Consider the following 127,174-nt stretch of genomic DNA (forward strand, 5'->3'; position numbering starts at 1 on the left):
TTCGACAAAATAATGTAATTAGAGGAAAATTGGGTCAAATGTGTAAAAAATGTTCTCTCGTTGTAAATGTCTCAAAGTCATATGCTTTTTTTGCATGTCGTTTCTCGTAAAAGTTGAATAAAAAAATTTAATATCACAAGAATTATTTATTTGTATAAACACATTTGTCAGTCTCATCGGCCTGATACGACAAGTATAACATATACCAATTTGTTTCACAATGTATCTGTACATGTAATTTTATGCGTGACACTATTGTAAACAATCCAGGCAGCCAATATAGCACAACATTCATTATCTATTGCGTTTGATTGATGTATATCATACATCCATCTATCCAAGCTGGTTTCAGTTGTGATGGCAGCACGGAAACTTTTCCAATTGAACATTCCAAACGAAATTTCCGGGCACCGGCAAATCTAAATATCCTCAATAAAGTTAAACATAAAATCTCATAAGTAAACAAATAAACACGCACGCACGCACGCACGCACGCACGCACGCACGCACGCACAAACACACTCACATACACACACACATGTGGACGTCACATACACACACATACAAATTATACCGTGTAGGATGCGTAAATCATGACAGTAAAACAGAAAAGTACTTACCAACAAGTTAGCTGTCACAGCATGAACTGAGAGGCGTTTGTAGAATCAATACAGAGGACCTGTGAGCGTGACTCCATTGGGTAATTCAGTTAGATTTGATATGTTAGTCAGTGGGCTTCTAAACCAATGTACCTCTTCACCCCGCCGGCAAACATTTTTCCACTATTTATTTACAATTGTGTTGCGCTTGAACCATTAGCGTACATTATGAGCTCTATATTGTGTACAGAGTACAACGTGCTTGAAATCTAACCTTTGTGAAAAATACGCCCTGTGTATTTACTGTTCACTCTCGGGGACACGGGCGGCCAAGTCGTCTGGCAACTGTGATTGGGGTTTCTACCTGGTGTGCCCCGATTATGTTTCTAGGTTTGTCTTTATGTCTTTTGTGTTCGTACATGTTTGGGCCAACGGCCCATGGCACATTTAATAGTCCACAGCATATAATACAGATTCACGATAATTAAATTGAGTGAGTGAGTTGGGTTTAACGCCGCTTTTAACAGTATTCCAGTTATATCACGGCGTGTCAGCTTAATGTGGGAGGAAAGCCCGAAGTGATGCAGGTCTCAGACGTTTACTACCTCGGTGAAACCCACGAGCACGGGTATGGTGCTGACAAACCTAGGAACATAATCAGGGCGAACCGGGATTCGAACCCACAATCATAGGTTTCTGACGTGCCCAAGGGACGCAACCCTGCACAGCGAATCGCGGCGCCTTAGACGACTGGGCCACCCGTGCCCCCTCACGATAATTAAAGGCGTCATACATATACATTGCAAAATTTCTAATTCATAGTCACACATCAAAGTAATAAATGTATCTAGTGTAGGATAGACATAATATTTTTCATGTTGCCTTTAATTAACATATTCTTTACAAATTAACAAAAAGTGATATTCATTTTCCATACAACCAGTATCACATATTTTACAAATCCTCAACTCTCTTGGTGTTTTATCATACCACCCTGCTTCACCATATAAAGAATGTAAGCTGCAACGGAAACGACTTATTGCCGACCTAAATTTACCAAAAGTTAAAGCCAATATATATGCAATAATAATGCATCTTAGAGCTACATGTATTAGTAACTGTTGAATGACAAATCCATTCTAAACGTGATACAAATTCATCAATCAACAAGTTTGGAAAATCGACAATCTGATTTTTCCAAACATAGTCTATTCCAATATTATACAAGAGGCGCTTAATTTTAGACACCCAAATAGATTTGCCATTTAAAGCTTCAAGATACAACATATTATAACTTTTCTTCGGGTAACGGGAATCAACCACATTTAAAATCTTATAGACTAACATCTAGTCTCTGAAATGAACATATCGTACAGAAAAAAACAGTTGCTCAGTTATCTTATTAAAAAATATAATAAAAAGGGAGCCCAGTGGTTCTCTTCATTTCCTGATACTGCAGTAATCTAGACTTGCCAAACATTAGACTTGCATGGAGTGTATTTGATTTATATTTGTATCAGGGTCTGTAAGACAGACTAAAAATCTTACACCAGTATGAAATGCAACGTTGGTAGGCTGTAATTTACATTATACATATATCTTCCACATTCACCGCGGACAGTATAGTCTGTCATGGAAGCTGTTTACAAGCTAGGTTTATCAGCACAATACCCTCCTAATGGTTTGACCAGAGTCGAACATCTATGAAACCTGCATCACATTTGGTATAAACATATTTTATTCAACTTAACTTGAAAGGGATTGGTAAACAGGCCTAACTGGCTTATGTAAATACCGCTCCCTGTTACATAATTACATTTATGTTGACATCAAAACTTTTAGGTCAAGAAACAATTCAAATTTTATAATAAGGCGACCACTCGTGTTACCAACACTACAGTCATGTGCGTATAACCTTAACATATATTTATGCTCAATGTACAAGCCTACCACTATTTTCAAATCATGGACAGTCATAAGTATGTTGTGGTTTACGTTGCTTGTTAAATTCTTGTTGGCATACCATGCTGTTTTCAGATCAAAACCCTTTATGTAATAGTACATAGTGCTTCTAATGTTATGATAAGTAGGACATGTAAAGAGGAAGATAAGTGGAGACTCCAAATAAAAACCACACTGACGTGCTGCAATATTTGAAATATGTCTTTCAACTCTATGGCTATTGAGATCACTGCATCCAAATCTTTAACGAGCATCCAAATATATTTAACCCTAAACTAGATAAAAAAGAATGGTAATTAATTTAATGCATTTTGTATTATTTTACCGGCAAATGTTTATATCATCATTAACATTTAGACGCCCTTTTCCGAAGATTACCGCCCATATTATAATATTATGACATACAACATCATGTTATATATTCCGTTTTCGAACCTACACACAAAGTTTTTTCATAGGTTATATCCGAATTTTCGCATTACCTATAAGATACATTGGTTAACCTTGTTAACGTTTCGGTAACGTTATCATTACAACAATGATATGATGAAACAGTTATTAGTTACTGTAAACACTGTAAAGAGAGTAAAACAAACAAAGCCGGTCGCGAAGACGAGAAGCCGTTGAGAATAAACCGGACAAGCATTTCCACGACCGTGTTCAAGGAGAGCTCTTTAAAATCATTGTTAGTTCAACCATTACACTCGTGAAATTAAAGGACAAGCGCGATGAAAAGGTGCGTGGTAACCCCATGCCAACCCGTGAGAACAGCGCAACGTAACATGGCATGATAAGGTTACATTTTCCCACGCCATAAAGAGCCAGAGTTTTGATGTGGCGTCACGGTTGGGAACAATGACATTCTTTTTGTTAGTATTGCACAATCTAGCTTATTACTGTTTCCATAATATTAATTTTAAATATGTACGAATCAGAGGAAGGATGTGTGAGTTGGGTTTTAACGCCGCTTTTAACAGTATTGCAGTTATATCGCAGGGATTCGAACCGGAATTCGAACCCACAATCACAGGTTTCTGTGCGTCACATAACTGTGCGTTATGTGAGTTTGTGTGATTTTATAGGTTTAGAGTTTTAAGGTTTATGGACAGTTTGTTTGTTGATGCGTCCGATTAGGCCTGTTTTGATTAAGTAGATGGCTTAAAAGTTTGTAAGTCATTTAGGGGGTTTAGTAGCGTTGCAAGTGTCATTCGATTGTTGCAGTTTAGTGTGGACTGGAGTGTTGTTCTGTGTTGATGGTAATGTGTGCAATATAGTATAATTACATGTTCTTGAGTTTCTTTTTAGTTGCAGTTGGGGCATTTACCGGTTTGGTGTTGTTGTTTTTTTTAATTTGGTGTCGGTGGGAGTGTAATGTAGTGTAGCCTGTTTGTAGTTTAGTTACTACTCTGTCATTTGTTTTTGTTTTACGATGGATCTTTGGTTTCTTGGGTGGCTTGTGTAGCAGGTGTTTTAGTTTGCAGTCAGATTTCTGATAGTTATGTTGCCACTTTTGGACGATTTTCCCCTTTGTGATACTTTTAATTTCGTGTTTTGATATTGGTAGGTCGATGCTTACTTCTTCTAATTTTAGTGCTGATTTGGCTGCTTTGTGTGTTCGTTGCCAAACGCTACAACATGGGCAGAGATCCAAACTTTTTTTATGTCTTTACCTAGTTTACGTACATTGTTGGCGCTTTTAATTATCTGTATTAGTGTTGGGCGCTTTTTGTGTTTTTGTTTTTTATGGCCTGGAGCCCACTTAATGAGTCTGAAAAGATTAGGTATTTTTGGTGTCTATTTATTTGATCGCTGTGCAGGGCTGTTACAATCCACATTAATTCGGCTATGAAAATTAATTGATTATCTGGGAGCCTATAGGATTTTGTTTTTGGGTTTTTGGGTTTGTTGATATGGATGCCGAATCCTGTGCGTTTTGAACCTGGGTCAGAGGCCCCGTCTGTGTAAATGTGGCACCAATTTGGTTTTCTGTTTTCTGTGTTTGGTGTTTGGGTATGAAGGTGTGATTTGATGCTGTGTTTAGTTTTAAATTATTTAGGTTGTGTGTAATTAGGTAATTTATTATGCGTTTATTATTGGTATTAATTGAGGATGGTTGTTGCGAGCTAGAGCTTGGAGTCTGGGGCTTATGTTGGTTTTAAAGATTTGTTGGTTTTATTAGGTTGAAGCCCAGTAATTTATTGTTAGATGTTCTCGGCGTAGATCCAGGGGTATTTCGCCTGTAAGTTTGAATTTTATTGGGTATTCCCTCCAATAGGTCATGTTGAAGATTGTTGGGCTTAGAATACTACCCTGGGGTGTGTCATTTTCTAACGGACACTGCCACGGTTATTTTGCGGTTAGGTAGGAAGTCTTGGATAAAGTGTATTATTTGGCCTTTGAGTCCTACTTTTTTTAGTTTTTGAATTAGCCCGTTATGTCATATCATATCGAAAGCTTTAGAGAAGTCTTGAAATATGCCTACTTTGTATTGTCGGTTTAGTTGGCCCGTTTTGATATTGTGTTCTAATCGGGCGAGGTTGTCTAAGGTTGAGCGGACTGTAGTGAATCCACTTTGATCATGGTTTATTATATTGTTTTGGTCTAGATAGTGTCGGAGTCTATTTTTGACCATTGCCTCCACGATTTTACATAAGCTTAAGGTTAGGGAGATTGGTCTGTAAGGGATTGCCTCGTTTGCCGGTTTGTTCGGCTTTGGTATTGGGATGACCAATGCCTCTTTCCATGAAGTAGGAAACTGACCGTTTTGGAAGATGAGATTGCATAGTTTTAGTAGTGATTCCAGAAGATTTTTGGGTAAATGTATTTGGTATGAGGTTAGGCCGAATCCGGGGGCTGTTCCTATTATTTAGTGCGTGGAGTAGTTCCTCTAGAGTATATTGTTGGTTAATTTCTAAGTTATCATCTTTGGGTAATTTGGAGAATTTATTTCGATTTTTTAATTGTTTTTGGAATTCCTCCGAGAAGTTACTATTACTACAAATGGCTGAGAAGTGGTCTGCGAGGTTATTTGCTTTTTGTTTAGGGTTTGTTGAATTATTTATGTTCGGTGTTGTTTCGGTTCGTTTAATGCCTCTGATTGCGTGTATTTTGCGCCATACTGTTCTTGCGTCTGTGTGATGGTTTATTTCTTCGCAGAATTCTTTTCCAGTTTTTGGCTTTTTCCGTTTTGACTAGGCTTTGTTCTTCAATTTAATTGATGTGCTATCTTTTGATGTGTTTAGTCTCGTTTAGTTTTATTAAATGCGCTTTTGCGTTTTTCTAGGTTTTTGAATTTCCTCGGTCCACCCGGGTACCAATAAGTGAGTTGAGTTGAGTATGAGTTTAAAGACCTTTTATTTAAGCTATATCGCGGAGTGTAAGCTAACTGGGCATGAAAATCCCAAAGTGACGCCAGTTTTTCACTCCTTTGTTGACCCCGACAAGCATGGGGTGCTGAAAAGAACTGCATTTCGGGGCAGATCTAGGATAAACACCTATAGTTACAGGCATTATACGGTTTTCAGTATTACATTACTTATGAATATTCCTCTCGCGTGACATAACAACATGTTTTACTGCCTCGAAGTCAAGTCTTGAAAGAATTACCGACTTTCTAGACCCCTCCGTATCAACATAAAGGGCGCACTTCCAAGTATAGTAGGTCATATTTTACCTGTAGCTGTCGATCGCAAAGAAGATTATTTTGTTCGATGCTTCAGGTTGCCCGCTTTAGCTGGATACCAATTTACTTCTGCCGTTTTGTCGTTTGTCCCATTGGTGTTTTCTCCTACGTTACCGTTCGGAGAATACATAGGCTGTTTCTCACGTTTGGGGTCGTTTTTAGACAACACCTTGGTTCGATTACTGGCGTGTCACAGTCATTTCGAGATGGTCGAGACCTTGATATAGATTGTTATAGAGCCAAACACCACTGTGTCTAAGTTGAAGATAACAACGTAAATTCTTCGAATTATCCGAGGTTCGACACAACCGAAAAAATAACTGGGAATACATTTACCGATTCGCATGAAGAATGAACAACACGAAGCATATAGGACAATAAAACACGAGAAAATGAAATAAAAATGGCCAACATTTCTTTTATTATTGATCATTATTGAAAACAATGGCATCGCAATTGATTGAATCAAATAGCATACAAAATATGTATGCATTTATATAATCTTACATATAACTTCGAGACAACCGTAACTTCGATAATCCGATTCGACACATCTGTACATTTGCCAATGTTGAGGTTGCTGTTTCCGAACACAGGACACTCAACTCCTGCCGGGGCATTGTTCGTGACAGGACCCGTTCCCTGTCTGACATGTCAGAACAAGAAATAGTTTCAGAGTTGAAAAATCAAGGAGTGTCATCTGTGAAACGTTTCACCAGAAAGAAGGAGGATTCCACTATTTAACCAACTAACACGTACTTGTTCACTTTTACGCGTTCCTCAATCCCACAGTCAATTAAAGCTGGATATGTTAACATCGGAGTGGAGGTGTATGTCCCCAATCCACTCCGATGCTTTAGATGTCAACATTTTTGGCTCAAAGTCCTGTACTCGTTCCGTTGTTTGTCAACGCTGTGTCGACAGCCATGAAAATACGGATTGCCCAAATGTGCAAACTGTGATGGCCAACATATGGCCTCCTCCAAATTATGCCCTGTTTGGCAAAATGAATCTCAAATACTGAAAATAAAGTGCGAGAAAAACATCACGTTTCGAGAGGCTAGAAATTTGTTTAATTCTCAGACAACCGCAACTTCAACAATAAATTACTCTGCTGCTGTCTCCAAGCCAGCTCAAACTTCATCTGTCTCCTGTTAGACTGAGTTGACATGGGTCAACTCTGATCGACCCGTGGCAACCGCACCTGCCATAAAGCATCTGCAATCTGATGCTCAATCATCAACACCTTCAACTTCTCAGGCAGAGAGTCAAACTCCTCCTGAATCAGCCTTTGAACAACCTGCTACTGAAGCTGTAAATTTGTCAAAAACGGAAAGTATTAATTAATTTTGTATGGCCTAAAGTAGCGACTATGGTGTCGTGTAAAAACATCGGACAATCTCATTTTAGCCGAATGCTACAAATTGGTCTTTGAGAATTTTGTTTTAATGAATAATAATGTGATTATTTCTGTAACTGACGCGAATAACTGCAATACTGCTGATGTGGCTTTAAGCAATATTTACTCTCTCACTGACAGTGATATTTTGTTTCCAGCTTCCGGACACTTTAATGTTTTCACTATCCATGAACATTCATGTACACAATTTCTTTTGTTAAATGATATTTAGCATGTTGAGGGTTTTAATTTAAAGTACATAGAAAACAGTATCAAAGGGAGTGGAATCTACTCTACTCTACATGGAACTTTGTGTATGTAAATTACATAGCATTTTCAAGCTCAAGTAATACATTTTCTAAATGCTACTTGGAGAATGAAGAGCATGAAAGAAACATGATCACTGTGCATGACTACTAATGTGCACATGCGCCTTGACCTTATGATATTACGCATGCGCAAGCGTCTAAAAAACGAGAACGCGAGATCGCGAGAAAATAAAATGTCGCATTCTCGCGATGCTGTGTTTTTGTGACCTAATTTGACAAGTCGAGATTGCGAGATTGCGAGATTAAAAGAATTTTCATCATGTCCAAATGTCGCATTTTCGCGTTGTCGATCTTTGACAAAAAGTGCTATGTATCAAAAACACGCATTCTCGTGTTTTTGGCATATTTAGCTCGTTTTCAAAGGTCGAGATGGCGAGAATGCGAGATCGCGAGAATGTCCCTTACAGTATTCCATAAATACCTGTAGGAACATATTGTTTATACTCGTCCATGTTTTTGACGGACAATATAATTTACATGCTCGGTAATAGTGAGGACGGGCATCATTGTGTGTTAGGTGAACAATTGACTTGTCCTTGCATGTGTTTGTGATGGGTGCCACCTGTGTGGCAGAATACGCTCACCTTTTCGCGAACACCCGTTGGATGGCCTGAACCACTTCGGATTTATATCCCCCATCAGTCTGATACACCGTGATATAACTGAAATACTGTTCAAAGTGGTGTTTAATTCGATCACCGTAGTGTGTTACTGCAACTGTCCAATTTGTGTGTAGTGATGTTATGTAATATGTAAAATATTCAATTATCAAATTGATTAGAATATACTTGCGTCAGTGTATTTTATTAACGCCATCATATACACGCAAGGTGCCTTGAGTATTAGCTTTAATAGGTAATTCCGGAATAAAATAGTTCCCCCAAAAGCGAGGAACACCTGTTTTATATGCTCATTAGATGAGAAGGTCTGTTAAGAACTACCTCAGTCATTCACAATGACAGAGCGTCGTAATACATTATATTTACATCAAGTACAAGACGTCAAAACGTGAGATATTTCCGAAGTTGTTAATTAACCTGTGGCGATTTCAAGCCTTTGTCATCACTGATCACTGAATGTAAAAAATGTTCTTTAATAAGACAATCTTTGTTTATCAACATTAGGAATATAGGGACTCAGCCAAATTTAGAAACAATTCTTTGTGGTAACAAAAATCTATCTGAAGAACAAAATAACCTAATTTTTAAATATGTTTATAAATTTATTGTAGAAACAAACAGATTTTAAATTGTATCCTAATACAACAAGAACTATAACAAGAATTATATTTCACGAGCTACTTTCAAACTATCAGGATTTAACAAGTGATTGGTACATGTACATATAATACATGGTTGTTTCAACACTCTGATTTTGATGTAAAACAATAGCATTCCCTGTAACTATCACAGCTTAGTTACAGTCTAGATTTCCCGCCCTTCACATAAATTTAAAATGTCTATTACATGTAGTTTATGAACTACTGTGTTATTTTATTAATATATCATGTACCAAAAATGTAAATTCATCATATGTATAAATGTAGATGTATGTGTGAGCGTATGTAGGTATATGTGTTTGGTTGTATTACTGTGTATATATATATATGCATATGTGTGTGTTATCATATTTTCTCATTACTTGTAATTCCTATGCACTGTACATTATACTGCACCACAGAATTCACACACCACAATGTAATGAAATGCATATAGGAGAAGGCCTTGTAAGTGTGTAACTTGTGCCTAATCCATTTGGTTTTCCGAATTAACATATATATATAAATCTATACCGCCGCTGGTAGTTTAATTTGTGAAAAATAGCAGGACATTCACTTGTCGGGACTATGGGCCAGGCGGTGATTGACGATTTGTGATTGATTGTTACCAGATGGCGCCACCTGGGGTAGTAGACGACACACTTTCCAACTATGCTAAATATGAGTAGGCTGATTATCCTCGAACTCTAGCTGGGCTAACAGATGACTCACCAGTCTAGGATGTATAAAAAAAACACAATTAATTCTTAACCTTATCTTATGCTAATTCAACAAGAGACACAGAGACACATAGTTGTTGATAGAGGCTACTTGTTATAATAGGATGTTGATTAAAATATGTATACACTATGTATCTCTGGCTGTCTTGTCATCCCTTCATTCAGTAAAGTGGACTGTTCCAACTACCCACATTACCTAATTATAAATCTCACCCAGGCATGGCATACCCACATCACCTAATTGTATTTTGGTACATTGTGGGGAGAAATTAGGCGATCTAGGAGGACACCGTTATATCATCTAACATGGCCTGTTACGACGTAAATTGTAATAAAAAGGTAAATTGTAATACTTGCAGCAAATTGTAATAATTTTGAAGTAAATTGTAATAACAACGTAAATTGTAATACTATTTGACGTAAATTGTAATACGCAAATTGTAATAAAAATTGACGTAAATTGTAATAATCTCTACTTGCGGTAAAATGTAATAAATTCTTACTTAAATTGTAATAACCTTATTACCGTAGTGTCCAAGACGCCAATTGACTAGAAATGATCTTTGTCAGTTGAGCATGCGTTTCACATGTACAATTCGAGAAAAACTGTGTATGATGGCAAACGTACAAAACTGTTAAGTTAGGGATGGTTGGTATAGGCTTTATCGCACAATCGTCATTAAAGGGTGGTGTCAACATCGATAAATTTAAATGACTGAAAGATCCATCCTCGGGTTCAAAATGATGGGTTACACAACCGTATATTCGACAAATAACTTAATTGTTCAATACTCTTATAAGGCTATTCAAGATGTATTTTGCATGACTTGCTTCAACAGTACGTTGACCAGTTCGACACGACTGAACGAGTGATGACGAAGGGTACAAACACAGGTTGGTCAACCAGTGTGTCGTTTTGCAGTGGAAACGCTGTACGTGTTGATAAGGAGTACATGATCCTTTTCTTGAAACAAACGAGGGAATTTAATCATATTTATACAATTCATTTTATTTTGACGAATGAATCGCTCTTTTCAACTACTGCTAACACACTTTAAATGCAAGGAAAGCATCCCAAACATATATTTTGATATATAAATACATTGTGTTGATAACCACGTACTTAACCCACAGAAATAACACTCCAGTGAGTTTATATACATGTATATACAACAATGTTCGATATATCAAGTTTCAAAAAGTACCACACCCCACACTTAGTCATACTTAATGACGATTGTACGATAAACCCTGTACCAACCCTGACAAGGATAGGTTCTAGTCATTTAACGCCTTTGACACTAAACTTATAATACTGTTAAAATTACTAAAGTACTCACGGCAATGGAAAAAAAATGTTTTTCTCAATTTAAAAATCGACACAAAGTGTTACGTAGCTGTAAATAGGAAATAACAAAACAACTCGAAAAGTACTAGTCTGGATTTGCTAGTTTGATCTCAGTGAACAATACAAAATGTACTTTACAGGAGGTAATTTGTCGGCACTTTCAACATTCAAAAATAAAACTAAGTCCAAATTTACATAGCAGAAACAGACTATAGGCATTATGCACCTGTTGTCACCTTGATCTACTTACACCTGGTTATGCTCTGTTTCACAATAGTCTGTTTTATTCACATTTTTACACTTTTACGTGTAAAATGGCATAAAAACATTTGATACGCTGTAATTGTGCCACGGCCCAATTAGTACTAATTTAGTTGTTTGAATATTTACATATTTTGTATATTAACTGCAATAATTTAAGATCTGAGGGCGAAAAAACAGGGTTTTTTTTCATTTCCGTGAGTACTTTAGTGCCAAGGCACGACGTGCTTATAAACAAAATAAGCGTCAATCTTGGAGGAACTACATGTATGTCTCCAAACTAAATTCACGTACACCCATATCAAAGGTGTGGAACATGGTTAAAAAAGTAATAGGTAAAGTTTCAAAATCTTCTGTACACCATCTTAAAGAAGGTGACAGATTAATAACTGATAAATTAGATATTGCAAATAAACTTGGCGAAACTCTTGCCAAAAATTCTTCATCGACAAATTATATCCCCGAGTTTCAGAAATATCAGAAACAACAGGAAAAGAAAAAAGTTAATTTTGATTCTGATAATGGTGAAGATTACAACGAAGTATTTTCATTACATGAGCTACATACCGCTCTTGAGCAAGCTCATAATACTTCTGCGGGTGATGATAATATCCATTTTCAGTTACTGAAACACTTGCCTGAATCATGTCTTGAGACACTTTTAAATATTTTTGACCAAATATGGACTTCAGGGAATTTTCCTCCTTCGTGGCATAATGCCATTGTAGTCCCCATACCAAAACCTGGTCGGGATCATACAGATCCCTCAAATTACCATCCTATATCTTTAACAAGTTGCGTTTGCAAAACCATGGAACGAATGGTGAATAATAGATTAGTATGGTATTTGGAAACCAACAATCTTATTACTAATATTCAATGTGGTTTCCGCAAAAACAGAAGTACTATTTATCATTTAGTGCGATTAGAATCCTTTGTTAAAAATAATAATAAACAACACGTAGTATCAATTTTCTTTGATCTTGAGAAAGCATATGATACGACCTGGAAGCATGGCATTTTGAAGGATTTACATGATTTTGGTTTGAGAGGTCGTTTACCTCATTTTATATCTAAGTTTTTAACAGACAGGCAATTTCAAGTCCGAGTGGGTACAACCCTGTCAGACCATTATAATCAGGATCAGGGTGTCCCACTAGGCAGTATTTTGTCTGTCACTCTATTTAGTATTAACATAAATAGTCTGTCCAAGGTTTTAAGTGATTCAGTAGATGGATCACTTTTTGTGAATGATTTTAATATATCTTGTCGTGGTAAAAATATGCACACAATAGAAAGGCAATTACAATTATGTGTCAATAAAATTCACAAGTGGTGTCTAGAGAACGGGTTTAAATTTTCCAAATCAAAAACTAACTGCATACATTTTTGCAGGAAATATAAACCGCATAAAGACACTGAGCTATTTTTAAATGGCACCCCTATCAAAGTGGTGAAGGAGGCAAAGTTCTTGGGACTTATTTTTGATAACCATTTTTAACATTCCTCCCACATATTAAATACCTAAAAGCTAAATGTCTGAAGGCACTCGACTAATTGAAAGTAGTTTCAAATTCAAAGTGGGGAGGGGATCAAACAACCCTCTTACACTTCTATAGATCAATGATCCGTACAAAACTTGATAATGGCTCCATCGTCTATGGTGAAGCCTGCAAAAGTAATTTACAAAAACTAGATACTATACATCATCAGGGCCTGAGGCTTTGCCTTGGAGCCTTTAGAACGTCTCCCATTCACAGTCTGTATGTAGAAGCAGATGAGCCTTCTCTTAAACAACGCCGTCTAAAATTATCTTTACAATACATCACTAAATTATATTCTAATCAGTCAAATCAAGCTTTTGAATGCATATTCAATCCTCTATACGAAGATCTTTACAATATGAAATCAACACTCACTCCACCACTCGGAATCAGAATAAAATCTGCAATATCAGGTTCTAATATTTAAACTCCAAGATATAGCTCCTACTCAACTTTTCTCACCTCCCCCTTGGCAAATGGTAAAGACAGAGGTAGACCTTACATTAACAAAACTAAAGAAATCAGATACTAACCAATTAATTTACCAACAAGAATACCATCAATTAAGAAACTATTACGACACTTATAAATCTATATTTACAGATGGATCCAAGGATGGTGGCGCTGTTGCTAGTGCCACTGTCATTGGATCCAGAACAGTATCTTCACGATTACCTGATAACAGTTCAATATTCACAGCAGAAGCAAACGTCATTTTTACAGCACTAAAATATATCAGTCATCATTCTAAACATAAACAATTCACTACTTTTTCTGATTCACTTTCGTGCCTTCAGGCGATTAAAAATATGTCTTCGAAACATCCACTTTTAATCCAAATTCTCGAATTAATTAATGATCTTGCTCCTGGCCAATATGACATCGTCTTTGGTTGGTTACCAAGCCATGATGGTAAGCATTGGTAACACAATGGCTGATGCTGCTGCAAAAACAGCACTCAACAAATCTGTGACACCATTTCTTATCCCATACAGTGACTATAAACCTATAATTAGATCTTACATCCATGATCTGATGCAAAAGAAGTGGGACACCCAAGTAGGTATCAATAAATTACATGAAATTAAACCAAATATTGGTTACACCTACTTGGGTTGTCAGTCCAGATTAGAAGAGGTCATTATGCGACGACGTCGTATTGGCTATTCGCGATATACCCATGAATATTTGTTAAAAGGTGAGGATCCTCCGTTTTGTATCCCTTGTGGTGAAAGAATCACGGTCAAGCATGTCCTGCTTGACTGTATTGATTTTTCCATCACACGGGATACATATTTCAGTGTAAAACAGAAAACAGTGAAGGACCTTTTTAGTAAAGTTCATTTTCATTTAAATACTATGTTTTTTTTAAAAGAAATAGAACTTATTCATAAATGTTGATGTTTTTAGTGTATTGTTTTAAAAATTGGTAGTGCTAATTCATAACTTAGATTCTTAGTGGCTGTGCCTTCAAGGGGGGTTGAAGTAGCGGCTGTACCTTCAAAGGGGGTTGAAGAAGCGTAAAATTATTGTCGCCCAAAGAGGGTATGTAAGTCCCACATCATTCGTGCTTAACTGGTAAAATATCGCCAGTGACTGAAGGGATAATATATAAATCCAGCGACGGTCCATGCAGGAAGCAAAGGCACTGTAAGTCCCCATGATCCCTGGTATGGTGATACTGGCGATCTCTAGCCCATTTTTATATTGTGTTGTTAATTCTTTCTGCTTTTAAATGTTCCTCAACTAGTTTAAAATAGATTCTGTGATATTCTAGTTATTGTACTGTGCTTTGATGACAGGTTTTTATAAAGTCTACATATATGTGTTATGAATGTATTACTACTCGTGACGATATGGCTCAACTATTGCCGATGTGACGTTAAATATTAACTCACTAACTCACTAACTAGTTTAAGATGGAACTCTGATCAAAGTTGTCAAGGAGGCCAAGTTTCTTGGTATTATTTTTGACCATCACTTGTCCTTTCTACCACATATTAACTATTTAAAGACTAAATGCCTGAAGGCTCTTGATTTATTAAAAGTAGTTTCAAATTCCAAACGGGGAGGGGATCAGAATACCCTCCCCCAACTGTACAGGGCCCTCATCCGCTCTAAACGTGATTACGGCTCCATCATCTATGGTGGAGCTTGCAAAAGCAATCTTAAAAAAAAAATAGATTCAATTCATCATCAAGACCTAAGGCTTTGCCTTGGAGCCTTTAGAACTTCTCCGATTCAAAGTCTGTATGCAGAGGCTGATGAACCGTCACTTAAGCAACGTCGAATGAAATTGTCTTTACAATACATTTCAAATTACAGTCTAATAACTCCAATCCAGCTTTCGATTGTGTTTTTAATACTCTCTATTACGATCTCTATGATACAAAATCATCTCTTACTCCACACCTCGTATAAGAATAAAACACCATATTTCTGCTGCTAAAATAACACTTGAAAATACAGCCCCAACCCATCTTTAGTCTTCTCTGCCATGGCAGTTAGTGAAGCCAGAGGTGGATCTAACATTAACTAAATTGAAGAAATCTGAAACAAATCAACTTATTTATCAACAAGAGTATATTCAGTTAAGAAACAAATATGATACTTATGAATCTATATTTACCGATGGATCTAAAGATGGTGACACAGTTGCCAGCGGCACAATCATTGGATCCAGGAGTGTATCGTCAAGACTTCCAGATAACTGTGCCATTTTTACGGCCGAATTCAAGGCCATATTAACAGCATTAGAGTACATAAGTAAACAATCCAAACATAAGCAATATATTATATTTTAGATTCTCTTTCTTGTCTTCAGGCAAATAAAAATCAGTCTTGTAAACATCCACTTTTAATTGAAATTATTGAATTATTAAATATTCTTGCTACTGGCCAATGCGACATCGTCTTTTGTTGGTTACCCAGCCATGTTGGTATTATTGGGAACACAGTGGCCGATGCCGCTGCAAAAGCTGCACTCAATAAATCTGTGCCACGACTTCTTATACCCTATAGCGATTATAAACCTGTTATTAGACGTTACATCAGAGATTTAATGCAGAAGAGTGAGTGAGTGAGTGAGTTGGGATTAACGCCGCTTTTAACAGTATTCCAGTTATATCACAGCGTGTCAGCTTAATGTGGGAGGAAAGCCCGAAGTGATGCAGGTCATAGACGTTTACTACTTCGGTGAAACCCACGAGCACGGGTATGGTGCTGACAAACCTAGAAACATAATCGGGGCGAACCGGGATTCGAACCCACAATCATAGGTTTCTGGTGTGCCCAAGGGACGCAACTCTGCTCAGCGAATCGCGGCGCCTTAGACGACTGGGCCACCCGTACCCACTAATGCAGAAGAAGTGGGACACTCAAGTAGACAATAAATTACATGAAATTAAACCCACTATTGGTTACACCTACTTCGATTGTCAGTCCAGTTTTGAAGAGATCGTATTAAGACGATGTCGCATTGGCAATTCGCGCTACACAAACGAATATTTGTTGAAAGGTGAGGATCCTCCGTTCTGCATTCCTTGTGATGAAAGAATCACGGTCAAGCTTGTCCTGCTTGACTGTGTTGATTTTTCCATCACAAGGGATAAATATTTCTAGGTTACATCTATGAAGGATCTTTTTAATATCAGTTCTCATTAAGTTATTGTTTTTTTAAAAGAAATTGAATTGTTCCATAAATTTTGATTAATATGTTGTGTATATAATATAGTGTTTTTATAATTGGCAGAATAAAAGTGATAACTGAGATTGCTGGTGGCTGTATCCTCGAAGGGGGTTGAAGTAGTATCAAATTATTGTCCCCTGGAGAGGATATGTAAGACCAAGTCATTCAAAGTAGATTTATTCTTACCACATCCTTTAACCGTAAAATATATGTTGTTTTATAAATTACCTTGATCTACCTTCAGTTGTTGGAAATCAATAGCCTGTTTTTATAATGTATTGTTATGTATCGTAATATCCATTTTATGATTCAATACTAGTTTTAAATATTTCTCTGTGATAAGTCTAGTTATTTTACAGCCCGTCGTTGGCAGTTTTTTATACGTTTCAAAGTATTTATGGTCTTTAACCTTGATAGTCGCGATATGGCTGAAATATTACCGATGTGACTTACGACTTCACTCACTCACTCCAGTGGAAGATAACGTTACAATAGGCAAACCGTTACGAGTGAGTGAGTGAGTGAGTGAGTGAGTGAGTGAGTGAAAATTTAACGTCACATCGGCAATATTTCAGCCATATAGTGACGAGAACATTAATAGTTAATAAATTTAGACTATTCCGGCGAATCGTTGGTTGGTTGGTTTGATGTTTAACTCCACACTCAGCAATATTCCACCTATATGACGGCGGTCTGTAAATAATCGAGTCTGGACCAGACAATCCAGTGATTGATATTATGAGCATCGATCCACGCAATTGGGATCGATGACATGCATCAACCAAGTCAGCGAGCCTGACCACCCGATCCCGTTAGTCGCCTTTTACGACAAGCATGGGTTGCTGAAGACCTATTTTAACCCAGAATCTTCACGGGTCTCGAGCGAATCGTCCCAAACAGAGTAAGAAGAAAAAAGATAAACCGTGGTTTAATAATGAGTGCAGGAAAAACAATATAAATTACGTAACACCCAATCAAATAGAACGCACTATCATCAAATGTCAAGAGCGTATAAGAAATGTATGGACAAAAGTATAAAAGAATATCAAAATGAAACAAGTAAACAGTTTCGGGACCTTAAGAAATACACACCAAAAGAATATTGGAAGCTACTAAATAAATGCGATATGACCAAATCCGAAAACACTCCTGATATTGAAACTTCACCAGTTGCGTAGCATTCCGGCCATGGCCAGCGTCATGAATATTATGGGATTACTGGTGTCTCTCGGAACATATACAGATTCAAATAAGAATTGTGTATACCTTCTGTTTGTGGCTTTATCTACAAATATAATATTATAGGTCTAGTAGAGACCTGGGCTGATAATTATCGTATTCTATTTTCCTGGATATACACAGTTTCGGAACACTCGAAGCAAAAGTGACGACCACTTTATTAGAAAGGTAATTAAAATGATCCCTAATTATAGACATATTACACTTTTAGAAGTAGCAGGCAAAAGTTTTGGCAAAATTGTTTGTAATAGACTAACAAAGTGGTCAGCTCTTGAACATGGTACAGCTAATGAGCAAGCAGGTTTTAGAAAGCGTTGCCAAACTTCCGAAACTACATTTTTTGTTAATACTTTATTTATTTGGTAAATATCTCTCTAAAAAACGTGGCAGGTTGCATGGTGCCTTTCTAGATTTGAAAGGAGCAGTTGAATCTGTGTACAGAAATGGCTTACTCTTTACATTATGAAAAGGTGGTATTAATCTCTGAAAGGTGGATATACACTGTTCTTCGACTGCTACTCTGGTGTAGAGACAGGGATACCAATTTTCGCCTTTTTGTTCTCATATTTCATCAATGATATTGTGGACGTTTTTAATTGTGAGGGAACTTATTGTTAGCAGAGGACATAATCTTGTTAGATGTAACAGCTATTGGTCTACAAAACGACAAACTTTCTTTATATTGGGATAAATTAAAATTGACTATTAATATTCAAAAAGGCAAAGTGTTTGTATTCAGGAATGGACGCAAACTTAGATATTAATAAAATTGTAGTAGTGGACATTCGGTCATTGACATAGCCCCTACTTATAAATATCTAGGTGTGCAGATATCATCCTCTGGCTCTTGGTATCTTGCACAAAAGACTTTGACACAACAGGCAGGGGAAGTAGTTCGAATACTACAATAAAAACTTGGAAAAGTATCTACAATCCCTGCTTGTGTCATCCATTGAGTAGCACACGTGCAATCAAGTAATTTCCTGATGTTGAAAAACCTTACCGAGCCATGCTCTTGATCGATACGAACAAGCTGTCCCGTCTGATATAAATAATCAAAGAACGTTATGATTTCCAGTTAAGAGAGGCATTACAGGATCCACGGGGAAACCACGAACAGGAATCGAGGGCAAGGCGCGTTCTGCGATCTAAATAACCCGATAAATAATACGTGAGCCACAAACAGAAACCATTAGCTTGACAAGCTAAAAACCTATCACCACAAGCAAGTGTAAGGCTTGAACAGAAACAGCGCACTGGTATGTAGGTTTACATACAGCTTTGAGTTCCTAATGTTCGATTGATATAGATATGATTGTTTGTTGTTTAACGCCGCACTCAGCAATATTCCAGCTATATGACGGTGGCCTGTAAATAATCGAGTCATGCATCAACCAAGTCAGCGAGCCTGACCACCCGATCCCGTTAGTCGCCTCTTACGACATGCATAATGGTCTTTAATGACCAGCATGGGTTGCTGAAACCTATACTAACCGGGATCATCACGAGTCGATACAGATAGGAAAATTCAAAGCATAAGTATACGGTAACAATGTCAGTGAAATGAATCGTATACCATTCTATGTCACTGATGCCTCCATCATGCATGGTAAGAATATATCTACGAGATTGTAAAATGAGGTGATTCGGTATGCTTTTAAAACACCTTCAATTGTTTAAGAGATTGAATTCATCTTATTCCTATCTTTGATGCAGATTTACGACCTATAAAATTGTTTTCAGGTTTATTCATTCAAATCAATAACGATGAGACTAAAACGTAATTTAAAATGCATGTGATCACAGAGATCGGTATATAAATCTGCACCAGTTTGTGTACTCCCTTAACCCCAGTGTTTGTTCAAATACAAGCGTATTCTTGATGTTAGTAATACATTCAGCTACGGGGAATGCAAGGAAGAGAGAACTTATTCGAAAAACATACGGCTCAGAGGCCAAATACAAGGGCAGGACACTGGCCCATGTTTTCATGTTGGGAACAACTAATGACGACAGGGTCCAAAACTCAATCATCAACGAGAGCAAGCTTTATGGAGATATTGTCCAAGGAAACTTTCCTGATATTTACACAAGCTTACCTCGGAAGCATATTATGTCAATGGATTGGTATTTACGCCACTGTAATTCCTCATATATATTAAAGCTGGACGACGATGTTTTCATCAATCCTTACCGTGTTGTTGACTTTCTTACTGGTGGTCACCTTGACCAGGGAACAATGTACTGCACAACAATCACAGGAGGTAAGCCGAAAAGGCATTCAACCAGTAAAAGCTACGTTTCTTACGAAGAATATCCTTTCAATATCTACCCTTCATTTTGTTTAGGATATGCATACATCACGACTCCCGGAGTTTGGCACTTGATGCATGAAGTATCAAAGAACAGCAAATCTCTGCGTATGGATGATGTTTTCGTTAGTACTGCGCTGGCAATGAAAGCTGGAGTACAAAAAGTAGACTTTGGTAAAATAATTTTCGATTGTCGGTATCACATGAAGGACCTCAATAAAGAGACACTTCAAAAGAAGGCAATAGTCATGGACAGGGTATACTTTTGTGGCCACCACCCTTTTACCTACTGGGGTCTCATAAAGGAAGACTAAGACCCACGAAGAACGTGTAATGGTTCTAACAAATGCCAGACTTTCAGAAGACTTTTCTAATTTTACTGTTTGTGCATTCCAGTGGAGCGAATTGCTAGATTAATTGTTTACTTTGAAAAAGCACAACCATACCTGTCGTGCCAAAGCAAATTATGCTGTGTGCTAACTTAGTGTCTGTATTCAAACTCTGAGAGGGAGTCAGTTTCATGACGAAGGGATTCTTATGATATCATCAAATCCTGACGATGTTGCAGGTATGTTGCATTCCCTACCGACAAAGGCAGTGTAAATTGTTCGGCCTCATTTATTCTTATATTTCATGATTGTTGTTACTCTAATCCAAATTCAATTTATCCTGGGTTTCACAGTACCATATCCTTACTTGTGGAAGTAATCAAAGTGATACACATCATGTATACATCACTTCGGGCTTTCCTCCCAAGTCATGCTGATTCGCAGTAAAATACTGTCAAAAGTGGCGAAAAATCCCGCTCACTCAAACCTAAAATATTTTCTTTCATATATACTCAAAGGCACAGTAACTGTAATCATTTTCTCATTCATCAATCTGCCGTATTTAGAAGCCCTTAGTTCCAAGCTTCCCTTTCTTCGAAGATTGAAAGTGGACTTGGTGTTTATTAGTATTCCAAGATTAAAACACTTCACATTATTTATTTGGTTCCCTACACAAGCGATAGGCAATATTACAGGTTATTTTCATTTCCAATTAGACACGTTTGTTTGTATTTGTTTAACGCCGCAATTAAATATGTACAGCAGTTTGAAACTAATTCAGGTGTTGCTATTCCTTTTACCATGCGGCATGAACATGGAACTGCCTTGTCTGTCTCGTAGGTGGCTGTTAAAACAGAAGAATGATTACTCTGTGACGGCCATAGGATCCATATTGTTATCACTTGTCTGTTACTGATAAATATCACAGTTACTCATTTACACATTGTGTATCATATTTACTCTTTTGTCACAAATTTCAAGATCCAAAATGACACTCAATTGTCATGATCTAAGAAATATCAGCTTCACCTCATGTCAGGATGTAACACTGCAAAGAAAATCCACATATACAAGCTTGTATATGCTTTGGAAAGATTGAATATCCAAAGCATATACAAGTTTGGAATGATGAGATATACAAAATATACAAGTTTGTATTTATGACATATACAAAAATATATAATTTTGTATATATGATGTATCCAAAATTGTTTTTCTTTGTATATATTGGTAAAGGGAGACAATTGTAATGTATTCGTGTATAATCATTGTATATGTGCAAAATGAAGTATTTTAAGTTGAGCACTGTGTTTCTTTGTAAATGTTGATAAAGGGGGGTAACTGCTGGGTATTGTTCTATAATTGTTTTGTATGTGCAAAATGCCTATAAATATTATTAGCAAGTTACAAATAAAACTGATATAGTGGCGTGTAACATTATTGGGATGTTTAATTAGTACTCCTCACTGTTGGCGGGAGTCCTTACTCTCCTTGCAATGATATTGACGGGTAAGCGATTGAGGCGTCTGGTACTTTTCCTGGCGCGGTGCTTGGTATGTGGGTAGACTTTATTGTCAAATATACAGAGCGGATTAGCAGTCGGAGGTGATTTCATTGGCGGTGACTTCTTTATTATAATCACTTGAAAGTGTTGAAATCGATTTGTGCTGAGCTTGGATTGGTTTGTACGGGATGCCGCGATGTGATTTGTAACATGCTCTCGTACGCATAGCAGATTAGCCAACAGATTGCACAGAGGATGAAAGCTAATCATTATTACTTAAAAGTGTTGAATTTGGTTTGTACGGTTTAATTGAACGGTATACATTGTTATGATGTGAAATATCCGCGGAAACGATGAAAATCGCGTTTTTTAAAACAGTAGTCCTTGGAAAAATCATCTTCCGCGTAAAAATATAATCAAAAATTTAAATGAAAATACTCCGAAAATAAACCCTAGCGGATTGTCCTGTTTTCGATAAAAGCTTTCAGCATCAAACATGCCTTTATTATTATTCATAACACAATACTATTATTGTCTTATCTTAAATTTTCGGACATCATACATTTTCTATCACGAATACTTGCACTATAACGAGGGGTGTGGCATCACAAAGAAATATTCCGATACTGGCTTGTTTTTATGATCACGTTGTCTTTTATAAGTCAATGAGATGTTTTGATGTTGTTCATATGAAAACACCATGAATGTTTATTCAGCACCCGAAAACTCATAACACGGGGATATATGTTGCAATTAATGTCTTATGTTTTACAAAAGGTAAGTAAGTACAAGGTTAGCTTTTCTCAATATGCTTCAACATGGGAAAAGAGTCAGACATTGCACGTTTGTAGCAGTATTGCTCCCAGACCTGGCGGGTGCGCTGAAGCTATTCCCAATTTTTTTAACGTGCTGATTTAATTTTACTGCATCCGACATCTTTGTTTATTTGACTTATTTACTTTTGCCACTGACTTATTACATTTGTTGGTATGAATATTGTCCAAAGTGCACGAAATTGCTAAATATGCAATGTTTAAAAAAATGTCTGGGGGCTGAGCCTAATATCGTTTGCAAAGTCAACAGACTACGACTGTAAATGTATTGTACAACCGATGCAAGAAAATAAAAACAATGTTACAAATACAAATTGGAATATGAATACTAATACCTGTACTTTTTAGGACAAGAAATTGACACATTGACGTATTCAGATTTAATTGATATTTTCTTTACTGATGTAAATTTATACCCTTACCCACACGTGCATTTGCAGTTGTCCGTGGTGCACGTGTTTTTCACTTTTTCGTGTGTTATCTCGCAAACATGTAACAGACGATTAACATTTTCTGCATACACTATTGTTGTATTTAGGTTTTGTGTTTTAGATAGATTTCATCGGGAAAACAATTATACTTTGTCTGAAATTTATTTTTTCAGTTGGTAAAGTTTCTTTTGGACGTCAGTTTAGATGAGAGAACAACAGTATCGCTCATTTCGTAAATAGGATACTAAATGATCCCCCGTGCCGTACGATTTCTTGGAAACGAGTGAACAGTTTAGTATCAACTGTTTGGTTTTGCTAAGTTCATAAAACATGGTATTATGGCTCGTTTCGTATTTTATGTATCGCCTCTTTTAAAGATTGAATGATACATAAAGGGCCGTGCCTGCATTATATAGCCTGCCACGAAAGAGATGCATCACAACTGACATATTATGTTTTGGTAGGATAAAATCATGTCTTTTGAAATAACAGACGAGACACCTTTATGTATGTAATAGTTATCCGACATTTTTATCAAGTCACGAGCGGATGCGATACAGACCAATTTTCATTTAAATGTATAAAGCACGTGCACCTTGCTGCCTTTGAGAGAGTCTGTGTCTGTAGAACTGGTTTAGTCCTTGTCTATTTGGTATTCACTCGCTGGAACACATACATTGGATATTAGCATTGTATTGTGATTTTGAGCATCCGGGTGCCTATGTAACATGTAATATATTTCCGATTATAGTACTTGTTGTTAAGGCATATGTTCTAGCAATAAGAAATTTGATAAATATTCGTTTTGCTGAATTTCTACTTTGAAAAACTTCGTTGGCGCTCAGAACGCTTGGCGCTGTATAATTCAGCACACGCATGGTTGGGTTCAAACCAAATTATGTTTATTTGTCATAAATTAAACCACCAGCGGCGGTACATGAGCATATATCTAATGTCATACAATACAGAATAGTAGATCAAGATGGCAGTTTCCCTGTAAAGATTATGTATTTCTAAAGAATTGTACAATATATCTTGATAATTGTTTTTAATCTTTGATATTTTGTGAAAATGATAGTGGAAATGGTTGAGTACATGAACTGGTTGACGTATTTTACATTAAAAGTGGCGTGATTTACATCCTTAAAATATAAAAGAATCTACACAGTGATACAACTATAAATGGTTGTGATTGATTTAAGAACGAAGTCAGTAATTGGGAATTTAACTTGCGCTTTCCGACATAATGCGTATTTCACACACAGTTAAGAACGAAGTGTAATTCATTTATTCATACCAAGTACGAATGCATCAATCCGCACGCGTTGTATCTACTTACATGTTCATTAATGCCAAAAGACACCAACATCACAGGACTAAGTACATAGTTCGTTGAATGTTATTTCGTGAATACACATATTGCGTAACACAGAGCACAAACCAAAATGGCCTGTCCCTTTGTGACAGGTGTTAATTAGAGAATGTATTGCCACCACATAATATCCCGGCAATTGTATGACACTTAATGAACCTAGTCAGTCCATGGGTCTGTAACAACTTTAGAAAATCAAAGTAACATGAATGTTACGTAATTTATTACTTAGGTATTGAGTTGAGTTTATAATGGCAATAGCAAGGGTTACGTCATCGAATGTTATGCATTACATGCACCACTCCATATGATAATTTTCTATAATTTTTATTGTCCATTACGAATGTTTAATTCAACAAGCTAACCTGTGCTATACAGATGTGACTGTTAGTCATCAGGTAATATACTCCAATGGGTGTTTATTTGTAGTTAAGTCGGCTTGGGAACCCGAGCAATTCACAATCATATTCCGTTTCTCTCACACGCCCAAACTTAATCATGCCTTAGCGCATGCGCAGTCAGCTGTCAGCAATTCCTTTGTTCAGCTCACAACACATGGTTCAATCAAGCGCGTTTCGTAATGGTCGGATCTTGACTGAACCCACCACCTCCCTCACCACCACCACCTTAGTGTATTTCTGCAATATACATGAATGTTACGTAATTCGTATTAAATCAAAAGTTGACTTAAAGGGTTATAACATGAATGTTATTGCGCTTTTGAGGATAAAAGTGAAACTTTTGTTTAGGGATGACAGTTCAAAAACACCCCGTTAAAAATCAACTGTATTTATGCACGACTTCACACAGACTGAAAAAGTATACATATGTTTATCTAGCTACAGTTACATGCATGGCACAAAGATTAACATGAAATAATAATGTTGGTCATGTTTGTTAATTTCTACATTTCGTTGTTATTGGTGTTCTGGGGATGTTGTAATTATACACGGGTTCTGATCTTCTTTGACGTAGAATACATGAACTGGTTGAGTGACTTTCTGCCATCAGCGTGAGAGCATTACCGACACAAGGCTGTCTATATACATAAATCCTATAGCTATCATATCTACTTGGTACTTAAGGTTCACTATCAATCTCCTCTGAAAACAAACTGTTACATTTGATATCCCCAAGCAACAATACTCAGTGTGCTCTAGAGTCATTGTCAAAATCAGAAACCCGAATGATATCCTGTCTACATGGTCACACACGGTGATTGTTAAGATATACACTCAGACAGCATGGCTTACTTACTTACTTACTTTGGAGATTTAACGTGCGCTTTCCGACTGATGCGTATTTCGCACACGGGCCCGGCCAGGCCATTTAATGTGTTTCCGAAAGGGGCGAGGGTGGTCTGTGCAACCCAAGAGGGGGCTTTAGGGGTTGCTTATATAGAATTTGGGAATTTTGAGATTTGGAATAGATGCCGATGGGGTTGGGGAGGAGAACTAAGGGAGCTGGGTATGGTGGATGATTGTTTGTTTATGTGATTTTGATTTGGTAGGTTATTATGGTTTTAGATGCGTTTTATTAGTTCCGTTTTGATTAAGAATACGCCTAAGGCCTTGAAGTTTTCTAGTTTATTTTGTGGGTTTAGTATTGCTTCTAGAGTGAGAGCCTTGTTTAGATTGAGGGTGGTTTGTAATGCGGTTCGATGTGTTAGGTAGTGTGTGCAGTGGATGAGTGCGTGTTCTGGGGTTTCTGGTTGTTTGCAGTGTGGGCAGTTACCTGTAGTGTTTTTTTTAATTTTTTTTAGGTGGTTATTTAGGTTGGTGTGTCCTGTTTGGAGTTTAGTGATTACTCTGTCGATTTTTTTTGATGGATGGAGAATTTTTGGTTTGGTTAGTGGTTTGCTGAGCACTCTTTTGATTTGGCTATTTGAGTTTAGATATAGGTTATGCCATTTTTTTGTGATTTTTTGTTTGCATGGCAGTCTGTATTCATTTCTTATATCCCAAAAGTCCCCCCCCCCCCTCCCCAAACGTCCTCTTATTAATTCTTACAACAAGTGGGATTGTGTGAGATGTCCGACTAAGAATGGGAAATTGTACATGCTTTTAACATATTTTTATTCGGGATTGGTAAAAACTGCTCCAGAAACAAAATTATATTTATCAAGTGATATTGATATGTGTTGGTTTATACATGTACATATACATACATATTATAAAACATAACATATATACATCAAAATAGAACAAAAACGAGTGGTCAACAAATTAGTGCGGTTGATGGTTGTTCAATTATTAAGAAAATCTATTCAACTATAACAATTTAATACTTAATACGTAGCTTAAAATATGAATTAATTCTTAAGGTATTACTTTAGTGCAAATCCATCAGAACGTAGATATCGACTGAATTTAAAATTTCTATATGGACAAATTGTTTCCCATAAAGCACTGAATTAAAACTCTAACCTTTAGAATAGAAAGACGATTAGTTTGTGAGAATTTTTAAAAATTCTTTAAACATTGTAGTAAGGCCATTTGAAAAACTAATGCAGTATACTTTAGCCCAAGAGCATGCATGATGCCTTATCTGAGACGTGTCTTTCAAGCCGATGGAAGTTTAAATCACTACAGCCGAGTCCGAGGCGATAAAGGATATGTGACAAAATCTGGTATCATGATTTAACTGGATATTAGTGACATTGTCCAAGTTTAATAATCCACTATATCAGATGACAATTCCAAGTATTAATGGTATCAGGAAAGAATGATTTGGCATAGCATTCTGTTCTACAACTGGTAGCCAGTAAATTGGTTAGATTTCTTTAAATGTAATCACTAACAGAAGAGATGTTTTCCATCTTGTATAATAGTGTTTTCTTTTGGCTATGTTAGTTTCTCAATAAAGCTCCTCATGGCTTGTACCCCTTGTCCCCCCACAAATAGTCCGTAATGCAGTGTAAACTTTCTCGGATTGGTTCTTGTTCTTTGGTACAATTATCCAAAATATGGGAGCAAAGATATGGGCAATAAGCTTGTACATAGCTTCTAACGATTTATGTGAAAGGAAGTATTTATCTGAGTGAGTGAGTGAGTGAGTATGGTTTACGACAGGGGACACCAGAAAGGTATTTTAAGACTTCTAAGGCTTACCTTTTTAACTAATCGACAATATCAGAATGCTATTATCAATCTGACTGAAACATTTAACCAAAAGTCATTGATAAAAAATCTTACGGTTATTTTACGGTTAGGTATTGCATTTTGATTGACTTTAACGTGAAATCGAATAGTTTCTGTTTTCTTTGGATTATACTTTACTTGCTTTCATCCATTTGGTAATTTTCTCCAAATCGGCATTAATATTTTACGCAGTAGTAGTTGGAACATATGTCAATTGACTAAACGAATATCCTTTTACATACACTTACGTAGGAGTATCACATTGGACAGTACACACAACTGTTTGTCAAAACAATATCAAGCAACATTTTAGATTTAGAATCACCGTACCATGACATAACAGAAACAAATATATTAAATATTGCCAATATTCATGATATATTTATTTTACCGTCATTGTTTGAAACTGCTCTGAACGACTTGTATGTATAGATCTTCTTATTTGTAAACAGATGGCGCACTTATTATAAATATTATTGATATAACTGTCTGCTCAGGTGTTCTATTTCTTTATTACGTAAAATGCTGTCAACATAAATAAATACAAAAAAATTCATAACACCCCAAATAGAGTTGTCATAATGCCAATAGTATACACTTGTCACATACAATAATACTGTCCGGTATTCTTAGTAATATTTTCATTAGCAACTACATATTGTGAGCATTAATGTCTGCAATGTAATGAAACTGAATGAAGCAGAGGTAAAATCAATCCATATATACAAAATTGTATATTTTTGGAAATACCAATAATACAAAATTGTATATTTTTGGATATACCATATATACAAAATTGTATATTTTGTATATATTGGAATTTCGCCTTGTGTAAACATTTATATACGTGTAACACCCATATATAAATGTGCTGAGTGTTTACAGATGTGCCAAAAGAAGTATTGTCGGGGATTATTTGTGTGTTATTTTGTGTGAGGGTAAACTATATTTAATAAAACTGGATGATATAATATGTCTTAACATTTGTTGTTATTTGAATTGGGTACCTTTCTGAAATTACATTGTTCGAAGGATCAATTTCTAAAGGTATTACATTGATAATGAGATGATATCCATGTAAGTCCGTCGTATACAATCGTGCGTAACATGCTGTGGCGATTAATTCATCAATTATCGAAATGCCACCAGAGCCATTACAATTGCCTGACAGTCCTTGTCGCCAGTAACTTCAACCATTCTACAGGTACACAAGACCTTTTGCATGCATTTCCCAATCAGCAATCTTAGAACATTCCAAAAAGTGGTCACAGTTTGTTATATATGTAACATTACTGAAGTTCAAGATTAAAAACACCATAGTCTTGAATAGTTCAAAATAAGTGTTCAAACCACGTAGTTTTATAAAAAGAAGTTGACAAATAACTAAGTCCTAAGACAGATGTTTAAATTTCTACCAACCTGCTGTGCACTGTTTGGGTTGATCCCAAGTCAATTCCTGGAAATCAGCTAGAGAGGTCATTTCTTGGAAATCGAACATGCCATTTCCATTGTAGGGATGACAGGTTGTTGGCTGGCTGGTTGGTTGTTTAATGCCGCACTCAGCAATATTCCAGCTATATGACGGCGGTCTGTAAATAATCGAGTCTGGACCAGACAATCCAGTGATTGATATCATGAGCATCGATCCACGCAATTTGGATCAATGATATGTATCAACCAAGTCAGCGAGCCTGACCACCCGAATCCGTTAGTCGCCTTTTACGACAAGCATAGTCACCTTTTACGGCAAGCATGGGTTGCTAAAGACCTATTCTACCCAGGAATCTTCACGGGTGACAGGTTGTAGAAATAGTTTTTAAAATACTGAACGAATATATTTCTACTACAAACTTTATGAATTAACATTCTACTATTTCTTTTGCATGTGTAAGTCTTATTTTTTAGGTTGCAATTGCCCCCAATAAATAATAAAAACAAAAATAAACGCCTCTCCATCCCGAACTTGGATGTGGCAGCACTTGACCTACATCACAGCTACTCACACTTCAAAACTGTCAATAAACAACAAACAAACAAACAAACTAATGAACTGGAGTATGACTGAACCGCGGCTTTCAAGGCTGCAGACAAGCTGGCTATTTTGACACGAGGAATCTGCATGATTTGATCTGTTTTCGCGGATTCAACGCAAGCGTGTGAAAGAAAATTATTGTGACTGTTGTGGTCCAGAATCAGTGGTTCGTGTATGATTTTCTTTGTGCGTGTTCTGAAATGAATCTCATCAAGTTTACTAATTCTATAAGTTGCTATGATCAAGTGTGCTTTGACATCAGTGATGTCGGGACATTGTTTTCGCCTTTCGAAGAGAGCTGGAGAATCTAGGAGTGTTTTCTGATGGACTTTAAAATCCTTCCCTGCCAAATCCTTACGGTGGTGGTAGACTGAGATGGCAATGAATATCGATCACAAAAAGGTTTGTAAACAACATGTTGTCATGAATAAAGTTTCTTCAAACATGTTTTATAATGTTTAAATTTACTGTCATTGTCGGTTGTTTCAATGAGGAAATGACCCGTGAAGATTCCGGGGTTGAATAGGTCTTCAGCAACCCATGCTTGCCGTAAAGGGTGACAATGCTTGTCGTTAAAGGCGACTAACGGGATCGGGTGGTCAGGCTCGCTGACTTGGTTGATGCATGTCATCGATCCCAATTGCGTGGATCGATGCTCATGATATTAATCACTGGATTGTCTGGTCCAGACTCGATTATTTACAGACCGCCGTCATATAGCTCGAATATTGCTGAGTGCGGCGTTAAACAACAAACCAACCAAATCATTGAGGAAATAGCCTGCTCCGATTCTGGTCGCCACAGACTGTCCGTGACAGTTTCATAAACATTTAATTGGTATGGAAAATATATGCCTTCGTCAAATCTTGTAATGTCATCAACGTAGCAGTCAGGGTTGCGGCCTAGAACGTCAAAAACATCCGATATCAAACAACCGTATTTCCTCAATTAGATGTTAGGCAGTGTATTAATTTCGCGAGAGCCCTTAACTTGGCGTGGCTTGTATTTGAGACCCATCGTGTAATAGAGAGAATATAGATACGTTTTACAGTTCCTATTGGGGCGACTGGTCGTCAGCCATTTTTTATGAATCGATTTGTAGGCTATCACATTCTACCCCGGGTCCACACGGGGCAAGAGCGATTGGCATTACCCAGCACACACCACGAGGAGGTTGCTCTTCATGAGTGCCAAACATGATTTGGCAAAAAATCAAACTGGGCCCCACAATGGCAAGTAGGATTCAGTCCCGATGAGACCAAAACTATAACATTCAGACGAAAGTCGATTCTGGTTTTAGACCAAATTTATACATGGGGAGTACTCTTATTGAAGAAGTACAATCTGATTGTTCATGAAAAATACATATCAAAGAAATCATAAGAAAAGTTAGTCCAATGATCAACTGCCCAAGGAGTTTTAAATACAGACTAACTAGAAATACGCTTGAAATGATATACATCTGGATATCTTTTATCCAACCTAACTTCGACTACTGTTGTCATATTTGGGACAACTGTACAAACGAATGATTGTTACAGGAGAATTTACATTTGGACGCATTGAGAACTATTTATGTGGCGGTTCGTGGAACCAGTCATGTTAAAATTTATAACGAAACAAATTTTAAATCCTTAAAAGAACGACGACACCGCTTCAAATTGATAACATTTTACAAAATGAAAAACGGTATTTCACATGTATATCTCAACAATCTCATTCCAAGTCAAGTCTCTGATAATAGCAATTATAAACTTAGAAATAGATCTAACAAACAATCAAATGTAGAACTCAGACCTAAGGCAAATCATTTTTTTCCGGACTCGATTAACCTGTGGAACACTCTAAAAACGGTCATAGATCATGCCAAATTGTCCACTGCCGCCTTATGCTCGGCTGCAATGACTTAAACGCTGATAAGTTAAGACGACATGTATCAGAATACCAGACTGCACTTGTGGATATCACTTTGAAGATGCAATTCACTTTTTCTATCAGTCAAAACACGATAAAATCAGAACTAGAATAGATGCATTCTTATAATAAGAACACGTGCATTGCTATAACACAGAATACATACATTGTTTTACCACAGAATACGTGCACTGCGATAGCACAGAATACAGGCATTGTTATAACACAGAATACATGCATTGGTATAACATTAAACATACATTGCTATGACACAGAACATACATTGCTATAACACAGAATACAGGCATGGCTATAACCCAGAATACATGCATTGCTATTGCATAGAATACATGCATGTCATAACACAATATATGCGGTGTTATAATAAGAATAGATGTATTATTATAACATAAAATCCAGCATTGCTGTAACACTATCTATTAACTCAGTCAGCATTGATATATATTTCACCCGAGTGCCTTGTGATATCAAATATATCATCACAAATCGATTAAAGTAGTAAAACTCCGGGTTCATCAAAAGACATAATGGTGGTAAAGTTACGTTGTAACGTCAATACGCCATGACTGTCGTTACAGCTCTGGGGTGGTTTTCCCCTTGCACTAAATCACATCCTCACCAGCCAAACAGTTCGGCACTTTCACTGATATGTCATGTCTTTGACGGAATGAAGTGAAAAGACATTTGCTTTTATGCAAAAAGTCAAAACTAGAAACACTAGTGTCAGATTCTAACACTAACGCTTATATCAAACTGTCCAATCAAATGTTGTTTGATTTAGCTCAACCTCTCTTTCTTTGTTAATACAATATTAGGCTAACGGTATTATACAGTCAGTATCACAGCTGTTGTCTAACGTGGCAGGAATTCCAAATTCTGGTATGGTCCTGACCAACCAATAAACATAAATGTGGCATGTTTCGACTCAGGATGTTTTTAACTATTGGTGCGCAATTTATTTTCCCATGGCTGTCGCAGAAAAGCATCATATACTATGCCAAAAAAGTAGGGGATATTGGGAATCATCAAGGCATATCTTCTGATCTATGTCATACTGGCAAATGGAAATGATATGATCATATCTGCGGTGGAGTAGGCGATGGAATCAAATGGTTTCTAATGGTTGGTGTGATGAGATGGTGGCGCACTAGGTCGTTAATTTCGAAATTTGCCTATTTGCAGCCAACATTACTAATATCGGGTAAAACCACCTCTGTTGACAGACATGCACGAATTCATCGAGGCATACTTCTGATACGTCGATCAATGTCAGCTTGACTCATGTTGTTCCACTCTCAGTGAGAGCCACACCGAGTTCATTGAGAGTGGTGGGTGTATTTTGACGTTGACGTACACGTCTGCCAATGACGTCTCAGACGTGTTCAATAGTGGAAAGTACTGGCCATCGCATGAAATGGATATTTTTCTGTTGGATGAATTGTGTCCCATTTCTGGCACGATGAGCACGTGCATTATCATCTTTGAAGATGAAACGTTGCCCAACACGTTGTGCAAATGGCAGCACGAGTGGTGCAATGATGTCCTGAAAGTATTGACCTGGACAATATGGAACGCAGTTCGGACAGTCATTGTGGTAACCATACCATTTTGGACTCATCCCCAAAACGGTTATGCTGTATGACGTTAACGACAATAAAAGGTCAATTCATGACTGTTCGTGTGTGACGTCGCAATTCTCTTCTTCAAACGCCCATGGACGCCTTCAACCTTCCAAGTGTACATCAGAAAGGGGGGCACGGGTGGCCCAGTCGTCTAAGGCGCTGCGATTCGCTGTGCAGAGTTGCGTCCCTTGGGCACGCCAGAAACCTATGATTGTGGGTTCCAATCCCGGTTCGCCCCGATTATGTTTCTAGGTTTGTCAGCACCATACCCGTGCTCGTGGGTTTCTACGAAGTGGTAAACGTCTGAGACCTGCATCACTTCGGGCTTTCCTCCCACATTAAGCTGACACGCCGCGATATAACTGGAATAATGTTTAAAAAAGCGGCGTTAAACCAAACTCACTCACTCACTCAATACAACAGAGAGAGAGAGAGAGATTTCTTTCTTGAATCGTTTCCGAGAAATGAGGCTAATAATCCGAATGTGATAAATTCTCACACTGTATGCTTAATACAAAACCAGTACCCTGGAGTTGTCGTGCCATACTAAAGTAAAAAAAAAGCTGAGCAGAAATCACAAGTATTGAAGTGCAGGGCAAAGCTTAAAGACAGTAAGCAGCTTAACCGAGTATACGTTGAGCAGGACATTCCTGTAGACGTTCGGAACACTGAGCTAACATGTAGACACTACTCAGTGAACTGGCCAAGAACAAAGTACCCTGAGAGGATGGACACTTGTCACGTTTGATAAAGATAATGGATATAAGAAGCGTGCCCGTCTAGGATTTTAGAATTTGGGTGGGTTTCTCTTTGAAGGACAATGCAAACTCTGATTTTAGGCGCAGTGTTATCGAAAAGCTTATTTTTTAACTGGGGTGTCCATGCTATTCACACAAGCATCACTTGTATACATAACGCGTTATTATATAGGGCACATTTCCTGATTTATCATTATCAGCTGGAGTGTCCATGCAATACACACAAGCATCACTTGTATACATAACACGTTATTATATAGGGCACATTTCCTGATTTCTCATTATTAACTGGGGTGTCTATACGATACACAACATGTGTGGTATAGACAACATGCTTACTCTCTAGTAAGGTTTTGTTGATGTATTGGTATCTATACACTATGACGTTACTCGCGGTTAGTAGACTTTAACAGTATTGATTGGAATTGGTTTGGAATTTTTTAACATCATGTTTAACATCATAATCAGTAAGATTATTAAGTGTAATACAGGTGTCGTAAGGATGGCACATGCCAATGTTTGACTTTTGTCTGTTTTACTGAAGTTTGCATCGTGTCGCTTAACATGACTCACATAATTATTTAATATATACATAAATCCCTGGTCTATATTCGCAGTTTTAATGGTGATCGGCAGTATCTTCATCTATGGAGTATCACACATACGATCAACTAAGTGCGTGGTGTTGAGAATGGATGCTTCTCTATGATGAGATACAACAAGCTGCAGACAACGAACTATATAAACTCGATGAAGCCAGTCCAGATACTCCCAAATTTTACTCAAGTTAGTCGGTTCAAACCACGGCCACCCTCCTATGAAAAGGCCCAGAAGAAACTTCACCAGTAGTGTAACATTCCGGCCAAGGCCAGCGTGGTGAATATTCAGGGATTACTGATGTCTGTTGGAACATTGAAGGATTCAAATAAAAATTGTGTATACCTTCTTTTTGTGACTTAATTTACAAATACAGTATCTTAGGTCTAGTAGAGACCTGGGCTGATACAAATGTCATATTCTATTTTCCTAGATATACACAGTTTTGTAACACTCGAAGCAAAAGTGAAAAAAACAACATAAGAAATTCCGGAGGATTACTTTTATTGGAACAGTTATGAATACAGAAAAGAAATCTCTAACGCCCAAAACGTGACTTTATTTGAAAGAAGAACAGAACGGAAATTTCAATCATAACTGGAAAACTTACTAACTGTACTACAAGAGCTGCACCCTCATTTGAAAGCATTATGACAACCTTGCTGAAGGCTGCGGAAATAATGCGTGAAACCAACGAGCAGGGGTACGGTGCTGACAAACCTAGAAACATAATCGGGGCGAACCGGGATTCGAACCCACAATCATAGATTTCTGGCGTGCCCAAGGGACGCAACTCTGCACAGCGAATCGCGGCACCTTAGACGACTGGGGCACCCGTGCCCCCCTGTTGAAAAAGACTTTTGTTAATCATTGTATTAAGCATTTCGACTCAGTGTGCAGATTTTGTTGAGTTTTGTAAATTTATAGATGACTTTGTCAATTCCATTGGTGATGAGTTGTTAGAAAGTGAGTTAGACACGGTAATTAGTCTCGGGAAATGGGTACACTTCTTGGAGATATGAAGTGTGTTAAAGCTCCTGGTGATAGTGGGACACCTGTTGATTTCTTTCAGAATGCTCCACCAAATTATTTAATGCAGTATTCATGAGTGGCTCTTCCATTATGGCATAATTCATACTTGTAAGAAAGATAGTCCATATACATACATATTACTCTTTCAGAAGTAGCAGGAAAAAGTTTTGGCAAAATTGTTTGTAACAGACTTACAAAGTGGTCTGCTCTTGAGCATGTTATAGCTAATGAGCAAGCAGGTTTTAGAAAGCGTTTCCAAACTTCCGACAATATCTTTATTGTTAATACTTTATTAAGTAAATATCTGTCTTCAAAAACGTGGATGTTTGTATGGTGCCTTTATAGATTTGAAAGGAGCACTCGACTCCGTGTTTAGGAATGGCATGCTGTTTAAATTATGGAAAGGAAGTATTAATGGTCGGATGTTTAGATATCAATTTTCGCTTTTTTTGTTTTCATATTTCATCAGTGATATTGTGGAATTTTTTAATTGTGAGGGGGCTAATGGTGTAACTTTAGGTCAATTGTCAATTGGAATTATTTATCATTTTATGGTTTGCAGATGACATAATCTTGTTAGATGTAATATTCAATGGCTTACCAAAACGACCAACCTTCTACATATTGGGATGAATTGAAAGTGACTTAATATTTAAAAAAGCAAAGTGATTGTATTCAGGAATGGAGGCAAACTTAGATATTATTAAAAGTTTAGTAGAGGTCATTCTGCCAATGACATAGCCCCTCGTTATAAATATCTAGGTATGCAGATATCATCCTCTGGCTATTGGTATATTGCTCAAAAGACTTTGACACAACAGTCAGGGAAAGTAGTTCGAATACTCCAATAAACACTTTGAAAATTATCTAAAAATCTACATTCCCAGCTGGGGTCGTCACCATTTGAGTAACACACATACAATCAAGTACCTACGTGATGTTGAGAATCGATTTTGAAACAAAACCTTACCGAGCCATTTTTCTGGATCGAAACGAACAAGCTGTCCCGACCGATATCAGTAATCAAACAACGTTGTGAAGTTCATGAAACAATGCCACCTGTTACTTCTTGTTGATTTCTTGTTGATAGGAGAAGTAGCACAGAAGATCCTGGGTAACCACGAACAGGAATGGTTTGCAAGGCGCGTTTGGTGATCATAAAATAGCACGATAAATATTACAATATTACGTGAGCCACGAACATCAATCATAGGCAAGTCGAGAACAACAATAACAGGCAAGCCACGAACAGCAAGTCAAGAGCAGCAGTCACGGGCAGGCAACGAACAGCAATCACGGACAACCTGAGAACAATAATCGCAAGCAAGTGCAAGGCGTGAACAGAAACTACGCACTGGTATGTAGGATTACATGTAGCTTCGCGCTCCTAAATGTTTCGATTGATATAGATAGAAATGTGTTTGTTTATTGTTTGACGCCGCACTCAGCAATATTCAAGCTATATGACGGCGGTCTGTAAATAATCGAGCCTGGACCTGACAATCCAGTGATTGGCACAACAGGCCGCGATCCACGCATTTGGGATAAGATGACATGTATCAACCAAGTCAGCGAGCCTGACCACCTGATCCAGTTAGTCTCCTCTTACGAAAAGCATAATCGCGTTTCATGACCAGCATCGGTTCCTGAAGATCTATTCTAACCCGCATCTTCACGGGTCGATACAGATAGGAAAATGCGTTTAAAACACCTTCAATCATTTTAGAGATTAATTTTATGACCTCTAAAATTGTTTTTCAGGATTGTTTCCTTCCAATCAATAACGATGGGACTGAAACGTAATTTAAAATGCATGTGCTATTGCCTCGGCGTATGTGTTTGTCTGTATTGTGGAATTGGATTATCAAGAACCAAGGATGACTCTTTAACCCGAACTGATCACACAGCCCAGCACACTGTGCAGGAACAACCCAAACATAAACAGACAGGCTTGAATAACAAAACGTCCGGATTTGTTGGTTTAAAGCAATCAGAGGTGACTACCAAAAATGGGAAACCATTTCATGAAGAAGCCAAACAGATAAATGAACATGACAAGGATATGTCCAGGGGCTATTCTTTGCCACCAACGTTATTGAATGGGACAGACATGAATCAGAAGATAATGGCCTTCTTAACAATGAACGCATCTGATCACAGAGATCGGTATATAAATCTGCACCAATTTATGTACTCCCTTAATACCAGTGTTTGTTCAAATACAAGCGTATTCTTGATGTTAGTAATACATTCAGCTACGGGGAATGCAAGGAAGAGAGAACGTATTCGAAAAACATACGGCTCAGTGGCCAAATACAAGGGCAGGAAACTGGCCCATGTTTTCATGTTGGGAACATCTAATGACGACAGGGTCCAAAAATCAATCATCAACGAGAGCAAGCTTTATGGAGATATTGCCCAAGGAAACTTTCCTGATATTTACACAAGCTTACCTCGGAAGCATATTATGTCAATGGATTGGTATTTACGCCACTGTAATTCCTCATACATATTAAAGCTGGACGACGATGTTTTCATCAATCCTTACCGTGTTGTTGACTTTCTTACTGGTGGTCACCTTGACCAGAGAACAATGTACTGCACAAAAATCACAGGACGTGGGCCAGTGAGGGGTTCAATGTATAAAAGCTACGTTTCTTACGAAGAATACCCTTTTGATATCTACCCTTCATTTTGTTTAGGATATGCATACATCACGACTCCAGAAGTTTGGCACTTGATGCATGAAGTATCAAAGAACAGCAAATCTCTGCGTATGGATGATGTTTTCGTTAGTACTGCGCTGGCAATGAAAGCTGGAGTACAAAAAGTAGACTTTGGAAAAATAATTTTCGATTGTCGGTATCACATGAAGGACCTGAATAAAGAAACACTTCAAAAGAAGGCAATAGTCATGGACAGGGCATACGTTTGTGGCCACCAACCGTTTACCTACTGGGATCTTATAAAGGAAGATTAAGACCCACGAAGAACGTGTAATGGTTCTAACAAATGCCAGAATTTCAGAGGACATATCTCATTTTACTGTTTGTACATTCCAGTGGAGCGAATTGCTAGATTATTTATTTACTTTGCGAAAACACAACCATACCTGTCGTACCAAAGCAAATTATGCTGTGCAGTTTAGTTTACTTAGTGTCTTTATTAAAACTCTGAGAGGGAGCCAGTTTCATGACGAAGGGATTCTTATATCATCAAACCTTGACGATGTTGCAGGTATGTTGCTTTCCCTACCGACAAAGGCAGTGTAAATTGTTCGGCCTCATATATTCTTCTTATATACTGAACAACAAAAGTTCCTGTAGTATTGAAAAAGATTTAATGCAATGTTATGTTTTTTACCAAATCTGAAACAATTTCGGTTTGCTACAGATAAAAGACTCCTGTAAGTGTTCAAATGGTTTATTTTGCCATACTAACTTCAGTAAAAGCGTGATATTATTAAAAAAAACATGAACATGCCAAAATGTCAATTTACAAATAACCAAACACGTGGTTGACGTCGAAGGCGCCGATTCATCTCATCCCACGTGTGCTCGATTGGTGAGAGATCAGCGGAGCGAGCCGGCCAGGGGATGACATTCACGTTGTTTTGTTGAAGTGAACGAGTCGAGCAAGATGAGGCCGGGCGTTGTCATGTTGAAAGGTAATGCCTGGGCCATGACGACGCAAAAGCTGTAGAACAACAGGGCCGATGATCTCGTCGCGGTAGCACTGTCCGTTGAGATTTTCCTCTAACACTATCAAACGGGTCCTCTGTCTTGCTGTAATCCCACCCCATACCATAACGCTGCCGCCCCCGAACCGACCTTCTTCTATGACACAATGATGGACGTAACGTTCGCCTCGACGTCAGTACTCTCGAATCCGTCCACCGGTGGCTGAGGTGAAAACGAGACTCGTCAGTGAATAAAACTTGTCCCCGCTGCATTGCCGTCCAGCGAAAACGCTGTCTGCACCACTGTAAACGTGCTTGACGGTGGTTCCCTGTCAAAATGGGACGTCTGGGGGGTCTTCTGGCGACAATCCCCTAACATCTGAGGCGACGACGTACGGTTTGTGAAGATATTCGTCGAGGGCCAGGGATGCTTCTTGCAGTCACTGTTGCTGGCTGGAATCGATTTCGTAGGTGTGTTGTTCGAATCCAGTTGTTTTGTCGATTATTGGGTACGCGTGGCCTGCCACTCCGAGGATGGTTTCTGACTGCATTCGTCTGTTGCCAACGTTGCCATAAACACCAAATGGTGTTTCTGTTGACATTAAATTGTTTTGCAACAACACGTTGACTCGATCCTGCTTCAAGTATACCAATGGCTCGCAGACGCTCATTTTCGGACAGGCGTGGCATTTCGTAATGTTTGAATAATTGCGTAATCTTGTTGTTTTTTTGAGTGGTTGTTGTCAGCACGATGCTAAACAATGCATATGGAATCCCGTTAACGCACATGTTTTTATACCCATTCTTTGGTAGTGAAATGGATGGGGCTGGCATAAAAGTAAACTTTTGCATTGAATGCTTGCTTTTATGTAGCAGTTGCGTTTTTGTGACTTGATTCCATACATGTACTACAATATTGAAAACCAAACTTTACTTGTTTGAAAAATACACTAAGATATTGGTGTCACGGGAACTTTTGTTGTTGAGTATATTTCATAATTGTTGCTCTAATCAAAATTTAATTTATTCGCCCTGATAATTTTTCTTGGTTTCACAGTACCATATCCTTACTCGTGGAAGTAATCATGGACCACTTCGGGATACCGACCACTCCCAAATAATGTTTCTTCGCCCTACTGTCAAAAGCGGCGCAAAACTCCGCTCGCTCAAACCCAAAATATTTTTTTCTGTCACATGTACTTAATGGCCTAGTAACTGTAATCATTTTCTCATTCATCAATCTGCCGTATTTAGAAGCCCTTAGTTCCAAGCTTCCCTTCCTTCGAAGATTGAAAATTGACTTGGTGTTTATTAGTATTCCAAGTTTAAAACACTTCATATTATGTTTTTTGTTCTGTACACAAGCGATAGGCAATATGCCTGGTTATCTTCATTTCCAATTAGACACGTTTGTTTGATTTTGTTTAACGACGCAATTAAATATGTACAGCAGTTTGAAACTAATTCAGGTGTTGCTATTCCTTTTACCATGCGGTATGAACATGGAACTACCTTGTCTGTCTCGTAGGTGGCTGTGAAAACAGATGAATGATTACTCTGTGACGGTCACAGGATCCCTATTGTTATCACTTGTCTGTTACTGATAAATATCACAGTTACTCATTTACACATTGTGTATCATATTTACTCTTTTGTCACAAATTTCAAGATGCCAAATGACACTCAATTGTCAGGATCTAAGAAATATCAGCTTCACATCATGTCAGGATGTAAACATTTACAGTATATACGTGTAACATCCATATATAAATGAGCTGAGCGTTTACAAATGTGCCAATAGAAGTATTGTTGGGGATTCTCTGTGTTATACATGTGAGGGTAAACTATGTTCAATTAAACTGGGTGATATAATATGACTTAACGTTTGTTGTTATATGAACTTGGTACCTTACTGAAATTTCATTGTTCGAAGGGTCATTTTCTAATTGTATTACATTGATGATAAGACGATATCGATGTCCGTCTTATACAACATATGCTGATGTGCGTAACATCCAGTAATTAAACACTTACAGAACAGTACATATCTTTAATGCCAATTATACAATGTATGCTATTTCTCATGTCACTTTCAATACATTGCTATTTGTATGTGTTTCATATTTGGGAGAGGCACTCAGATAAACAATATTTGCTTGTTTGCCAATCCCTCCAATTTATGGAAATAGATATGTTTATATCAGATGTGCGTAACATGCTGTGGCGAGTATTAATCAATTTTCGAAATGCCACCTGAGTGATTGCAATTGGTGACAGTCCGTGTAGCCCGTAATTTCAACCATTTTACAGGTACACAGTACCTTTTGCATGGATTTCCCAATCAGCTGTGTCTCAAATTATGCTGAATTCAATTAATGGAGTCGCCTGTACAATGCGATAATTTATATTAAATTATGTCGGATGTAATTGTACTATTTTTTATTTGCGATACTTTTTTAAACTTTTGGTAGGCCACAGATGTGTCGCTGTATAGGTGCCTCCAGCGATGGCTTCATCAGTACTGTAATGTTTGATATAACAGATGCTGTGCAGCAGCATTGTGGTGAAATTATCAAGCTATTTTACACATATTGAAAAGACCTGATTGTATTTAGATCGAAATTGGATTCCTAAAGATAAGCATAAAAACAAATATTGATCATGAGAAACATGTGTGCCCCCGTGCATCGGTTATCATAAGAACACAAATCGATATAACAGGCAGACATCGGTGATACAGCTGATAAACTGGTCTTTGATATGAAATTCGCCATCCAATGATTACCGACCCGGTCTTGTGTCATTATTTACTACTGAAACACATCAAGGCTATTTTCACCATTTCCATAGAAGTGTATGCATGATTCAGGGTATTGTAACCGTTTCTATTCCTTAAAAAGACGAATGAATGTTCTTAATCAGTTCCTTGTCTTACGGTTATTCCAACATTTGAAACATATATTAGACTTTGAGATATTTTAGTTAATTTACATGGCAGCGTTATATACTCACACGCAAAAGAAACGTAAGTGGTTTTAAGCAAATAGGTAACAAACACGGAACCATAAATTGATACGAGTTTTAGCATGTAGTGAAGCCTGATGGTGTTATCAATATTTTTGGTTGTATTTTGGAAGCCCCGAGTGAAAACGCAACATAAATATACGAATCGCCAAAACGCACCATTTAAATGAATATTTGGGTATCATGCACCTATTTCTCGCGAAATCGAAAATGCACGAACTGTCACGAACTGTCACGAACTGTGGCCGATTCCTGGACCTACCACTCCTTGGTCAACAATGCCACGCCTAACTCAAGTTCAGAGAAACCAGGCTATCGGACCTTGGATGCTGGAGAGTCTGTCCAAGATGTTGCCCGTCATTTCAACGTTAACATAACCACAATTTACCGTCTCCTGCATCGATACAATGCTACACAGACCACAGATGACCTTCCTCGGAGCGGTCGTCCTAGGGTCACCACACCTCGATAAGATCGGTAGATCACCCATCAACACCAGCGACATCCGTACCTAACTGCAAGTGAAAGTGCTCGACAGACCATAATCGACACATTAGCCGGGACACTGTGATCCGACGTCTCCGTTCTAACAACCTCAGATGTCGCCGACCAGCTCGTCGTCCTGTTCTCCAACCACGGCATCGACAAGCACGACTTCAGTGGGCACAGGGTCATCGCAATTGGCGTCATCGTGAGCGGAGGCGTGTCATCTTCGCTGATGAAAGTCGCTTTTGTGTCTCCCATGCAGACGGAAGAGTCAGAATTTGGCGGCGTCCAGGTGATCGTTTCGCTGACAGAAACGTTGTGGAAAGGAATCCATTGGGTGGACCTAGCGTCATGATATGGGAAGGGATTGGACTTAATGCGAGACTTGGACCCATGTGCTTTCTGAATGTGGGTCAAGGTCGGGGACACGGCGTCACTGCTCAGCGGTATATCGACCAAGTGATCAGACCCCACGTTGTTCCATTTTTTGCATAACATCAACATCACATTTTCAAGCAGGACAACGCTCGTCCACATGTTGCAAGAGCTACCATGGCCTTTCTGCAACAACACAACATCCGTGTTCTACCGTGGCCAGCCCTCAGCCCTGATCTGAACCCCATCGAAAACATGTGGGATGCGGTTCAAAGGCGTCTGCACAATGGGCGCCCAGTCCCTACAACTGCCGATGAACTACGCACAGCTGCTCTGGATGTGTGCAGGAGGGTCCCTAGGGCCTTCACAAATCGTCTGATCCACTCAATGTACAGGAGATGTGCAACAGTGATCAATGCTAGTGACGGTCACACCAGATATTGACTGACATTTTGGGTATTGACCCGAAACTGTGTAAGCCCTTAACATTTGTGAAAAAAAACAATTATGTCATCTGCCTTTTAATCCATTCAGTCTTCAGTCAAATTTTTGTCAATCTTGCCCTATTAGTATTTCTTGTCTTTACTGTTAAAAAAAATAACATGTATACTGCATACTCGACTTGCGTTTCTTTTGCGTGTGAATATATATATATATATATATATATATATATATATATATATATATATCGCAGAAAAGCATCATATACTATGCCAAATAAGTTGGGAATACTGGGAATCATCAAGACACATCTTCTGATCTATGGAATCAAATGGGTTCTAATGATTGGTGTGACGTGATGGTGGCGCACTGGGTCGTTTATTTCAAATTTGCCTATTTGCGGCTGACATCACTAATATCGGGTAAAGCCGACACTCGGTTATCTTGAACTTAATGGTACCGATAATAAAACTAACTTAACCGGATAAGTCGAACCCAAAATGTTTGAAAACCGAAACTTAACACAACGTAGTATTTGTGTAAAGTACAATGGCCTCAATACGATATGGTGCGATCAGCAAAGAAGGGAAACCATAGGGTGGCCTGAATGAACGTTCTGACGTGACCCCTAATTGGATGTCTTCAGATCTTTGTTTAGCGGTAACGAGAACTAAGGTCTGATTTTAATGAGATTGGAAAAAAACCCAGAAATATGCCATTCAGGTTATGAAGCGGCCATAAAATATTATCTACGTGTCACAACTATTGCCACGAGCATGACTTCCATCCAGAAGAGGTACATAAGTCCAAGGAGATAACCATGGAATGCTGAAATATCCTGCAAGGCAAAGTTATGACGTTGCAATGCGACGCGACGCGACGCAATTCGAGATGCAAACTCGCAACACCACGAAATCACATCGCAACATCTCATTCCAACATCGTCGCTCTTCACAACAGTGTTCATCATAACCTGCGTATCCTATTGTGCAGACTGTGTCGTCTGCTCTCGGAGTCCAGGTATCATCAGCTAGCACATCTTGTATCGTGGGGGTATTTTGGAACAATATCCTCTCTCTTTATCCACAAGCGTATTGATATAAATGAAAACACATTACAAACATGAATAATGAAATACCTTTCAGTGTTGACGGCCACAGCTACGCGACTGTACGAACAAGAGAGTGAGTATGGTTTTACGCCGCTTTAGGCAATATCCCAGAAATATCACGGAGGAAGACACCAGAAATTGGCTTCACACATTGTGCCCATGTGGAGCATCGAACCCGGGTCTTCGGGGTGACGAGCGAACGCTTTAACGACGACTCTACCACACCACCCTGTACGAACGAATGCTGCGATTCCTCGAAGGCGAGTTATCAATTAGCACACAAGTATATTGTGAGTATGTGACAATGTAGATTCCTGAGTTTTACAAACCAGTGAAGATCCGGGGTAAAATAGGTCTTCAGCAAACCACGCTTGCCGTAAAAGGCGACTATGCTTGTGGTAAGAGGCGACTAACGGGATCGGGTGGTCAAGCTCGCTGACTTGGTTGATGCATGTCATGGTATCCCAATTGCGTGCATCGATGCTCATGATATCAATCACTGGATTGTCTGGTCCAGACTCGATTGCTTACAGACCGCTGTCATTTAGCTGGAATATTGCTGAGTGCAGCGTTAAACAACAAACCTGAGTGCTACATATTTGACGAGGCGATTACCAAACTCAGAAATCGGTTTGCACAGGACTAAATTGTGAAATCAGTTTAAGCTTTACAATAACATGGGCAATATAACTGATCAAATAAATGACGGCAGCAAGCATGTCAGCGCCTTAGAATTAATGTTAGTGTACTCACGAATGTATTGAATATGGACACATTCTTAAATACGGAACAGTGTTGGCAACAGGCAGGAATTTTGTTTTTTCAGAAAGTAGACAAGATGCAAATCAGGTCGAAAAGGCCTCGATACGCGTCTTGTCGCCCCTACATTAGTACCACAAGCCTTCTAGAAACTGTCCGTTGAGACCACTGCGCCCCTCTTGGTTTATTTACCCATTGTTTTATTGTACGATAAACAACTCCCACTGGTAGTTTATTTCTTAGGTAAAGAGACTAAATATTAATCAATGCAAGAGAATCACCAGCCTAGGTTATCCACCTAAACAGTATCATAGGCTTTTACAAAACTCGCCTGAGACACATTGTAGTCCTACTTCCAATGTGAATTTAAAACTATGATATATAAATATAATGATTGCATCTTCATATGCTGACCCTCGGGTCAACCCGTCTTATTCCGCTTGCTCTGTTGTTTGTTTGTTTGTTTGTTTGTTTGTTGTTTAACGCCGCACTCAGCAATATTCCAGCTATATGACGGCGGTCTGTAAATAATCGAGTCTGGACCAGACAATCCAGTTATTGACATCATGAGCATCGATCTACGCAATTAGGATACGATGACATGCATCAACCATGTCAGCGAGCCTGACCACCCGATCCCATTTGTCGCCTCATACGACAAGCAAAGTCGTCCCTTCCGGCAAGCATGGGTTGCTGAAGACCGAGTCTACCCCGGATCTTCACGGGTCGCTTGCTATGTCATACCTCGGAGTACGTCACGCTACCTAATGGAGTAGGGAATTCACTGCAACGCCAGATCCCGCCAGTTATAGTTAATATAACATGGTGGTCTCTTTTGAAGACAGGTATACACGCTGATCAGAAGACAAAAACAAATTGAAACAATTTGAACAATAATGTTATAAGGTTCATGACAGCTGCATGGTTGTGTGTTGTGTTGACCCAGGTCCTGTTGCACTGAACCGAGCCACTGCACAAACTGAATGAATTACCCATGACGCCGGTGTAGCTAGACAGCGTGTGCCTAAATTAAGGAGTAAGGAATAAAATATGAAATACGTAGAAATAAGGCACTAACTGACAATTACAAAGGGTATGTTGTTGTATCGTAATGACAGTCACAAGTTGAAGACAAGTCTCAACTCTGAAGGTGACTTGTTGCATAGTCTGTTGTTGTCAACGTCTCAGCCGGTTTGTATTTTGCAACAGCAGTAGAACCAGATTTGTTTGCCTCATCTACATATGTATTTACGTGGGGTGGGGGGCTCATTTGTCTGGGATGTTGCTCTTGAGATCCTACCAGCATCCGTGATGCAGTGGGTATACGTCTGTCCGGTGAGCGGAAGATCGGTGGTTCGATCCCCGGCCGCGTCATACCAAAAGACGTTTAAAGATGGTACTTGATGTTACCCTGCCTGTCGCTCAGCATTAAGGGGGTTAAACAAAAACTGGTGGGCTCAGAGTATAATGTGTCTGAGTGGGACATCCATGTTTAACTGCACCAGGTAAATTATCTCTGTCGATTAGCACTATCAGACCGGCATACGTTCGGACTGATACCAGCAGCCACACACACACAAAGAAACCAACACACAAAGACACAAACACACACACACACACACACACACACACACACACACACACACACACACACACACACACACACACACACAAAACACACACACACACACACACACACACACACACACACACACACACACACTTCGTGCATGCACGTCGATATATGAGTGAAATAATTTCGAACGTTGAAGCCCATTTCGCAACACCTCATGTTTCCTTAGATCCGCTATCCCCGAGTTCGAATCCCACAATTTTCTGCGTTTTCGATTACTTGGTTTTTACCGAAGAAACGTCCAGGATATGCGTCGCTTTCGCTTTTCTTTCGACATGGGTACAATGTGTGAAGCCCATTTCTGGTGTCCTCCGCCGTGATATTGCTCGAATATTGCTAAAAGCGGCGTAAAACCATACTCACTCACTCACTCGCTTTACTTTCCCCACGAATCTGAAACGCCGTGGTAATCCGCGTTAATCCCATGTCAGTCACATTAGTGTCTTGCAAGAAACATTGCCTGTCCTTCAAGAAGTTAAAGTAGCGCTACGCCTGTCGTAAGTCTATGTCAGAGTATTACGTGTTACGTATGTTGTAGAGCTGAGATCGCTTTGTGAAACGGGATCCCACAGAGCCACAATGGCTCGACAACGTGATCACATAGACATGTGTGTGCCTGGTGCCAGTCTTCAATTAGTGTACACATACAACGTGGGCTCGAAACACCACAGTTCTCTGTGTAGAATTGTAACCAGGTCCAAGAAGGTCGGTCATATGTAGAGGTGTTACGATTTATGTTCTGAAGTATATTTTGGATCAAATCAATTTGACGAAGGGGAAGAGATCCGTTCAAAATATGTTCATAACGTTCATAAATCAGACAAAAATCAAACGCAGCACCTACCCAACCCCTCCCCCACAAACACACAGATACAGTGAGTTCATACTACTCGAACCAAAATGACTAATTAATTTTAAAAACGGTAACCAAATCAAAATGAAATCTCTCCTAAGTAACCAGGAAGCTGTCCTCCAAACTAACATCGGAGAATGTTGTAGACAACGATTAGCGTTATGATGGATACTACATCCTTCAACATCGGCTTAAACGTCAAAACAGGACCTCATATCTCGCCAAAGGACTCTCAACCTATCCTTAAACACTACTTGGTGTTCTTGGTGACCAGAACGTTTTTTAGTTCTCTAATTGCCGGGTTACTGTTTGCTGTCGACGTCATCCTCAACTGCGGTGGTTCACATCAACACCTTTTGTGGTAACCTAGTGGGCAAGGCGTTCACTCGCCAAAGTCCGGGTTCGATTCCCCATACTGGAACAACCTTTAGGGATGCGCGCGCACGCACACAAACACACAGACACAAACACACACACACACACACACACACACACACACACACACACACACACTACTGCAACAGTAGCAAGCCCATGGGTAGTCACCCGTAGTCGCACGTAGATGGCCAACACTGATTACATAGAGGATAATCTACATGAGCTATGGGGAATTACGGATGACCTGTTCCGAGTAATCTACCGTAGTTTAGTCCCGAGCCCGATGACCCGAGTTGTTATTGTTTATTTTATCCACAATAATGTTTCTGAGAACATGTAGACAAGGTTGCGTCTACTGGACTCAAGGTGAGACATTAGCTCCGGACGTCTATTGGTGAAACACCTACAAGCGTTTGTGACCTCATGGACAATGAATGACGCATCACTGCGTTCATGTAGCGTTATGGACATCTTCGCAAACAGTGAACACAATTGAACAATTGGTTCAAGCACGCAAATCACCAAGAAGCGAAGTACATACCACTATGTGATAATTAATGATATTATTTTACTTATATCAATGCCCTATTGTACGTCGTGACGAGCGAACGCTTTAACCACAAGGCTTCCCCACTGCCCCACATCGTGTAGAAATGTAATATCTTACCACTGTTAAATTTTCATATCTAATAGGGGCCACGGGTGGCCCAGTCTTCTAAGGCGCCGCTGATTCGCTGTGAAGATTTGCGTCCCTTGGGCACGCCAGAAACCTATGATTGTGGGTTCGAATCCCGGTGCGCCACGATTATGTTTCTAGGTTGGCCCGCACCATACCCGTGCTCGTGTGTAAACATCTGAGGCCTGCAAACCCCAACGGCGTTAACCCCAACTCTTTCACTCACTACATGTTTGTACCACGCTTGATGTACACAATATGCACATCACGACTGTTTAACTTCACTACAATCTAACAAACAGCAACGGCCATTTATAGTGTTCTAGTTCTGCCTACAAATACAGTCCTGTCCTTGTAGTGTAAACGTACACATGACAACTGACGACAGTCAAAACAATGTGGAATATGCTCACATAGATAACAATAGCTTCCCTGACCTAATTGCTGTTCAAAACCGGTTTTACGGAATCTATAAAAAAACCATCAAAATCGCGACAAAGAAGAATTTCCTTTTATTCAAACTTGTTCTGCAGCTCAGCTTAAATCTCAAAATACAATACAACCTTATAAACATGAAAATGGCATGTCTAGATGTATTGCATAATGTATTTGAATCAAACGTTGAATATTTTACAATTGAGATTAATACATATTCAGAAATAAGTAAGCATTTTCCTAAACTGCGCTTGTAGTCCACCCTCCAAATGACATGTGTCCGAGTCATCGTGAAGCAAGTACGCGTTATGGCTACCCATGCATCTCTCGACTCACCTTGATCAAGTCCTTACTCGAAGCGCACACCAACCACGTGACGCTTCCTTTATTACATTCATAACTTGTTTGTGAAGCGTTACGCCGCGTGTTGAAATGTCCGTGTTGTGATGAGGTGCGAGCGACGCCTGGGCATGAAGCGAAGTGCCCTTGGCAAATGAAATCAGTGGAGCGACGCATATTCATTTCATATTCCCCAAACATCATCCATGTCCCAGTGACAACCTCTCTTCGTCTCTTCAAGACGCGGCTCCATCGCCTGGCTACGTGGGACAACGTACCCAATGGTAATCGGTGAATGAGGTAAGACCGTGCAATCGTTTTCTCATCTCCAACTATTTAATTGTGTGTTAAATCAAGGGTGTGTCAATGCAGCCACGTATCTTCATAACACGGGTCTTATTGGAACGTACTTCACGTGTTTCAGCTTGGTCAAAGCTTCAGACATTATAGTCTGGGCATCGAGATTATGTTAATGCCTACATTTGCATCCTTATTAAGAGGATGTGGCGCAAACACCGGATGACATCTTTGAATATTGATCTGACTAGGTCACGGGTAGCGTGACGTCATCCTGCTCAAGCCGTGTTGCTGCTTTCTAAGTAATATAATTATATTAATAGAGGTTTCGTGTTATGTTATAAACTTCATTCACTGCAGTAAGATTTGCATCTGTACCGTGACACCACAATGAATTTAATCTATGTGGTTAAATATAATTAATTTGTTGAGTTTATTCATCTAAAGGACTGGTCATTTATTTGGGGGTGGGTTCGTGTGGGTATAGGTTTAGGCCTTATAATTTATTACGGGGCCTTAAATAATGGGTCAAAGGTAAACACAATATTTGGTGTTTGATGTGTCTTGTTTTTCATGACCCATGTTTTGGGTGTTATTTCGGATGCTTTTTACATTATCAAATTGAAAAAATAATTCCACACAAAAACATGTTGAGAATAATCAAATACTCTAAGTATTATTTTGGGTTAATTGTCCCCATAAATACTGTCACTTGAGTTCCTAACTGGTCCTACAGAAGTTGCAATGTGAGCGTGTCAAGTCAGTTTATTGTTTGTTGCAATACTTCCAACTTGCGTCTAGTGTGGAACACGTCTGATAAAGAAATGATAGCTCAATCCTAAGGATTAAATCTTAATGTAGCGTGAAGCTATTGACCCTGTAATCAAATGACCCATAACTGTGTCACGCTGTCACTCGTGCACTGAATGAACGTCCAATATCCACAAACACCACTGGCTCGCCACCAGAAATAATTAACTTATAAAGCATTTTTTCACAATCCCAAACGTTCTCTCGGTCTAACCAGCTCAACATTCACCCCGATCACTGAAATATAAACGACAAATCATATCTTATGTTAAGATGCATTTTAAAAGTATGAATGACGAATTGAAAACTGTGACCAAACTGCAGACACCCAAAACATCGTTCAACTATTTATTCTCATGAGACAATTGTATTAAACTTAAAAGTATTGAACAAGTATCCAAGTAGAGCATACAGCACCACTGACTTGTTATACATAGTTGCGAGAGCTAGCATATTTGTATTCACTCTATATGGAGGTCAACACCCACTCTTTTGACGGTAGCAAACAAACAGACGATCCTTTAGAACCTGTCCTTAAGAAAAGGTTTTATGGAACATGTGTAGAGGAAGAATGAACATATAGGGTTTGCTGTCGTCGAGGCTTACTGTGCCTGGCAGGAACGTCTCAGCGGCGTGGACGAACGTGGATTGAGTACTTGGGGTAGGACTAGTATATTTATCTTACAAAAACATGTTGTACTTTTCGACTGTAATTTGAAATATGTTCAATTTTCTTAAGAGAGATCAGAATCCATCAGAAGATCAAAACCAATGTTCGAAAAACTATTCATATTTGTTGATGTACATAATATTAGTTTTTGTTGTTGATGTACATATCATGGAAAACGTGTATATGTAATAACATAGATACATTTTGTTATTACTGAGAGAGTTATATGCGATGTATGTATGTATGTACGTATGTATGTATGTATGTATGTATGTATGTATGTATGTATGTATGTATGTATGTCTGTGTGTGTGTGTGTGTGTGTGTGTGTGTGTGTGTGTGTGTGTGTGTGTGTATGTATGTATGTATGTGTGTGTGTGTGTGTGAGAGTGTGTGTGTGTGTGTGTGTGTGTGTGTGCGTGCGTGTGCGCGCGCGCGCGCGTGTGTGTATGTATGCATATATGTATGCCTGTAAGCTCATCAAATACGATCTGTTCTGTTAGTCATTTGAGAGATGACAGGTGAATTAACCCCGTGTATATCTTGCCATGACATATATTCTTCTTGTCAGTGTATGTGTTAGCGTCTTATCTTCATGGTGGTTGCAACAGTTGCCATTGCCAAACACTGTATGATTAACCCTGCATATAGTAACCAATAACGCCATGCACTATTACGTGTCCAGATTGCAATATCTTCGTCAATCACATCAGTAGATACTATAAGTTGTAGGCTTATGACGTAGGCAGTACGCGTTGGCGTACCCCCTGCATTGGCAGGTACACCACCCAACCCGTATTCTCTTCGTCAGAAAGTCTGCAACTGTATCATACCTCCTTGAAAACAAACAGAGATTGTAATGCGAAGAGTTAGTTTGTCGACATATTGCTTGATATAATTTTGTTTTTGTCTGGGCTCTGTACATCACGTACATCTGAAGTCAATGCCAATATACATTACCGGACTCCGTTTCGCTGTAAGGAGCTTGAATTAAGATCACAGAGATCGGACAGAGATCGACAAACTGTTGCCACGACGACGGGTTAAAGTTTTTCTGTGTACACGACTGTAGCGGGCCGCATGCAAAATTCGAAAATTGGCCAATTAAATTCAAGTATTTTACATAAAAGGTAAGCTACCTTTAACTAAACATATCGTAATATCATGTGAACAGGTTTATCTCTCCGGCTCTGCAACACGAGTTTTAACAACATGCATAGATATATTCTTAATGGACGTCAGAGATGACATATGACGTCAACACGGACTTGCATCAAGTCGAAGGTCACGTGTCTCTATTCTTAAAATAATTGTATTTTCTAAGCAACAAAGTTATTCATGAGATTCCGGATGTGTATGCTTGTGGCTGACAATGTGCATTCCGCAAATGCTCAGGTGTAAAAAGGTATTGAAATTGCTAATGTTTGTTCTTTTAAGTCGAGCCGCCATTATTCCAACTACCATGGTGGCCTGTTAATGATCGCGTCTTGTCCACACACGCCGGTGGTTGATATTGTGAGCACAGACATACTCCGTCGGGTACGATGACACACGATAAACTATGTCACCAACCTGACCCCCAGTTCCTAAATATCTGCCTCTTATGACAAACAACAGAGTGTGGGGACCTATTCTAACCCAGGCCACCAGGATTTCAGACTCGTAACTTTTTTATCATTTTGTGTGTAAGGTAGTAAGAGCACGTTATCCCCATGTTTACAGGGTCAAAAAGCCAGACGTTTTAACATGAACACATAAGAGATCACAAGTTTCATCCCCTCCGCTGCCCGGGTCTTTAAACGGGTGGACATCCTGTCTAGGAAGAACACATGAGCAAATCCATGCATTAACTTCGTAATTGGTATCCCTGTAGAAACAAGCGCATCTGAGATACAAATGGAGTGTCTGGTCCAGACTCGATTGTTTACAAAGCCAGACGTTTTAACATGAACATATAAGCGATCACACGTTTCATCCCCTCCATTGCTCGGGTCTTTAAATGGGTGGGCATCCTGTCCAGATTCTGTAAGGAAGAACATATGAGCATATCCATTCATTAACTTCATAATTGGTATCCCTGTAGAAACAAGCGCATCTGAGATATAAATGGAGTGTATGGTCCAGATTCTATTGTTTTCAGGCCGTCGTCGCATGGCAGAACTATTGCTGGGTGCGGCTTTAGACAATCGGAACAAGCAAATAATTACTTTTTATGCAAATTGTGTGAATGACGGGTGATACCGGTACAGCAGGATATGCTTCCCTTTTCGCGAACACCTGGGTCCACTTGCACAAAGCGATCTTAGTGCTACAACTATTGTAAGCAAGTGCAAGTGGGCCCTGGTGTCATAACTGATTTTCAGTTATCCATTCCTATAATGTTCATCACCATTTTGCTTTTTACGTCCAATACAATCTGTTTCGACTGATTATTCTCTGGCAATGACGTTTTGAATGTGATATGATGGTATGCGTATTCGCCGTCACTGACATTGCCATGTGTTTGCATATAGCGTATAGCATAGACTGACTTTATTATCATTGATATCATCAAGGCATATGTCTATGATGGCAACAATAATATTTGGCATACAATTTTACTGGAATTTTTCCGCGAATATTGAAGGATCATACATTTTTTAAACAACTAAATTCTAAAATATGGATCATATCGTTTCCAGATTGTGGTGAGAGATCAATAATACTATTCTCATATTCATAATGCATTATTTTCGGTATTGTTTCGATCTTCCTGGGGCACGGGTAGCACATTCATAGAATTCACTGTGAAGAGTTGTGCCCCTTGGGCGTCCCTGGATCCTATGATCCTGGGTTCGTATTCCGGTTCGCGCTGAATAGGTTCCTAGGTTTGTCAGCACTTTAAACGTGCACCAAAGGGGTAAACGTCTAAGACCTGCACCACATCTCCTCCCACATTACGATGACACACTGTAACTTAAACACATTGTTCAAAGCAGCGTTAAACTTAAACTCTCATAACGAAAGCATGCAAGGAGGCAAGCATGGCCTGTGTGAATAGTTTGTCTCTTAATCAGCACACTTCTATAAATACTTACTCATGTACAGAAACAGGACACAGTGAGAGGTATAACTATCATATGTTACCATAGATACGACTTCATGAATATGTTGAAGCAGGTATGAATAACTATGATTTATATCAAGAGGAAGCAGTAAAACGGTAAGAAATTTCAGCAGAAGTGACAGTCAAGTCGCTATAAAGTAACTACTTACAAGGATTACATCTCAGCGGTCGCCCGTGGCTATTCCGGATTACAATAGGTCACAAGCAACGTAAAGGACAAGCAAACAAACACATTATTCTAATATCACAGATTGGCTAAATTAGAACTTGGGATCTTACTGGGTCGTATGGATGTGGGTAACGGGGAGAGAGAGAGGGGGGGGGGGGGGAGAGAGAGAGAGATAGAGAGAGAGAGAGAGAGAGAGAGAGAGAGAGAGAGAGATATGAATTATCAACTAATAAGGCGCAATGCAAAATAACACACATCTCTTGTGGCGAACGTACTCATGGTGTGTGAAATGTTGTTGACATACATGTGTAAAACTTATTATCATGTATCATTAACTCAATGCATCATTACTGAAATAAAAACTTCGACATCAAGGGGAAATCAGTCAAGTTTGACCTGAAAACATTGCCATGTGCAAGCCCCTCTGGGGCAAGCAATTGTCGAGATATACGATGAAGATACATTGCAGTGACATTTATTGCTGGCCTGATCGTACGAAGACAACTATGTTAGATGTGGGTTTATTCCGGTGGCGAACAATGCAGGCATAGTGTCGGGGAACTCGCATAGACACACGTGGGCGTTGACCATATCATAAATATATAGTGTAAACGTAATTACACAACACAACTATACGTCCTTTGAGGTCCTCGGTGATATTAAACTTTTTTCGATCTCAAAAAGCATTACCCTGTTACGCTTCATAGCGAATTCGTGAAGCAAACTATGAATTTGGGATAACGCATTTATGTCGTGTTTGAATTCTGTCGTTTCTCAAAACGTCATCAGAACTTGCTGGTGTTCCGTAGAACGAGTAAACGGCGCATTAAGGATGTGATAGTGTGCCCATTGTGGCAGTTTTTGTGTTGAAAGATAGGCGAGTTATTGGGGAAGTGGGTGAGGATGTTGTGGAGTGTTGATGTTGTGTGTAGATGATGTTGTGCATGGAGAGTTGATATTGTGTGGTGAGGAGGCGGTAGAGTGTTGATGTTGTGTTGTGAGGTGGTGGTAGAGTGTTGATTTTGTGTTGTGAGGTGGTGGCAGAGTGTTGATGTTGTGTTGTGAGGTGGTGGTAGAGTCTTGATGTTGTGTTGTGAGGCGGTGGTAGAGAGTTGATGTTGTGTGGTGAGGTGGTGGTAGAGAGTTGATGTTTTGTGGTGAGGTGGTGGTAGAGAGTTGATGTTGTGTGGTGAGGAGGCGGTAGAGTGTTGATGTTGTGTGGTGAGGAGGTGGTAGAGGGTTGATGTTGTGTGGTGAGGTGGTGGTAGAGAGTTGATGTTGTGTTGTGAGGCGGTGGCAGAGAGTTGATGTTGTGTTGTGAGGTGGTGGTAGAGTGTTGATATTGTGAGGTGAGGTGGTGGTAGAGTGTTGATGTTGTGTGTAAAGGATGTTCTGCATGGAGAGTTGATATTGTGTGGTGAGGTGGTGGTAGAGTGTTGATGTTGTGAGGTGAGGTGATGGTAGAGTCTTGATGTTGTGTTGTGAGGTGGTGGTAGAGAGTTGATGTTGTGTTGTGAGGTGGTGGTAGAGTGTTGATGTTGTGAGGTGAGGTGGTGGTAGAGTGTTGATGTTGTGTGTAAAGGATGTTCTGCATGGAGAGTTGATATTGTGTGGTGAGGTGGTGGTAGAGTGTTGATGTTGTGAGGTGAGGTGGTGGTAGAGTCTTGATGTTGTGTTGTGAGGTGGTGGTAGAGAGTTGATGTTGTGTTGTGAGGTGGTGGTAGAGTGTTGATGTTGTGAGGTGAGGTGGTGGTAGAGTGTTGATGTTGTGTGTAAAGGATGTTCTGCATGGAGAGTTGATATTGTGTGGTGAGGTGGTGGTAGAGTGTTGATGTTGTGAGGTGAGGTGGTGGTAGAGTCTTGATGTTGTGTTGTGAGGTGGTGGCAGAGAGTTGATGTTGTGTTGTGAGGTGGTGGTAGAGTGTTGATATTGTGAGGTGAGGTGGTGGTAGAGTGTTGATGTTGTGTGTAAAGGATGTTCTGCATGGAGAGTTGATATTGTGTGGTGAGGTGGTGGTAGAGTGTTGATGTTGTGAGGTGAGGTGATGGTAGAGTCTTGATGTTGTGTTGTGAGGTGGTGGTAGAGAGTTGATGTTGTGTTGTGAGGTGGTGGTAGAGTGTTGATGTTGTGAGGTGAGGTGGTGGTAGAGTGTTGATGTTGTGTTGTGAGGTGGTGGTAGAGTGTTGATGTTGTGAGGTGAGGTGGTGGTAGAGTGTTGATGTTGTGTTGTGAGGTGGTGGTAGAGTCTTGATGTTGTGAGGTGAGGTGATGGTAGAGTCTTGATGTTGTGTTGTGAGGTGGTGGTAGAGAGTTGATGTTGTGTTGTGAGGTGGTGGTAGAGTGTTGATGTTGTGAGGTGAGGTGGTGGTAGAGTCTTGATGTTGTGTTGTGAGGTGGTGGTAGAGAGTTGATGTTGTGTTGTGAGGTGGTGGTAGAGTGTTGATGTTGTGAGGTGAGGTGGTGGTAGAGTGTTGATGTTGTGTGTAAAGGATGTTCTGCATGGAGAGTTGATATTGTGTGGTGAGGTGGTGGTAGAGTGTTGATGTTGTGAGGTGAGGTGGTGGTAGAGTCTTGATGTTGTGTTGTGAGGTGGTGGTAGAGAGTTGATGTTGTGTTGTGAGGTGGTGGTAGAGTGTTGATGTTTTGTGTAGAGGTGATGGAAGAGTGTTGATGTTGTGTGGTGGGGAAGTGGGGAGGTGGTAGAGTATTGATGTTGTGTGGTGAGGGGGTGGTAGAGTGTTGATGTTGTGTGGTGAGGTGGTGGTAGAGTCTTGATGTTTTGTGATGGGGAGGTGGTAGAGTGTTGATGTGGGGAGGTGGTAGAGCGTTGTTGTGGAGAGGTGGGGAGGTGGTAGAGTGTTGATGTTGTGTGGTGGGGAGGTGGTAGTGCGTTGGTGTGGGGAGGTGGTAGAGTGTTGATGTTGTGTGGTGAGGAGGCGGTAGAGTCTTGATGTTGTGTGTAGAGGATGTTCTGCATGGAGAGTTGATATTGTGTGGTGAGGAGGCGGTAGAGTGTTGATGTTGTGTGGTGAGGAGGAGGTAGAGTGTTGATGTTGTGTGGGGAGGTGGTGGTAGAGTGTTGATGTTGTGTGGTGAGGTGGTGTAAGAGTGTTGATTTTGTGTTGTGTGGTGGTGGTAGAGTGTTGATGTTGTGTTGTGAGGTGGTGGTAGAGTGTTGATGTTGTGCGGTGAGGTGGTGGTAGAGTGTTGATGTTGTGCGGTGAGGAGGTGGTAGAGCGTTGATGTTGTGTGGTTGGGGGGTGGAAGAGTATTGATGTGGGGATGTGGGTAGGTGGTAGAGTGTTGATGTGGGGAGGTGGTAGAGTGTTGATGTTGTGTGGTGAGGAGGCGGTAGAGCGTTGATGTTGTGTGGTGAGGAGGCGGTAGAGCGTTGATGTTGTGTGGTGAGGAGGCGGTAGAGCGTTGATGTTGTGTGGTGGGGAAGTGGGGAGGTGGTAGAGTGTTGATGTTTTGTGATGGGGAGGTGGTAGAGTGTTGATGTGGGGAGGTGGTAGAGTGTTGTTGTGGGGAGGTGGGGAGGTGGTAGAGTATTGATGTTGTGTGGTGGGTAGGTGGTAGAGGGTTGATGTTGTGAGGTGGTATAGTATTGATGTTGTGTGGTGGGGAGGTGGTTGAGCGTTCATGTTGTATGGTTGGGAGGTTGGAGAGAGTTCATGTTTTGTGGTTGGGAGGTGGTAGAGTGTTGATGTTGTGTTGTGGGGAAGTGGTAGAGTGTTAATATTGTGTGGTGGGGAAGTGGTAGAGTGTTAATGTTGTGTGGTGGGGAAGTGGTAGAGTGTTAATGTTGTGTGGTGGGGAAGTGGTAGAGTGTTAATGTTGTGTGGTGGGGGTGGGGGTGGGGAGAGTGTTCATGTTGTGTTGTGGGGAAGTGGTAGAGTGTTAATGTTGTGTGTTGGGGAAGTGAGTGACTGTTGATGTTGTCTGGTGATGAAGTGGTATAGTGTTAATATTGTGTGGTGGGGGGTGGGTAGAGTGTTCATGTTGTGTTGTGGGGAAGTGGTAGAGTGTTCATGTTGTGTTGTGGGGAAGTGGTAGAATCTTAATTTTGTGTGGTGGGGGTGGGGGTGGGGAGAGTGTTGATGTTGTTTTGTGGGGAAGTGGTAGAGTGTTGATGTTTTGTGGTGGGGAAGTTGTAGAGTGTGGATGTTGTGTGGTGGGGAGGTGGTTGACTGTTGATGTTGTATGGTGGGGAAGTGGTAGAGTGTTGATGTTGTGTGGTGGGGAAGTGGTAGAGTGTTGATGTTGTGTGGTGGGGAAGTGGTAGAGTGTTGATGTTGTGTGGTGGGGAAGTGGTAGAGTGTTGATGTTGTTTTGTGGGGAAGTGGTAGAGTGTTGATGTGGTGTGGTGGGGGGTGGGGAGAGTGTTGATGTTGTGTGGTGGGGAGGTGGTTGACTGTTGATGTTGTATGGTGGGGAAGTGGTAGAGTGTTGATGTTGTATGGTGGGGAGGTGGGGAGAGTGTTGATGTTGTGTGGTGGGGAAGTGGTAGAGTGTTGATGTTGTATGGTGGGGAAGTGGTAGAGTGTTGGTGTTGTGTAGTGGGGGGTGGGGAGTGTTGTTGTTGTGTGGTGGGGAAGTCGTACAGCGTTGATGTTGTTTGGTGTGTGTGTGTGTGGGGGGGGGGGGGGGGGGGGTGTGTGTTGATGTGTGGTCATGATTGTTTGTTTCTATAAGTTCCGCTTAGAACCTATTTAACCATCGGTTAGTGTTATAACAAAGTGTACAACATCATTTTATTATCTTAGCACTGCTTTTTATAACGAATGTGTCTCTAAAGCATAAAATGTATATATTACAGATTCGGTTTCAATTTAAGTCAAGTGTGATTTGGCACGTTCTTTTTGAAACGACGCTGAGACATCGCTCCAAACCCTCGTACTGAAATTTGTTGTAACTGGACATCCACCAAATACTTTGGATACGCCGTTATCATTGGTCAGGGGTCTCCTTAATTGATATAGAATATTTTGAATTCGGTCATAATAAACTGCATAACCTAGAGACGTGTTGCAGCAGAAAAAACAAAGTTGTATTAATAACATGCATCTGTAAACATACTGAGTTGTCAGGCAGGTGTAGAGCATATGTCTAAAGCAAACTGTTTCTTTAACCCACCTGGAATGCAGTGTGCTGTATAGACCCAGGTAGGTCTGTCACGTAGCGCCCTCTGGTGTAGGCGTACAAGTGATTGAACGGTTTATCAGTGCGATGGACCTAACCTTTCCTTAAATCGTTCGTCTACACCCTGAATACCGATCTGGGGAGCAAAACGTCTTGACCCTAGAACAACATGTTCAGGTTATTTAATTCACTGCCTATTCTATTTAGGTCAAACCACGTTGTATTCACGGAGGTGTTTGTCAAAATAACCTTTGTTACCGCATATGTGTATGTTTCATATATTTCGATCCACTTTTGATAACGTAAAAAGGAATTTCTTGGGGATTTTGATATGCCAAGGTCACCTCGCCTCGAGTACGCATATACAGTTCAATATTTGCTCAAAGTCTTGTATGTAGCCTGAAAGGAGTGTAAATATGAAGAGACGGATGGGTTTTAACCGTATTGAGAAAATGTGTGCATTCATTATGTCTGTGTGCAGTGGAGGAGCGTCCCGTCTGGTTCTTATAGGAAAATGTAAGTAGAATATCTGTTATCATGGTTCTAAACTCTGAAGCAATTATTTTGAAAATAATAAGTCATATTACTCTACACTCACTCTACAATATTATATAACAATATTATATATTTCCTAGACATAATAATTTCTGAAAATATATTCCAATTGTCCATCAATACGCAACGTATTCAATTACATTTTGGGATCCATTAACATGAAATAGGAAATGTATTTTGACAAATATCTAATCGTCCTCCATTGATTTGAGTGTAAACAGGCTAGCGTTTCTTATTCGAGTTATCGAGGATTCGAGGTACAGGTATGAATACGTTATATCATATTCACCTCGCATGTCCGAATTAGGATAACAGAATTGGAGTTAAAATATTGGGACGTATGATTATGTATGTGATACTTATTAAGATAGGTATAAGCCATATGTCAAGTTGATCTAGCGTGTTATGTTATAAACTATTTATCACACGACCTGTCAATGATCAAGTGCAAATATCAGGCTCACGTCGATGTCGATCGCCTCAGAGTGAGTGAGTAAGTGTGTATGGTTTTACGCCACTTTTAGCAATATTCCAGCAATATCCTGGCGGGGGACACCAGAAATTGGCTTTACACATTGTACCCATGTCGGGAATCGAACCCGGGTCTTCGGCTTGATGGGATCACCTCAGAAGTACATATTAATGATATAGTATAAAAATAACAGCAGCTGATCTAGTTTCCTAATAAATTAATTAATGTTTATGTTGGTGCTATTTACATTGAATATTCTAGATCATAACCGTATAACGATGTTTTCTGAATATCATATGTTGTAAGAACATGTCTTTCGAACAGAATAACCTAACCCACAATTACATGTACCCGGACGCCAATCCCAGTCACAATACAGTGGTCTGAAGTCACGTACGTGTGAGCATCATACACCCAGATCAGTGTATGTGAGCGTCTAATGTCCAAACATATTACAAGACGGTGCTTAACAGACCGTATACCATGGCAACACCTAACTCGTCCCTAGGGCAGCGTTTCCTCACCTCTTGTGTACTGCGTGGATCGTTAACTTGTTCAACTCGTTTACTGTTTATGAGGACCGGTTCGTGATTTCATGACAGCCAGCACACTTAGCAAGGCAACAGTACATCTGTTGGAAAACGCGCTCAAACATATACCGCACGAGCAGTGCACAATTAGACCACGCACCATGGGTTTTGTAGGAGGTGCGATAATTATCAGGAGTTTCATAACGTGAATGACCGCCTCCGTGGTCTAGTGGTAGAGCGTCCGCCCGGAGAGCGGAAGGTCCGGGGCTCGATCCCCGGCCGCGTCATACCAAAAGACGTTAAAAGATGGTACTTGTTGTTACCCTGTCTGGCGCTCGGCATTAAAGTCGGCTCGGAGTCAGTATACTGTATCTGAGGGGGATATTCATGTTAAACTCCGGCATGGTATCTCAGTGAGCTAGCACTATAAATCGGCATTAGTCCGGACTAGTACAAGCAGCCACACAAACACACACACGTACACGCACGTCGCTATATAACTGCAATAATCTTGGACGCGACGTTAAACCCCATTTCACCTCAACACCTCATAACGTGAATGATTTGGATTTGGATCCCCCAGCTCAGCAGCTAAGCTATCGTGAAGCCTTTGCGTGTTCATCGTCCTGAACCTGGACGTAACCCTGCTCTTTTGCTCACATCGTCAAGGGTTTGCGTGGCACATGGTCATTCGTGGGACACGTGGCACGTTGGTGAAGGTTCTTTTGGACATTTGAGAGCATGCCTACTGTCGTTTACGTAATTGCTGTTGTTGAAGGCTATATCACTGTTATTCCTTTCCGTCGTCACGTTGTAATACTGTTGGGGACAACATGCATGACCTGTCACATGTCACTTCGTCAAGAACATAGTACTTGTCCTTACGGTTGGTGCAGGCTAAAGCAGATGTTCCCAACAGTGATACTGTTGTCATGTTGTTGAGTTCGTCATGCTCAAACAGCCATGTGCTTACTGTCTGTGCATTAAGGCTGTCACGTGATCATGTGCTTACTGTCTATTTCTATTCATAAAGGGGGGCACGGGTGGCCCAGTCGTCTAAGGCGCCGCGATTCGCTGTGCAGAGTTGCGTCCCTTGAGTACGCCAGAAACATATGATTGTGCGTTCGAATCCCGATTCGCCCCGATTATGTTTCTAAGTTTGTCAGCACCATACCCTCGTGGGTTTCACCGAAGTGGTTAACGTCTGAGACCTGCATCACTTCGGGCTTTCCTCCCACATTAAGCTGACACGCCGCGATATAACTGGAATATTGTTAAAAGCGGCGTTAAACCCAACTCACTCACTCACTCACTCACTCACTATTCATAAAGACGATCACGTGATCATGTGCTTACTGTCTATTACTGTTCATGAAGGCGGTCACGTGATCATGTGCTTTCTGTCTATTTCTATTCATGAAGGCGGTCACGTGATCATGTGCTTTCTGTCTCTTTCTATTCACGAAGGCTGTGACGTGACCTATGTTCCCTACCGTGACATTACTACACTGTTGCCAGAGCGACGTTTCTCATCTTCAACTCCTGCTCTTTATCTTGTTTGTTCTCTCAATACTTGATTACCGTTAGTTTGCCTTGCCTATATGTGCTGTGATGTGTATAACATATATTGTGTCTCTCAATACTTGATTTCCGTTAGTTTGCCTTGCCTATATGTGCTGTGATGTGTATAACATATATTGTGTCTCTCAATACTTGATTTCCGTTAGTTTGCCTTGCCTATATGTGCTGTGATGTGTATAACATATATTGTGTCTCTCAATACTTGATTTCCGTTAGTTTGCCTTGCCTATATGTGCTGTGATGTGTATAACATATATTGTGTCTCTCAATACTTGATTTCCGTTAGTTTGCCTTGCCTATATGTGCTGTGATGTGTATAACATATATTGTGTCTCTCAATACTTGATTTCCGTTAGTTTGCCTTGCCTATATGTGCTGTGATGTGTATAACATATATTGTGTCTCTCAATACTTGATTTCCGTTAGTTTGCCTTGCCTATATGTGCTGTGATGTGTATAACATATATTGTGTCTCTCAATACTTGATTTCCGTTAGTTTGCCTTGCCTATATGTGCTGTGATGTGTATAACATATATTGTGTCTCTCAATACTTGATTTCCGTTAGTTTGCCTTGCCTATATGTGCTGTGATGTGTATAACATATATTGTGTCACGTGACATCAACCAAGGTTCAATCATAATACTTTTCAATACTGACAAAAATGTGAAGTGTACAGTTATACTGCATTTATATTATTATGACTACACGTCATAGTTTAAGGTTGTTTAAACATGGAGCTAAATACGTCGCGTGTGGCAAGGTACATGAAATAACCCAAGTCATTAACTCCCCACACCTCCGAGAAGTGGAATGCGAGCTCTAATATTTCATACATGGTCTTTTCCAATAGAAATTTATGACATCTTCAGTAGCATTCCAGTGTGTCCAGCCACGAGGAGGCATCGCCCTGCGCTGTCAGGAGAAGTGAATGACACACCTGAGATAAGTGAAGGGGCATCTTACCTGCGTTTATTGTGTCGTAGATTATCACACGCCCTGTATTGATTCCACTGTACGATACATTGTATATACATCAATGTGGCACAGCGTCGCTCCACCAGATGGAAGTCTCAGATGAACTTGGCATTCATGTCATTGAATGATTATAAACGGTTTTTGGAGTGGTCAGTAAGTGCGAAGGACACGAAAAATAGCTTCATAGAGTGTACCAATGTGAGTCGAACCCAGATCTTCGATGGATGAAGAGCAAAAGCTTTTAACACCAAGTCACCCTTTCGGCCGTTCATGAGTACAGAGTTACCAGATATAGGTGATCAGATAAGATTTTTGTTTGTTTGTTTGTTGTTTGACGCCGCACTCAACAATATTCCAGCTATATGTGCGGTCTGTCAATAATCGAGTCGGGACCAGACAATTCAGCGATTGACATCATGAGCATCGATCGACGCATCAACCCCATCCACCTAGTCGCCTCTTATGACAAGCATAGTCGCCTTTTACGGGAAGCTTGCGTTGCTGATGACGTATTCTACCCCGGGCCTTTCGGGTCTCAGACAAGATATACCTATTAATGCATGTCTGTGTAAGTGTGGATAAGCCGAAGATCAAATGCTTTGGAATTATGGTAGTTAGTTAGTGACGATAAAGAACGTAATACTACCTCTATTCTCACTCATTACATATTACGAACATGTATTGTACGTCAGGTAAGTGCTCAGATCAGTCCTGAAATGCTCACTTCGAAAGTCAAGAAAACAGGATCAGAATCAGAGTAATTGTCATGACATGCCGTCTGAAGTATGTAAACATCGTAACTTAATGGATTTTAAACCATGGACGTTAAACCATTCATCGCCAATGGGAAGATAGACCAATGTAAAATTTCTTTCATCTACCTTGGTATCATTTCATCTCCCCTATCTGTCAGTAGCCGGAGGATGGAGGTTCTAAGCGGTGTTAGGTATATACATTGATATGGAGGAAGTTTTAAGGGATCGGCCATTTATTCTCTCTGTGGATAAGGGGGAGTGGTGGTGGTGGTGGTGGCGGCGGTGTGTGTGTGAAAGAGAGAGAGAGAGTGTGTGTGTGTGTGTGTGTGTGTGTGTGTGTGTGTGTGTGTGTGTGTGTGTGTGTGTGGGTTTAGAGACAGAACATTTGTAGGGTCACTGGTCCGAAAGGAGGTGCTCCAACAAGTATTAATTTTTCCATTTTGCACAACAAAATTTCAAGGACACCCATCGTGTCCAGTTCATCAACTTTGTCCTTTGGAATGAATGAAGCAAATGTATCCACCCTCCGCCCACATATATCAAATGTCGGTCCCTAAAATAAACATTTCCAAGTATTAAGTTCATCCTGTGTGATGTCTCGTTGTCATCATTTGACTTAGGTGGCAGGAACATTAAAACAGTTTCTACATATCCGCGCATGTACGAAACACGAATGTGACTGATAAAGGTACGTACCGTATTCAGCATAAAAAGGGCAATGTCCGCTTAGAAAATTGACAATGGGATCCTTGTAAAAGCCATATACATAAAATTTTGTTGACAGGGTTCGCGCGACGGAACAAATCCGGTTCAAACGTCAACAAAACTCAAACGTTTTACTGGGAAATTATTTGCCCTCCTATGCTCTTGTGTTTTCTGTAAAATTTTCGGGTTTAGTACCAGGTCTTTACAAAGATAACTAACAGATTTGTCTAGAAGCTGATCAGGAGATGTTTATTGGAGCGGGGGCTTAATGCGACGAATACTGCGGCGTTGTATTGTCACAATGATACAAACGAATTATCTCAGTTAATAATGTGAATAAATTTAAATGCGCACATCAAGGATCAAGTCAAAGACCATGGCAGGGGCAGCAATTTATAGCATAAGAAATGTTAAATTTTCAAAAATATTACTGTACTTCCGGTCAACGTTATTGTGACCTCGACCTTCACTGACGATCGGTGCCTCTGGTGGGACTATATGCTTTCTGGTTTTGCGAACACCTGGTGTTATCATTATGAGTGATGGTTTCCATGAATGTATCACGTCCATTTTGTTGGACTAGTAAGCTTATCAATACGGCTTTGACGTTCTTGTTGACGTGTGTTGTGATCCCACGTCATGCAAGCAACGGCTGCAGTATTTGTGACTGAGTTTCGGTGACAGTTTGTACGTTCACATAGACAGAAAGGCAGTTCCCACTTCCCTGTTCAGTGCAAGGTGAAGGTGCCCCTCACCAGAATACTTTGACGTGAAGTTGTATCTTGACTAATATGTCAGAAGCAACTATCCATGCATCCATGAAGAGCTATGTTCTAAATTGGGGGAGTTTTTAGATTTACTTTAGAAAAACATAATCTGTTTCCGAAACTCCTGGAAAAGAAAACGTTGTGAAATGAATACCCCACTTCCCCACCACCATCCCCCATCCCCATCCCTCCCTAGAAGTGCTGACTGAAAATAATCCACTTTCTGAGCCTGAAAAGGATATTTAATGTGTCTCTCATAACATACTGAAATAACTTTAGACATGTAAGTTACTGTCAACACATTGAGGAGCGTACGTTCAAACCCCGTGACGCTACAGGAATTCAGTTCAGGTTTTCTATAACTATTCAAAATGCACCCACCTATATAGAATGTTTTACTGGGACCGGTTCGTCGGGGCAATTACAAGCAGTAAGTAAATTCGTGAAACGGTTTCATTTCAATCAAAAGGAGTTCTGTCAAAAGGTTAAGGAATGTCGTAGCAATGAGGAGGTCTTCTTGGTGCAGGCGGCTCTGTCTATTGTTACACACCCTAAACGTAAGCTACTAATTGGTTAATATACAAAATGCATTATTTCCCAAACAATGCATATGTAAGGACACGTGCACCTATTGACATTTATGTTGGCAAAATGATAATAATTATCATTATCATTTTGCATAATGGTATGTGGCTTATTGTACTGAAATAAGCGACACAGTGTACATGGTGCTCACTCTGTGCAGAATTGTTTTGGGTTTTTTTTGGTTTTTTTGTTAACATGAAAAGACGAGAAGGGGAGTTAACTTCTTGGTTGAAGCATTCCATGGTTCTACTCCCCCCGATGGTACTGTGGTATAATACGATGAGCCCTTTGGTTGTGTATGGATATTGCTCAAATCGTCATAAAACTTGAATCCCTCACTCACCGAATCGCGATGATTGTAAATTTCAGGACAATCGGTATTCCTGACATGTGTCTTTTTAAACTGCTTGTGATCCGTGTTTCTGATAACGCGATAACATTTATGATTTAAAAAAACAAAAACCAAAAACCAAAAAAAACCAACCTTAATATTATATATACTGCCGGGAGAAAGAAAGCACACGCTTGAAAATTGAATTTCACCCAAAAATAATAATAAACGTTATCAAAGCATTTCTAGGTTGAAAACATCTGACGAAACACTGTAAACCCAAGGCCCATAACACAAGTATTATACCCTATCAAATACATCACCATCGAATAACCATTATTTGTTTGTATCATTTTTAGCCACCATCAAACATGGATGCATACTTTCTTTTGCCCGGTAGTTTATATCATCCATTATTAGGCCATGTTGACGATCTAGGGTGCTTCAATTCGCTATGCAGAGTTGCGTCCCTTGGGTGTGCCAGAAACCTGTGATCGTGGGTTCGATTCTCAGATACCCCCTGATTAGGTTTCTATATACCATATATACCCGTTGTCGTTGATTTCACCAAAGCGGTAAGGTCTAAGAACTACATCCTTTGGGTGTTTTCTTCACAAGCTGACACGCCATGATATAACTGAAACAGTGTTCAAATCAGCTTTATACCAAAGTCACTCACTCACTCGTAATATACAACTTTATTCCATCCCGGAAATACCTTGAAATGATGTAATTCGAAAAGAACGCTGCATATGCCTGAACGATGTTCCCGATTGTTTCAGCGTAAAAGTGGACTGGAAATATTTGTACACACTTCTCTGAAAGATTTAAACCTCATTACTCGAAATTCGTGAACGTTTTAATTGAAATTGTATTTTAAATATCACAGTTACCCGAGGCTAGGTAGTAACATAATGCAAACTTCCATGCATGCATTCGTGACATACTTTATCATATGCTGGCACGACATAGACAAATATGACAAGGTGTCACTGAAAAATGTTTCATATTAACCTTTGCTGCGCTAACGTCACCTGAACGCATTCATTGACACGCATTCCATTATAATATAATTCATTATTTTAAAATAAAAAATGTTTAATATTCTAAATCAGTAATCATAAAATGTCACCTTGCACCTCGGGCAATGCATTGTTTGTAATATGGTTGAATTGGAATTGAGACGGTTAATAGATATTCCGCCTAACGGGCATTCATTTGCCACACATAGCCCAAAGGTGGCAGATATGTACCGGGTTTCTGTGGCCTATATTTATGTGTTTGTTTATGGGAATACTTTGTGTTTCTTACAATGAACTTGTCGGTATGATGTGGGGTAAAGAAGTTGTTCTGTGGGCTGCCGTGTGTCGACCGTCGGTATACATGTACGTTGAAGGGACGGCATTCTTCCAGGTGAGACGAGACTGGAACGTATGTATAATGCACGACTATAGTCGGTATGTGTGTGCACGTTGTATACGAAAACATTTCATGGCATTTAGATTAAAACCATTCTTTGGAAATGCGTATGCGATATCGGCTGACGTTATGTTAGGGCATGCATCGGGTTCGTTGTGAGTTTAATTAGGAGATATTTATTTCAGAACCAAGCAGTGTATGTATTAATTTTTGATATTTTTTACATATTTCACTGCTTGCTCCTCGTGAGTCGTGCCCATATATCCTTGACGGAAAGGAATGTTGCAGTGAACGCTATTATCTTTCCGTTAGTCATGTACATGATAGTACTACACGCGATACATACATGCTTACTTACATTAACATGTAGACAGATATGGAATGTGTCTCATAATCACACAACAGTGTTGACTTACGTCTGTGTGTGTCCTATTTATTGGTACAGTGTATATCACACGTATTACTTTCTATTATGTTAATGAATCCTACATTTGCTGCACGGTATGTATATGTATATGACAAACCAAGAAACATGATCAGACAGAAGCTGGTATTCGAACTCAATATCATGGGTTCCTGGTACGCCTAAGGGACGCAACTCTGTGTAGCCAATTGCAGCGCCTTACCCGACGGGTCCCTTATAATGCAGCATATCTAGTAAATATCATCACGTCTCATTTCAAAACTTAAATACGATCTCTAATATTATGTATTGACAGTATATATGCTGGTTGATTATCAGCATGATCAGATGTTATTTTGAGTGAGCCGCTTATGTAATACCGCTTCGAACGTGACTTATTTAACTCATGATACTCTGTCCTTACATGGTGTTAACCTATCTAACTTATCCGTAGTGTGTGTTTAATTACATGCATTATTACTGTAACTAGACATGAATAATCCCCAGTATTTAGCTTGTTGCAAGACTGTAAGGTTATACGTGTGAGATCTAAGTCGATGTATTGGTATGTATTGCATAGGTGGCACAGGGCAATGGATGTTGACCCTGACCAGAATTGACATGATGAATGGATGATGAATAGGAAACTATCAGATCAAACACCACACCAACAGTTACAGTCAACAATGATATAAATAAGATACAGATCCAACAGGTTTAAGAAATATTAAAGAGGCACTTGCCTCAAACCAATTGCCAGCCCCAGCATTACTTATCCAATTGATTTGTACACAACTTGGCAGTCTACAATCTCAAATATTGTTATGTAGCTCAATGAAGCAGCTTGTTAATACGCTAATTGCAGAGTGTCGCAATTTAAGTTTTATTACAATGTCCAGTTCTACACTAGACGATCCGTGAATATCCGTGGTAGAATAGGTTATCAGCAACCCATGCTTGCCGTAAAAGGCGACAATGCTTCTTGTAAGAGGCGGCTAACGGGATCGGTTGGTCAGGCTTGCTGACTTGGTTGATGCATGTCATCGTATCCCAACTGCATGACCGTCGTCACAAAGCTGGAATATTGCTGAGTGCGGTTTTAAACAAGTCAGTGGTCTAGTTCCTTTATTTTTTCTGTAGGCTATGTATTTTCGACGCCTGCGTTGTCTGACGTCAAATAATCCGCCAGGAGTTGTTGCGGGTGTGGTAATACTTCTTACCTGTAGGCGATCGGCGAGGTGATTAATCTTGACCCTGGACAACCATTAGCGTTTAGGCGTCATGTTACCTCACCGCCTCACAACTGAAGGACACTTGTCTCAGTCGACTTGCTGTGATAAATCATGGTAATCATGGTAATATTCCTGATATACCATATATATATACTAGTATATATGTGTGGGTGGGGTGGGGGGTGGATGGAGGTGGGGGGGTGGGGGGTGGGGTGCTGCGTAATGACACTGACATGCGTAAAGGGGCATTCAGTATTTCCTTCATCATCGGACGTTGGCATCATTTCGTGTCTGTGTCTTGTATTAGCAATACGGACCATCTAATTCATTCTAAGGTGTTTTCAATACAAAAGGATCACAGTTGGCGTGATAATTATGCGGTATGTACAGAGCCTTCCACTGTGTTGTTAATACTTTTATAGGTGTCGGGTATTTTTAACATGAATTCTGTCAAAAACTGTATGAGTTGATTGCATTAGCATTCCAGTAATATCGTTTTCGCATATGATGTACTTTTTTATATACTTGTTCCAAGCGTCTAATATGTTTTTCGAAAATGGGTTAGTGATATGGAAGTGTTTTTTTAATGTTAGCACCCAAATATATTCTGAGGGAAAGCCTGGAAGATGATAGCTTAGAAATATATTGTTTGATACACGATAACTTAAGTGAGTAAATAAACATTGAAATATAAACGATTCTAAAGCAAACATCTTCATATTTTCTAAATAGGCTTATCCTTTTTATTTTGCGTTTCTTTCCATTCCACACAATGTTGAAAAAAATGATGTTTAACTTCATTATAAATTCTTTTGGGGAATATTGTAAAGTAGTTAATATATGAACTATGTTGACAAAGGCAAAGTTTTATTACGGTTAATATAGTCCCAATTAATATCAAATTGCGTTTCCGACAGTTTATACGAATTCTTTTAGTTGTTTCCATTCTGATTTTATTTTTCAAATCAGCGTTTACTTTAATGCCAGGTACATCGAAATCTGCGTTATGCCAGTCCAATGTTCATAGTGAACATAGTGAACAATCAGAACATAGCGTGAGTTCATATACGGCTTTAGTTTCGTCAATATCCATTTTTAAGCCAGACATTCTACGGAAATTACTTCGTGTACCTAGTACTTCATTTAGAGACGTTGCTGAGCCGTCAAGAAATATTTCGGTGTCATCTCAGTGTTGACCTATCACGTGCTCACTTTCTCCAAGAACTATATCTTTGTATTATTAAATTTATATTATTACTTATCATTATCCGTAGCATTTCTACCACAAAAAGAAACACAAATGGGGAAGTTGGATCCTCTTGTCTAAAATGTCGAACAATGATGACAAGTTACTATTTTGTTTCACACAAGAAGTAAAGTCCAGATATTTACCCATGTTTGCAAATGAGTTCCAAAGCCACATTTATCTAGAATCTGCACAATGAATCGTTTAAAAACTGTGTCAAAGACTTTTTCAAAATGAACTAATATTAATAGACCTTTCTTCTTAAATCTTTTTGTTGCCAAGGTGATGTCATGAAGAGTCGAATGTTTTCGCAATTACACCTACCCGGTATAATCCCGTCAGAATATCGTGGATGAGGAGACCCAGTGTCTTTTTTTATCCTATTTGTTTTACAGGTGCTCATAATCTTATAATACATTTAAAAGAGAAATAGGTCTCCAAGTCTATATTTATTTGGCTTTGGAATGCAGTCATAGAATTGTTTTTGTAATGACAATTGATATAGCGATAAATCCAAACATTTTTGAAAAATTCAATAGGAAAACTACCAAGTCCCGGAATCTTGATATTTTTCATTGACTTAGTAGCACCAGATATCGCGTTATTTTTTTATTTCTTCATCTAGTTCTTCTGAAAGAGTAATATTCAAGGTTTGAATGGCAATGTCACATAAACAATCTGAACCTTCAACGTCAATATCGTCTATAGACTTCTATACTGTTTCGTAAAATATTTTCTGATCGTTCATTATTAAAGAACCATTTGAATTGTAATGATAAGTGTATTTGTAAAGTTCCTGATTTCTAAGTGGAAAAAGTAATGAGTCGGTTGCTCTCCTTCGTTATACCACTGTATTCTATTGCGGATTTAAATTCCTCTCATTTCTTCTTAAATCATTTTGATAGTTTGGATAACAATGTTTCGCTAACGTTTTGAAAGTGCTTTCTACCTTGTTCTTCAAATTCCAATATATCAAAAAACATTCTCATTTTTTTAAGTGTGTTGAATATGAATATGAGTTTTTCCTCTTACTTTCATAAAAAATGTCTCCAAGAATAGCGAATCAGTAAATGTAAGATCTAAATCTTAGATATTTTAATGCCTTTATTATCATATTTAGGATCTTTAGTTTCGTCGAATATGTAATTACTATTTTTATATATTCGTCTTGTCGTATTAATGATGTGTTGAATTATCAATATCCTCGCCCCTTTTCATATTTTGTTGATTTGATGGCGACAATGTAATGGCTGATTGATCGGTAAGATCCGGGTAAGATTGAAAAATGAACAGTGAGATTAAAATGATCTTTAGTAACCAGGGCCCCGTTCCTCAAAGTGATCTTAGCGCTAAGGTGATCGTAAGTCCCATACTTTAACATAGGCTTACGATCATTGTAGTGCTAAGATCGCTTTGAGGAACGGAGCCCAGGAAAAAGTCAAGTCTTGCTTGTTGAGGAGGGTTGTTTGTCCCCCAAGTAAATGTATTGCTGTTCGTATTTAGTTCTCGCCATGCATCTATTAGATTCAATTATTCAATTCTATTAGAGACTAATGTTTTTGCTGTAGGAGTATTAATATTTGTATACCTTTCCAAGCCTAGTGACGGTTCAAGTACATAGTTCCAATCTCCACATATTACTAAAAAAGTAATTACTCATATCATCTTTTTTTTCAAATACTGTTTGGTAAAATAAAGCGTTATCGGAGTGTGGATCATACACTGTGGTGAGGGTTAACTTTGTACCGCCAACCATAATATCGAGAATCATATAATTACCATTATCGTCAAGATAAGTCTTGTGTATTTCATATTTTCAAAATTGTTGTTGAAGAGGAATGTTACATCTCGACCAGTCCACTGGTTCGGCGCAATAACACCATCAAGACTCCATTCATTTTTCACAAGAGTTTCGTTATCTTTGGAAATATGACCATCCTGCAAACGAATGATAGAGAATTTCTTTTCTTATATATAAATCCATGACTTCTTTTCGTTTCATACTTTGGGCTAGGCCTCTACAATTGGCTGAAACTATATGTATCTTATCGCATATGCCCATATATTATCAATATCATGTTTCTTTTGAAATAACAAAGTGTAATGTGAGTGAGTGAGTGAGTATGGTTTTACGCCGCTTTTAGCAATATTCCAGCAATATCACGGTGGGGGACACCAGAAATGGGCTTCACACATTGTACCCATGTCGGGAATCGAACCCAGGTCTTCGGCGTGACGAGCGAACGCTTTAACCACTAGGCTACCCGACCGCCCCTAAAGTGTAATGTACCCACTGGAATGATTTAATGTTTTGTATAACGATAGATGAGAATAATAAGAATAAAAGTAAAGAAATAACCTTTGCTGCCACACACTCTGGCAATACGTATTTGCATTACTTTTCCCGCCTTGCGCGTGCCTGGAGGCCAACGAGCTCAACTCAAGACATTGAAATGTCCAACATATAGCCTGTTAGTAGAAAAGGAGAAAACGAACTAAACTAAACATGCGATAATCAGTCAACATATTGACCATGAAAAATAATAGACCACATATACTACAAATTCTACAGTTTTTATATGCAAAAGTGATCATACGTTTCAGCTTATTTACAGTGTGCGGGAAAACACTATCAGCAGTAGGTTACATGTAAACAGTGTGTTAAACTGTGTTCACGTCCTATTAATGAGTCACTGCCTACTGGTCAACTTTGCTCAGGGAGGATCCTGGTTCCTTGGTGTCTGTGGTCTTCAGGATTATTTCGGCTGACACCACTCTTATCCTTGTCCAAACCTTCTTATCAGCGTCACGCATTGTTGCAGCTTCCCTGCTTATTTTGAGCTTCATTGCCCCCGCGGCTTTATTGGAAGCATCAAACAAACATGGCAGATAAGTTTCCGGTATTCTGTAGGTACCATGAATAGTTGAATAGACAACATTAACATGTGGTTGGTATTCTTGTTTCTTAACGATTGTGTTATCCTATTCAAAAACCTGCTTTCTCGTTCTACTCAAAATGTGCCATTTGCAATTACTTGAAAAGAGTAAAAGGCGACTATGCTTGTCGTAAAAGGCGACTAACGGGATCAGATGGTCAGGCTCGCTGACTTGGTTGGTGCATGTCATCAATCCCAATTGTGTTGATCGATGTTCATGATATCAATCACTGGATTGTCTGGTCCAGACACGATTATTTACAGACCACCGCCATATAGCTGGAATATTGCTGATTGCGGCGTAAAACAAAAAATCAAAACTAAATACTTGAAATAGATGCTTGCCAAACACTAATAGGTATGTGTCGCCACTGTGAATAGTTTCGTAGCCGCAGTAATTACTATTGTACTACTTCGTACGCTGTGAACTCGTATCGCTGATCGATACCCTAGGTCCGTTCCTGATTCTGTGACGTGTTCACAGTGTTTACATAATCTATCACATGTCCTGCTGTAACAAGCATAGGTGTTGTTGCCTGTAATGAACATCTATTGATGCAGCTGTGAAAGTTGTCAATTATTGATACACCGATGTGCTGTTTAAGGTTCCTTTTCAATCACATGAATGCCTCATTGATTCTGAACCTTGACAGCACAGACAGCTTCCTGTAGGATGGTATCATTTTCATGTTGAGAATAACTGATGGTAAACATTTACTGGTAATAGATAGACCCAGGCAATATATGCTTGTCGTACAGTGCAACAACATGGATCGGGTGGTCAGGCTCGGTGGCCTGGTCAATAGCGTGTCATCGTACCCCGACGGTGTGGATCGTTGCTCATAATATTAATCACTGGATTATATACATGCCGCCTTCTTATATGAACACATTACACTTTTTATGGATAGCATCTTTTTTTATTCCTGGTACGACGTTTCAGAGCTACTTCGTGCTCGGTGAATGCTTCATTGCACGAACTAGCTCCGAAACGTCGAAAAAGTAATGAAAAGATATTGCTATCCATAAAAAGGTGTCATGTATTCATGTTCTCCCAACTTCGAAATGTCTATCAAAGACTTCACCATCTTATTGTTGGGATACTGCTGAGTGCGGCATCAAACAACAAACCCAGATACGTTCACGTGTCTCGTACCTCAACATGCATAATGGTGTCACTACAGTAAGTATGTCCTCATGAGCATAACTGTACCATTACCTATGGTATGTTTAGCATTGAAACAATACGAAAGGAGCGTCGATATAGGAGAATAGTCTGTCTCACAGCCCCCACCGTGATATTGCTGGAATATAGCTAACATAGGCGTACAAAACACCCCATAATACTCAACTCATCTCTCCATAAGCATACTGAAATATGGAAGACCTACTGGGCGAATAACTTGGGAAATATGTTCCAGTAAATATTTACAAGTTATTAAACAGTGGGACTATCCCTTTAGAAACTTGAGTACATGTTTTGTATTTCACAGCTTCGTAAAGATATCGTACGTTGATATAGAGCCGCTGCAAACAAAACGACCTTCAAATTAGTCTCAGTTGGTTCGTTTTGAATCTCAGGGTGGTTGCTACAGCAGGTTTGTCTTAATCATGATAACTGAAGCATGGCAGAGAACCGGGTTTATAGGGGTTCAGTTAAACACAGGGGGTATTGTCGGTGCTATTGTTCATTTGTTTTATGCATCAGCGCAATGTCGACAACACGGGAGCATTCCTAGCACATGCACTGATTCTAATATCCCCGTGTTAAAGATGCCTGTGTCAAATATCTTTCGATGATGGTTGTGAGAGACGGATGTGCCTAGAGGAGAGATCAGACTGATTTCTTCATGTGTCCCGGCATACAACAGGACAAAGGGTGTGCGGGACAAGACCGCTGGATGTATTCTGTTTTCTGAATTTTTGTACATCACTTGAGGGGGGTTCGGCTAAGATTCATGGATGTATTTTGAATACATGTACACACTTGAGGAGGGTCGAGCCTTGAGCGTATAGACATGAAGATCAACACTTGCAGTGAGCGAGATGGATATTTGTGATTATATGCTATCATGGACCACTTCAACATTTTGTTGATAAATTCAAGGCTTGAATGTGAACCCTGTGTGATAGGGGACTCACATGCCTTTCCAACATAGATGTCGTGCTTGGTGATGCGTGAAATTGGAATGTTTAAGGTATGGCTCTATTTATCTTTAGTTTTCTGTCTGTTATATAATCATCAACTTCAGGGTAAAATTTTTCCGAATTAACTAGAATTCATTTATTTGACCTATCAGTGGACTGATTGGAACGTTTGATCGCGAATTCATGTATGAAGTATGCGGTGGGTCTAGTTATGCTGGTAAAGGGTCAAGTTATGCTATTTAAGGACCACGTTATGCTAATATAGACGTCACGATATGCTAATTAAGGCGTTACAGTGTGTTAATATAACTACACTGGAAAACAAGCATCTGCAGTTAAGGTCAAAAGCATGTATATAACGGACTGCACGGTAAATGATTGTTTGTGTGTATGTGTGTATGTCTGTGTGTATGTTTGTGTGTGTGTGTTTGTGTAAGTGTGTATGTCTGTGTGTGCGTGGGTGCTTGCGGGTGTGTAGATATGTGTGTGTGTTTGTGTGTGTTTGTGTAAGTGTGTATGTCTGTGTGTATGTTTGTGTGTGTGCGTGTTTGTGTAAGTGTGTGCGTGCGTGCGTGTGTGTATGTCTGTGTGTGTGTGCGTGCGTGCGTGTGTGTATGTCTGTGTGTGTTTGTTTGTGCATGGGTGCGTGCGTGCGTGTGTGTATGTCTGTGCGTCCAGTGTACGATTCCCACTACAGACTTAGCATGTGTTTATGGATCACTGTGAAATAGTGATGATACCAGGTGTTCGCGAAAAGTTCATCGGATCCTGCCCAACCGTGGCATCAGTCACAAACACATGCAAAGGGAAGCGAATTGTTTACTGACAAAACACGGGAACATATTGTACAAGGCAAAATGGCGAATTGCATCGGACATCACTTTCGTCACAAATGCGTCAAATTTGGAAATACCCTCCACGTTTCTACAATGACACATTTTGATAGCTTTGTTGAGGCCTTGAATGTTGAAGATATTCTGCCCGTATAAGCCAAATCCCTGGCAATGGAAGGATTGTACATGGACATGCCATGACGAGTGAGTGAGTGAGTGAGTTTGGTTTTACGCGGTTTTTAACAGTATTCCAGTTATATCACGGCGTGTCAACTTAATGTGGGAGGAAAGCCCGAAGTGATGCAGGTCTCAGACGTTTACCACTTCGGTGAAACCCACGAGCACGGGTATGGTGCTGACAAACCTAGAAACATAATCGGGGCGAACCGGGATTCGAACCCACAATCATAGGTTTCTGGCGTGCCCAAGGGACGCAACTCTGCACAGCGAATCGCGGCGCCTTAGACGACTGGGCCACCCGTGCCCCCCATACCATGACGAAACATGCTATAATGTGACTGCACTGTCAGGTAAATGTATGATTCTCTACCCATTGTAACCAGTATCACTGTGTGTGTTATCGGTAAACTGCATTCCTGACCTCACCAGCCGTGGCCTAGATTGCCTCTATGGGGTAGTGAAGAACCCCCTCGCGGCAATGTGAAAGGCAAGCCCTGTTTAGCCCTGTGGTGAGTTCTATACATGTCTGGGGGTAATCTGTGGTGTTTAATAACATGTCATTTCAAGGTGCTTCAATCATTGTTGATCTCTTTTACAACTCCATAACGCCGCACCGCATGCCTTGGTATAGGATTGGCGTCAGTGGTTGAATGGCCACTGTGATTCTTGTATTGTCAACAAACATACCTTGCAGTACAGCTTCTTGTTGACACGGTCTGATCTATACTCAAGCTGTCTTCTCTTGTGTTGAATGCGTACATTCGTGTCAGTTGTGTTCGTTTCTTTCTCTTAACTGTACTTGTTACTTACTAGTTAGTCGAGGTTTCGAATTTGTTATTTACTTTGTTGTGTTGCTATGTTACAGGGTAATAATACTATTAAGTAGAAGAGGGAGGATCAGTCAGTTTACTTGGAGGAGGAGTTATTGACCATCTCGTGAAAGGTCAGACCTACACGTACTTAGGGATGCAGATTAGGACAAACTCCAGAATGCCCATATCAAGAGCAAACTTCGGGCAGAGTACAAATGTAGACTAAAGAAAATCTGAAGTTCAGATCTGAACGCTCGCAATAAAGTCATAGCAACAAATACTTATGCTGTGCCCGTCCTTTCGTATTCTTTTGGTGTTGTTGATTGGACGAAACAAGAAATTCAGGGTATTGGCACCCTCACACGAATAATCATGTCAGACAATAGATCCCACCACCCTCGCTCTTCCCTCAATCGCTTATATTTACCAATTATGATGGGAGGGCGTGGTTTGATTAATGTGTAGGCTCTTCATGATAGAATCGTTTTGTGCAGTTTTGCACACATTTATTTGTCTGATGATCCTCTTGTGAAGTATGTCAAGACTCATGATGAAAACCAGGCATTCCACTGTTTTCGAAACCGAGCCAAGGATGTGGGCCATAATCTCAACGTCGGTGTTGATTTTGTTGATGGTTCTGTACTGCTGGACGGTACAGAAATGAGTGTCAACCAAGTGAAGTGCTATATAAAATCGGCCCAGACTCAGTTTTTCAAGGAGAGGCTTTCTGAACGAGTGTATGTGCAGTATGTTGAGGAGATCATCATCCTGCAGAGTCCTTCGCTTGGAGGAAGTCGTCTGGCCTGAAAAGTGAAACAGAAGGCTTTCTGTTTGCTGCTGGACCAGTCACTTCCAAATGTGACTGTCCAACACATTGTGAGTGGGTGCCCAGCTTTGGCACAGACACAGTATCTTAAGCGACATGATTTGGTGGCTCGATCATTTTATTACCGTCTTAGCCATGCTTGTGGTTTTGACACAGAGGTCCACCCATGGTACGACCCGGAATATGTAGAGGGCGTCATGGAAAATGATAAATACAAAATCGTTTGGAATAGGCCCGTATACAACCTCAGACATATCCAGGCCAACACACCTGATATCCATTTATAATCCAATGAAATCATTTATATCATTGAATCTTTTTCCCTTTTGACAGTAATGTGATTGACAAGATTGAGGGAAAACATGGCAAATATGCAGATCTCGCGTTCGAAATGTCACGCTTGCATCCCATGTACCAAGTTGTCTGACTCCCCATTGTACTCGGTGCCTTAGGTTTGGTACTTTCCAATCTGTTATCTGACACTGGGAGAGTACCCGGGTTTGCTGCCAGGAATACAGATCTTCTGACAATCTTGGTAATGCAGAAGGCTGCAGTGTTGGGGAGTCTTCACAATCTCCGAGTTGCGGGTGGGTTTGACTAAGAACGGCTTCCTGGGAGAAGTCCCATCGGCTGTCTGGGCTGTATGTAGATGGGGAAAGGGCCCTGAGCTGATGGTACGCCTAACCAACTTGACTACTTGTGACGGGTGTCTGGGTGGGGAAGGATACGCTCACCTTTTCTCGAACGCCAAATATCATCCCTATTTGGTAGTGATTCATAAACACAAGCTTATGATAGTCGGAATCGTACACTCGACTCTTTTAGCATCCACTTCTCGTGAATATGGAAAGGGTTTTGTCGTTTTTATTTATGGTAAAAACAGTTCAGACATCCAACTAAAATACAAATACATCCTGCTGTGCATTATGAACGGTTGTAGCCCTGAATACTAGCTGTTTTGAAACCTTATACTATAGCAGCAGGAGGTGATTTGGTAAGGTTCGTATTACACCAAGAACAACAAGTTTATATACATGTGACATGTCTGAGCTCATGCGCGGACCGATATACTCTGATGAGCTGTACAACAACACGGGATGTCTTCCTGAAGGACGTGGTTCTACTCGACTGGAGGCTACTTGATACTACTGGGGTATTAAGATACTCATTGATGAGAACATAAGCTGCTTACATTTACGGGTCGTGCCCGGAATTCATTACACCTCAAGTGTAAATATCGAGGTGGAGTATAATACCTGTAACACTAGAATTACTGTGTTTAATCCTATACTTAACAGATTTGCCGGTTGATTCATGCAGAACATAAACTTTGGGATTATCTGACTTAGTTTGTTCTGGATTATCTCCCCTTGTTTCGTGATCCTATTGAGACTTTATTATTGACTATTCATAAATCAGAACAGGGAAAGTGGGTCGGCTTTATGCCTCTCTTGACAATGTTCCATCAATATGACGGCGGGGACACCGGAAATGTTCCATACATATTGCATCCATATAGGGAGTCGATTCCTCGACAGGACTTCCCCAACCAGCCAGAGCCGAACAGAGCTTGCTTATAGCATGACGTGTATGACACGGAGTACACATTTCTACTGGCGATGAGCTCATGCTTTCCTTATACAATGATTAAGAGCAGACAGATGCGGTGGGGTAGCCTTGTTGTCAACGTGCTGGCTCATTACGCCGAAGACTCTTGTTCGATTCTGGGGACATTTCCGAGCTGTAATATACCTGGAATATTGCTAAAGCAGCGTAAAGCCAGACACTCATAAACACAGTGGCTTCGGTATTGGTTGAATGAGGTTGTTTATCTATTGTTTTAAATACGTACCCTTACAAACCTTCCTGGGGACTGGAACGTAAAGGTAAAAATTGTACTAAATGTCGACATTTCTTCTTTTTCGAGTACGGTTTATAATGTTCACATACTAGTCATGGGAAGGCAACCCTGTTGCATACTTAGTATCTCAGGAGCCCGTTCCATAAAGTGATCTTAAAGCTACGACTGTCGTAAATCTATGTTAAAGTATCATGGGAGTTACAAACGTCTTGGTGCTACCATCGCTTTGTGGAACGAGCCCAGCTTTATATATTTGTGCGTGATCAATAGCATGCTTTGTACCAGTGTGTCCTCCAGTTGGCGGTGTGGGCTGGTTGTAGGTTCAACTCCCAGAATCGCCCCGAGTAGGTCCTTGTGTTTTGTGGGGTTTTTTTTGTTTGGTTTTGTTTGGTTTTTTTGTGGTTTTTTTGGGTGTGCGTGTGTGTGTGTGTGTGTGTGTGGGGGGGGGGGGGGGGGGGGGGGGGGGGTGTTAACGCCGCTTAGCAATATTCCGGCAATATGACGGCGGTCTGTTAATAATCGAGTCTGGACCAGATAAGCCAGTGATTGATATCAAGAGCATCGATCCAAGCATGTATCAACCAAGTCAACGAGCCTCACCACCCGATTCCGTTAGTCGCCTCTTACGGCAAGCATGGGTTGATGAAGACCTATTCTAGCCCTTGGTCACGGGTCTGGTCCTTGTGTAAATCTGTTCGTTGTTCAACCAAAGCAATACACGTTTAGGTCCTGCCGTTCGTTCCTCCAAATATACATTGTGATTGCGCGGCATCGACGGTACTCTGTGATACAGGCAATAAGGGGAATGTAGTGGTGGTTCAAACATTCCCTGGCCACGGGTCCGGGTTCGATTCCCTACATGTGTACAACGTGTGAAGCCCATCGGTGTCCCCTGCCGTGATGTCGCTGGAATATTTCAGTTATGTCGCTTCGGGTAGGCTTGGTGTCGGATGAAAGTCATTGAGTTGTTGACTGTTTGCTTGTCACTCTGGGTCAAGTGCCCCCTATGTTCGAATAATGTCTATCAGAAAGGTCGCATACCCAATGTCTAAATATATCTCAGTTTGACAACCCATACATCTCATGCTCTTTTCCTGAGACTTGAAGTAGTGTTAGGGTGAAGCACCTATCAAATCAACAACTCAGGCAAGGTGATTATCTGAAGACATTGTTACAGATACTTTATTTGGTACAGGCAGAGGTCGACAGCTGTTGATCCACCCTGTGTTAATGACAGTTAAATCTAACGGGGAAGGGGTTAAGTGTGTGTTGAAACAACCGTTACTTCAGTACCCATTTGCACAATACGATCTCAGCTTTTAGGTTAGTAAGGTAACAGTTTAAAGGTGAGGTGAAGTGGTGTTTCACATCGCGTTCAGGATTAATTATCCCTGAATAGAATCCAACCCCGGAAATGTCGGTCAAATCCATTTTACTAATAGGTGTGTCAAGTTAGGTATTTGCCGCATATTCTCAAAATCCTCATGTCAGTCAACTGTACCTTATCGCCTAATATCTCTTGTCATATCTCTCCCACTTTTGGATGCGATCGTTCGGTTACTGCGTTTATCTGCGTAACCCACCAAATCTATAGGGAACAACTTACTAGAAACGTCACTCTAAAAATAACGTCGTCCAATATATGACGTCATCAAGTTTCATCAAGTGACGTCATGATAGAACAATATCTGAAGACATTGTTAAAGATACATTAAAAAATAAAATAAAACTAAACGACGCTTTGTTCTTCATTATTCTTTGTCGATTTATCGCGTAGCTTTTTTATGTAGCTACATATACGATACATATGATACATACGATATACGATAATTCGATAGGATTGGGCTCAACTTTTCGAAGTTCCACCGAACACATTTATCCTCGCTTGTGTTTTGGTTTTAAGTTATTGTATTTAACTCATGAATTAACATTAAAAGATTAAGGTCTGAAGTAACCATGTTCGAATCTTCAAATGTTTCACGAAATACAGAAAATGTTTGCTCCAAAGTCGTTTGATCACGGTTAGCACATCCAAGGCCCTAGTAGAACACTTTCAAAAAGTAGTATAGTGAATTTCCACATTTGACGCATCAGTGACAACAATGATGGCCGATACAATCCGCTACTTCGACTTATTCCGTATGTTCCGCTCGTTCTTTTTCAGCCGTACATGTTACTTGCCTGTGCATGTGTTTGTGACGGAAGCAACGGATGGGACAGGATACGCTTACCTTTTCGCGAACATCTCTATTGTTATATTGATTCATAAACACATGCTTATGATATAGTCGGAATCGTACAATGGACTCGGCATTTTGCCCAGATTTCATACGATTATGAAAATAGGTTTGTCGCTTTTATTTAATATAACAGGATGTCAGTGATATTTTTTCTGCTATTCATAAACGAAACAATGAGTTACTCCCTGATTACAGAAGTGCAACATCATTGTCAAATTTTAAACATATGATTGAAACAACCATTGCAGCTCCACCTCCATACTTCTTAACAGCCAACCGAAGAGCTAACATTTTACATACACGTCTAAGGCATTCTTGCAGTTCCCGAAACGCAGATCTCTTCCAAGTAAATTTATCTGACACTTTGTCCCGTTCGTGGGGAAATCCATGTGAAAACAACGTACACTTTTTTCTTGAATATCCCAATTACGCAGAAATATCATGTTCGCTACCATTATAGCAGCTGGAACTACACGTACAATACAAAATGTTGCCTACGGTTATGAATCGCTAGCTGGGGGTCACAGTAATCTCATGTTTAACAGCGTCCAGCGACTGACAGATTCGAGTAACTCTTTATCATAAGTATAGAATATCGCTCTCCGACCACTTATTATTAATTACGACATTAGTGTATAAACTGCATGCATGTATATGAATACATAGGTATCTCTGCCTCTGTCTGAAAGCATATATAAACGGGTGTGTGTATGTTTGTATATGTTAGTGTATGTGCTATATGTATGTGTGAACATATATCTGTATATATATATGTGTCTGTATGTATGTGTATGTGCGTGTGTATATGTATGTGTGTATGTATATATATATGTATGAGTGTACATGTATATGTATGAGTGTACATGTATATGTATACATGTGTATATGTATGTATATATGTATGTATGTAGTGTGAGTTTGTGTGCATGTATGTACATATATACGTGTGTATGTATGTGTAATGATATATGACGGTTTGCATGTATGTTTTTGCATTTTCGTATTTATGTGTATATACAAGTAAAATGAGTTCATATAGGCATTGTATGTACGTTCATGTTCTTGCAAACATTATGTTCAAAAACGTGTTTTTATTTTTCATGTAAATATATTTCTTTGTTACTTTGAATTGTAATATATGTATCAATGTATGTACAAATACATTAGGGAAAGGGCCACCTACCGTGGATAACTTTTTCCAAATTCCGTTGACCATATTTGTCAATAAAATATGCTTAAAACAAAACAAAAGAAACATCTATAAGACAGAAAAATATTCATAAATTAAAAAATGTTGTTCTGAACGAACATTACTCGTCAAGGTTATCATCTCCAGATAAGACGCCAAGCAATGTTCATTCAACTTACCAGTTTTATTGTATTCAAGTTACTAACGCAACCTCCTTACCCTAACCTGAATAGGACAGGCTAGCTGTTATCCGATCTCTTCTCCATACGTGACCCCAATAAAACAATGAGCTTTCAATCTCAGCTGGGTGGCGTTGTATATCATTATATTCCCTATACGTGAATATACACGAGGGCTGTACAGATACTGTTAGATATGTGATAGGAAGCCGGGTCGACCGACGTCTTCGTGTCGTACATTGTACACAGAGTGTAGGTAAGTCTTGTTTTGTTTAGCCTCAGAGGGTTTCATGTTGGTGTAAGCTGATATGACATTTGTTGGCGAAAAGGGCAGTGTTATCTCCATACAAGTATATTGCATGATATGGGTTCCCTCTCATCGCTTCACTTAATAAAGTGATACCTATTTAGCGCATATGTTATTTAACGTCAAGTTTGTATTTAAGGGACATACTTATCGTTTTTAACTACCTCTTATGTGTAACCTTTTACATGGTCTAGAGCCGTTTCACGGGAGAGCTAGCTGCCTGTATTACAAAACCTTCAAAGGTGAAAGGGTATGAGTGACGGATGCCTTTTCACGTTTACTAATGTAATGATACACGTCAGGACGGGAATGGTGAACTCCGTGTATCCTTACTGGGGCAAAAGTGATATTTTAAACCACAAATAAAATATTTAGTTAAATTGTTAAGCAGGCCGTCCAACTGCCCCAAACAATAATACCCTTATGTAATTAACAGAGACGGGATCATAAAAGCGGGAAGTGCAGAAATTCTGTATAATTCTGACAGATGTATATTACTGCTTCAGTGATTTGTGTAGCCATATAATATGAGAAGCAACATCTATAACGCCTTTGTGTTTCATTTTATTTCAGTCTTTGCCATCATTTAATTATAAATAGTTATGCATAAACATAATGTAATAAAGTCAATTTATCTCAGATTTGATATGAACGTTTAAATGCGATACAAGTTGCCATAGGAGATTTATATAAAATGTGTGTATTTTAACCTCGACAAAATCGAAATAAACGCCAAGACTCGAATAACATACTTTTATCTCACATATTTGATTTCAAACGGTAAAAGAGGTGATCTTTTATATTTTAATGTCGACAAAAATGATCCAAAAAATAACAAGTATTGAATGCGGGGTCACGACGTTGTTGATATGTTAATAATGTTATGCGAAAAATATGTAAATTTACCAGACAGGTTACTTAAAAGCAACAGACAACGCTATATCTGCCTATGTTATGACCGACAATAAGTGACGACCTGTTCACGTCTTCACTCGTCCTTGTCGTACACCTCGTTATTGTGTGCAATCTCACAACGTTAAACCGGTTTTCCACGTTATAAAGACATGTAACTTCCAGTAGATTAAATATTGATAGTTCTGGGCATTTTAACACTGTTCTTTTAAAACGAAGTATTTATGATATTGTTTTCTTTTCAGCGTCTCTGATGGCTGAACGATTCTGAATGTCCAGATTTGGATACCAAAGGCTCCAAGACGCTGTCGACTCCCAGTCTGTCGCGTCCCCCCCGACTGATTCAATTGTGGTGTTAACGTCTGAATTTCGTATGGATTAATTACCGTTTTTGGAATACAGCTTCAAAATGGAAAGACGAAATACGGTTGGTGTATCCCTTCCCAGAATTCCATCCAGTGTTTTGGCGGGAATCAAGAACCAAGTCAGACGAACTCATTCGGATTCAGTTGTTCGTTCTGCTGAGCTAGGCCGAAAGCCAAGGATGGTTTTTTCTTCCCGCAATATCCGGACCAGTTTTAGTAAAGGCGATAATCTTAGTGGCAGAAGAACTGTGACAAAAACATTCTCTGACAGGCCAATTTCAATGTCGTCTGCGAACACGAGTGTCTCGAACTCACACACTGTCTCACCTGATGCGTCATTCTCATCTGTGTCTCTCCGAGAATTCGAATCCCAAACCCTCACATCTGACCCCACCCTCCAGCCTACAGACCCTCCGCCCTTGCCAAACGAGGATGACACAGACATGACTAGCGACGTCATTCCTGAAATTAACGAAAACGGTTTTGACAGTGAAAATCGGTCGTCCACAAAATCAGTATCCACTCATACTATTACCGAAACAGATTCACTCACGACCAAGATCCATATGACTGAGAGCTCTTATCCTGTAGCGGACACAGACATGGATACTTCCGAATATGAGCCCCGGGAATTTGAGAACATGACTACGAGTTTGCCCACCCCACCCCCTTCGCCCCCACCCACTGGCCATGACGATACTGACGAGGTAATGTCGTATTTTCTAAACACTGTTTCCAAGGGATATGATTCCCCGACAACACTGTCCTTGAAGTCAACGTCGCATACGCTTACAACGCCACCGCAACCCACACCTGACAACGACAACGACGACGATGACGCGGAAGTAACGTCATACGATTTAAAATCTACAACCGACATCTTAGACTCACTTTCGTCTTTCCCCGTAGCAACTGACGACATATCCGACACCTCAACGTCACCCCCACCGGCATCAGACGCAGATGTCCCTTTCCAATCTACCCCTCCCTCCCCACCACCCCTCCTACCTTCGTCTTCCCCTCCTGATTTCACACCTCCTCCAAGTCCCGAACCCCCCCTCAGAACGTCCTCCCGAAATGAGACAGTAGAAAATCAGACGTTGTCTCTACATGTTAAAAGACCTCACTCCCCAACATTGGAAGATTTTAGCAATGGGATGGCGGGTGGATCGAGCCCGCCAGTGAAGAAACTGACAGCGGTTTACCCTCAGACGTCTCGACAACTAGCCCAACCGCCATCTCCTCCACCGCCCCCACCACCACCATATATACCACCGCCACCCCCTACACCACCAGCACCACCCCGACCTCCGACTATAATTGTTTCGGGGCGTCCAATGGGCGGGTCTCTAACCGAATCCGACGCATCATCTGAGTACAAATCTGAGGATGAGACTTTGAGGTATTTCAATAAAACTGTTATCGGGGAAACCACTATCAGTTCTGACAACAGCAGTCACGTGGATGAGTTGCACGCACTGTCTCTTCCCAAAAATGATTATTTCGCTAGCAACAGCATCGACACGCCGGAACAATCCAAGGGACATAACTCCTCCAGCCATGATAGCGTTGTCACCAGTCCAAGCAGCGGTTTGAAGGTGATTAAATGGAATGACCCCCTTAAAACCACACGTTCAGCAATCAAACCAGGCACTGTTGATGAACTGAAACAAATATACAGCAAGCTAGGTGATGGTGAATTTAAACCGTCGGCAATAAAGAAACGAAGGAAAGAATTGTTCAAAATGACCAAAACGCAGCAAATGAAGCGTTACAAAAAGGTCATTGATATGTTCAGCGCTGACGAAACAGACGACGCCCCGCTCAGCCCGACACATACAACCACACCGCTGAAGAGGGTGGATGTAGTTGAAATGTCGGCTAACGCCGTTGTTGGCACCGACCTTAAAGTGGACAGTCCCGCAAAGGTCAGTGTAACAGCTAAAACGAGTTTGGAACCTGCGCCCGTAAATAATGATGCTACGTCTACAGTTGGGTCTGATAGATGGGAAAATTCAGAGAATGATGATTCCAACCCTTACTCCCGGGCTAACATCATTGCGTTTCTGAACAGACGCCTGAAAACGATGCACGACAATCAAAAGAAGGCTTTTGAAGCTACGAAGAAGAAAGAAGAAACGAAGACGTATACAAACAAATCTGAAGACGGTAATTTATCTTTGCCGAAAGAAGATGAGCCTGTTATAGAGTCAACCACGTTTACTTCCACCGAAGAGCAAAGAAACTCTTACAGCGAGCCTTCTGGGGATGAAGAAGTGATTGATAGTCGCAGGGAAACCCGACTTGATGAGCGACTTGACGGCGAGAGTTCGCGGAAAAGCATTTCGCATGGTCACGTGACCGAATCAGGTTCACAGCGGGGCGAGCTTGCTGTGTCGTCTGCTTCAGATACTCCGATAGGTTTTGACAGTAAACAAGCTGAGGAGGTTTCGGAGGAGCAACCACCTGGAAGAGTAGACGCAGATTTGAAAGCAGGCGACAGCAAACCGACGAAAAAAGACACAGGATTTCGTAGTTTATTTTTCGACGATTATCCCGAATCTGACTCAGAGGTTGAACCTGTGAATAATGAAACATCCCAAGTAGGTACAAATATGAATGTGAGATCTATTCACGCGTCTGAACTTAACAGCCAGGCAAATACGCCTATGCTTTCAAATGGTTTTATGAATACATCTTCGGGATATTCATCAAACATGTCGGCTGCTATGGGTGAAATGCAAAGTTTTGATATACACAGCCGTGCAAGTGGACACAGCCGTGCATCGGAGCATAGTCGAGTTTCAGAGCATAGTCGAGCATCGGGACACAGTCATGCATCAGGACTCAGTCGAGTGTCGGGACACAGTCGCTCGACTAGCGGAGCATCAGGACCACGCGTTAACACTGAGGAAACGAGCAGTGGTGTTTATGTTGTTCAGGACAATGTTGGGGATCTGTATGTTGTTGAGGATGTCAGCGATAAGCCGAGGCAGACGGCTACATTTGATCAGTCAGGCATGGTGTTTACGTCAGGTGATGTAGATACAAGTCACACTTTTGACACAGGTCAGAGCAGCCTCCGTAGTTATGATTTTAATACACCAGAGTCAACAAGGATTTCTGTTGACAGCTCTGATTTGAATTATGGTAAAGCAAAAGAAGTACTTTCCAACTTGTTTGACAGTTTGAACACGGCTGATCGCGGATTGGCCGTGACTGATTTCCAAAACGACTCAGTAGAGCGAGGCGATGTGACAGTGAGCGGGATAAGTGTGATTTCGGATCAGGATGTAGATAGCATGGCAAGTCAAGCGAATAATCACACTGCCGTGGCTCTGAGAAGTGCAGATACCGATATGGCTCTACATGAAGATGTCTATAAAAAGACAGTTTTGAATATTGTGACGGATGAACAGGATCGCCCTCTGTGGACCGAGCAGACGACAGACACACAAGTCAAAGCGTGGATGGAAAACGGCGACGAGGTACAAGTGGGGGGTGACACTGGGTACAGGACAATAACATTGGCATCCAATGGCAACCAGGCATTAGCTCTGATGACGCCAGCCCCAGATTATCCAGCAACAGACACAAGGCAGATTTCCACATATAATGTGTCACTTGCAAACAACCACGGAGGTGCTGTCGCTGCAGCTTCTGTTGAACCTTTGATTCAGGACGTTGCAACAGGTGTAACAGTTACAACGACGAAGTCGACGGTGATCGGCCAAAAGGTCGATATGATGATCGATGTCCCCCAAGAACGAGATATCAGATCGGAATGGAATCAAAATAACAGGACGGTTAATTCTTTTCGAAATAGTTCTATGAATTCAAATGACAGTATTCACTTTACAAACGGCTATAACAGTGACTCTAGTCAATCCTCGGATGGAAGACGAGGTACCAAGTCCTACAGTGTCAGGCAAATCAAGAGTTCATCACTGGATCGTGCAGATTCGTCTGCAAGTCGAGGACGAACTCGATACATCACACGTATCGACTCCATACCGAAAGGCAGTCGTCCAAATATTGAGAAGACGTATTTCACATCAAGTGACGCAGTAACAAGCAGGACCAACAACGTGTCTTTTGGAGACGCAGATAGCCAGTATGGATCTCAGACATCTAAGAGTACGTCAGCGGAAGCTTCTCCTCCTGGGGAGAGTCCTCGGTATAGAATGATAAGATCACCAATCCGCACCCAAACTTCACCGGAGAGACGAACAATCTACGAATATGTAGAGGACCAACCAACGAGGCCTGACTTTTATCAACACAAAGCATTCAACTACGAAGAGTCTGTCAACAAAGACGGAGATTTATGGCGTGTCAGACACACACCCAGCACTAAAGTGTATAATGAACCAGTCTTCAATTCTCGCGATAGTAGAAGTGATCGCAGCTCTGAGCGATACAAGGTCATTACGACGATACCCGCCGAAGAGCTGTTCAATACGGACAGGACACAGGACGGTTTTTATAGAACCCGTGATTCATTTGGAACTGGGAGTGAACAGAAGCGTTACAAATCAGTTACAAAACTGGAGGTTACAAATGACAGGCTGTCTCCCGTCAGAAAACGCCGACATGGGCCGAGAAATCTTTCTGATTCAGAAGACGATGAGCACACTAACACAGGCGCGAAGTACAGAGTGTCAAATATTAGAAACGAAGATGCACTAACAAGAAGACAAATGGACCATACACCAGAGATAGACGATTCCCAGCAGGTATATAGAGTTACCAGTGTGACCCCTTCTGACAAATCTATGAAAGCGCAAAGGAGAGTTACAAACAGAAGTTTATTCGGTAGCAGTAGTACAGATCCACTAGTCGACGATGTCAACGCTACACAACCTGAACATAACTACCGAGTGGCAAGGACATCCTCATCGGAGGACTTAATTGTGTCGCGGAAGATCTCCACTCGGTCTCAGCAGCGGGACTCGAGGTACAGAAGGGTGGCAAGTCCGACTAGATTCGACTCTGGTTACTTTGACGACTCACTAACACGCAGGGAATCTCCATCCCACACAACTGTCATACGCGTCGATCCCGGCCCGAGACGAGGCAGGTCTGTTGACGCTTCTACGCGGAACTCTGTGTACACAGTGATGAATGTGAAATCAGAGGATAATCTGACAAATGGCAGCATGTGGGACAGCAGGGCTTCGCCCACCCGAGGCCGGAGGGGTAGCTATTCCTCAGACTCCGATGAAGAGAGGAGAGGAAAGTACCGGATTACATCACCCAAATACCGCAGATCCTCGATAGAACGTGAATACCCATCGTCTCCCGTGCAGGGGCGAAGATCGAGAAGAGATGAACAAACTAAATATTATGTTCAGAGGACACTTAGCCCAAGTCGCGTGGAAGATAGCGAGCCTGTTATGTTAAGTAAACGGGTAAGGTCCATATCTCCTCAGCCATATTACAGCCGAGTGTTGAGTCAGCCGCAATGGCATAAGAGCTCCGTTGACATTAACAGACGTAATTACTCTACAGATTACACTACTAACCAAAGGAGCTCTTCTTTTGCAAGCCTGAGTCCTGAAAAAGAATCTAGAAGTTACGTTGCCTTCTCCGACAAAGATGATTACAGGCCTGTTGGGAGATCCAACTCTCAGAATTTTAAAACAGAGAAGACGTTCTTCCTCAGATCTACCTCTCCATCTCCACCCAAGACTAACAGGAATATCTCAAGAAGCTTCTCACACGACATGACTGCCGATTCAGGGACGGGGACCGAGATCGTGAGCTCCGACAATGAAGGGAATGGAGAATACGCTCGTGAAGAAAAGGTTAGGAGAGTAGAACAACAAATATACACTGTTCGCCGGGAACCATTACATTCAGAGATACCAGACGAAACAGAAGACCTGAAAGTGGAAAGGGGTAGAATTCTAATCAAAAACAAAATTGACCCCAGCAAGGATGAAGATGACTTTGATGACAATTTGAATTTGTTTGACAATGAGTTCCATCTTCAGAAGGACAATCCTCTGTATCAGAGTGACCCTGACCTTTATAAGAAATTCGAGGAGGAGCGGGTTGAGGAGGATGTCCACCAGTCGGAGTTCAGGAGTAGGGTGAACCAAGACATCACCTTCGACACCGTGGATAGGATAGCACATCAACACAGGAGCAGCAGCAGAAATGGTAAGAACATTCCGTTATTATGAAACATCCTTGTGTAATGCACCCGTTGAGGTTTGGGGGCAGAACAGGTCCCCGGGATTTAGAAAAAGAGACAACTATCTGGATTGGGTGGTTAGAATGTGTGACCTCATAGTGTGCCACGATGGAGTATAGTTGCTCATGCTGTCAATCACTAGTTTGCAAGTCCAGGAATGTATACATATCACCGCGATACAGCTGGAATATTGCTGACTGCGGTGTACAACAATATTCATTCATTTAATGAACCCACTCGGTAATATGAATGACTACAGATATAGTGTGTCATATTCTCTAGTTAACATTCATGTCTCACTGTGTATGATCAGTGAGGAGGATCCCCGCTTCCAGTCCTATACTTGGCCCTTTCCCACACCACCCGATTGACAAACATTACCATGACTAAAGCGCCCCGAGGTTGTTGTGCAATCAGTTCTTCATTTCTAATAAAGGTGATTAAACAGAACAAAATCCAGTTAAAAAAGGGGGAGTGCCAGAAGTATCAAATTCCCACATCATGTATTAATGAAACTGTGTCAAATTGTGTAAATGTAACACGTGAAACACCTATGCGCGACCTTTCAGCTCACAATACAATACTTTTCTACTTGAAAATTCAAATGGAGTTTAGGTGTATGCAGTGAGTCTGAATGAGAGGTCGTTTGCGGATTTGCAGGCTATATTCAGTAGGCAGATGTCACCGTTGTCAGTGTAAAACTCATTCAATGAACGTGCATATGTAAGGTTGCGAGGCGGCCATTTCTTTTCAGAAGGATATTCTTTGAAAAATGTTCAAATCACGAAAGCAGGTTAAGAAAATCATGCATATGTATTCGAATGGCTGTTCGTGAGAGTTATTTAGAGAGCAAGCATGTCGTGTTGTACTGCCATGTATTCAGCAAATCTAAAGTCAGACTGGTTTAAGAGAAGCATGTATATGTGAACGTCTACGTCCCAACATATATTTGAAATGGACGCTGTGAATAAAGGTTTATACGATTATCAAGAAACATACATAGTTACAGATATAGGTTTTCTGTTTAGCAGTATGTTTTACTTTTTTGGACTAGTTATTCGGAAGACTTGTCATTTGAATGAAGCAGAGCTAACAAAATATGTCTCCTTTCAGTTAGGTCTTATCTTTATCATGCTAATGCATAACGCCCGTTGGAGCGTTTCGACATGATTCCTTTCAGTCCAGTACAGCTTTATTCAAGCTTACAGCATTGAATATTTCACTTCAGCAGTTCGACGTACACCATTTGTAATAAGGTCATATCTGCTGACCTCACTAAATCCGACACAGTTCAATTTTCAAAGGGTATAGATATTCCCAACGGCAACTTTGTGTTCACCCCTTCAACACGCCAACGCTTGAAATAATCATTATCATAAAGCTATTGGATGAAGGGAAATGTAGGTCCACGTTCAATGTATTTGTCAATCATATTTGAATATTACTGGTATCTCACAAGTTGTAGTTTTGATCACCACAGTGTCATGGATACTTTTTAATGTGGCAGCTCAATCCCACACATATTTGAATATCATTTGCCATTTCACAGTAGGGCAACGAACGTTTTGGCCTGAGGCGATACATTCTTTCGCATGGTGTTTGTTCAGTATTCCACGTTTATGATTTAAATAATCTACAATCTGTCATCAGGTGATAATAGATGAGGAGCAACCGTTTTATTGTTCATGAGACAATTATTTGTTATATGCTGTGAATAACAAGCAATTCGAATGGATGACAACCTCTTTATTTAGATAACGATGCATGGGAATTGGGATGTATTTAAATATTATGTGTAAAGACACAGATTGGAAGAAAGAAAAACGAAAACATTATGTAGATAAAATAATGAAATTTTAAATTAGGACCTGTCCTCTTATTTGTCCACGTGATCGATTGCCTGCTCCTTCCATTCCTAACATTCCAATCAGGGTGACCTGACAATGTGGAGATTTATTCGTCTCATATAACTGGGTCCCATAAACACACACAACGTTATATCGGAACACGCCCTACTTATATTATCTTAACTAATTGTTTGAAGAAATGGTTTATATCTATATTCTTTGAATGACAAGATGTGCTAGTTAGGTTTAGCTGGTATGTTCGATGTTGTTCAACACATATTTGCAACACAGAAGAGTAATTACGAACATAATAATTTATCTAATTTATTTATCTACATGAGAAGCTAGGCTCCATGAAGACGACAGTATGGTAAATATTTCCTTAATTGAAGATATCTTGAATATTGTATCAACCACATGAGAAATTTAAGGATAAATTTGAACATTGTATCTACCTGGTGAGGAAAATTCTTGAACATTGTCTAAACCTCATGAGAAGAAATTTTAAACATTTTGTCAATCTCAGTAAAGAGAAATCTTGAGCATTGTGTCAACATCATGAGGAGAAATTTTGAACATTGCGTCAACGTCATGAGGGGAGGTCTTAAACATTGTCTAAACCTCAATGGGGAGAAATCTTGAACATTGTCTAAACCTCAATGAGGAGAAATCAGGAACATTGTCTAAACCTCAATGAGGAGAAATTTTGTACATTGTGTAAACATCAGGAGATCTTGAACATTGCGTCAACCTCAATGAGGAGAAATCTTGACCATTGTCTAAACCTCAATGAGGAGAAATCTTGAACGTTGTCTCAACCTCAATGAGGAGAAATCTTGTACATTGTGTAAACATCAGGAGGAGAAATCTTGAACATTGCGTCAACCTCAATGAGGAGAAATCAGGAACATTTTGTCAACCTCAATGATGTGAAATCTTGTACGATGTGTCCACCTCATGAGGAGAAATCGAACACGTTATGTCCACGGATCAGGGTCACTGGCCCATGGTGAAAGGTGAATGTAGTAATTATGTTTAGAATGTAGGCGGTATTCGTGGCTCTGATGATCACACGGTAGCCTGTGAAGCATGGCTAATCATGAATTACAGTCCAAATGTAGTAGAAATATCTCTATATCCTGGCCTTAAAATGGGACTCAAATGGAACTCATCTGTAAGGAAATGACACCACGGATAACAAATATACACGTTAAGCGTAATCAGTTACGGTAACATACACTGACGAAGAATTCAAGCCTTATTTGTAAACACTGTAATTCCTTGTCTCCGTGAGTACACTAGCTATATGGCTGCCACTATTGGTACCGGTAGTCTAATGCCTTGGTGGGTCTGTGTGGTCAAGAAGTTGTTCCATAACTAATATAGACACATCCAATCGATGGCAATTTTCAGCAATCACGGGCATATATGTTTCAAAGAACTCCGTTCATTCAGCGGTAGAAAGCCAAACACTTCCAAGGCAAAACTGAATATTATTATCGCACTGAAATAAGTTTATTAAGAAAAATACTACTCATGTGTCAAGACACTTGTACCTATTGGAAAAATGTGTCGACATATTGCAATGATTATGCATGTTATGGTTTTATTCTGTAACGTGACATTGTCGCATAATAAACATAAAGGAGTATTTTTGATAACTTAATTCACACTTTATCATAGAAATAAATTATCAGTTGCAAAGGTTAATTCACAGGAATCACTATTTTCAAGACCATAAAACAGCCGACATATTGTTATTAAAATAACCCATTTTCCAGCGTTTGATATTATTACTACAGTAATCCACACATCCTCTCCCTCTAGTCAGTATCATTGCTTTGGTAACACATCTGTGGGGTTGGGTGATAGAACTTCCAGGAAAGCAAACTACCATTGATAGCAACCAAAATGTCGGGTCATTGGTTGATAGAACTACCATAGCAACCAACATGTTGGGTCATTGGTTAATACAACTACCATAGCAACCGATATGTTGGGTCATTGGCTAATATACCTGCCATCGCAACCCATATTTCAGGTCGTCGGTTGCTAAAACTACCACAGCAACTAAATCGCGGGTAATCGGTTGCTAAAACTATACTAGCAACCTAAATGTTGGGTTATCGGTTGATACAACTACCATAGTAACCAACATGTTGGGTCATCGGTTGATACAACTACCATAGCAACGAACATGTTGGGTCATCGGTTGATACAACTACCATAGCAACCAACATGTTGGGTCATTTGCTAATGTACCTGCCATCGCAACCCAAATTTCAGGTCGTCGGTTGATAAAACTACCATAGCAATCAAATTGTGGGTCATCGGATGATAAAACTACCATAGCAACCAAAATGTTGGGTCATCCGTTAGTAATTGTCCTATGGCAACCCACATGTCGACTCAGTGGTAGATAATATAACTATAGCAACACGCTATCGGGTCAGGTGTAGATGTTATCACCATGGCAGCATAACTGTCAGGTCAAAGGTAGATATAGATACCACCGTACGACGTCAAACAACGGACATACAGACAAACCTAAACACCAAAGAAAATACTGATATGACGAGAAATCTAAATACCTATACCAACAAAATGCTGGTTCCTAACTATGTTATTGTGAAGCATCCGTTGTGGTATAAATCACTGTCACTCATAATGTATATACCATATTGACAAATTCTTTACTGCATGGTCTATCAAGAACGTGTCTTTGACGACCTTAGGAAAATAACCTGGGGCTCTCTCATCAATATGATATATATATATAGGTTACACAAACAGGGTTGTTGGAACAGAGATACCCCAGTGTGTACTTCTCATATCAGGCATGGCTCACTGGAACCCTGGAACATATATAAAAGCATTAAGTAAACTGAGAACCTCTATGGTACACATGTGTGTGCGCATATTTAGCACGGTTGGGTATTTGTACAACACACCTGATGAGGCATGGGGCCACACTAGAGGTCTTACTACGTTTACTCAGAAATTCTATAGGAAAGGAATAGCTTTCATTTGTAAAGGAAAATTTCGCATTCACACTTACGATGAGATATGTTTGCAAAGGGATTGTCAAAATGCTTTAGATTAAAGTTGTATTGGTGTCATTCACACCTTCAAGCTGCACGAGTATGTAGACAAAAATTAGAATCTTCACCTGTTACACTGAACACAAGTTTATGTTTAGATCAGATGGTGCATTAAAAATGTATTTGTTAAGTTAGTTTTTAGACTAAACAAATGTAGATTTTGAATGGGTTTGAGAAACAGAAACACCCAAAATAATGTATCAATGAGACACTGAACAGCAGCGAAAGGAATTTATTACCTTAAATCTTCTTGCGGGGAGTAAACTATCTCCTTAATTAACTCAGAGATAAGCAACATGCATACATTTGGTACACGAGGAATACTGGGAGTACTCGTCCTACTGGGAATGTAAACAGGGTCCCGTTCTTCAAAGCGATCTCAGATCTGCGACTGTCTTAAGTCAGTGTTAAGACAGCGTCTTCTCTAAGACTGCTTTGTGTGACGGGGCCCTGATCCATACATAACTATATAGCTATTACCTTTTTCAATGTTAAATATTTATCTGTAATAGGTTTATATTTATCACCCTTTTACCTATTTATGCCTAAATTGTTATTGATGTTCCGTCATGCATATTACCAAATGCATGCATTATGTCCGTCTACAGTATGTGAAATCCTTCTCGTTGTCATATGGATCGTGAATAGTTTTCTATGTCAGGCGAACCGCGCACAGCACTTTTAAGTTAATCAGATAAACACCAATGTCCAGTCGAGCGTTTCATAGTCTCACTGACCGCTCATTTATCACGATAAACGTCCTGTGAGACTTTCACAGCCTCTGGGAATACTTAGTAAGATATAAAAATGAAGCTGTCACTCATACAGCCTATTGTGACAACCCCAGTATGATGAAGTGTAATGCATGGACGGTGACGTGTACATTGTTGGCGGTACTATGAAAGCTCCTTGCAATTGCATGCAGTTACGTCGTGGCTGGCTGTATCTCGATACATCTCGGCGTATGTCGATGTCAGCCACTGACTAATGGTCGTAGTTGTGTAATGTTCTTCGCAGGAACCTGATGCTAATGTTAGTATAAAGTCATGTAAACACCAGTCTAGCACTTACGTTGTGGTAGGTAAATGTGTCTAAGTGGTCCACTTACATTGCGGATTAGTATCTCGAGTAAAGAGGGCTGTTGGTTTAAGTTGGGAAACGTGTACTGCAGGTCGAAGTATTCATGACATGGCCTTTAATGGCCTCCGTGTGGAAGTAATTACTGTATGTCTTCAGTACTTTACCATGCTTGCTATAAAATATCGCCATACCTTGTATGTAAAGTACAATGTTTAACAATGTCAAAGAGACCAGGTACTATAAGCGTACACTTAACTTTCGTTTTTACGCACGTTGTTATTCTTTCTCCCTTAACACTGCAGTACGTAAATGTTTAACAATTTCAAAGACACCAGGTACTATAAACGTACACTTAACTTTCGTTTTTACGCACGTTGTTATTCTTTCTCCCTTAACATTGCAGTACGTAATTAATTAAAATACGATTCAAAATTCGACAATGAAAGAGCCAAGAGCAAACGAAACGTGAGAGAAAATGGTTTTCACTTGCAAGGGTTGGGGGAGTCTGGAGGAATAGGGTCTAGATAATTGTTTTCAGGGAGTGAAAGCGAGGTAAAATCTGACAATTACTTAAACTTTCAATTTGTCCAGTCGATTCCTGTTGGAAATGCTTTCATGAATGAATATGAATTCAGTATGACTATTCCAGTGTCACCTAGTCATATTTATGGTCTTGCAATGCAGCAAGATGGTACAAGTCTTCAAATTAAACTCTACTTTCGTCAATGTTCGGGATATATATATGCTAATCACGTTACGCACCACGTATATCTCAGTACTCTTATTTATACTTAATGGTCCGTTATACAGCCCAAATCTATATCCCCCTGCCAGTGGTTATTTATCAGGATTGTGTACATATATAGAAAGACAGTTTAAACAACAGTGATACACAAGTAGGACATGTCTGGCTTCGAATCTGGCGTTTGCTTTTGCCTTTTGAAAAGAACAAGGTGTAAGGCCTGTCGAGTTATTATTCATATCAATGCATGCAGGACACTAAGGTGAACAGCTTGTATAGCGTCACGGTTGATGGAACAGGGGTATCTAGGCAATTTCAGTATTGTGATGTTATCCCTTAGTCACTTAATTTACCGTATTTCTGCGCTTAAATATATGTTCGTGATACGCCTGAGTAGGTGGGGTTTGGTCGTGAGTTCCTATATGGTATTGCAAATAACGAATGTGAGGAGGCCATACGGTTTCTGAATAGTTGCATAAATTTATTTTCAAGCAAATATCATTATACATGCCATTCACTTTTATAAAAGTCATGACACTAGGTGTTCGTGAAATAACCTGCATTCGTCCAGTGTCAGATAGCGCACGTTGGTCAGTTGCATTATTGTCTGCGAAAAACGTATCTACAATAGCTAACGGCGTATTCATTCAATCACCAGTGGTCATATATTATCCTGCCGACGACATCCTGACCATTGACATCTTGAACATTGACACCTTGACTATTCACATCTTGATCATTGACACCTTGACCATTTTCACCTTAACCATTGACATCTTGACCATTGATACCTTCACCATTTTCACCTTAACCATTGACATCTTGACCATTGATACCTTCACCATTGTCACCTTAACCATTGACAGCTTGACCACTGACACCTTGACCATTGTCACCTTAACTATTGTCACCTTGACCACTGACACCTTGAACATTGTCACCTTAACTATTGTCACCTTGACCATTACCATCTTGACCATTGACACCTAGACCATTGACATCTTGACCATGGACACCTTCACCATTGTTACCCTGACCATTGTCACCTTGACCATTGACATCTTCACCATTGTCACCTTGACCATTGACATCTTCCCCATTGTCACCCTGACCATTGTCACCTTTACCATTGACATCTTCACCATTGTCACCTTATAATATTAACCATTGACATCTTCACCATTAGTCACAACGATGCAGGAGTTACTCTATCGGCAACAAGCAGAGGTGTCATTCTTTTTGGCTACTTGGCGACTCCTCACAACACGGCGCTGTATGGAGTTGACGCCTAAGTGACGATGCAGTGATGCATCCTCAGCAAATATTTACCACGTATTGAAATTCCACAGCAGTGTTAGCCTCATGTCAGTAGAAGAACGCGTCAGCCTATTAAAGTATTTCATTAAGTTGAGGTCCTGTCGGCTTTCAAACACCTTACATGCGCCCACCCCATTTACATAGCGTATTTTTATGGTTACCATGACAACGACGCGCCGCCCACGGCTACGAATGAAGGCTACCCTCTCCTGACTCGCCATCCATGTGGAGAGTTTGCTGAGAGCCGACAGGGCGAAATGTATACGTATATTGTAAGAAAGTCAATAACTGTCACTCCAGATGGCTAGCCAATCTGTATGGGAAGGGGAGGATGATACACACTACGGGTGGCTCAAGCCGGCCTGGCAAACACTGTCACTGACCTCCGCTTTAAGAGGTTGACCTCAGAATATTTTCCATACTAGACTTAAAGTGCGAACAACCATGAGCAAGGTGACATGAAACTGCTGTATGTGTACGACAGTGCCCTCTTTATCTGAGACACCCCCGTGAGGATGATACACTGGCGGTAATAATAGCTCTCTCTCATACACTGGTTGCTGCATACTAGGAATAGCGAGTGCTTTGTTATTGTTTATTTTTTGTCGTTATTGTTAACATGTCTGCAAGCGTTTTTGCTTCTGAATTTACAAGCACATGTTTGTGTTTTGCTACTGGATCTATACCAGTTGGGTTTGCAAAGAACTACTTCCAATATTACGTTGAGGTTAACAATAAAAAGTAACCTTTTGTTATAACAAACGTACGCGATTGTTGATCATGGAGAATGACTGGCCTAGTGATCCTAAGGCGTGTGCTTCATCTGTGGCAGGATCTGCTGAACGCGGGTTCGAATCCCAGGTGATGAAATTTGGGAAATGACAGTTTAAGGTAACAGGGTCATGGCATACCCACTCTTGTGAACAAATGTTAGAATTAACAAACTGCACTTTACAAACCTGTTGTCACCAGAAAAGAATAGCGCGAATTCTCTCGTCGTCACAATGCATTTCACAACGGCGAGAATGAATTATGTGTCAAATGAATGTCGGGAAATGGCAGTCGAACTATGTATGCAATCTTGTCACATCACTTCAAATCAAAGGCATTGCTTGCGACATTGGCTGATGTTTTTATAATGCCATACCTTTTGAATGCATAGAATATGTTTGGAAGATAGTTTTAGTTTAAGTTTTCTAGTTATACCAGTAATAATAAGTTGTGTTATGATAAATAAAAGCGACAAGGTCCTTTCCATCGGCATAAGGAATACCCACTAAAAGCAGTGTCGACTGTACAATTCCAATGTACCATGAACATTACTTACTATCAAATATCAACGTCGAAAACTAATGCTCACGTCATGTTTAATGTATTTAAAGGTGTTTAGAAACCAGGCTTGGATCTCTAACAAGAGTTCGCATAGGCTTGGATTGCAAAATATCGAAAATAAGCTAGATTTACGAAATGCTGCTAAAACTAGCCTAGTAATACAGATTGCATGTGATGTATATTTATATATGATGTAAAGTCGATGTCGACACAACAGAATTTCCTCTCACGTATGCCATTATCGTGGTTGTATCGCAAACACTGCTTCATCATCACCATCACAATGTACTACAGCCGTATTAAGTTATAACAGAGACAATGTAGCATTGTTATGTCTGCTACTTTGTTCACAGGAGGGGAATAGGTCAGGGCAATTTACACATACTTGCGACATGGGCACAGCTCATTTTCCCACCCATTATCGGCTAACCAACACGCAGCACACCATATGTTCTGTGCTACAAGACGTTATGAGCATATGTTGGGAAACGAAGCTCCGCCTATGCTAGGTATAACATTAATGTGTAAATAAAAGGGTCAAACCTATTCCCAATATCAATCTCTTCTAAAAGCCGATTCCTTTGTACGATTCCGAGTATATCATCATGGACCACTATGAATTAGTGATGACACCAGGTGTTCGCGAAGAGGTGAGTGTAGCCTGCCCGGACGATGGCACCTTCAACAAACACATGCATAGGCAAGTCAAGTGTTCACCTAAAAAGCATGATAACATCTGGTACAAATCGGGAATGTCATCTGACCTCATTATCGTCGTCACTGATGCGTAAAATTTGGAAATGTCATCCACATGGTTACCATACAACTTTTTAAAATCTTTGTTGAGGCCTTCAGTGTTGTAACCTTGATCAAAAAACTTCTGAACAAGAGTCGTATGGCGCTCTTTGAAATCTTGGTAGAAAGAGTCATACTGAGGCCTTGAATGATGTAACTCTGATCAAACAACTTCTGAGTGAGTGAGTGAGTATGGTTTTACGCCGCTGTTAGCAATATTCCCGCAATATCACGGCAGGGGAGACCAGAAATGGGCTTCACACATTGTACCCATGTCGGGACTCGAACTTGGGTCTTCGGCGCTACGAGCGAACGCTTTAACCATTAGGCTACCCGACCGCCCCTAAACAACTTCTGAGCAACAGTTAAATCAAACTTCTAAAATTTAAATGGTTCATGTAGAAGTAATGGTGCAGTTGTACGTGTTTCCTGTCAGTTCTGACTGATATCATTACCGGGGGCACGAGTGGACGGTCGTTTGAAGCGCCATAATTCGCTGTGCAGAGTTGCTCCCCTTGGGCACGCCAGAGACCTATGATTGTGTGTTCGAATTCAGGTTCACCCCGCCAATGTTACCAGGTTTGTCAGCACCATACCTGTGCTCGTAGGATTAACCAAAGTGGTAAACGTCTGAGACTTGCATTACCTCGAGCTTTGATCCCACATTCAGCTGACACGCCGTGATATAACTGGAATACTAATCAAAGCGCCGTCCAACCCAACTCACTCACTCATATCATTACGCCGACAAGAACATGGCATTTTTCCTGAATGATCTTTCTTTTCTGCCTTGCTTTTAGGTTTAAACGTCAGTGCCAAAGAGAAACCTCTGATATGTTACTCACAGTGAAATCTCGTTAACTCGAAGTGCTGTTAGAAATATATCGAATTATCCCTGGTACGAGACAAGGTGTCCACGTAAACAGCTGCAAGATTGCTGATGCGGCGTTTAGCAACAAACCCTCACTCACTCGAGACGAGTTGTAATGTTAGACATCAGTGCCGCTGAAGATCCTTGTCGGGATATTAACACTTCATTGTCTCAAATCATGTATCGAATAATTCGTAGCTCGAGACCCGCGGTCTGGTGATATGTCGTCCTAATGTCATATGCTTCTTGACGATAAATCGAGTTGATTATTTGAGTTTAACTTTATGCCCGAAACATGACACGGTAAACACCCCGTTAACCAGCCCATGCATGTCGGTGTAATGGATCGAGTGGTCGGACACGGTGATTTGGATGATTCGTGTCATCGTACCCTGACGGCGGATATCTGTGTTCGTAATATGAAGCACTGGATTGTCTGATCCAGACGTTTTTACAGGCCTCCGTCATATAGCTGGAATATCGCTGATGTAACCTGCGTGTGTCATTTAGATATAACCACATCAAGATGAAGAACTGAGATCGTAAAAGCAGTTTCACATCAAAAAACGTATTGTGGTGAAAACACGTTGACATTATGAATTTCAAGCAAGTGTGAAATATTGTCCTTGTTCAAACACCCCAGGTAACTTTCCATAGATGATATAACTTAACACAAATGTGTTGCCGCATTGTATGACACCATTGAGTGTGAACATGTTTTCAATGTTTATGGAATCAGGAATGTTTAGATGTTTTCTGGCAAGCAGAGTATTGTGCGATAAATTTGAAAAGTATAGTTTTAAGTATTAACATAGGTTCAGTTTAACGTTTTATGCAGCGTCATTGCATTCATCGTATATCCATGAGGATTAATATAGTACAGGCTGCGTCACTCTATACAAACCACATCCACATGCCTCGATTACGCTTCTCACAAGCCTTTTGTGACCTGCATAGGTTTAATACAGAGTGACATCGCCATGGAAATAACTCCCCACTGGGCCACGGGGTTGCCGCAAATGGCGGCAGACTTCATTACAGGTGCAACGAAGCATGGATGTGTTTATACAGTTGTGTTTGTCGGCTTATTGTCCATAATATCCTTGACCTTTGTTCTTCAATGTTGCATCAGGAGATGCCAGGGAGATACGATTCATGCTAAGATTCATATAGATAATGCATATATACCCTGCATCGCAGTTCTGGTAGGGATGCTATTATTTGACAAATTGCGTCCTCATTGTATGCAGGGGCTGCTTATGATATTCGAGTGTTGTTGACCGAATGGGCATGGTGATGGTTGGATACTTAAACATCAGGTTCTCGTCCAATTTGTCAGCCGTGCGACCGAAATATTATTAAAAACGAGACCCATTTTCTTCTCCAGTGCCCAGTCTGTTCAGTGCTAAAAGATAAATACTGACAAGAATAGTTTTATGTTTATCAAATATCTTTAAACAATGCAGAGTGGAGTAGTCTATTGGATAAAGCGTTCGCTCATCACGCCGAAGACCTGGGTTCGATTTTCCACACGGGTACAATGTGTGAAGCCCATTTATGTTGTCCCCCGCCGTGATATTGCTGGACTTTTGCTAAAATCGGGGTAAAACCATACTCACTAAACAATGCAGATATGTTTCTGTGACGGTTACTGCTGATAAACAAATGTATGTATCATGTGCAGTAGGCGTCTAGCTCTCCAGTACTGGAATAAATGAGTGATGATATGTGTGGCGGGTGCACCGGTGGAGCAGGAAACGCTCACCTTTTCGCGAACATCTGGTATCACCACTATACTGTTTGCTGGTGATTCGTAAACACATGCTCATTATGTAGTCGGAATCGTACAATCGACTCTGCTTTTGGCAGAGGTTTCTTATGAATATGGAAAGGACTTTATAGCTTTCTATTCATAGCATCGGCAGTTTGTAGAATAACCAGTGATACAGACATGTGTGTTACGTTCACATGTCTTCACTTTCATTAAGGCGTATAGTTATCTAATCATTAGCCTAATATGATGGGTGTTTAATGATATATTAGGTGAATAAGCATTATACGGCATTGTAATCATGGTTGATAAACAAGCGTTTATATAATACCACGAAGATGACTTCGTTCTTTAAGGTCAGCTGGTCTTCAAGTACTTTTGATAATGTGATAAGGTCATGGAAAGGACCAAGGTCGTGGCCAGTGGTAATTTGAGACGGAAACTACCCGCCAAGATCTTTAATACTAAAGGTAACCCCAGGCTACTCAGTCTCAGGTTCAGCTCACACCCGTAATGCCCTTACTCCGGCCATTGCGTTATCTCGTGACCAAACCCTTGAAACGTACCATGGCAACAGGCGCCATTTGTCCACTTGTCAAACTAGGTGTTAAACAACATTGTTGCTTTTATGAACAATTGGCAGGACGTCCCCGACTGAATAGATTGGCTATAATTTGAGGTATGCACTGTGCGAGGATCTATGTATATTGTAACAGTGCCCTGTGATATTTGCGGTAGACTGACACAGGCAATTGACACGGGGCGTGGATGAAGATAATTGTGAATGTATCAGGATCGACAAGGTCATCTGCAAGCTTTTGAAAACTCTGTTTAGAATTACCCCTCCGCTTATGTTCGGGACATCCTGTTTTGTTTCAGAAGGTGGGATGGAAATGTCAGAGTTCCTTTCTGACCAGTGAAGGTCATTACATACAACAGTGAAGCAATATAGGGACAGGGAGGGAGACAGCAATACACATCAATACACACATACGGTTTGGCTTTTGTCAAACCAAACTATAAATCATGGTGTCCTTTTAGTGTCGTGTAAGGTCAAACAAAACGTTGAATGAGTCATAGTGTCGTATATATAATCTCCAGAGCAATATCTAAACGAGGCTTTGGTGCGTACAGTCGTTTTTCAGTGATTCTGTTTTCTTCTACACTTTAATGATAATAAGGAAGAGAATTTATTATGGATGTCAGCTTCTTTATAATGAGAAACACAGGTGATGAAGGAATAAGCATATGCCCGGAAACGTCGTGTTCCTCATAATACACAAGTTAACATCCATACATTCTCTTCCTAATAATCATTGAAGTTTTTACTCCGAAATGCTGTGTTCCTCATAATAAAAAAGTTGACATCCATAAATTTTCTTCCTTATGAGTATCACTTCTAAATGCCTTTCAAAGACTTGATTCAGTGATAATGTTATGTTTATTAACACTGAATTAAAGTGGACAGGAATAAAATAACAACATCCCTCTTGATTTGAGACGTGCGATATTGTTTGTTGTGAATTTAGTTGATTAGTTCTTTAAAATGCATCGTATGTGGTTTGAGAAATTTATAATACATTTTTAACGGGAATCTATAATCAGTATGAAGACGGCCGGGGAAAGTCGGCGCAAGTAATGATGGGATTGGTAACCAGGATAAATGTTCATACAAGTATTGCATTGTAAATGTATCCCATGCAATACTGAACAATAGGCGACCCGTGAAGATCCGGGATAGAATAGGTCTTCAGCAACCCATGCTTGTCGTAAGAGGCGACTAATGGGATCAGGTGGTCTGTCTCGCTGACTTGGTTGATGCATGTCATCGTATCCCAATTGCGTATCCCCAATCAGTGGTTGTCATGATAAGGAGAGATGGTATCAAAGTGAATCCAAAAGTACCCATGACAGCCTAATGGCAGATGCAGTATATCTTGTCTATATTCTATATGCAACAGTCATGTTTAAGTGGAATATTCTCAACTTAAGTACATATTTACCGGAAGTGTTCGACAATAATCATATGATATTAGTGCATGACATTTCATGAAAGTGTCCATAATTGATGGTATCGTCATGTGATAGCCAGGGTGAGAACATGTGGTAGCGAGTTCACAAATCTGCATTGGCGTAAACTGAAGTGAATTTTGTTTCCATCAATCAAGTGTATGTAGAGCATTATATTTTCATATATTTTTCTAAGGTACCTAATTCGTTGCCTTCATATCTTAACATAAAAAGACCGCCTCCGTGTTATAACGGTAGAGCGTATGCCCGGAGAGGGGATGGTCGGGGGTTCGATACCCGACCTCGTCATACCAAAGACGTTATAAGATGGTACTTGTCGTTACTATTCCTGGCGCTCGGCAATAAGGGGCTAAAAGAAACGCTCGTCGGCTCGGAGTCAGTGTAATGTGTCTGAGTGGGGTATTCATGTTAAACTGCGGCATGGTATATCCGTGGGCTAGCCCTATAAAATCGACATCAGACATGACTAGTTCAAGTTCACACACACCTGCATGCACGTCGCTTTAGGAGTGCAATAATCGTGAACGCCAAATTCACATCACCTCACATCAAAATATGTAGTTTTTGATTAAAGGTTTTATAGAAACTACCTCCACTGGGTGGCGATATCCGGCTAAAATAGATCCCACGCACTCTTTTGCTTGTCATAAGAGGCGATTTAATGGATAAATACTCAGACTCGGTGAACTGGTTGATTGCGTGTCATCGTGCTTATAATGAAAATCACTGGTTTCTCTGAAATGTGTAATAACATTCTTAAACGTTTTGCTCTTCATTTATATCAAACTACCGAAACCTTGGTTTCATTCAAATGAATACATGAAACATGTATTGTCTGCTCTGTATTCAAAAAAAGATCATCAAACTGGCACAATATTTGTTGATTAAGACTTCGGCAACGAAGCACAGCGTTACTCTGTTTTACGGTAAAAGTTTACGAATAATTTCGACGTATGACAAATACCGATTCACAGACATATGTCCATCAACCCCTTTCCCATCTACCCAATCCTTGAAGTCACTTATCTATTCCAATAGTTACTTTTGTCAATGTTTTATTTGCAACATTCTTTCAAGAGATGTGCTGAGACTCACATCCCTTTATGTCATCAGCCTATACAATGACTTTCCAAGGTAAATATTCGTCAAACATCAGCCATAACACGTTTTTTTTCTGTTTCCAGCTCAAATAAGTACCCGGGAGGTGCCGAAGCAGAACCTGTCCACGTTGTTGCTGTCTCAGCTCGCCAACATCGACAGCAAGGACATCAGACAGAACATCGACGTGGAACACCACAACGAAGAGATCTACGGTGACCTTGACTTCGTCCACGCAGACGGATCTAAGTCAGGATCTGGAAACACAGACAATTTCGACGCCGTCAATGAAAAAGTCAATTTGACTTTGAGAGAGGGCAAAGCTTTCGTTATTATCAAGGTGATCGCCGAACGAGTTGTGCCTATTGACTACGAGTTCAACGTGTGGAGGAAGAGCTCCGCCATTGTCACTAGGCAGATTGAAATAGATCTTCTGGCAAACGAACAGCGCAGACGCCTTTACGAGCACGTCATGGAGAATGCAGGTGCACGTGGAGCAATTGAATCGGGTTCCTATGGACCACACAGTATGACGTCATCACTGGTCAGGAACGACAATGAACTCAGCAGTATGGACACGTTGAGGTTGTTTTCTCAGATCCTGAGCGTTACTGAAGGCCAGGGGGACAATGACGCGACCGCATATTCCACACGACAGGCTCAAGGTCGTCTGTCTAGTAGCGGTGCCCATGACATTCTCTACTGAGAGAACCAGAACGGTGCTCTTGACAGCTATTTGGCATCTGGAAGCACTTGCTACATTCCAGAAATAAGGCTACATGGTCTAACCCTAATATTTGATGTAATATACATCGTAGTGCATTTCAATATATACAAGCTTCCAATGCATTTATGCATTGTGCAGGAGATGATGTAAATGATGCATTGTGGAACAATTATACGTACAATACGTGTTCATCAACTTTCAACATTGTGGGTCTTATTCCTGATCTGACAAATCCTATCCGTGGATAGGCGGAGGTGACAATATAGTATCATCGGCTTGTGCTCTTCCTCCTGGACATTCAGTAGAACAGTGACATGATAACCATTTCTTGGCTCTGGGGAACCAACATCTCAGATGCTTTGGAACAACTAAGATTTGCCCGATCCAGAACAGATCTGGCGGAATGTTTTCAAGTGAAGTACATTTGGTCCAAGTTTGGTACAAAGACGTGAATCTGTTGAGTGCATGCTTTTAATTTTCGAACTCATTCGTGTTTCGTACCAAATGAATGAGGATAGGCTTCCAACATGTATGCTATTGTATGTACTAACTCAATGACAACCTTGACGATCCTATGACGCATGTAAACCATGTAAATATACACATACCGACGTAGCGGATGAAACGCCGATATTAGTGCTTTGAGGAAACTGCAAACGAACATTAAGTACACCTTGCAGTCCTTTGTGTAAAGTAGGGTCGGTCACCCACGCTGACTTCCGATTAACGACGGAAAGGGGCGAGGAATACCGACTTATTTAGTGGTTTTACTAGATGACACTGATGATGGTGCTAGGACTATTAACGAACTATGATGTAGTGAATGAATGGGGTTTTAACGCCGTAGAACAATATTGCAACTATGTCACGACGGTTTGTAATATGCGGTCGACCCTGGGCCAAGCAAACCAATGATCGATAGTGTTAGCATGACAGACACGTCCAGATAGAAGTTGAGACATGACCTTTACCACATCCCTCCTTCAGTACCCTCTGTAGAATGAGGTTCTCTGGTCCTGTCACACCCTGGAATCTACGATACGACAACAGTGTCTTGTAAAGTACCGGATGCTATCAATGTCTCGACATTGGACATGCTTCTCCCGCTGAAATGTAGCGCGTATAGCTTATGATACACTGTGATATTGTAACAATAATGTAATATTCATTTCTGTTACACGATGACAGCGTTACTTGTTTGTATATAGTGCAATATTTAGAAACTTGTATCCCAGGGACGTTGAATGTACATATGTAAATACTGCTAAATAAACCATGGGACACTTAATTGTCGAATGGTAACTATTGGCAAAACCAAAGGCTAATTTCAACTTACGTCAAGTACACTTTGAGAAGTTCAAAATCGAACTGGCTTTGTTTGTATATATAAATGTTGCCAATTAGTTTGCTACTATGTTTTAAAGAAAAAACATATGCATGGTTTGTAATGAATAATGATATGCTACATTGAAGTGGCAATATCATTTACGCAAATACCATGTCTTCTTTTCTTGTTTTGTATCATCATGCTTGTATAGTGTAAATTGCAAAGGGCTGCAATGACCCTCCTGTTTTTTATTTTAAGTTAGAGGTCACACTGTGTGTAAATGTTTGCGCGACTCGAAGTCCTTGAAACCTAACTATGCACCGTGAATGGCCCGCAGAATAGTTGGCTCTCCAGACAGCCTGTCAGACTAATTGCACCGCGTTGCCCAATTACTTGAATCTTGTCACAAGATATGCACCAGGTTGAATGGATAAACGTGCCCAAAACCACGTTGATCCTTTCGACTAATAAATAAATATCATGGGATAAATACTGATTTAAGCAAGTTAATATTGAAACATAAACACATTGCGGTTTATATTCAAATTCGTGTTTTTATAGGAATATTACATGTATTTAAATTGATTTATTTTCTGTTGAAATAATTAAATTTGGTAATCAGAAGTCATGGGAATGCGGAAATCAGGTAAAAGTATTTTCGTTAATTAAATTTTAAGTTGCTTTTGTTTCGCGTTGTCTCAATACTGTTATTCATATCAAACATATCTTGACCAAACATAGCTCAGAAGTACGAATTTTGTCCAAAGTGAAGTTTATTTAGTCAAGATGTCATTATCAGTCAAATAATCAGTAGCTCCTCATCTTCAGTGTGTCTTTGTGTGCATCTTGTCCTCCGAGATACAGCGTTATATAAACATCCTCCTTTTTCACAGGTGCAAATACAGGCAGCTCGTGCTACGTGGGCGCACTCTCAATGTGGTGATTAAGTTAAGCTTTCAAAGGAAACCAGTTTCTCGGTTCAGTGAGGATGAGTTTGATTTATTTTGAAATAGACTACAAAGCCAGCAGAGTCTGCAGCACTCCTCGCATACTTGTATTACCTGTTTGTTCACCTATTTGTACAATTTAAACACATCATCACAAGCATCATAAGTTGCACGCCATCTCCCTCCTCCGTCAGGAATGCAGGTCATACGTACACGCCGTTCATGTAACAAGCCAAGCCACCGCGACATACGCCTACAGTATACCTTGATATATATTCAACTTAAGATGCGTTCCATTGTCACTGTGATGGCGAAGAAGCCGCACTCGCTTTTATGCACATTCCACGTACAACTGGGCTGGTTGTTATGAGCTGTTTGTCACAGAGGCTATAGCCTTATTCCCCACGTAACATTACCACGGGGTAATTCGTTTAAACATGTAAACGTGAAAGTGTTCTTAATTAGTAGACACAGGGGCTTGGGATCTTAAAAGGGAAATTTACATAAGGAAATTAAATAGTAGCAGTGTTTTAAAAAATATGTTCATGGTAATTAGTTATCCTTAATAGCAAGCCTGGCGTTAAAGTTTAGCATTCGCCGAGCATGTGGTTTCAAGGTGAAATGTCTGGCTGATATGCACACGGTCTTTGAGAAAAGAAAACATGGAACAGGATTTAGTTTTATCTCTGCGTTACTATGGAAACGAGCATGCATGTGACCTCTTACTTTGTGCATATGATAAGTATACAGACTTTGTATAATAGAATGCCACGTGTCTTTCCTGTAATCCAAAATTACACAGATATATTTTGAGATTATAACTTATTATGTGTCATACTTGTAAATACATATTAACGAAATACTTAGGAACTGTATTTTGAAGGTTAATAAGGTACGTGTGCACTGAAAAAACTGTTATAATTTTTTGTCTGATATTAAAGGATATTATCTAAAATTGAAGCCATTTCGTTTAAAATGAGTCCTTAATGAATTCAGTGACGTAATGAAGAGGATTGTAAAACAGATTCATTTAGTAATCATACATTTATGCATTTTTGGAAGCATAATGGCACATTCCTGTGGATATTGGACTTATATAGTATAGATGAAGGTATTTTAGCGCCTGTTTCGATATTTGCAAATAAATTTTCTGTAGAATTTTACGCCTTACTCTTGCTAGATGGTCACAACGAAATAATAGAGCTTTGTTTACGCTTATGTCCGCTCTTCCATGTATGGTTATACTGCTTTATGGAGTCTTGTGTATGCGTATACTGTGTACCACTTAGTGTGCATGAAGAACGAAGATACGTTATAGATTTAAAATGTACTGTACACTTATACTACTTTTATAAAACATGTAATAAAACAATATATTTCCATTGATGAGTTGTGTGATAATATTACTAATCAGACGATACATCTTCTGACAGTACGATAGTACATTAGCATACAGTAAAGTATACTTTGCATATGGCTTCAGTGAAGTCAGAGTACACTTTTCATTATGCTACAGTGACGTCAGAGTACACTATACATTATGCTACAGTGACGTCAGAGTACACTATACATTATGCTACAGTGACGTCAGAGTACACTGTACATAAGGATGTAGGGAAGTCAGAGTACACATTACGTTAGGCTACAGTGAATTCACAGTATACTTAAAATTATGCTACAGTGAAGTCAGAGTACACTCTACATAAGGCTACAGTGATTGAGTGAGAGAGTGAGTGTAGGTTTACGTCGTTTTTTAGCAATAGTCCAGCAATATCATGGCAGGGACACACACTGTACTATATGTGGGGAATTGAACCCGAGTCTTTACGTTTTAACCACGAGGCTACCCAACCGCCCCTAAGGCTACAGAATAGTCAGAGTGTACTTTACATAAGGCTACAGAGAAGTCAGTTTACTAACATAAGGCTACAGAGAAGTCAGAGTACACTTCACATAAGGCTACAGAGGAGTCAGTTTACTAACATAAGGCTACAGAGAAGTCAGAGTGTACTTTACATAAGGCTACAGAGAAGTCAGTTTACTAACATTAGGCTACAGTGAAGAAAGTTTACTAGCATTATGCTACATAGAAGTCAGTTTACTAACATAAGGCTGCAGAGAAATCAGAGTACACTTGACATAAGGCTACAGAGAAGTCAGTTTAGTTAACATAAGGCTACAGAGTAGGCAGTTTACTTCACATAAGGCTACAGTGACGTCAGAGTACGCTTTACATAACGCTGTAGGGAAGTCAGAGTACACTTTATATAGCGCTGGAGGGAAGTCAGAGCACCTATTACATTTAGCTTCAGTGAAGACAGAGTACACATTACGTTAGGCTACAGTGAAGTCACAGTATACTTAAAATTATGCTACAGTGAAGTCAGAGTACACTCTACATAAGGCTACAGAGTAGGCAGTTTACTTAACATAAGGCTACAGAGAAGTCAGAGTACACTTGTCATAAGGGTTCAGAGGAGTTAGAGTACACTTCACATAAGGCTACAGAAAAGTCAGAGTGCACTTCACATAAGGCTACAGTGACGTCAGAGTACACTTCACATAAGGCTATAGAAAAGTCAGAGTGCACTTCACATAAGGCTTCAGAGAAGTCCGAGTACACTTGACATCAGGCAACGCAGAAGTCCGATTGCAGTTTACATTAGCCTACAGTGACGTCCTGGTAATATTTGATAAACAAGTATTTTGTTTAAGAAAGTATTAGGGAAAATAATTAGTACTCCGGTTTTACACGCAACAAATGAAACTGTTCGCTGGACTTGTTGGAAGTGCTGCTCTGCTTGCCGATCTGTTTCTTCATGCATATAAAACAATAAACCCAAAATCCCTGATTTACCGACCAGAACTGGAAAGAAAAGAGACCAGTGAAACCTCACAAGTCGGGCATACAGTCATCAGCGTCTACAAGAAAACCATTGATGACGTACTTCTCCACGCTGTTGCCCCAGGTATGGGCGAGACTGATACCATGGTAAAAAGGGCCGGTGGTTTAGTCGGGAACCACTCATAAAAACGGTCTACCAACAGCTCCAGGCCCCTGTGTATTTCACATAAACATGCACACGTATGATAGTTTACATGATGGGATAAAAGAAATGCATCTTTCTCTCAAACATTTCATGCATGTCGTTTCATGGGCATGAGGTTTTTTTTTGTAAACACATACATATATTAATCAGTTGTAGCATTATCACTTTATATTATCATTATATTATTGCAGTTACCACAACAACCATCAACATCACCATAAAATAATGAATTTAATAATAACTATAGGCCACTTGTCAGCACTGACTAAGTTTAGCTACACTTGCATAGTTAACGACGGGCCAATAAACATAGATTTGAGGACTAAAACTGGTACGATTGACACATATACAAGTGAAATGTCATTCAAATGTCAAGCATATCATAAAAGTTCAAACATAATGATCAACTGGTTGCTGTGTTCATCGACGGAAGCGACAGTGTCTGTGTCGTAGACGAGGTACCTGTCTATATCGATAACGGGCCACCACTTTCAAACTGAAGACAGTTTAACAACCGTTTCCTGATCGTACATCACCAGGGCGTGACACGCATTACACCAGCTCAAGCGTACCGTTCATACATGACACCTAGACTGTATGTGACTAAGGTTATCGATCACCTAAAGTTCAAAGGGTCGCCGCCCCCCCCCCGAGATTACCTACTTGCCTGTCACATGACAAGAGGTATTCTTAAGTGTATATGATAATACTTGCAAAGGGGCTTATCTGGCGACGCGTTTTTTTCATGAAATACATATTTGTATACATATAAGATTTGTTTTGTAATACAATCACGTTATATAAAAGTTAAAATATGGACAACATATACGATTTTTTTTGTCCACTTTTATATGTTAAGGCTTGACACAGCTATTGTTACATTTAGCCACTAAAATGCGGGGGGGGGGGGGGGGGGGGGGGGGGATATCGGTTAAATTATTCAGTTACTCCCACTAATAATTATTACCTCATGCTGATTGGCTAGTTCATGCAAATTGTTTCTTTTTATGGTTTGCGAAGCTGACTCTAACAACGTGACGCCCAGCAACAAGGCGCCAAGTGAACGCGTTGTCGCAAATAAATGAGGAGGACGGTTTCCATTGTCCATGACGTCACGGACCATTTTATGGGACGTCGTTCCAACGATTGATTAGAAAACTTCGCCATATTCTTAGGATACAATACGGTATAAATGTTACAAAACAAATTAATTTGTCGCAGATAATCAGTATTTCCCAGCAGATCGTAGGTTAATCCTAAAATAGTATCTTTGGATTATGTATCGTGTGTATGTTATGAAAACAAGGAGACATCTTGTGTACTAGGGCAGTGTGTACTGTATTGATTCATTATAAACCGACACATCATAATTGGGACAGGCAAGGTTTGTGCTGAGGTCGAGCTGGATCAGACACCTAATGTTTTACCTGAAAAACTAATTTATTGTCCCATGATGGATGTTTAAGAAATGTCCTTTAAATTAAAGCCGTCAGTGCACCTTTGGCCATACCTGTGTTGTGTACAGATTGCGAGGGATAATATTTGAAGATGTGTTTGTATGAATCAAGGACAGTGTATGTCCCAGAAAGACCGGACCGGAAGTTATGGGAATGTGGGAAGACGGACTTGGACTGTGACTTGGCGGTGAGTGAGTAAATCATTATCAGATACCCGCCGACAAAGGACAGTAAATATCACACGTTGTGTACATATGAATACTAATAGAAGCAACAGAGCCGTTTCAATAAGCATTTGGCCACTGTACGAATCTGACTACATCATGAACATGTGTTTGTGAATCACCATCAAATAGTGATGATACTAGGTGTTCGCGTATCCTGTCGCGCCGGTGGCACCCGTCACAAACACAGGCAAAGTCAAGTTTTTTGTCAGCTGAAAACAAAACGGGAACATATGGTACAAGTCAAAACAGGAGGTTCATGGGTTAAATTTGGAAATGTCCACCGCACGTCTACCATAAACGTTTTGAAAGCTTCACTCGGGCCTTGAATGTTGCAACTTCGTTAAATCAACTTTTGAGCAAAAGTCAGAGTCAGAAATCTTGGTAGAAAAAGCATGCTCGATTGTACCTCAAAAGTTGTGACATGTAAAAGCCGAAGATTGGAGCTGCTGGAATATTGCTCGTCATAAAGTTGGTTATTGGAAAGTTTAAGTCATCCATCTTGTCATACAATCTTATGGAGCACTCTGAATCTTTTTGCATATATCTAAAAATGAAACAGATGAGGTGGTTTTATTACTCTTTTATTTCTATTTCAGGTGGATAAATCCGTGGAAGGAAATTGGCTATTTGACTATTACTGAACGATATCAGGTCATAGATATACCTGAAGTTTGTCTTCCCTGACATTGTTGGCAACTTTCAAGCAATCTCAGGACAGGTGTCACCAAGAACGTACTGTTCCCCTGCTGTGAGTCACACTTGGCAAGTAGACACCAAAGGCTAGAGCTGCTGGATTATTGCTTCACGTAAAAAGAAAACCATGTAAAAATAACACTACATCCTTATTCTACACGATAAGAGTCATCAACACCAGACATTAGCTTCACGCAGTGTACCAGTGTGAGGAATCGATTCAGGGTCTTCACCTTTATCCACTAGATTACACAGTAGGACCAGGTTCGACTCCAAACATATTGGTTAAATACCTAGGTTCCATACAAGTGCGCAAGTCCGTTATATTGTTTGGAACTACTAAACTGACTTGTTGCATTAGTTGAAACCTTTCCTCCACGCGTTCGAGAAGGATTACTCCTCCTTAATCGTGGCATCCTGCTCTCTGGCTCTGATCTCGTGACTTAATCTCCACGTGACGGAGTTCGTCACGTACTTCTGTCATAACACTGGGCGAGCTCCCCAAACAAGTTGTCCAACCTGCTTCCTCGTCTACACACTGGTGTAACAAGTTGGACAGCGTTCTTAGTTCTGGTGGCGTGTCGAGTCGCCCGATGTCGTGAGTCAGGTGACGTCAAGTTCCAAACGTCTAAAGCGGATTTGGGGGAGCGGTGTTCTTCTCAGTTACGTGTAGAAATGTTTTACGTTTTTATTGGTTTATCTCAGATCATGTTCAATCATGGTGAAAATACATCACTCTAGGTACACAAGTGGAACGACCCGAAAGCATCATTCCTACTCAAATTTCTGTCGCCTGAGAAGAAGTTTAAAGTACTCTACGTACATGTAATACTAAATAACTATACATACGAGTACGATCTATAACGCTATGCTTCACCACTCACCACTATACCGCTTTAAACTAACTGCATATGTTACTATAATAATAAGCATTATGCATCACGATACACTATACAAATCTAACTGTACACTTTACATCTTTAATTGTAGAGTACATAGTGAATAAACATAACTATAAACAACTACACAATATATAATTATTAATTATAATTAGACACATTAAGTATAAACAATGCATCTTAAACGATACTCAATGCATACCGAACAAAACGCATCTTAAGCTGTACATCATATATAAGAGACAGAATTTATGAATGCCAACTTCTTGAGGAACACAACGTTTCTGAGTATGAGTCTACTCCTTCGTCTGGTGAAACGTTGTGATCCTCATAATAAAGAAGCTTGCATCATTAAATTCTCCCACTTATGTGTATCACTTCTAACTGAACAATAAATACATCCTTATATATTATACTCTGTAAGTATATGCACATTTATGGCTTCAGCTATACAACACGCAATACATGTATGGCCAGTTTAATAACAGGAACAAGTATTTTACCAGCACGACATATGTGTTTTCTGGGTAATTAACTTCATAAAGAACAGCAGGTAATCTATGCTTTAATCTGTGCTTTTGACTCTTTATACCTTAAGTACACTATCTGTATCATCATCATGCAACGTTATGCAACGTTATGGCGATGCTCACAGCTTCTTATCGCTTTAACGATGCTGGAACAGGGCCGCGGTGCTCTGCCGGCGATGACGTAACTAACGGTAGGATACTAAAGAATGGATATATTATCACTACGTCATACTTATAATGGCCAATGACAATTATATTTCGTGAGGCGCGAAAACAGTATTTGACCTGAATTGTTGATTTGATTTTCATGTTTCGAAAGTTGTGAGTTGTAGTTATTGTGCTGGTAAGTGTATTGGTTAAGGTGAGTGGTTATTATGCTGGTTAGTGTGTTGGTTACGGTGAATGGTTATTATGCTGGTAAGTGTATTGTTTACGGTGAGGGGTTATTATGCTGGTTAGTGTATTGGTTACGGTGAATGGTTATCATGCTGGTTTGTGTATTGGTTACGGTGAATGGTTATTATGCTGGTAAGTGTATTGGTTACAGTGAGTGGTTATTATGCTGGTTAGTGTATTGGTTACGGTGAATGGTTATCATGCTGGTTAGTGTATTGGTTATAGTGAGTGGTTATTATGCTAGTTAGTGTATTGGTTACGTTGAATGGTAATTATGCTGATTAGTGTATTGGTTACGGTGAGTGGTTATCATGCTGGTTAGTGTATTGGTTACGGTGAGTGGTTATCATGCTGGTTAGTGTATTGTTTACGGTGAATGGTTATTATGCTGGTTTGTGTATTGTTTACGGTGAATGGTTATTATGCTGGTTAGTGTATTGGTTACGGTGAATGGTTATTATGCTGGTTTGTGTATTGGTTACGGTTAATGGTTATTATGCTGGTTAGTGTATTGGTTACGGTGAATGGTTATTATGCTGGTTCGTGTATTGGTTACGGTGAGTGGTTATTATGCTGGTTCGTGTATTGGTTACAGTGAGTGGCTATTATGCTGGTTCGTGTATTGGTTACAGTGAGGAGTTATTATCCTGGTTCGTGTATTGGTTACGGTGAGTGATTATTATGCTGGTTCGTGTATTGGTTACAGTGAGTGTTTTTTAGTAATAAGCACCATTACAAGACTCTGGAACCGTTCTCAGACACACGATACAAACATGTGACCTTCACAGATCTGGTCGACCACGTAGCACTACTAGAACACAGGACAGATTCATACGGCTACGTCACCGTGAAAGAACCACCACGGCCACCTCTACAACATCGCCAGTAGCAGGATTGCGTAGGATCAGCCCAGACAGTGAGGAACCGTTTACGCGCTGAAGGTATTCGCGCTAGACGACAAGTTCGAGGTGTTGTTTTGACGGACCTGCATCGTCGGCTGCAAATTAGTGGTACCAAGGTCACAGAGGATGGCCACAACTGCGGTGGAGACAAGTTTGGTTTGGTGACAAGTCACGTTTTATGCTTCGCCGTGCGGAGGGTAGACGTCGTGTTAACAGTCGACGAGGGGAAAGTTATACAGGAAGTGAACAGATTTGGTGGTGGCAGTGTGATGATGTGGGCAACACTCTCCTACATTGGTAGAACGGAATTGGTGCATGTTCTGAGGAATTTAACGGCACAAAGTTACAAGGCTGAGATTCTTCGGCCACATGTCCTTCCTATTACGCAACAAGCTAACGTCATTGTCCAACAAGACAACGCACGACCTACTACGGCAAGACTGACAACAGCCTTTTTCAGGAATCACAACATCCAGGTCCTGCCATGGCCCTCCAGGTCTCTAGATTTATCCCAATCGAGCATTTATGGAATGCACTGGATCAACTACTGCGAGCACGTCAACAACAACCACAGAACCTCCGACAGTTGGCACAAGCACCGCAGGCAGAGTCGGTGAACATTCCCTAGGCCACAATTAGGGTATCTGATTGCTTCCATGGGACGACAAAATGCCAGTCAGTTTTGGACTATAATGGTGGATATTAAGCTTGATGACCATCACCTTAAACATTTACTGTTCCATGTGTGCCATATGGAACCTGGGTCAATGACAATGATGTGTGCCAGTTCTGAACAAACGATTACAATATGTTGATTATTTATATGGTATATAAAATATACATCTAAAATACTTTTGCGTTGTTGCTTTTTGTAGAGTATATGACAATCTGAAATTATCAGTTGTAAATATCAGATTTGACAAGACGTACGAATTATTTTAAAATCTCAAACTAATTAGATGGCCACACTAGCTATGTCGAAATGGGATAGTCGTTACGTCACAGCTATCTTTGATGAAAGGCCAGTATTGTTGTGGGAATATTAAATTGTAAATTAAGTTAATCGTCGTGTGTTCATGGTGCTGTGGGTACATTTTGCAAAATCTAAAAGAAACGATTTCGACGATATACCAAAATAAACATAGGGGCAAACGAAAGTATACCGAGATGGTTTTATATTTATATATCTAAATATTTATATTGAAAATTAAAAGAACTGTTTTTAAATTTGACTATGTCTATTTAACCATTACTCTTTCTTGCAACAGTTTGTGAAAAAGCAATCTGTGGCTTGGTATTTTGTGTGGAAATAAATTGGTTCAATGAAGGCTGGGGTAAGAAATGACATGTTTTGAAATGTTGTAAATATGTGCCGGAAAATAATTTTTTTATGGATTTTCAAAGATAACATGTCTCAGATACCAATTAGCTGTTATGTATTATGCTCCTCAAGTTAATGTTTTATGTAATGTTTCAGCCGTATGTAGAGTGAGTGAGTGAGTGAGTGTGTGAGTGAGTGAGTGAGTGAGTGAGTGAGTGAGTGAGTGAGTGAGTGGGTGGGTGGGTGGGTGGGTGGGTGAGTGAGTGAGTGAGTGAGTGGTGGGTCAGTGAGTGAGTTAGTGAGTGGGCCATACATTGACTAATGATGATGAAAAGAGTAATGTTGGCGATGATGAAGACAATTGGCGTGATGGTTGGTGACAACATTGTGCAATTTACGAGACGATATTTTCACGGGTACACATTTTCGGTACAACATTCATACACAGTTCACTCTATACAGGAGGAGAAGGAGGTTAAACTGGTTCTTTGAAAACAACTTCACGCTGAGCGCACTTTCATAATATCTGTCAGTTTGATAACTGAAACAAAATGGCGTCTTCCAACAATCTATGCTTACGCTTTATGCCTCGAATTTGTAGGATAGGATGATAACTCAGTGACCTCCTTTAAAACTTCGGAAAGCGTTTTAATATGGTATGGCTCGTCACTATTTACTTTTTAGTTATCATGGATGCCACATCTCGTTCTTGTTAATTTATTCACAAATAATATTATATGAAACGATGAACATTTTGCATTATGCATTGTGTATATGTCAAAAAAAGCTCACATTGCTCGAATTCCACTGAACCAAGCATGCATATATCTGTCTATCAAAGGTTGGGGAATATATTTGCCTGCCTTGCAGAAGTAAAGATCTATTCATTTTACTGTTGGCTTATTTATCACCATGATAAGGACATATGGTCTCGGAGAGGAAAGTTATGTCGCCATTGTCTCTAGGGTGGCGACTATCAGGTTTCCCTTTTACGAAAGACTGGCACAGTCCGAGAAATGAGAGCATCTTGAGACATTTGAAAATGATTGTTTTAGCGAAGAGGTTTCAGAACCTAAAGGAAAGGCCCACGGGCGGAGGACGGTACCCCTAAAATAACCTTATTTTGGTGACATCATCTTGAACGATCTGAGTACTGCAATGTTATTTGAAAAAATGCTTCATTTACAAAAAGGTATACATCCATGTTTGATCGTGGCTAACAAGAAATGTTTTTCGATGGTGATGTATTTGATACGGGTATCACAGTTGTGTTTTGGACCTGACGTTTGCAGTGTTTCGGCGACCGTCTTCAGCCTAGTAACGTTTGCAATGTTGTTGTTTTTATCAAATCCAAGTTTCAAGTGTATACCGTGCTTTTGTCTGACAGTTTATGTATTAATCAAACTAGTGTTATTTGCCTGGTGAGGAGAAGGTATATCCTTAAGCCAAAATATTCATGATCCCTAACATATTTTAACAGGGGAATAACATTTTATGTCAGCTTCTGGTAATTAAATGCAAACACGCAGCAAACGCAAGTACACAGCTATATGATATATATTATATGTGCGTGCGTGCGTGCGTGCGTGCGTGCGTGCGTGTGCCATACTTGTAACGAAACGCGCCATCACTTTTCCACAGATCCTATATACTGGACATCATACGTTAACCGGTTAAAAAGCGATTCTCGCCACGCCTGTACACTATTATATCAGCAGCGCAAGACTGTAATTTACATACCTTACATGATAAACATTCCCATTATACAACTTTAAAGAAGTCTGCCACACAAAGCCCAGTTTCAATGAGTACTTTAAGTCGTCGCGCAAAAACCCACCTGAACGCTAGTAACATTGTTGAAAGTAAACAGCGACAGATATTCATGCATATAATATGTGCATGCCTTCATGTGTTACAAGGGACACATACCAAAAAACATTGAATGCATACTTGAGGGAAAGACAATTTCTCGACATTGAAATCATATGTGGGGAATGTGACCCATGTAGGTGGAAACTGTTGTGTTTACTGTTACAACACTGATATTTGCACTGATGAATAAATATCAATCCGATCTTTCGCCTGGAGGTTTCGTGTTGAACAGTTCAGCCTGATCTATATTATACATGGTTGACCTGCATGGCGTGGGAGGCCTCGTGGCCAACCACCAACTTCACAGTGAAGACATTAATATCGTTTCTTTGTCAGCAACACTCGGGATATTTATAACGGCAACCAGCGTCAAACTTTCTCTCAGAATGGCATCATTGTCATCAGGTGATGAAGTTTCCTCGCAATAACTTGTGACGGTCTTTCTCATTCAGAATCAGAACTGTACGCCATTCCAAGCGCGCATACAGGGTGTTTTTGTAAACGGAATGGTGCATATTCTAACGATAGGCTACCATACAAATGATACATTAATCCCCATTGTATGAGAATCTTTTTACTTTTTCATGTTTCAGTAAAGGGGTTTGTTTCCAGAAATTGTTCAAAATGTATTACTATTAAGTGCGGTGCAGGAAGAGCAGCTAATGCATAGTGTCTCACAGGTGTAAGTATTTCATATTTCTGGAGAAAATGCTTGTTTCTATAGCAACACTTTTAAACAAACCTAAATGAGTTTATTCCGGCAGGGTATCCCCATCCTTTGTGCGAGGTAGATGAGTAAATGTTTTGGTGTTGTTTGTTTAGTTTGCGTGTTGTTTAACAATATTCCAGCTATATGACGATCCAGTGATTGACACCATGAACATCGATCCACGCAATTGGGATACGATTACATGCATCCACCAAGTCAGTGAGCCTGACCACTCGATCCCGTTAGTCGCCTATTACGGCAAGCATGGATTGCTGAAGACCTGTTCTAACCCGGATCTTCACGGGTGGGATGAGTCAGGAAGCGCAATAAAACTCGTATTCCCGTTTTGTTGTGGATGTCATGCCGCTAAAAACACAGTGTGTGTAGCATATTCACAACGTTATGGCGGTGTTTCACATTTTGGCTGTCGTTAGTCCCTGGTTATAATCGTTTTCGAGATGCAGAAATCACTCGTACCGACAATTTAGATGCCTCGACGCCTGACGTAGCTTGTTATGGAGGTCTCGGATAGTTCTCCACGCAGAGGGCGTCGTGTCGCCTAAAATCGGATAATTACGAGATTTGATGAGTAAATACAAGCGTCAAAATAATGTCAATATTATCATAAGAAATCGCAAAAAGGTGAGGCGGTTTCAACGGCCTATTTCAACATATGTTCATGTTGGTAAATCAATGGAAGGTAATTGGCAATTTGACCATATTTAAACGTCATATGGTACTCAAAGTTTGCAGAGGATCAGATCTTTAATGCAACAAGAAATAATGATATAAAGCTATATTGGAATAAAACCCGGTACACAATGATTGGGTGACCCCTCTGGAACCACATTTCCACAATAAGACAGTAAAGGCATACTGTGAAGGAAAACCATATGCACGTGATGCACGTCATTCATGATAACCACAGTTGCCGCCGTTGTGACTGTTTGTCATTTGAACCTTGCACTCCGTTGTTTTAAAGCCTTGCAATTAATAAAAACAGAAATGACCCCTCAACATCAACGACGTCGTTTAACAGTCCAGGAATTAGCCATATGCGTAAGGATGCTTGAAACTGGGGCAACACAACCACACGTTGCCAACGTTCTTGATGTGGGTCACAGCGTGGTCTGCAGGGCATGGAATCGGTATCAGACCCATGGTTCATGTACACAGCGACATGGAGGTGGTCGTGAACGTTCTACCACACAGCGAGATGACCGGTTTCTCTTACTCTCAGCAAGACGTTATCACTTTGCGACGGTAGCCACAATCAGAAATGAACTGCGAAAAGTCACTGGAGTAAACATTTCAACTCAAGACAGTCCGTAATTGCCTGCGGGAGGCTGGTCTTCGGTCAACATGAGCATGCATCCGCATCCCTCTTACCCATCGCCACAGGCAAGCACGTTTGGAATGGGCGAGAGTTCATGTCAATTTGACAATCAATGATTGGACATCCGTACTCTTCACATATGAGTCTCGGTACTGTTAAGATCTCACTGATCTTCACATACCGATATGAGTCACGGTACTGTTAAGACCTCACTGATCAACGTGCTCGGGTGTGGCTTTGAGCAGGAGAGCTAACGTAGCCGAACATGACAGGTGGGGAGGTGGCCCAATAATCGGCTGGGAGAACGGTTGTGCGTTACAGGGATAAGAACTTGGATGTATCCTTGAGAGCGTATGCTGGTGCAGTTGGTCCTGACTTCATCCTCATGGACGATAATGCACGTGTCCATCGTGCCAGAGTGGTTGATGCTTACCTTGAGCAAGAGACAATCGTCCGTATGCAGTGGCCAGCTCGTTCATCGGACCCCAACCTGATCGAACACTTTTGGAACATGCTTCAGGTGTCCATCTCACGTCGTCCTGTGTATCCAGGCTCTCTCCAAGAACTAGGAATTGCTCTCACCCAAGAGTGGAACAATCTTCCCTTGGCATCCATCCACACGCTTATTGGAAGCATGAGACGACGGTGACAGGCTGTCATCGCATCTGGTGGATCACATACACGCTATTGACAGTTGTTGTGCAATGCTCAATGACTCGTTCTGTGATTTGGAGATGTGTTTGAGGTTGTCATGATCCTTTTTTATGGCAGTCTTACCTTACCAGTCGATAACACAGTGACATTCCAATCATTTGCTTTCAATTTAACATCTATCTGCACGATTTTATCCATGGTTATTTGTATTTGTCAATGGGAATTGTTTTCTCAAATTCGTAAAATGTGATCCTCAGCAAACTTTTAGTAGTATAAGATCACTGATATACCCGAAGCTATAGTGTAAAAAAGCAATGTTAACAAATTGTACCCCTCATGAAAAGCGTTTTAACCATCACCCCACTGAGGGTAGGGAATAGATCCGGCTGCTATACACGTCCTCTCAAATTTCCTTGTGCTCCCCACCTCTCCGGGGGTATTTTTTGACACTGATTCAAGATATACAATATTTCATATTTTTCTCTGAAAGGAAACAAAAATATATATACACATTTTTTCAGGACATTCATAATTTCCTGCAACAAAATAATACGGGGCACACCCTAGAATATCATATGGATGGTATCTACACCCAGAAATATGTTTCGAATATAATTCTGAAAGGGCAGGCATATTTTGCACACTTAAGAAAAGGTTTCATGTGGATGCAGGACACTTAACACAATGAGACGAAATTTTGCTTAAAATCTCTGTCCATATAAATATTTGTCCAGCTACAAGTTTGTGGAACAGCAGTATCACTTTATGATCCCATCCATCATAACAGACAAACAATACTGAACTAAGAGAAATGGTTTATTTACAATATTGCCATGATTTAGAAACATTACAGTATTGTACAGAGAAATACAAGTAAAACACTATCCTCATACATCCATCAATACACACAACACACGCCATGCAAATAATGACAACACAATAGTTTCAATGAAATATTACAGGGAAATGCATAATCTCTACTTGAGTTTTCATCATCGAGGGTACAGCTTATTTTTTAAAAAGGAGGGGTGGCACTGTGATTTGGCAATTTTCGTTTTATAAAGGAGTTCGTTATAGTGTTTTTATACTCTTACTTTAGTATACCTGATCACCTTCCAGACTTACAAATCTATGATTGTTGAGTATGTTTCAAAACAGACCTGCGAACCCCCACCCACCCGACTCCCCAAATCGGGAAATGTGTATGGTCATCGTGGTAAAATAAGAGAAAGAAATCTAGAAATTAATATTGAGTGCACCTGTTAAA

At 40.1% G+C, this 127,174-nt stretch overlaps 3 protein-coding genes across 5 annotated transcripts; all 3 read left to right on the forward strand.

The window, feature by feature from the left end:
- Positions 1–19,844: 19,844 nt before the first annotated feature.
- On the forward strand, positions 19,845–20,675 carry LOC139449352 (beta-1,3-galactosyltransferase 5-like; the record flags this gene model as incomplete). The annotated part of the gene is made up of 1 exon (XM_071230682.1): positions 19,845–20,675. A coding segment is annotated over one exon (831 nt), but the record flags the coding sequence as incomplete, so codon positions are not given.
- Positions 20,676–37,070: 16,395 nt separating this feature from the next.
- LOC139450328 (UDP-GalNAc:beta-1,3-N-acetylgalactosaminyltransferase 1-like) lies at positions 37,071–39,869 on the forward strand. The gene is made up of 2 exons (XM_071232007.1): positions 37,071–37,303; positions 37,708–39,869. Exon 2 carries the CDS (start codon positions 37,733–37,735, stop codon positions 38,924–38,926), a length of 1,194 nt encoding a protein of 397 aa, XP_071088108.1. The 5' UTR covers positions 37,071–37,303; positions 37,708–37,732; the 3' UTR covers positions 38,927–39,869.
- A 10,342-nt stretch (positions 39,870–50,211) lies between these two features.
- On the forward strand, positions 50,212–111,703 carry LOC139450299 (serine-rich adhesin for platelets-like). 3 transcript variants are annotated; one of them, XM_071231977.1, is made up of 3 exons: positions 50,212–50,435; positions 86,557–92,841; positions 108,947–111,703. In XM_071231977.1, exons 2-3 carry the CDS (start codon positions 86,721–86,723, stop codon positions 109,564–109,566), a joined length of 6,741 nt encoding a protein of 2,246 aa, XP_071088078.1. In that variant the 5' UTR covers positions 50,212–50,435; positions 86,557–86,720; the 3' UTR covers positions 109,567–111,703. The 3 variants fall into 3 exon arrangements, with proteins under 3 accessions (XP_071088078.1, XP_071088079.1, XP_071088080.1); XM_071231978.1 differs by lacking the exon at positions 50,212–50,435 and adding an exon at positions 51,821–51,903; XM_071231979.1 differs by lacking the exon at positions 50,212–50,435 and adding an exon at positions 60,428–60,846.
- Positions 111,704–127,174: the final 15,471 nt, after the last annotated feature.

The sequence above is a fragment of the Haliotis cracherodii genome, unplaced genomic scaffold, assembly GCF_022045235.1.
Source record: "Haliotis cracherodii isolate W230 unplaced genomic scaffold, xgHalCrac1.p SCAF_8, whole genome shotgun sequence".
Taxonomy (NCBI): Eukaryota; Metazoa; Mollusca; class Gastropoda; order Lepetellida; family Haliotidae; genus Haliotis; species Haliotis cracherodii.

Excerpts from the sequence above, each read along its gene's own strand:
- LOC139450299 (XM_071231977.1), top strand. The coding sequence starts at position 86,721 with ATGGAAAGACGAAATACGGTTGGTGTATCCCTTCCCAGAATTCCATCC. Across the intron at positions 92,842-108,946 it reads CAGGAGCAGCAGCAGAAATG|CTCAAATAAGTACCCGGGAG; the intron begins GTAAGAACATTC and ends TTCTGTTTCCAG.
- LOC139450328 (XM_071232007.1), top strand. The coding sequence starts at position 37,733 with ATGGGACTGAAACGTAATTTAAAATGCATGTGCTATTGCCTCGGCGTA.